The sequence below is a fragment of the Cuculus canorus genome, chromosome 8 (genome assembly GCF_017976375.1).
Source record: "Cuculus canorus isolate bCucCan1 chromosome 8, bCucCan1.pri, whole genome shotgun sequence".
Lineage (NCBI taxonomy): Eukaryota > Metazoa > Chordata > Aves > Cuculiformes > Cuculidae > Cuculus > Cuculus canorus.
The window spans coordinates 12,573,793-12,713,570 of record NC_071408.1 but is presented as its reverse complement, the minus strand read 5'-3'; the positions used below and the strand labels follow the sequence as shown (position 1 = coordinate 12,713,570).

The following is a 139,778-nucleotide window of genomic DNA, read 5'->3' as shown; positions in this document are numbered from 1 at the left end:
AACGTTTCCAATTCACCAGCGAACTTTCCTGAGCACTTTCTTGTCACAGATGACCAATCTATACTCAAGCAGACTCCTAAACATATTGTACAGTGACAGTTCAGCAAGCGGTCTGATTCTCATGCAGCTTTCTAGGAAGGAAGCCACTTCCTATTGTTGGTTAGGCAGAGAGGTTTTGCAGTGCACAGGAGAATCACAGATCTATAGTACAGTCTTCGACTAATCGCGATTTGCATTTTGCAATGAAAGCTATCCCTTGAGAAAGAGCTATTGAGCATCAGCATTCTGGGCTAACACGTTCCCCTTTGCTGTTATCGGTGAACGTTTCCATTTCATCAGCGAGCTTTCCTGAGCACTTTCCCATCGCAGCTGACCAATCTATACTTACGCAGACGCCTAAACATATTGTGCACTGATAGTTCAGCAAGACATCTGATTCTCATGCAGCTTTCTAGGAATAAGGAAACTTCCTATGGTTAGTTAGTCAGAAAGGTCTTGAAATGAATAGGGGAATCACAGATGATAAATCTATAGTACACTCTTCTTCTATTGGCGAGTTGCAGTTTGCAATGTAACCGCTCCCGGGAGAAAAAGCTAACGAGCAGCAACATTCTGGGCTAGCACATTCCCCTTTGCTGTTATCGGTGAACGTTTCCAATTCACCATCGAGCTTTCCTGAGCACTTTCCTATCGCAGCTGACCAATCTATACTTATGCAGACTCCTAAACATAGAGTGCAGTGACAGTCCAGCAAGCGATTCGATTCTCAGGCAGTTTTCTAGGAAACAAGCAACTTCCCTTGGTTGGTTAGGCAGAAAGGTTTTGCGGTGAACAGGGGAATCACAGGTGAAGAATCTATAGTACAGTGTTCTTCTATTGGCGATTTGCAGTTTGCAATGAGAGCGCTCCCGGGACAAAGAGCTAACGAGCAGCAGCATTCTGGGCTAGCACATTCCACTTTGCTGTTATCGGTGAACGTTTCCAATTCACCAGCGAGGTTTCCTGATCGCATTCCAGAAGCAGCTGACCAATCAATACTTAAGCAGACTCCTAAACATAGAGTGCAGTGACCGTTTAGCAAGAGATCTTATTCTCATGCAGAGTTCTGGGAAAGAAGCAACCTCCAATTGTTGGTTAGCCAGGAAAGGCCTTGCAGTGAACAGGGGAATCACAGAGGAAGAATCTATAGTACAGTGTTCTTCTAGTCGCGATTTGAAGTTTGAAACGAGAGCGCTCCCGGGAGAAAGAGCTATAGAGCATCAGCATTCTGGGCTAACGCATTCCCCTTTGCTGTTATCGGTGAACGTTTCCAATTCACCGGCGAGCTTTCCTAAGAACTTTCCCATCGCAGCTGACCAATCTATACTTACGCAGAGGCCTAAACATAGAGTGCAGTGACAGTTCAGCAAGAGATGTGATTCTCATGCAGCTTTCTAGGAATAAGGAAACTTCCTATGGTTAGTTAGTCAGAAAGGTCTTGAAATGAATAGGGGAATCACAGATGATAAAACTATAGTACACTCTTCTTCTATTGGCGAGTTGCAGTTTGCAATATAACCGCTCCCGGGAGAAAAAGCTAACGAGCAGCAACATTCTGGGCTAGCACATTCCCCTTTGCTGTTATCGGTGAACGTTTCCAATTCACCAGCGAGTTTTCCTGAGCACATTCCTGACGCAGCTGACCAATCTATACTTAATCAGACTCCTGAACATAGAGTGCAGTGACAGTCCAGCAAGCGATTCGATTCTCAGGCAGTTTTCTAGGAAACAAGCAACTTCCCTTGGTTGGTTAGGCATAAAGGTTTTGCGGTGAACAGGGATATCACAGGTGAAGAATCTATAGTACAGTGTTCTTCTATTGGCGATTTGCAGTTTGCAATGTAACCGCTCCCGGGACAAAGAGCTAACGAGCAGCAGCATTCTGGGCTAGCACATTCCCCTTTGCTGTTATCGGTGAACGTTTCCAATTCACCAGCGAGCTTTGCTGAGCACTTTCCTATCGCAGCTGACCAATCTATATTACGCAGACTCCTAAACATAGAGTGCTGTGACCGTTTAGCAAGAGATCTTATTCTCATGCAGCTTTCTGGGAAGCAAGCAACCTCCAATTGTTGGTTAGCCAGGCAAGGTCTTGCACTGAACAGGGGAATCACAGATGAAGAATCTATAGTACAGTCTTCTTCTCTTTGCGAGTTGCAAATTGCAATGAGAGCGCTCCTGGGACTAAGAGCTAACGAGCAGCAGCATTCTGGGCTAGCACATTCCCCTTTGCTGTTATCGGTGAACGTTTCCAATTCACCAGCAAGCTTTCCTGAACACTTTCCCGTTGCAGATGACCAATCTATACTCAAGCAGACTCCTAAACATGTTGTGCAGTGACAGTTCAGCAAGCGATCTGATTCTCATGTAGTTTTCTAGGAAACATGCCACTTACCATTGTTGCTTAGGCAGAAAGGTTTTGCAGTGAACAGGGGAATCACAGATGAAGAATCTATAGTACAGTCTTCTTCTATTGGCGGTTTGCAGTTTGTAATGAAAGCTATCCTGGGAGAAAGTCTAAGGAGCATCAGCATTCTGTGCTAGCGCGTTCCCCTTATCCGTTATCGGTGAACGTTTCCAATTCACCAGCGAGGTTTCCTGATCACATTCCAGTAGCAGCTGACCAATCAATACTTAAGCAGACTCCTAAACATAGAGTGCAGTGACCGTTTAGCAAGAGATCTTATTCTCATGCAGCGTTCTGGGAAAGAAGCAACCTCCAATTGTTGGTTAGCCAGGAAAGGCCTTGCAGTGACCAGGGGAATCACAGAGGAAGAATCTATAGTACAGTGTTCTTCTAGTCGCAATTTGCAGTTTGAAATGAGAGCACTCCCGGGAGAAAGAGCTATAGAGCATCAGCATTCTGGGCTAACGCGTTCCCCTTTGCTGTTATCGGTGAACGTTTCCAATTCACCAGCGAGCTTTCCTGAGCACTTTCCCGTCGCAGCTGACCAATCTATAATTACGCAGACTCCTAAACATAGAGTGCATGACCGTTTAGCAAGAGATCTTATTCTCATGCAGCTTTCTGGGAAACAAGCAACCTCCAATTGTTGGTTAGCCAGGAAAGGTCTTGCACTGAACAGGGGAATCACAGATGAAGAATCTATAGTACAGTCTTCTTCTCTTTGCCAGTTGCAAAATGCAATAAGAGCGCTCCTGGGACTAAGAGCTAACGAGCAGCAGCATTCTGGGCTAGCACATTCCCCTTTGCTGTTATCAGTGAACGTTTCCAATTCACCAGCGAACTTTCCTGAGCACTTTCTTGTCGCAGATGACCAATCTATACTCAAGCAGACTCCTAAACATAGAGTGCAGTGACAGTCCAGCAAGCGATTCGATTCTCATTTAGTTTTCTAGGAAACATGCCACTTACCATTGTTGCTTAGGCAGAGAGGTTTTGCAGTGAACAGGGGAATCACAGATGAAGAATCTATAGTACAGTCTTCTTCTATTGGCGGTTTGCAGTTTGTAATGAAAGCTATCCCGGGAGAAAGATTTAGGAGCATTAGCATTCTGTGCTAGCGCGTTCCCCTTAGCCATTATCGGTGAATGTTTCCAATTCACCAGCGAGGTTTCCTGATCGCATTCCAGAAGCAGCTGACCAATCAATACTTAAGCAGACTCCTAAACATAGAGTGCAGTGACCGTTTAGCAAGAGATCTTATTCTCATGCAGAGTTCTGGGAAAGAAGCAACCTCCAATTGTTGGTTAGCCAGGAAAGGCCTTGCAGTGAACAGGGGAATCACAGAGGAAGAATCTATAGTACAGTGTTCTTCTAGTCGCGATTTGAAGTTTGAAACGAGAGCGCTCCCGGGAGAAAGAGCTATAGAGCATCAGCATTCTGGGCTAACGCGTTCCCCTTTGCTGTTATCGGTGAACGTTTCCAATTCACCGGCGAGCTTTACTAAGAAATTTCCTGTCGCAGCTGACCAATCTATACTTACGCAGACGCCTAAACATAGAGTGCAGTGACAGTTTAGCAAGAGATCTTATTCTCATGCAGCTTTCTGGGAAGCAAGCAACCTCCAATTGTTGGTTAGCCAGGCAAGGTCTTGCACTGAACAGGGGAATCACAGATGAAGAATCTATAGTACAGTCTTCTTCTCTTTGCGAGTTGCAAATTGCAATGAGAGCGCTCCTGGGACTAAGAGCTAACGAGCAGCAGCATTCTGGGCTAGCACATTCCCCTTTGCTGTTATCGGTGACCGTTTCCAATTCACCAGGGAGCTTTCCTGAACACTTTCCCATTACAGATGACCAATCTATACTCAAGCAGACTCCTAAACATATTGCGCACTGAGAGTTCAGCAAGACATCTGATTCTCATGCAGCTTTCTAGGAATAAGGAAACTTCCTATGGTTAGTTAGGCAGAAAGGTCTTGAAATGAATAGGGGAATCACAAATGATAAATCTATAGTACACTCTTCTTCTATTGGCGAGTTGCAGTTTGCAATGTAACCGCTCCCGGGAGAAAAAGCTAACGAGCAGCAACATTCTGGGCTAGCACATTCCCCTTTGCTGTTATCGGTGAACGTTTCCAATTCACCATCGAGTTTTCCTGAGCACATTCCTGACGCAGCTGACCAATCTATACTTAATCAGACTCCTGAACATAGAGTGCAGTGACAGTGCAGCAAGCGATTCGATTCTCAGGCAGTTTTCTAGGAAACAAGCAACTTCCCTTTGTTGGTTAGGCATAAAGGTTTTGCGGTGAACAGGGGAATCACAGGTGAAGAATCTATAGTAGAGTGTTCTGCTATTGGCGATTTGCAGTTTGCAATGAGAGCGCTCCCGGGACAAAGAGCTAACGAGCATCAGCATTCTGGGCTAGCACATTCCCCTTTGCTGTTATCGGTGAACATTTCCAATTCACCAGCGAGCTTTCCTGATCACATTCCAGAAGCAGCTGACCAATCTATACTTAAGCAGACTCCTGAACATAGAGTGCTGTGACCATTTAGCAAGAGATCTTATTCTCATGCAGCGTTCTTGGAAACAAGCAACCACCAATTGTTGGTTAGCCAGGAAAGGCCTTGCAGTGAACAGGGGAATCACAGAGGAAGAATCTATAGTACAGTGTTCTTCTAGTCGCGATTTGCAGTTTGAAATGAGAGCGCTCCCGGGAGATAGAGCTATAGAGCATCAGCATTCTGGGCTAACGCGTTCCCCTTTGCTGTTATCGGTGAACGTTTCCAATTCACCAGCGAGCTTTCCTGAGCACTTTCCCGTCGCAGCTGACCAATCTATAATTACGCAGACTCCTAAACATAGAGTGCTGTGACCGTTTAGCAAGAGATCTTATTCTCATGCAGCTTTCTGGGAAACAAGCAACCTCCAATTCTTGGTTAGTCACGAAAGGTCTTGCACTGAACAGGGGAATCACAGATGAAGAATCTATAGTACAGTCTTCTTCTCTTTGCCAGTTGCAAAATGCAATGAGAGCGCTCCTGGGACTAAGAGCTAACGAGCAGCAGCATTCTGGGCTAGCACATTCCCCTTTGCTGTTATCAGTGAACGTTTCCAATTCACCAGCGAACTTTCCTGAGCACTTTCTTGTCGCAGATGACCAATCTATACTCAAGCAGACTCCTAAACATAGAGTGCAGTGACAGTCTAGCAAGCGATTCGATTCTCAGGCAGTTTTCTAGGAAACATGCCACTTACCATTGTTGCTTAGGCAGAGAGGTTTTGCAGTGAAGAGGAGAATCACAGATGAAGAATATATAGTACAGTCTTCTTCTATTGGCGGTTTGCAGTTTGTAATGAAAGCTATCCCGGGAGAAAGATTTAGGAGCATTAGCATTCTGTGCTAGCGCGTTCCCCTTTGCTGTTATCGGTGAATGTTTCCAATTCACCAGCGAGCTTTCCTGAGCACTTTCCCGTCGCAGATGACCAATCTATACTCAAGCAGACGCCTAAACATATTGTGCACTGAGAGTTCAGCAAGACATCTGATTCTCATGCAGCTTTCTAGGAATAAGGAAACTTCCTATGGTTAGTTAGTCAGAAAGGTCTTGAAATGAATAGGGGAATCACAGATGATAAATCTATAGTACACTCTTCTTCTATTGGCGAGTTGCAGTTTGCAATGTAACCGCTCCCGGGAGAAAAAGCTAACGAGCAGCAACATTCTGGGCTAGCACATTCCCCTTTGCTGTTATCGGTGAACGTTTCCAATTCACCATCGAGTTTTCCTGAGCACATTCCTGACGCAGCTGACCAATCTATACTTATGCAGACTCCTAAACATAGAGTGCAGTGACAGTCCAGCTAGCAATTCGATTCTCAGGCAGTTTTCTAGGAAACAAGCAACTTCCCTTGGTTGGTTAGGCAGAAAGGTTTTGCGGTGAACAGGGGAATCACAGGTGAAGAATCTATAGTACAGTGTTCTTCTATTGGCGATTTGCAGTTTGCAATGAGAGCGCTCCCGGGACAAAGAGCTAACGAGCATCAGCATTCTGGGCTAGCACATTCCCCTTTGCTGTTATCGGTGAACGTTTCCAATTCACCGGCGAGCTTTGCTGAGCACTTTCCTGTCGCAGCTGACCAATCTATTCTTACCCAGACTCCTAAACATAGAGTGCATGACCGTTGAGCAAGAGATCTTATTCTCATGCAGCGTTCTGGGAAACAAGCAACCTCCAATTGTTGGTTAGCCAGGAAAGGTCTTGCACTGAACAGGGGAATCACAGATGAAGAATCTATAGTACAGTCTTCTTCTCTTCGCGAGTTGCAAATTGCAATGAGAGCGCTCCTGGGACTAAGAGCTAACGAGCAGCAGCATTCTGGGCTAGCACATTCCCCTTTGCTGTTATCGGTGAACGTTTCCAATTCACCAGGGAGCTTTCCTGAACACTTTCCCATTACAGATGACCAATCTATACTCAAGCAGACTCCTAAACATATTGCGCACTGAGAGTTCAGCAAGACATCTGATTCTCATGCAGCTTTCTAGGAATAAGGAAACTTCCTATGGTTAGTTAGGCAGAAAGGTCTTGAAATGAATAGGGGAATCACAAATGATAAATCTATAGTACACTCTTCTTCTATTGGCGAGTTGCAGTTTGCAATGTAACCGCTCCCGGGAGAAAAAGCTAACGAGCAGCAACATTCTGGGCTAGCACATTCCCCTTTGCTGTTATCGGTGAACGTTTCCAATTCACCATCGAGTTTTCCTGAGCACATTCCTGACGCAGCTGACCAATCTATACTTAATCAGACTCCTGAAACATAGAGTGCAGTGACAGTGCAGCAAGCGATTCGATTCTCAGGCAGTTTTCTAGGAAACAAGCAACTTCCCTTTGTTGGTTAGGCATAAAGGTTTTGCGGTGAACAGGGGAATCACAGGTGAAGAATCTATAGTACAGTGTTCTGCTATTGGCGATTTGCAGTTTGCAATGAGAGCGCTCCCGGGACAAAGAGCTAACGAGCAGCAGCATTCTGGGCTAGCACATTCCCCTTTGCTGTTATCGGTGAACATTTCCAATTCACCAGCGAGCTTTCCTGATCACATTCCAGAAGCAGCTGACCAATCTATACTTAAGCAGACTCCTGAACATAGAGTGCTGTGACCGTTTAGCAAGAGATCTTATTCTCATGCAGCGTTCTTGGAAACAAGCAACCACCAATTGTTGGTTAGCCAGGAAAGGCCTTGCAGTGAACAGGGGAATCACAGAGGAAGAATCTATAGTACAGTGTTCTTCTAGTCGCAATTTGCAGTTTGAAATGAGAGCGCTCCCGGGAGAAAGAGCTATAGAGCATCAGCATTCTGGGCTAACGCGTTCCCCTTTGCTGTTATCGGTGAACGTTTCCAATTCACCAGCGAGCTTTCCTGAGCACTTTCCCGTCGCAGCTGACCAATCTATAATTACGCAGACTCCTAAACATAGAGTGCTGTGACCGTTTAGCAAGAGATCTTATTCTCATGCAGCTTTCTGGGAAACAAGCAACCTCCAATTCTTGGTTAGTCACGAAAGGTCTTGCACTGAACAGGGGAATCACAGATGAAGAATCTATAGTACAGTCTTCTTCTCTTTGCCAGTTGCAAAATGCAATGAGAGCGCTCCTGGGACTAAGAGCTAACGAGCAGCAGCATTCTGGGCTAGCACATTCCCCTTTGCTGTTATCAGTGAACGTTTCCAATTCACCAGCGAACTTTCCTGAGCACTTTCTTGTCGCAGATGACCAATCTATACTCAAGCAGACTCCTAAACATAGAGTGCAGTGACAGTCTAGCAAGCGATTCGATTCTCAGGCAGTTTTCTAGGAAACATGCCACTTACCATTGTTGCTTAGGCAGAGAGGTTTTGCAGTGAAGAGGAGAATCACAGATGAAGAATATATAGTACAGTCTTCTTCTATTGGCGGTTTGCAGTTTGTAATGAAAGCTATCCCGGGAGAAAGATTTAGGAGCATTAGCATTCTGTGCTAGCGCGTTCCCCTTTGCTGTTATCGGTGAATGTTTCCAATTCACCAGCGAGCTTTCCTGAGCACTTTCCCGTCGCAGATGACCAATCTATACTCAAGCAGACGCCTAAACATATTGTGCACTGAGAGTTCAGCAAGACATCTGATTCTCATGCAGCTTTCTAGGAATAAGGAAACTTCCTATGGTTAGTTAGTCAGAAAGGTCTTGAAATGAATAGGGGAATCACAGATGATAAATCTATAGTACACTCTTCTTCTATTGGCGAGTTGCAGTTTGCAATGTAACCGCTCCCGGGAGAAAAAGCTAACGAGCAGCAACATTCTGGGCTAGCACATTCCCCTTTGCTGTTATCGGTGAACATTTCCAATTCACCATCGAGTTTTCCTGAGCACATTCCTGACGCAGCTGAGCAATCTATACTTATGCAGACTCGTAAACATAGAGTGCAGTGACAGTCCAGCAAGCGATTCGATTCTCAGGCAGTTTTCTAGGAAACAAGCAACTTCCCTTGGTTGGTTAGGCAGAAAGGTTTTGCGGTGAACAGGGGAATCACAGGTGAAGAATCTATAGTACAGTGTTCTTCTATTGGCGATTTGCAGTTTGCAATGAGAGCGCTCCCGGGACAAAGAGCTAACGAGCATCAGCATTCTGGGCTAGCACATTCCCCTTTGCTGTTATCGGTGAACGTTTCCAATTCACCAGCGAGCTTTGCTGAGCACTTTCCTGTCGCAGCTGACCAATCTATTCTTACCCAGACTCCTAAACATAGAGTGCATGACCGTTGAGCAAGAGATCTTATTCTCATGCAGCGTTCTGGGAAACAAGCAACCTCCAATTGTTGGTTAGCCAGGAAAGGTCTTGCACTGAACAGGGGAATCACAGATGAAGAATCTATAGTACAGTCTTCTTCTCTTCGCGAGTTGCAAATTGCAATGAGAGCGCTCCTGGGACTAAGAGCTAACGAGCAGCAGCATTCTGGGCTAGCACATTCCCCTTTGCTGTTATCAGTGAACGTTTCCAATTCACCAGCGAGCTTTCCTGAGCACTTTCCCGTCTCTGATGACCAATCTATACTCAAGCAGACTCCTAAACATGTTGTACAGTGACAGTTCACCAAGCGATCTGATTCTCATGCAGTTTTCTAGGAAACATGCCACTTACCATTGTTGCTTAGGTAGAGAGCGTTTGAAGTGAACAGGAGAATCACACATGAAGAATTTATAGTACATTCTTCTTCTTTTGGCGGTTTGCAGTTTGTAATGAAAGCTATTCTGGGAGAAAGATTAAGGAGCAGCTGCATTCTGTGCTAGCGCGTTCCCCTTAGCCGTTATCGGTGAACGTTTCCAATTCACCAGCGAGGTTTCCTGATCACATTCCAGAAGCAGCTGACCAATCTATACTTAAGCAGATTCCTGAACGTAGAGTGCAGTGACCGTTGAGTAAGAGATCTTATTCTCATGCAGCGTTCTTGGAAACAAGCAACCACCAATTGTTGGTTAGCCAGGAAAGGCCTTGCAGTGACCAGGGGATTCACAGAGGAAGAATCTATAGTACAGTCTTCTCTTCGCGAGTTGCAGTATGAAATGAGAGCGCTCCCGGGAGAAAGAGCTATAGAGCATCAGCATTCTGGGCTAACGCGTTCCCCATTGCTGTTATCGGTGAACGTTTCCAATTCACCGGCGAGCTTTCCTAAGAAATTTCCTGTCGCAGATGACCAATCTATACTTACGCAGACGCCTAAACATATTGTGCACTGACAGTTCAGCAAGAGCTGTGATTCTCATGCAGCTTTCTAGGAATAAGGAAACTTCCTATGGTTAGTTAGTCAGAAAGGTCTTGAAATGAATAGGGGAATCACAGATGATAAATCTATAGTACACTCTTCTTCTATTGGCGAGTTGCAGTTTGCAATGTAACCGCTCCCGGGAGAAAAAGCTAACGAGAAGCAACATTCTGGGCTAGCACATTCCCCTTTGCTGTTATCGGTGAACATTTCCAATTCACCTTCGAGTTTTCCTGAGCACTTTCCCGTCGCAGCTGACCAATTTATACTTAATCAGACTCCTAAACATAGTGTGCAGTGACAGTCCAGCAAGCGATTCGATTCTCAGGCAGTTTTCTAGGAAACAAGCAACTTCCCTTGGTTGGTTAGGCAGAAAGGTTTTGCGGTGAACAGGGGAATCACAGGTGAAGAATCTATAGTACACTCTTCTTCTATTGGCGATTTGCAGTTTGCAATGAAAGCGCTTCCGGGACAAACAGCTAACGAGCATCAGCATTCTGGGCTAGCACATTGCCCTTTGCTGTTATCGGTGACCGTTTCCAATTCACCAGCGAGCTTTCCTGAGCACTTTCCCGTCGCAGATGACCAATCTATACTTACGCAGAGGCCTAAACATAGAGTGCAGTGACAGTTCAGCAAGAGCTGTGATTCTCATGCAGCTTTCTAGGAATAAGAAAACTTCCTATGGTTAGTTAGTCAGAAAGGTCTAGAAATGAATAGGGGAATCACAGATGATGAATCTATAGTACACTCTTCTTCTATTGGCGAGTTGCAGTTTGCAATGTAACTGCTCCCGGGAGAAAAAGCTAAGAGCAGCAGAATTCTGGGCTAGCATATTCCCCTTAGCTGTTATCAGTGAACGTTTCCAATTCACCAGCGAGCTTTCCTGAGCACTTTCCTATCGCAGCTGACCAATCTATACTCAAGCAGACTCCTAAACATAGAGTGCTGTGACCGTTTAGCAAGAGATCTTATTCTCATGCAGCTTTCTGGGAAACAAGCAACCTCCAATTGTTGGTTAGCCAGGAAAAGTCTTGCACTGAACAGGGGAATCACAGATGATAAATCTATAGTACACTCTTCTTCTATTGGCGATTTGCAGTTTGCAATGTAACCGCTCCCGGGAGAAAAAGCTAATGAGCAGCAACATTCTGGGCTAGCACATTCCCCTTTGCTGTTATCGGTGAACGTTTCCAATTCACCAGCTAGCTTTCCTGAGCACTTTCCTATCGCAGCTGACCAATCTATATTACACAGACTCCTAAACATAGAGTGCTGTGACCGTTTAACAAGAGATCTTATTCTCATGCAGCTTTCTGGGAAACAAGCAACCTCCAATTGTTGGTTAGCCAAGAAAGGTCTTGCACTGAACAGGGGAATCACAGATGAAGAATATATAGTACAGTCTTCTTCTCTTCGCGAGTTGCAAATTGCAATGAGAGCGCTCCTGGGACAAAGAGCTAACGAGCAGCAGCATTCTGGGCTAGCACATTCCCCTTTGCTGTTATCGGTGAACGTTTCCAATTCACCATCGAGTTTTCCTGAGCACATTCCTGACGCAGCTGACCAATCTATACTTATGCAGACTCCTAAACATAGTGTGCAGTGACAGTCCAGCAAGCGATTCGATTCTCAGGCAGTTTTCTAGGAAACAAGCAACTTCCCTTGGTTGGTTAGGCAGAAAGGTTTTGCGGTGAACAGGGGAATCACAGGTGAAGAATCTATAGTACAGTCTTCTTCTATTGGCGATTTGCAGTTTGCAATGAGAGCGCTCCCGGGACAAAGAGCTAACGAGCAGCAACATTCTGGGCTAGCACATTCCCCTTTGCTGTTATCGGTGAACGTTTCCAATTCACCAGCGAGCTTTGCTGAGCACTTTCCTATCGCAGCTGACCAATCTATATTACGCAGACTCCTAAATATAGAATGCTGTGACCGTTTAGCAAGAGATCTTATTCTCATGCAGCTTTCTGGGAAACAAGCAACCTCCAATTGTTGGTTAGCCAGGAAAGGTCTTGCACTGAACAGGGGAATCACAGATGAAGAATCTATAGTACAGTCTTCTTCTCTTCGCGAGTTGTAAATTGTAATGAGAACGCTCCTGGGACTAAGAGCTAACGAGCAGCAGCATTCTGGGCTAGCACATTGCCCTTTGCTGTTATCGCTGACCGTTTCCAATTCACCAGCGAGCTTTCCTGAGCACTTTCCCGTCGCAGATGACCAATCTATACTCAAGCAGACGCCTAAACATATTGTGCACTGAGAGTTCAGCAAGACATCTGATTCTCATGCAGCTTTCTAGGAATAAGGAAACTTCCTATGGTTAGTTAATCAGAAAGGTCTTGAAATGAATAGGGGAATCACAGATGATAAACCTATAGTACACTCTTCTTCTATTGGCGAGTTGTAGTTTGCAATGTAACCGCTCCCGGGAGAAAGCTAACGAGCAGCAACATTCTGGGCTAACACATTTCCCTTTGCTGTTATCGGTGAATGTTTCCAAGTCACCATCGAGTTTTCCTGAGCACTTTCCCGTCGCAGATGACCAATCTATACTCAAGCAGACGCTTAAACATATTGTGCACTGAGAGTTCAGCAAGACGTGATTCTCATGCAGCTTTCTAGGAATAAGGAAACTTCCTATGGTTAGTTAGTCAGAAAGGTCTAGAAATGAATAGGGGAATCACAGGTGAAGAATCTATAATCTATTGGCGAGTTGCAGTTTGCAATGAAAGCGCTCCCGGGACAAAGAGCTAACGAGCAGCAGCATTCTGGGCTAGCATATTCCCCTTTGCTGTTATCGGTGAACGTTTCCAATTCACCAGCGAGCTTTCCTGAGCACTTTCCTATCGCAGCTGACCAATCTATATTACGCAGACTCCTAAACATAGAGTGCTGTGACCGTTTAGCAAGAGATCTTATTCTCATGCAGCTTTCTGGGAAACAAGCAACCTCCAATTGTTGGTTAGCCAGGAAAGGTCTTGCGGTGAACAGGGGAATCACAGATGATAAATCTATAGTACACTCTTCTTCTATTGGCGAGTTGCAGTTTGCAATGTAACCGCTCCCGGGAGAAAAAGCTAACGAGCAGCAACATTCTGGGATAGCACATTCCCCTTTGCTGTTATCGGTGAACGTTTCCAATTTCACCAGCGAGCTTTCCTGAGCACATTTCCTGTCGCAGCTGACCAATCTATACTTAAGCAGACTCCTAAACATAGAGTGCAGTGACAGTTCAGCAAGCGATCTGATTCTCATGCAGCTTTCTAGGAAACAAGCAACCTTCCCATGTTGGTTAGGTAGAAAGAGTTTGCAGTGAACAGGGGAATCACAGATGAAGAATCTATAGTACAGTGTCTCTGTACTTGCCATTTGCAATTTGCAATGAAAGCTCTCCCGGGAGAAAGAGCTAAAGAGCAGCAGCATTCTGGGCTAGGGCGTGCCTCTTAGCTGTTATCGGTGAAGGTTTCCAATTCACCAGCGAGCTTTCCTGAGCACATTCCTGTCGCAGCTGCCCAATCTATACTTAAGCAGACTCCTAAACATAGAGTGCAGTGAGAGTTCAGCAAGAGATCTTATTCTCATGCAGCTTTCTTGGAAACAAGCAACCACCAATTGTTGGTTAGCCAGGAAAGGCCTTGCAGTGAACAGGGGAATCACAGAGGAAGAATCTATAGTACAGTCTTCTTCTCTTTGCGAGTTGCAAATTGCAATGAGAGCGCTCCTGGGACTAAGAGCTAACGAGGAGCAGCATTCTGGGCTAGCACATTCCCCTTTGCTGTTATCGGTGAACGTTTCCAATTCACCAGCGAGCTTTCCTGAGCACTTTCCTATCGCAGCTGACCAATCTATATTACGCAGACTCCTAAATATAGAATGCTGTGACCGTTTAGCAAGAGATCTTATTCTCATGCAGCTTTCTGGGAAACAAGCAACCTCCAATTGTTGGTTAGCCAGGAAAGGTCTTGCACTGAACAGGGGAATCACAGATGAAGAATCTATAGTACAGTCTTCTTCTCTTGCGAGTTGCAAATTTGCAATGAGAGCGCTCCGGGACTAAGAGCTAACGAGCAGCAGCATTCTGGGCTAGCACATTCCCCTTTGCTGTTAACGGTCAAGGTTTCCAATTCACCAGCAAGCTTTCCTGAGCACAGTCCTGTTGCAGCTGCGCAATCAATACTTAAGCAGACTCCTAAACAGGGAGTGCAGTGACAGTTCAGCAAGAGATCTGATGCTAATGCAGCTTTCTAGGAAACAAGCAACCTCCTATATTTAGTTAGGTAAAAGAATTTTGCAGTGAACAGGGGAATCACAAAAGAAAAATCTATAGTACAGTGTTCTTCTAATCACGATTTGCAGTTTGCAATGAAAGCCCTCCCGGGAGAAATAGATAACGAGCATCAGCATTCTGGGCTAGTTTTGCCCTTAGCTATTAACGGTCAAGGTTTCCAAACCACCAGCGAGCTTTCCTGAGCACAGTCCTGTCGCAGCTGCCCAATCTATACTTAAGCAGACTCCTAAACAGAGAGTGCAGTTACAGGTCAGCAAGAGATCTGATTCTAATGCAGCTTTCTATGAAACAAGCAACCTCCTATATTTGGTTAGGTAAAACGATTTTGCAGTGAACAGGGGAATCACAGATGAATAATCTATAGTACAGTGTTCTTGTAATTGCTATTTGCAGTTTGCAATGAAAGCCCCCCCCAGGGAGAAAGAGCTAACGAGCATCAGCATTCTGGGCTAGCACGTTCCCCTTAGCTGTTAACGGTCAAGGTTTCCAATTCACCAGCAAGCTTTCCTGAGCACAGTCCTGTTGTAGCTGCCTCTTCAATACTTAAGCAGACTCCTAAACAGGGAGTGCAGTGACAGTTCACGAAGAGATCTGATTCTAATGCAGCTTTCTAGGAAACAAGCAACCTCCTATATTTAGTTAGGTAAAAGAATTTTGCTGTGAACAGGTGAATCACAGATGAAGAATCTATAGTACAGTGTTCTTGTAATCGCTATTTGCAGTTTGCAATGAAAGCGCTCCCGGGAGAAAGAGCTAACGAGCAGCAGCATTCTGGGCTAGCACGTTCCCCTTAGCTGTAATCGGTGAACGTTTCTAATTCACCAGCGAGCTTTCCTGAGCACAGTCCTGTCGCTGCTGCCCAATCTATACTTAAGCAGACTCCTAAACAGAGAGTGCAGTGACAGTTCAGCAAGAGATCTGATTCTCATGCAGCTTTCTGGGAAACAAGCAACCTCCAATTGTTGGTTAGCCAGGAAAGGTCTTGCACTGAACAGGGGAATCACAGATGATTAATCTATAGTACACTCTTCTTCTATTGGCGAGTTGCAGTTTGCAATGTAACTGCTACCGGGAGAAAAAGCTAACGAGCAGCAACATTCTGGGATAGCACATTCCCCTTTGCTGTTATCGGTGAACGTTTCCAATTCACCATCGAGTTTTCCTGAGCACATTCCCGTCGCTTATGACCAATCTATACTCAAGCAGACTCCTAAACATGTTGTACAGTGACAGTTCACCAAGCGATCTGATTCTCATGCAGTTTTCTAGGAAACATGCCACTTACCATTGTTGCTTAGGTAGAGAGGGTTTGAAGTGAACAGGAGAATCACAGATGAAGAATTTATAGTACATTCTTCTTCTTTTGGCGGTTTGCAGTTTGTAATGAAAGCTATCCCGGGAGAAAGATTAAGGAGCATCAGCATTCTGTGCTAGCACGTTCCCCTTAGCCGTTATCGGTGAACATTTCCAATTCACCAGCGAGGTTTCCTGATCACATTCCAGAAGCAGCTGACCAATCTATACTTATGCAGACTCCTGAACATGGAGTGCAGTGACAGTCCAGCAAGCGATTCGATTCTCATACAGTTTTCTAGGAAACAAGCAACTTCCCTTTATTGGTTAGGCAGAAAGGTTTTGCGGTGAACAGGGGAATCACAGGTGAAGAATCTATAGTACAGTGTTCTGCTATTGGCGATTTGCAGTTTGCAATGAAAGAGCTTCCGGGACAAAGAGCTAACGAGCAGCAGCATTTTGGGCTAGCACATTCCCCTTTGCTCTTACCGGTGAAGGTTTCCATTTCACCAGCGAGCTTTCCTGAGCACTTTCCTGACGCAGCTGACCAATCTATACTTACGCAGACGCCTAAACATATTGTGCACTGAGAGTTCAGCAAGAGATGTGATTCTCATGCAGCTTTCTAGGAATAAGGAAACTTCCTATGGTTAGTTAGTCAGAAAGGTCTTGAAATGAATAGGGGAATCACAGATGATAAATCTATAGTACACTCTTCTTCTATTGCCGAGTTTCAGTTTGCAATGTAACCGCTCCCGGGAGAAAAAGCTAACGAGCAGCAACATTCTGGGCTAGCACATTCCCCTTTGCTGTTATCGGTGAACGTTTCCAATTCACCTTCGAGTTTTCCTGAGCACATTCCTGACGCAGCTGACCAATCTATACTTATGCAGACTCCTAAACATAGTGTGCAGTGACAGTCCAGCAAGCCAGTCGATTCTCAGGCAGTTTTCTAGGAAACAAGCAACTTCCCTTGGTTGGTTAGGCAGAAAGGTTTTGCGGTGAACAGGGGAATCACGGGTGAAGAATCTATAATACAGTGTTCTTCTATTGGCGAGTTGCAGTTTGCAATGAAAGCGCTTCCGGGACAAAGAGCTAACGAGCAGCAGCATTCTGGGCTAGCACATTCCCGTTTGCTGTTATCGGTGAACGTTTCCAATTCACCAGCGAGGTTTCCTGATCACATTCCAGAAGCAGCTGACCAGTCTATACTTAAGCAGACTCCGGAACATAGAGTGCTGTGACCGTTTAGCAAGAGATCTTATTCTCATGCAGCGTTCTGGGAAACAAGCAACCTCCAAATGTTGGTTAGCCAGGAAAGGCCTTGCAGTGAACAGGGGAATCACAGAGGAAGAATCTATAGTACAGTCTTCTTCTAGTCACGATTTGCAGTTTGAAATGAGAGCGCTCCCGGGAGATAGAGCTATAGAGCATCAGCATTCTGTGCTTGCGTTCCCCTTAGCCGTTATTGGTGAAAGTTTCCAATTCATCATCGAGTTTTCCTGAGCACATACCTGACGCAGCTGACCAATCTATACTTATGCAGACTCCTAAACATAGAGTGCAGTGACAGTTCAGCAAGCGGTCTGATTCTCATGCAGAATTCTAGGAAAGAAGCCACTTCCTATTGTTGGTTAGGCAGAGAGGTTTTGAAGCGCACAGGAGAATCACAGATCTATAGTACAGTCTTCGTCTAATCGCGATTTGCACTTTGCAATGACAGCTGTCCCCTCAGAAAGAGCTATTGAGCATCAGCATTCTGGGCTAACGCTTTCCCCTTAGCCGTTATCGGTGAATTTTTCCAATTCACATTCGAGTTTTCCTGATCACATTCTCGTCACAGCTGACCAATCTATACTTATGCAGACTCCTAAACATAGTGTGCAGTGACAGTCCAGCAAGCCATTCGATTCTCATGCAGTTTTCTAGGAAACAAGCAACTTCCCTTGGTTGGTTAGGCAGAAAGGTTTTGCGGTGAACAGGGGAATCACGGGTGAAGAATCTATAATACAGTGTTCTTCTATTGGCGAGTTGCAGTTTGCAATGAAAGCGCTTCCGGGACAAAGAGCTAACGAGCAGCAGCATTCTGGGCTAGCACATTCCCCTTTGCTGTTATCGGTGAACGTTTCCAATTCACCAGCGAGCTTTGCTGAGCACTTTCCTGTCGCAGCTGACCAATCTATACTTACGCAGACTCCTAAACATAGAGTGCATGACCGTTTAGCAAGAGATCTTATTCTCATGCAGCGTTCTGGGAAACAAGCAACCTCCAATTGTTGGTTAGCCAGGAAAGGTCTTGCACTGAACAGGGGAATCACAGATGAAGAATCTATAGTACAGTCTTCTTCTATTGGCGAGTTGCAAATTGCAATGAGAGCGCTCCTGGGACTAAGAGCTAACGAGCAGCAGCATTCTGGGCTAGCACATTCCCCTTTGCTGTTATCGGTGAACGTTTCCAATTCACCAGCGAGCTTTCCTGAGCACTTTCCCGTCGCTGATGACCAATCTATACTCAAGCAGACTCCTAAACATGTTGTACAGTGACAGTTCACCAAGCGATCTGATTCTCATGCAGTTTTCTAGGAAACATGCCACTTACCATTGTTGCTTAGGTAGAGAGGGTTTGAAGTGAACAGGAGAATCACAGATGAAGAATTTATAGTACATTCTTCTTCTTTTGGCGGTTTGCAGTTAGTAATGAAAGCTATCCCGGGAGAAAGATTAAGGAGCATCAGCATTCTGTGCTAGCGCGTTCCCCTTAGCCGTTATCGGTGAACGTTTCCAATTCACCAGCGAGGTTTCCTGATCACATTCCAGAAGTAGCTGACCGATCTATACTTAAGCAGACTCCTGAACATAGAGTGCAGTGACCGTTGAGTAAGAGATAGTATTCTCATGCAACGTTCTTGGAAACAAGCATCCTCCAAATGTTGGTTAGCCAGGAAAGGCCTTGCAGTGAACAGGGGAATCACAGAGGAAGAATCTATAGTACAGTGTTCTTCTAGTCGCGATTTGCAGTTTGAAATGAGAGCGCTCCCTGGAGAAAGAGCTATAGAGCATCAGCATTCTGGGCTAACGCGTTCCCCATTGCTGTTATCGGTGAACGTTTCCAATTCACCGGCGAGCTTTCCTAAGAAATTTCCTGTCGCAGCTGACCAATCTATACTTACGCAGAGGCCTAAACATAGAGTGCAGTGACAGTTCAGCAAGAGATGTGATTCTCATGCAGCTTTCTAGGAATAAGGAAACTTCCTATGGTTAGTTAGTCAGAACGGTCTTGAAATGAATAGGGGAATCACAGATGATAAAACTATAGTACACTCTTCTTCTATTGGCGAGTTGCAGTTTGCAATGTAACCGCTCCCGGGAGAAAAAGCTAACGAGCAGCAACATTCTGGGCTAGCACATTCCCCTTTGCTGTTATCGGTGAACGTTTCCAATTCACCATCGAGCTTTCCTGATCACATTCCTGACGCAGCTGACCAATCTATACTTATGCAGACTCCTAAACATAGTGTGCAGTGACAGTCCAGCAAGCCATTCGATTCTCATGCAGTTTTCTGGGAAACAAGCAACTTCCCTTGGTTGGTTAGGCAGAAAGGTTTTGCGGTGAACAGGGGAATCACGGGTGAAGAATCTATAATACAGTGTTCTTCTATTGGCGAGTTGCAGTTTGCAATGAAAGCGCTTCCGGGACAAAGAGCTAACGAGCAGCAGCATTCTGGGCTAGCACATTCCCCTTTGCTGTTATCGGTGAACGTTTCCAATTCACCAGCGAGCTTTGCTGAGCACTTTCCTGTCGCAGCTGACCAATCTATTCTTACCCAGACTCCTAAACATAGAGTTCATGACCGTTGAGCAAGAGATCTTATTCTCATGCAGCGTTCTGGGAAACAAGCAATCTCCGAATGTTGGTTAGCCAGGAAAGGCCTTGCAGTGAACAGGGGAATCACAGAGGAAGAATCTATAGTACAGTGTTCTTCTAGTCGCGATTTGCAGTTTGAAATGAGAGCGCTCCCGGGAGATAGAGCTATAGAGCATCAGCATTCTGTGCTAGCACGTTCCCCTTAGTCGTTATCGGTGAAAGTTTCCAATTCATCAGCGAGCTTTCCTGAGCAAATTCCTGGCGCAGCTGACCAATCTATACTTATGCAGACTCCTAAACATAAAGTGCAGTGACAGTTCAGCAAGAGCTGTGATTCTCATGCAGCATTCTAGGAAAGAAGCCACTTCCTATTGTTGGTTAGGCAGAGAGGTTTTGCAGCGGACAGGAGAATCACAGATCTATAGTACAGTCTTCGTCAAATCGCGATTTCCACTTTGCAATGAAAGCTGTCCCCGCAGAAAGAGCTATTGAGCATCAGCATTCTGGGCTAACGCTTTCCCCTTAGCCGTTATCGGTGAACGTTTCCAATTCACATTCGAGTTTTCCTGATCACATTCCCGTCACAGCTGACCAATCTATACTTATGCAGACTCCTAAACATAGTGTGCAGTGACAGTCCAGCAAGCCATTCGATTCTCAGGCAGTTTTCTAGGAAACAAGCAACTTCCCTTGGTTGGTTAGGCAGAAAGGTTTTGCGGTGAACAGGGGAATCACAGGTGAAGAATCTATAGTACAGTGTTCTTCTATTGGCGAGTTGCAGTTTGCAATGAAAGCGCTTCCGGGACAAAGAGCTAACGAGCAGCAGCATTCTGGGCTAGCACATTTCCCTTTGCTGTTATCGGTGAACGTTTCCAATTCACCAGCGAGCTTTGCTGAGCACTTTCCTGTCGCAGCTGACCAATCTATACTTATGCAGACTCCTAAACATAGAGTGCATGACCGTTTAGCAAGACATCTGATTCTCATGCAGCTTTCTGGGAAACAAGCAACCTCCAATTGTTGGTTAGCCAGGAAAGGTGTTGCACTGAACAGGGGAATCACAGATGAAGAATCTATAGTAAAGTCTCCTCTTCTTCGCGAGTTGCAAATTGCAATGAGAGCGCTCCTGGGACTAAGAGCTAATGAGCAGCAGCATTCTGGGCTAACACATTCCCCTTTACTGTTATCGGTGAACGTTTCCAATTCACCAACGAGCTTTCCTGAGCACTTTCCCGTCGCTGATGACCAATCTATACTCAAGCAGACTCCTAAACATGTTGTACAGTGACAGTTCACCAAGCGATCTGATTCTCATGCAGTTTTCTAGGAAACATGCCACTTACCATTGTTGCTTAGGTAGAGAGGGTTTGAAGTGAACAGGAGAATCACAGATGAAGAATTTATAGTACATTCTTCTTCTTTTGGCGGTTTGCAGTTTGTAATGAAAGCTATCCCGGGAGAAAGATTAAGGAGCATCAGCATTCTGTGCTAGCGCGTTCCCCTTAGCCGTTATCGGTGAACGTTTCCAATTCACCAGCGAGGTTTCCTGATCACATTCCAGAAGCAGCTGACCAATCTATACTTAAGCAGACTCCTGAACATAGAGTGCAGTGACCGTTGAGTAAGAGATCTTATTCTCATGCAGCGTTCTTGGAAACAAGCATCCTCCAAATGTTGGTTAGCCAGGAAAGGCCTTGCAGTGAACAGGGGAATCACAGAGGAAGAATCTATAGTACAGTGTTCTTCTATTGGCGAGTTGCAGTTTGCAATGAAAGCGCTCCCGGGAGAAAGAGCTATAGAGCATCAGCATTCTGGGCTAATGCGTTCCCCTTTGCTGTTATCGGTGAACGTTTCCAATTCACCGGTGAGCTTTCCTAAGAAATTTCCTGTCGCAGATGACCAATCTATACTTACGCAGACGCCTAAATATATTGTGCTCTGACAGTTCAGCAAGAGATGTGATTCTCATGCAGCTTTCTAGGAATAAGGAAACTTCCTATGGTTAGTTAGTCAGAAAGGTCTTGAAATGAATAGGGGAATCAGAGGTGATAAAACTATAGTACACTCTTCTTCTATTGGCGAGTTGCAGTTTGCAATGTAACCGCTCCCGGGAGAAAAAGCTAACGAGCAGCAACATTCTGGGCTAGCACATTCCCCTTTGCTGTTATCGGTGAACGTTTCCAATTCACCAGCGAGCTTTGCTGAGCACTTTCCTGTCGCAGCTGACCAATCTATTCTTACCCAGACTCCTAAACATAGAGTGCATGACTGTTGAGCAAGAGATCTTATTCTCATGCAGCGTTCTGGGAAACAAGCAACCTCCAATTATTGGTTAGCCAGGAAAGGCCTTGCAGTGAACAGGGGAATCACAGAGGAAGAATCTATAGTACAGTGTTTTTCTAGTCGCGATTTGCAGTTTGAAATGAGAGCGCTCCCGGGAGAAAGAGCTATAGAGCATCAGCATTCTGTGCTTGCGCGTTCCCCTTAGCCGTTATCGGTGAACGTTTCCAATTCACCATCGAGTTTTCCTGAGCACATTCCTGGCGCAGCTGACCAATCTATACTTATGCAGACTCCTAAATATAGAGTGCAGTGACAGTTCAGCAAGCGGTCTGATTCTCATGCAGCATTCTAGGAAAGAAGCCACTTCCTATTGTTGGTTAGGCAGAGAGGTTTTGCAGTGGACAGGAGAATCACAGATCTATAGTACAGTCTTCGTCTAATCGCGATTTCCACTTTGCAATGAAAGCTGTCCCCGCAGAAAGAGCTATTGAGCATCAGCATTCTGGGCTAACGCTTTCCCCTTAGCCGTTATCGGTGAACGTTTCCAATTCACATTCGAGTTTTCCTGATCACATTCCCGTCACAGCTGACCAATCTATACTTATGCAGACTCCTAAACATAGTGTGCAGTGACAGTCCAGCAAGCCATTCGATTCTCAGGCAGTTTTCTAGGAAACAAGCAACTTCCCTTGGTTGGTTAGGCAGAAAGGTTTTGCGGTGAACAGGGGAATCACAGGTGAAGAATCTATAGTACAGTGTTCTTCTATTGGCGAGTTGCAGTTTGCAATGAGAGCGCTCCCGGGACAAAGAGCTAACGAGCAGCAGCATTCTGGGCTAGCACATTCCCCTTTGCTGTTATCGGTGAACGTTTCCAATTCACCAGCGAGCTTTGTTGAGCACTTTCCTGTCGCAGCTGACCAATCTATATTACACAGACTCCTAAACATAGAGTGCATGACCGTTTAGCAAGAGATCTTATTCTCATGCAGCTTTCTGGGAAACAAGCAACCTCCAATTGTTGGTTAGCCAGGAAAGGTGTTGCACTGAACAGGGGAATCACAGATGAAGAATCTATAGTACAGTCTTCTTCTCTTCGCGAGTTGCAAATTGCAATGAGAGCGCTCCTGGGACTAAGAGCTAACGAGCAGCAGCATTCTGGGCTAACACATTCCCCTTTACTGTTATCGGTGAACGTTTCCAATTCACCAACGAGCTTTCCTGAGCACTTTCCCGTTGCTGATGACCAATCTATACTCAAGCAGACTCCTAAACATGTTGTACAGTGACAGTTCACCAAGCGATCTGATTCTCATGCAGTTTTCTAGGAAACATGCCACTTACCATTGTTGCTTAGGTAGAGAGGGTTTGAAGTGAACAGGAGAATCACAGATGAAGAATTTATAGTACATTCTTCTTCTTTTGGCGGTTTGCAGTTAGTAATGAAAGCTATCCCGGGAGAAAGATTAAGGAGCATCAGCATTCTGTGCTAGCGCGTTCCCCTTAGCCGTTATCGGTGAACGTTTCCAATTCACCAGCGACTTTTCCTGATCACATTCCAGAAGCAGCTGACCAATCTATAATTAAGCAGACTCCTGAACGTAGAGTGCAGTGACCGTTGAGCAAGAGATCTTATTCTCATGCAGCGTTCTTGGAAACAAGCAACCTCCAATTGTTGGTTAGCCAGGAAAGGCCTTGCAGTGAACAGGGGAATCAGAGAGGAAGAATCTATAGTACAGTGTTCTTCTAGTCGCGATTTGCAGTTTGAAATGAGAGCGCTTCCGGGACAAAGAGCTAACGAGCAGCAGCATTTTGGGTAGCACATTCCCCTTTGCTCTTACCGCTGAACGTTTCCAATTCACCAGCGAGCTTTCCTAAGAAATTTCCTGTCGCAGATGACCAATCTATACTTACGCAGACGCCTAAACATATTGTGCACTGACAGTTCAGCAAGAGATGTGATTCTCATGCAGCTTTCTAGGAATAAGGAAACTTCCTATGGTTAGTTAGTCAGAAAGGTCTTGAAATGAATAGGGGAATCAGAGATGATAAAACTATAGTACACTCTTCTTCTATTGGCGAGTTGCAGTTTGCAATGTAACCGCTCCCGGGAGAAAAAGCTAACGAGCAGCAACATTCTGGGCTAGCACATTCCCCTTTGCTGTTATCGGTGAACGTTTCCAATTCACCTTCGAGCTTTCCTGATCACATTCCTGACGCAGCTGACCAATCTATACTTATGCAGACTCCTAAACATAGTGTGCAGTGACAGTCCAGCAAGCCATTCGATTCTCATGCAGTTTTCTAGGAAACAAGCAACTTCCCTTGGTTGGTTAGGCAGAAAGGTTTTGCGGTGAACAGGGGAATCACGGGTGAAGAATCTATAATACAGTGTTCTTCTATTGGCGAGTTGCAGTTTGCAATGAAAGCGCTTCCGGGACAAAGAGCTAACGAGCAGCAGCATTTTGGGCTAGCACATTACCCTTTGCTGTTATCGGTGAACGTTTCCAATTCACCAGCGAGCTTTGCTGAGCACTTTCCTGTCGCAGCTGACCAATCTATTCTTACCCAGACTCCTAAACATAGAGTGCATGACCGTTGAGCAAGAGATCTTATTCTCATGCAGCTTTCTGGGAAACAAGCAACCTCCAAATGTTGGTTAGCCAGGAAAGGCCTTGCAGTGAACAGGGGAATCACAGAGGAAGAATCTATAGTACAGTGTTCTTCTAGTCGCGATTTGCAGTTTGAAATGAGAGCGCTCCCGGGAGAAAGAGCATCAGCATTCTGTGCTTGCGCGTTCCCCTTTGCTGTTATCGGTGAACGTTTCCAATTCACCGGCGAGCTTTCCTAAGAAATTTCCTGTCGCAACTGACCAACCTATACTTAAGCATACGCCTAAATATATTGTGCAGTGACAGTTCAGCAAGCGATGTCATTCTCATGCAGCTTTCTAGGAATAAGGAAACTTCCTGTTGTTAGTGAGGCAGAAAGGTTTTGCAGTGAATAGGGGTATCACAGAGGATGAATGTATAGTACATTCTTCTTCTATTGGCGATTTGCAGTTTGCAATGGAAGCGCTCCCTGGAGAAAGAGCTAACGAGCAGCAACATTCTGGGCTAGAACATTCCCCTTTGCTGTTATGGGTGAACGTTTCCAATTCAGCAGCGAGCTTTCGTGAGCCCTTCCCTGTCGTAACTTCTCACATTACTATTATCAATGTGATTGTGCTATGCTATTCTTGGTGTAAGAAAGCTCGAGAAAGAGGCAGTAAGCATCTGGGACCAAAGACTCAGTATTTTGGGAGTGATGTATTTTGTATATTCAATTATATAAAAGCTAAACCCCTCACAGCAGTGGTTGGGGACATCAGTCATGAGTGGACATACTGCATGGGGACCCCTATATATACTTGCTCTATTCTTGCTCTCTTGTAGTAATGATTAGATGCATTACTTTTAACAGCTGTTACTGTTAATTTGTTGTTGATCACTACTAATTCTTTGCTACCTTTCTTGCTTTAATAACCTGAGTAAACCTGATTTCACAGAGTATTTGTGAGTTTGGTAAAACTGTGGACTTCACTGCTTTAGTTTTGACTTCAATAGACTTCAACAGAATTGTTTTGACTTCAGTGGACTTCAATGGACTTGTCGACTTGTTTGAACGTCAGTGGACTTGTTTGACTTCTATGGAGTTCACTGAACTTTTTCAGACTTCAGTGGATTTCATTTGACTTATTTTAACTTGCATGAACTGAAATAGACTTTTTTACTTTTGTGGTCCTGTTTTGACTTCAGTGGACTTCAATGGAATTTTATTGATTTCATTTGACTTCAATAGGCTTGTTTTCAATTCAGTGCACTTCATTGGATTTGTTTTTATTTCAATGGACTGGTTTTGACATGAATGGACTTCTACTGATTTCTTCTGACTTCAATGAACTGTTCTGACTTCAATGGGCTTCAATGTGCTTTTTTGACTTAATGGACTTGTATTGACACCAATGGACTCAGGAAGTTCGGTGGATTTCAACAGACTTCATTTGCCTTTTACGCTCTGCTTTGACTTCCACAGACTTCACTGGAATTATTTTCAGTTCAATGGAAGTCATTGGATATGTTTTGACCTTCATGGATATCAGTGCACTTGTTTTGACATTAATGGACTTCAACAGAATTGTTTTGACTTCAATTTACGTGTTTTGATTTCAGTGAACATCATTGGACTTGTTTTGTCTTCAATGGACTTTATTGGTCTTTCTTTAACTGCAACAAACTTCAGTGGACTCCATTGGATGTGTTTTGACTTCAGAGAAATTGTTTTGACGTAAATTGACTTCAATGTACTTGTTTTGAATTCAGTGGACTCCTTTTGACTTCAGCAGACTTGCTTTGAATTCAGTGAACTTTTGACTTCAATGGATATCTATTGAATTCAGTGGAGCTCTTTTCTCTTCAAGGGACTTGTTTTGAATTCAGTGGACTTCAATAATTGTTTTGACTTGAAGAGACTTCAAAAAACTTCAATGGAATCTTTTCCTTAAAATGGACTACAATGGACTTCGGTCTACTACATGGACTTCAATGGATTTTAGAAGACTTAAATGGACTTTCATGAACTTCAATGGACTTCAATATTTTGACTTAAATTGATTTCAATAGATTTCTTTTTACTTCAGTAAAATTCAATGGATTTTATTCCACTTCAATGGATTTGTTTTCACATCAGTAGACTTGTTTTGACTTTAGTGGTCTTTAGTTGACTTGTTTTGCCTTTAGTTCTTTTTTTTGACTTCAAAGGATTTCAGGGATCTTTGATGGACTTGTTTTCAATTCAGTGGAATGGTTTTTACTTTAGTGGAATTGTTTTGATGTAATGGAATTGTTTTGACTTCAATGGATTTTTTTTATTTCAATGGATTTCAATGGACTTGTTTTAAATCCCTTGGAGTCGTTTTGAATTTAATGAAATTCTTTAGTCTTCAATGGACTTATTTAGACTTCAATGACCTTTAAAGCACTTGTTTTGATTTCCATGGACTTTATTTGAATTCAATGGAATTCAGTGGAAATACTTTTACTTCCATGGACTTCAGTGGACTTGTTTTCTCTTAAAGGGACTTCAATCAACTTCTTTTGACCTCAGTAAACTTCAATGGACTTCAATCTACTTCAATGAACTTCAATGGATTTCTCTTGTCTTTAGTAGAGATGTTTAAACTTTATTGGAATTCAATTTAAATGGTTTGACTTTAATGGACTTCATTGGACTTTTTTTTTTACTTTAATGGACTTTTTTTCACTACAATGGACTTCAATTGACTTGTTTTGCTCTCAACACTCTAATTTGATTTCAGTGGAAGTGTTTTAACTTCAACTGAATTGTTTTGATTCAATGGACTTGTTTGACCTTCAATAGACTTTGATGAATTTTTTTTTAATTTCAACAGACTTCATTGACTTTTGTTTTTATACTTCAATGGACTTCACAGAACTTCAATGGATTTCAAAAGCGTATTTTTCCTTCAGTGTTCTAGATTGTTTTTCCTTCAGTGGACTTCAAAGAACTTGATTTTGCTGAAATGGACTTGAGTAGATATTTCTTTCCCCTGAATGACTTCTATGGTCTTCCATGGAATTCAATGGACCTATTTTTATTTCAATGGACCTCAATGGTCTTGTGTTCCCTTCAGTCAACCAGATATCTGCCATTTTCTTATCTGCAGGACAAGCAGGAGTATAGATTATTGCAAGTTCAAAATGGGAAAAAAATCTTACACATTATGTCATTTATTTTTTCCTTTTTACCCCCATACATATCCGCCTGCAGTTGTAAACATCTTGGGAAGCTGAACAATTGCTTTTCTACAGTTTCACTGCCCCGATCCCAGATTTAAAGGCATACTGAAATCCAGACAAAAAATTTCCCCCACAAACTCTTCCACTGGGATCCTGTTTCTGGAACTTTAAGTCTCCACGAGTAAGTGTGTTGTATTTCTTCTTCATCACTGACAAACTCACTTGCATTGGTGAACTTGCATTTCAGGGGCTGATAATAAATTGCCCATAAAAATTATGCAAATTAGTTGAAATAAAAGTCCTCCTTATGTCACACAAATGTTTTCTTAGTTAGGAAAATTATCACCTGAACAAGAAGGAGGATGTGATTATTGGTGTCTTGAGGTCTGGGCTCCATGCAGAGCAGTGACACAGGTGGCTTTGCACCAGGGGGTTGCCCCAGGCTGCTGAGCACAAGAAGGAGGGAGGTGAGCAGAAATAAGTATAGTCTTCCCCATTGTACAATGCGGAGAAGAGAAGAAGCAGGCATCAGAGAATGCTCCAGCTAGGTATGTTGACTGAAGGGTCATAGAGCAGCTGGCAGAAGGCAGGATCAAACCAGTGCTGAGGCTGGGGGGGGAGGGGCGGGGGTAGCATTGCATGTAACTTCATAGCAGCAAATGAAGGGCAAGTTTACTGGGATGCAATGTGATAGGAATGAGATGTGATAGGAAGATAAACAATTTTCATCCTCTGGATTTAACAGGGACTTGGTGCTCATCAGATAATTCTGATTTTGCCTTTTGATGAGATTATGACTTTGGATGATAAAGGTACAGACATTAAATACTTGGGCTTTGCTGACATTTGAGTCTGCACAGTGTGACAGTTTGATTTTACAAGTTATCAGTAAAAAACACATTAAATGAATTAAAATGTTAAAATATAGCTGACAAGCCCATTTCAAAAAGTCAGTATGAGACAGAAACCCTCACAGGGTGGGGACCACTGGGGGCCAGGATTTGCCATTTCTGCTGGTGGCATTGCTGCTGGCATAGATGAGCTGAGCAACTATGGTGGTGAACACAGAGCTGAGCTCTGCAGACTGTGTCAAATGGGGAGCACAGGGGTGGAGGCTTTTTGGATGGCTCCCCCTCTAGGCTGAGCTAATGCAGCTCTTGCCTTCTCCTTGTACAGCCCATGCTCCTGCCTTGATCATTGTGGTGGCCTCACCAGACTTGCTCCAGGATGTCACTGTCCTTGTGCTGGGGAGCCCAAGCCAGCCCCAGCTCTGCAGCTGCAAATAGGCTTTGTCCCCACATCATCACATAAACACAGGAGATGCTATTTTAAAAGCATAAATGCATCTGAGTGTGATTTTCTTACTGACAGTAATTTCAGCATCTGTTCAGGCTATTGAAGCATCTTGTAGCACTGGAATCATGTAGTCAGATATTTGTTAGAAGACAGAATTATTTTCTGTGGATTTCAGGCTAATCACACAAAGAAAAGCACTATCTGTTGAGTGAACAGGCACCCAAAGAGAATTGACCATTCTCACAGAGAAAAGAATGGGAAAGAGTTGAATCAGCGTGATTCTCCTAGGAAGAAGAACATTTATTTTCAGTCTCTCATAAGGCCCCATCCATCCATCCCTCTTTTCTGTCAGTGCCCATCAGAGGCAGGTAAGTACTGTCAGCACTGGCTTTTCTCCTTCCTCCCCATCTGTCACGGTCCATTCATAAGCAGATGTGTGATGGTTTGTGTCAGCTATGATCTCAGAGTGCAAAAAGAAAGCAAAGCAATGATTCAACAAGTCAAGGGAGTTACACTTCAATAACTTTTGGAACTTTATTAGTTGTGCCCATAAAGTGACTTGCGATAGAAAGAGAGAGAGAGAAAATGGAAAAGGATGGGGAGGAAAGGGAAAGAAAAGGGGGGTTATAGCTACCACCAACAGGTCCGCAGATATCTCTGGGGTCCCGGTCCAGAAGGCGTTCCTCTGCTTCTGTCTTCGATTGATGTGATCTCACAGTGGGGAAGTGTCGCTGTTGAGACACGACACGGTGATGTGGAAGCAAGTTTCTTTATTGAAGTTACATGGCTGGCTGGCCCCCTGCTTGACCTTACACGTGCCTCTTATACCCTTGATTAACACATGCGTCTCCGCATGATTGGATTAGCTTATACATAAACAACCTGTGAATGGATAGTACTACTTTCATGCATGGTCCTATATTGCCTGCCCACTTCCTGTCCCATGATCTCCTTCCGGGACCCTGATTAGGGGTCCTCAGCCTGCTGTGGACCCCACAATTCCCCCTTTTTGTATTTGTGCTAAAGAAAATTGCCCGTTAAAGATTGCCTGTGTTGGCTGCTGCGGGGCCCTTCGCAGCAGACACACAATGCAGGGCAACATCGACAGCACAACTACAAACATACCCATTCTTGAAACAGGGAAGCAAAGCAGCATCAATACTTGACCATACTGAGTAATATTGTAGGTGCATCTGAAAAGTATACAGACAGTGACTTATACTCCGTTTCTACTGATCCTAACAGCTCTAACTTGTGGTTCCAGTACATGACTTATACTCTATTTCTACTGATCCTAAAAACTCTAACTTGTGGTTCAGATATACGATTTATACTCCAGTTGTTATGGCAGTTCTTTGATGTTAGCAAGGGCTATCCATCACACTCATCTCCAGCTGTTTGATTCTCCACACGTGGCCTCCGTGGCTTATCCACAGCAGGGCGAACACAATGAGCAGGTTACCACCAAGGTCCTTCATCTGTGGAAACACAAGCATACCCTCGACCCCAAGTTAATAGCTTGCATGGGCCTGACCACTGACCACTTTGAAGGTCCTTCACTTGAACCTTCACTCCATCAGAGATAGCTGTGGTAGACTTCAAGGATTCAAAATGTCGAATCATTGGGGGATTCTGATGTTCCTCATTGATAGTTAAGAAATTTAATACATACATCACCTTGTTCAGCCTTGCTTCAGGTGATTCCCCAGACATTCCCGCCTTTTGTTTTTGTAAAAGGCACTTAAGTGTACCATGGGCACGTTCTACAAGTGCCTGACTAGTGGGGGAGTGAGGAATACCTGTAGCATGGCTGACACCCCAAGACTGTAAAAATTATTTCACTCGCCCAGAAACATAAGCGGGACCATTGTCAGTTTTAATTTGTCAAGGAACACCACAGGTGGCGAAGGCTTTTTGCCAATGCCTAATAGCATCTTTTGCTGTTTTTCCAGTATGTGCAGTAGCAATAATGACAGAAGAAAAGGTATCAATTGATACATGTACATACTTTTGTCAGGCAAATTCTGTAATATGAGTTATATCAGTTTGCCAAATTTGTAGGGCCTGTAAGCCTCTAGGATTTACTCCATAAACTGTTGGAAAATGTTGGCCGTGACAACCCAGACATGAGGCAACGATAGATCAGGCTTCAGTAGTAGAAAGCTGAAACTGTCTCTTGAGTGCTCTGTGACCCTGGTGAAAAAATTGATGAGAAGCAATTGCTTGTTGCATAATGTTTGGTACTGGTCCTAATGCTGCCGCAGATACTAACTGGTCGGCCTGGGCATTTCCTTCTGCCATAAAACCAGGTAAGTCAGTATGGCTTTTTATGTGTAGAATATAATAGGGTAGGCTGTGGTTTTGTACAGTTTCCCACAGGAGCTTCATAACTCCAAACAACAGGTGGTTTGTCACTTGTCCAAGAACTGTTTTATCCAATCTCTGCACTAGTCCTGCAACATAAGCAGAGTCGGTTACCACATTTATGGATTGTGGGAACTGTTGAAATGCCAATGTGACTGCTAGTAATTCCACCACTTGCGGGGAGCCTTGTTGATGCTCAATTAAATGTTGCCAATTTTGTCCATCAAACCATGTAACAGCAGCTTTCCCTGTTTTCCCAGACCCATCTGTGAAAACTGTGGGTCCATCAACAGGTGCTGTTTGGCTTAACAATTTTTGTGCGATAGAGATTTGAGTTCCCAGTTTACAAAGTGGATGGGAAGGAAAATGATATGATATCTGGCCCGTAAAATTAAGTAGTGCTGCTTGAAGTGCAGAACTATTGGCAAGACACCATATTGAACTTGTAGAGGAATAACAATACATTCCGGATCTTGTGCCAATCGTGTTTGAATTTTTATAATGAGTTGAGCTAACAGCTCATATAATCCTGGAGCAGCCTTTTTTGTTCAAAATGGTAAGAAGATCCACTCCAATATATGGAGGGGGTCTTCCCACCCCTGATCCCACTGCACGAGCGCAGCATAGGGCATTGAGCCTTCCACAAAGACCAATGCCTGCACAATTACAGTCAGGTCAATGCGCCAGACATGCTTTTCCTGAATGGCTTGCTCTACAAGTGTCAGAACATTTCTGGCTTCCTTATTTAGAACGCTGCAATATCTGTGTCCCCTTTTAACAGATCAACTAGGGGTTGCATTTGTGATGATGTAAGGCCCAAATAGGGTCTCAGCCAATTTATAATTCCACCTATTTTTTGAACATCATTTAAAGTCCTGATTTCAGTTACTATTTTAATTGCCTGAGGTTGGACTGTTTTGGCCAGCACTTTCATGCCCAAATACAACCACAGTTTAACACGTTGTACCTTTTCAGGGGCAATGATCAGGCCATAACATTCCAATATTTGTCTAGTGTCCCTTTCCAATTCTCCTAATTGTTCTGACATTGCAGCAGGCAATAAGATGTCATCCATATAATGATAGCAATAGCATTCAGGATATTTCTGCCGTATAACACTCAGTGCCTGGGCTACAAACCCTTTTTTTTTTTTTTTTTCTGAAAACCTTCCAATGATATCTTGAATCATTAGTCAAAGGATCTGTAAAAGCAAATTTTTCCGACAATATTTCGAAAAACTGTGCACTGAACAGGCTGAAACATAATTTGTGCAATTTGGGCAAAGTCATATGGTGTCATTTCTTCCATAGTTAATAATCAAAGCAATTGCACTGTTGCAGGGGAGCTGGGACCATACTGTGTAACAGTTTTTTTGAAGTTCCTGTACTACTTTCCAGGTGTATGGTCTGTGCTCATCCATAATTCCCTGTCCTGGATCTCCCCAGACCACCGGGAATGCCATAGCTGTCACAGGACTCGGGTCACGTTCCTTTAAGGGTGTAGTTATTGCCTCAGACAATGTCCACTGTCCTTCTAGCATAGCCTGTTATTTTACCTTTTGCCAAAATAGACATGGATCATACGGTCTCACAGTAACCTGTGCTGAGGGTGAATCCCACGCCTGAGAGGTTTGAGGTTTACCGGAGGAACCCCCAGAGGCTGGCTCGGTGTTAGCCTCGATCTTTCTGGTTTTTGAAGCAGCCGCCTCAGTGCCCCCCCCACCACCACGGGATTGTCCCAATCATCCAGCTCATCTGGCAAAGGCGGGAGTACCAAGGGATTGTACGCTTCGGGTGCCCCTCGCTCTGTTTATATAGGGTGCCCTCTGCCGCTCTGTCGGCTTTGTTTATATATCAGACAGAGTCTGTTTCATCGTCCGACTCATCAACAAGAAAACGTTTTCGCGCTAACCGAGATGGTTTATTCTCTGGGTGCGTTACCGGATTTCTTGAATTTAGATATTGAAACTCAGATAGACATGCAGAGTCTGGGTCAGCAGTTAATATAAAAAATTCCTCTTGCTCCGTTAACAGATCCTCAGCAGATGGAGGCTCATTTCGGGAGGCAAGGGGTGAAAGATCTTGCTCTGCCTGATCCCTCTGTTTTTTAAAGTCTTTCAAAGTATCAAACAAAAGGCACCATATGGTTAACAAAGATACTGACTCTTTGTCTCCACGTGAAGCACTATCAAACAGCCTGTCCCCTATTTCTTTCCAATTCGAAACAGTAAGTGATGTCATTATATCTGAACTATATAATGTCTGTCTCTTACTCCATAAAAGCATCTTTTGCAACATTGATTCCTCTAGCTTTACACCCTTCTTTTCTAGTATTTGCTTCCACATGCTTATAATCATTTCCTCCTCTTTTGTTAGTGAGGCTCCCATCTTTTTTCCCCAGCAGCTCACCTGCACTCGGTGGCTTCTTAAAGGTCCCGGATCCGGAATTAAGCAGCTTCTCTCGCCTCAGCTCTTGGCTATTCTTGCCGAAAACTCTTTTAACAGCTTCTCTCGCCGCTCCTCTTGGCTATTCTTGCCGAAAACTCTTTTATAGTGGCTGTGCCACCTCGGGGAACCCCAAAATTAAAACTCTCAGAAAATCGCTAGCTATATCACGTCGCGGTCACCAGATGTCGCTGTTGAGACACGACACGGTGATGTGGAAGCACGTTTCTTTATCGAAGTTACATGGCTGGCTGGCCGGCCCCCCCCCCCCGCTTGATCTTACACGTGCCTCTTATACCCTTGATTAACACACGCGTCTCCGCATGATTGGATTAGCTTATACATAAACAACCTGTGAATGGATAGTACTACTTTTATGCATGGTCCTATATTGTCTGCCCACTTCCTGTCCCATGATCTCCTTCCGGGTGCATTAATCAGGGGTCCTCAGCCCGCTGTGGACCCCACAGGGAAGATCTTCAAAAATCCGCTGCCTCAGAGCTGTCTTTTATGCTAGTCCATACACCTATTTACTCCTTGCGACCTGCCTTTGCTGCACCTAAGTCCTGTGAGATTTGCCAAACTCCACCTGGCAGGCCACACATACCAAGAGAGGAGTGTCTGAGGCGTTATAGGCTTTGGAGGCAGATCTCGTCTTGCACATGCGCTCCTCCTGGTGGTGGTGGTCGACTTGGGGTCCCTGATGAAGGCTAGTAGTCATCATCACTTGAACTTTGGATGAACTAGTCCTTCCGCATGCTCTGTTGGAGCATGGGTCTATGGCATGTCCCATCATTAGTTCTCCTGTCTTGCTTCACATTGGTGGGGAGCAGGGAGGCATAGAGACAGGTAAAAAGTATTCGCTATGCACCATCCTCGGCCAGTACAAAGCATTCCAAAGTTGGTACAGAACAAGCACCCCCCACCCTCTTTTGTAAGGCTGTAAGGCCAATATCTGCGATTAATACAGTCAAGCTCTGCGGCTCAATATCTGATGAGAAATGTTGAGAAAGAAATCGATCCTTTGACAACCCTTACCCCATCATCCTCACCCCCATTTCTTGACCTCCCCTCACCCACTGAGCCACTCAGAAAAAAATGCTATTTCTAACATGTCATCTGTCTGTGCTGCACATCAACCTAATTTGCTAGCAAAATGGAAGCAGCAGAGATTATTTGAAACCATGCCAAGGATAACCATAAAACACAAGTCATCCACACAAAAGGGAAGTGGGGAGCCCCACTAATAAGATGGAAGCAATATACGAATCTATCCTAACAAGAGTATGGTAATTAGATTTGGGCTGTTTATTTCCCATTGCACAAAGAGGCAAGCCATAAATCAGGAAGGCATCTGCCATGCAGGATCCAAGGGCTCTGACGGTGGTGAGAAGAAGCTATCCATCACTTTTAACAGAATTTGACTTTAAATTGCTGATTATTAAACGCATGCATTTGCAATTGTTTGGACATAAAGTCCTCTTTAATTTCTCCCTCAGGACTGATACGGGGCTGAAGCAGCTGCAGCAGGGTTCAGCTATTGCCTCATCAGGCCATAGCTAAGGAGCTGAAAGATAAAGCTGAGGGAAGACCCAAGGTTTCTGGTGAATAGCTGCTCCCTTTCCACTGAGAATCTGTACCCACCCTCTTACCCACCTTGCCTGCTTTCCCTTGTATGCTTTTTTTTCCACTTACAACATGTTTCCAAAATACCTGGCCCTTGAAACAGATATAAGGCAAGAGAGGGACAATCTCAAGAGCTGTCTTCCCGATGAACACTCCTGCTGACCTCTCTGTGCTTCTACGACTGCCAAAGCCTACTGCAAGGAAGGTGTATCCTCAGGTTTCCTGGGGTATGCAGGCACATTCGCCCATGCCCAGTCCTGTGAAATTGTAGGCACTCACTCACAGCCCAGGGCTTTGCTCCCTGCCTTGTATTTTTGGACAGATGACCTTTCCTTGACTGCCATCTTCAGATGAGGCCATGAAAGCACCTCCCTTTTGGACCTCAACTCCCAGCTCCTCCTGCAAGGCTTGGTCAACCCGCTGTCTCTATCAAGCAGCCTGCAGCCAAGGCCATGTGTCTTACTCTTGCCATTTCCCTTCAATACACTGGCATACCCAGTACAATTCCATGTCTCCAGTGACCCAGTCCCCCAGCATGTGGGTGCCAACATCGGGACAACACCCGACCCAAGGTGGCCTGCCACCTCCCTCTGGTGGCATTGGTGATGGCTCGTGCTGACCCCACAGGGCAGCAGGTGAGTACAGAGGGTGGGAGGCTCTGAGCATCCCCTACTCTTCTCCCCAACACCTCACCAAGAAGCCACTCCCTGCACCTCCTTCCACTCATCTGTCTGTTCATCCTTTCTGGCAGCAGCAGGCAGCTGAACACCCAGGCACCCACCTGAGCTGCTTACCAATCCTTCTATCACTGTCCAACCATGGAGAAATTATGTAAAATCTGTAATGATGGCAGCAGAGGCAACTAAATGTGCTGCTAAATTCTTCCCTGGGCGTTTGCAACAACTGGGATTTGAGGGATGAGATATATATATGAGATATATATATATATATTGGGTTTTCATATGAATATGTCTCTGTAGGGATTGAGGCATGGACTCAGTCCAGGGTCAAAACCAAAATCCTTTTATTATGCACAAGTATGGCTTTATATACCCTTATCTGCCTTGTTAGAAGCTACCCCAGTGATTTTCCACTTCTAAAGTTTCCGCAGCTACAGCAATTAACCGTAACTCTACTTGCTACAGATCTATCTTTTATCTCTGTGTTTTCTCCTCCCGCTTAGCTATCTCACAGTTTCCTGCTTACTATCCCATGGTTTTCTGCTAACAAGCATAAGGACATCAGCCATACTGCACTGCACTGCACTCGCTGGCGCCGTGTATGTGCAAGGACATCGGCCATATTGTCTTGCACACACGCCGTGATGGAATCTTCTGTGCCCACATCTCCCCCTTCTTTGTTTACAACCATCACAGCTTTCAAAGAATGATCGATTACTCGTACAATTCTTAAAAAACACGGCAAACATGATTATGCATAGAATTATAGTAATACAAAGTAAATCAATTTTGATTAAAGCTTTTAGCCAGCCCATTAATCCCCATCCATTTAGTAAGTTTTCCAACCCCCCCTAAAAAAAATCATCCATTTCCAAATTTTTCGTTCTGTCCATGAGTGTTGATATAGTCTTATGAATAGACTGAGAATGATCACTCAAATTCATACAACACATTCCCTCAAAGTCTTCACACCCATGTCCACACGCTAGCAACAAAAAATCAATTGCCACACAGGTTTGTAGTTTTGCGTGTTTTGCAGAATCGATGTTATTTGCCAGTTGTGTTAGAATCTCCAATGTCATGTTTGACTGTTTAGCCAGCCAACATGCCATCCTGTTCACCTGCATTAGTGCCTTTGCTGTTGCTGCATGTGGAGGCAATAGGCTTGCTGCAAGCGTATCCCGGCGATTCCACGGCTGTATGTTGTCATTGCAGTCACTGGTAAATGCATGTAAAGATTGCCTTTTCCTCTAATGACTCAAACCAGAATGATTAAATATCATTGGTGTATTAGGCATAAGCATGGCTCATCGCACTAGGGCACATGGACCTCCCATAATGCTTGATGGTAAACTTGCTCAAGCTCGATCACCACACACAAAAAACACCCCCGGCGGGATTTGCCTAGGCTTCACAGCCCTTGTGGATTTGACAAAGTCTTATTACACCATAAACTTTCATTTTTATAAGCATTATTCTCTGCATCAACATCATTAAATGACTGACAATTATGTTGACTCCACTCCCCTGTATATGAACTACAATTAAAATTCATACAATAATCCATTTTTACTAATCCTAAAATCTCCAACTCCTGTGGCTCTGTCTTTCATTCTGGTAGCCGATATGTGTTTCCCTATGATTTTCAAACATTTTTCTGTCGCGTTGTCTGTAGTATCACAGACTCTGGTACCCCAATCTTTAAATGTTCTCACCACATCATCAAGAGGGCGTTCTACCAGGCAAAACCACTGGGCCTGATTGGGGGGAGTTTTGTTTGTCAGGCTCTGAAGGCTTTCCATCAAACACCCATATCTCTGCCTGGGGGAAAACCTCCCTGGAGGTACCATTCACTGAAGAGATGCTCGCAAGCCCTCCCACAAGGGAATTCAGTTCTTTACCAAATCTACAGGGCTTTGCTAGCTGTGGAAAGCCAGCAGTCAGCGAGACTGTACGTCTTTAAATAAATGCAGTACAGTGTTGTGAGGGAGGTTCAGAGGCCCTTGTTTTTTGTCAAGAAGGGAAGACGTGCACAACTCAATATGAGTTATAAGCAGGCTCCGTTTATTCCCTTCAGATAGGTCAGTTATATACAGCGCAAGTTAATTATGTCTACTAGTCCTACTCTGATTGGCGAAGCCTAAGGGTTAGGTTTTTACATGTGTCCTCCTACTTGCGGTTTCAGCTTAAGCTAGTTTCTCATTCTTTCTACAGCTAGTTCCCTAAGATTATTTATGAAACTAGTCAAGGTCACAGTGTCCTTGCTAGTTCGCGCTATCAACATGATTGTGCAGCTTCTCGGTACTCCTCCATTCGGTCTTTTGTGCAGGCCTATGCCTTGCTTGAATGTAGCATTTTTAAAGAGCCATGTCCTTGTTCTTCGAGCCATTCTCCAACAGTACAGTAACAGGGCTCCAGAGAAGCTGTCAGATCTCCCTGGAGATGCTTGCAACTTGTCTAGACACAACCCTGAGCTACCTCCTTTCATGTTGAAGCTGGCTTTGCTTGGAGCAGGTATTAGACTGGAGACCTCAGGGGACTTGTCCAGTGGCTGTATCATTCCCAGCACCTGGCTCTTCTGTGCTGTCAGCTAAACCTTTGCTAGAGCTAAACAGAAAACTTCAGTAAGAACCTGGAGCATCAAATATCACAGAGCAAATCCAGACTCAAGACTATCTCACACTGACTTCTGCCCATCCCAGATGTAAGTGAGCTCAAGTGCCTCATGGGTATTTAGCCCTCCGCACCATTTTTGCCCAAGGGATCTCAGCAAGTGCAGTCACCAAGCTGCTGCAGCTGCAACACACAACACAGATCCTCTGCCCCCTTCCAAAACCAGGAAAAAAGGTTTTCAAGAACTCAGGGCTTTGCTGACACCTTTTCCCAGCAGGAAATCATCCCTTGATTCACTTGTCCTAGTGCTGACCGCTCTGCATGATCCCATCCGGAGCCTGGCATAGAGAAGCTGGCAGCACAGCAGAAATTCCCATACACCTTTCATGAGCATGACTGAGCACAGGGACATCTCAGCTTGGCATGTTACTGTCTGTGCCCAACCTGTTACGCAAGCCTCTAGGGAAGGTGAAAAGCCCACTTCACTTTGGGAGGGAAACAACAACGTTTGATGTGGCTGAATCACTGGCTGACTCTGAACTACGCTATAAACTCAAAGGAATTTTCACCACATTGATTCAATTTGAAAAATTGATGGCCCTGAATTTGTTATGCCCAGGGAAGGGTCAAGACTCCGCACTTCTGTTTGCATTGCAATCATTTAAAAACCAGAGGCATGCAAGGGAAACCTGCTCTGGCACGTAGGACCATGCCAGCAGAGCAAGGCAAAAGCTTCTGGGTCTCCTGAGCTGGGGGGACACATCTGCCCTGGGAATGGCTTGTCCCAAGTGGTGCCTCTGACATGTGTGAATGCCAGCCTGAGCTCTTCAGCCATACTGCTGTGAGATGAACTTAATGGCTGTTACGCAACATCTGTAGGCATTAAAACACATTAAAAAACATTAAAAAAAACATTAAAAAGAATGCAGCCCTACCTGAGGGTGCACCTGTACATGGGGGTAAGGGATGGAATAGCCTGGGCTTCCAGTCAAAGCTATGTCAGTGGGCCCTTGCACATCTGGAAAGCAATTCTGGGGTGCTTTCAGTGGGTGAGGGAGCACAGTCATAGCTTTCAGGGCTTTTATAAGATAGTCTACAGCAGGGTCTGGTCACAAGGAACACTTTCATTAAGCACAAGATAGATTATTTTCACCTCCAGCTCACCTGATTTCCATCATGTCTGGTGTTGATATGAAAATTTGGATGCAGGCTGTGTTGGCTGGAACATTTGCAGTGGCCCAGGCGCTCCCACGGAAGAAGGACACGATTCTCAGGCCCCGCTCCCAGCTGAGGGTGCTTCGGGGAGGCGGCGCGGCGCGGCGCTCCCCAGCGCTCAGCGCACCTTGGGGCTGACCTGGGCCGCTTCGCCATAACCACTCGTGAAACTTTTCCTTTTTTCCCTTTTTTAAAAAAACTTGACCGGGGTGCAAATCCAACACCGCGCACTAGATGTCAGCGATACTTCGCCTCAACACCCCATTCGGGTCCTCATTTTTTTAACGCTTCCTTGCTCCTCCCCTCTGGAAGAGGAGGGGGGGTGCGGAGACTCATTCTGCCAGACCCCCCTCCGCCTCCTGCCCGCCTTTCCCCGCACTCTGCGGCGGCGCGTCCCCGCCCCGGGGCCGGCCGGCGGCAAGGGGCGGAGGATTCGCGGGGCCGGGGCCGGGTCGCTGCGGGGTCAGCCCGGCCGCCGCAGGGCCGCCATGCCCGCCAAGTCCAAGTACAACCTGGTGGATGACCGTCACGATCTCCGCATCCCCCTGCACAACGAGGACGCCTTCCAGCACGGCATCTGCTTTGAAGCCAAGGTGGGCAGCGAGCGCGGAGGGGTTTCGCGGGTTCCCTGCCCAGCGTTTGTTCCTTGACCCTCAGGATTCCCTGTTTTCCAGCTGTCTTTTCGCATAGGTTTGGGGTTTCTTCACTTTCCCGTTGGCTTTGCCTACTCTTCCCCAAACTCAGTTACAAAAAGCTGGGGGAGGCTTCTCAGCAATCCCGTAATGATAGTGAAGCTTGTCGCATGGGTCAAGCTCGAGCAGGGTGACCCCTCTGCTTCACCTGAGCATCTCTCCTTGCCCTTGCATCCCTCTTTGGCACTGCATGTGTTGCTGGGGACCCTAAAGAGCCAGGTTCTGTGTGCATCTTCTCAGCTAAGAGTGCAGGGCTTGGGCTGTGCTCTGTGTTTCCAGCGCTGTGGGCAATGCTAGACTGATGATGTGATAGAAGAACGCTGGTATCTGCACGGTACCTTGTACCCTAGTGCTTCTTTAATGGGATAAACTCATGGTGTGAGCAGACAGAGGAATTGGTTGCCATTTGTGGTTAGGGCCGCCTACCCAAAATAAAAGCTTATTATTTCCCCTTACATGTATAAACCATTCTTGCTAGTGGATTTGGCAGGAAATGCTGAGGTTTTTTTCCTATTGGGGCCTCTCAGTCTCTTACTCCATATAGGCTGTGGCTTCCCACAGTCTGGCTGTTTGGGATCTCACAGCAGGTTGGAAAAAAGCTGAGCTACTCATCTGGGTTGCTGAGCACTGGCTGGCAGTACCATGGGAGGTAGCAGGCCATGAAGTTTGAAAAGGGGAAAAATAAAATCATGCCACTTTTAGCTGTTCCTGGGGGATACAATAGTCACGTTGATGGAGTACTCCAAGTGAGGTTGACTTGGAAAAAAATAAAATATGTAAAACAAGTATTGACTGACAGGGAGGGAGACATTTGTCACACATGGTTGTCCTTGGAGCACAGGTGCTGGTGCAGGAGGAATCAGAGCTTTGGCGTCTAATCCTGAGCAGTACCCCACGGGTAAGGCTGCAGCTCTTTGGAGGGTGCCAAAGTTGTGTTATTTCCCCTCATTTCGTGGCTGGAAGGGTTCCACTGCAGGGGGTGTCACCTGCCCAATGGCAGGCACCACGCTTCACAGAGTGTGTGAGCAGAGGAGTTGTTTATGGAGCAAACCTAAAACCTTGCAACTCTTTCCTGAGAAAGATTGTACAAATTCAGCTTTGCAGCCTTTGGCTCCTAGATTGTTGGAGCCAAATGCTGTTTTACTGCCAGCACCTGTGCCTCCCTCACCTCTGGGAAGGCTGCAAAGAATCCCTACTTCTAAATCTCATCTACCCCGGTGTAAGTGCCCTGCCTCTTCCATGCCAGGTTTGGGTGGCCCAGCTTGCAGGGTGAGGAGTGGAATAGAGCTTCAGTTGCCCCTTCGTCTGCTTGTGGCTTGTCTGTTTTCCATACTGCTGATCTGGCTGCGTTAATGGGGTGGTGCATATTAGTCTTTGTTAGCTCCTCTTTCTCTTACTTTGTATCCTGTGGCACATGTTATGCCAAGCACAACCTGTATGAAACCCAGCTTCAGAATTTGTGGGTTTCTCCAGCAGCTCCTGCTGCCAGTTGCAGAATGTAGATGGGTTAGGCAATTACTCCATCCTTTTATTAGATTGCTGGAGATTAATTAAATGCTGACACTGCTTTAGTTTCCTTTATCCAAAAGAATCCTGAGCACTTAAACCCACATGGCTCTTGTTTCAGCCAGGCACCTGGTGCAAGTCACAAAAATGAGGAACTCTGTTTAGAGCAGAACTTTGGGGAAATATTAAAGAAAAACAATGCTCAGCTGAGGTGCCACAACATACTTGGCTGTCTCCTAAAAGCCTCCTGGGATTGTTGATAGCATGGGCAGCAGGGATCCTGGAGTTACAGCCCTCTGCAGCTGCATCAGTGGTCTCTGCTCTGACAGCCTGGAATTCCTGACAAGCTTGCTTGGGGCTCAGCACAGAGGGATAACACAGACCTGAATTGGTATGCACTGATTTATAATTTTGATTTTTAGTTTTGTTTTTACACTCGGACCTACACTGTCTTTAAATGGCACACACAGTGGATGTAATGTGTGTTTTAGTTCATCAGTAGCTGCTGGCATCCATGCTGATATTCCCCTTGCTTCTCTCCCAGGGGAGTCGCAGAGTCTCAGAGTGGGTGGTTGCCGTTGTTCGGTATTTGGGCCCTTTTGAAGCACAGAGTGATGAACTCACTCTGAAGCAAGCGGTGCTGTCATAAGCAATGCCATCAAGAGACTTGTGTTGCTTGTCTCCACTGAAGCTACTTGCAGCCATATGCTCTGGCACAGGGGAATCTGAGTGAAGTGTCCCCTAAGTATTATATTAATCCACTTTCCGGAGATAAATCCAATAGCTGGAAAATCCCACTCCATCTTCTTAGGAACAGTAATATATTTCACACTTTGGGGTGTGTTTTAATTGGCCTCCTCTCCTGGCACCAAACCCCTCTGTCCTTAAGGCGCCTCAGTCAGGCTGCTGGGAATCAGAGGAGCTGGCTCCAAAGGTAGGCAGGGTGTTTGCTTTCTTCTGTGTCCTGTGGTCTAAGTTGTTGAATAAAATCAAAAGCCTGGCCTGAGTTAGCTGAAGTGTTCAGATGAAAGAGCTGGGAACTGCAGCATGGTGCAGGGGAGCAGGCAGAAATTCTCACTTATGCAGTAGTTTCCTGGTTAGATAAATGAGTATGTAGACAGTAAAGACTCTTGCTTTCCTCCTGCACCTCTTTGGCCAGCATGGCTCCTCCAGTTGGGGTGGGGAGGAGGAGGGTGTAAGCTTATCTCTTATCTTCCCAAAGCCTTGGTGCTGGGGGGCAAAAAACCAAGGGCCAGCTTGTGCGAGACCAGCAATTCTGTACATTCAGAAATCATGACTCGGGCTACTCCAGTGCCTCCAGAGAGATCAGCATGTAGCAAAAATTGAGTGGGGTGGTGGAGCCTGTTACCAGAGTGCTGAACTCCCTTACCCATGAGTGCAGCTATACTGTGTGCTTCTGGGTTTGCAAGGGGAAGCCATTGCTGGCTGCTGTGGTTAAACCCACTTTCAGGAGCTTACTGGGCTGGGCCCTCCTCAAAAGCAGCAAGAGATCCCTCCTGTCCTGGAAATCTTGTTCAGAGCACAGATCTACCTACCAGATAACCATTATTTGGAAACTGCTCTTAATTCTTCAATCTCAAGACTTGTTAATCTATTCATGCTGCCATAATATGTGTGGTTTCCAATAAAGGGGAGAGATGGGTGCAAGGACCCTCTCTGCTGCTCCTCAGTCTGCAGACAAGGGAAGATGAAACTTCCCAAGCAAACCTTGGTCCTTGGGCAGACCTGCTGCCTGCATGAGGAGGTTTGGGAGGATCGCTGTTCCGGGCAGCAAGTAGGGTTTTGGGGTTTGGGTGGTGGTGGGTATGTTTCCCTTAAGGAATCTTAGCAACCAGGCATTTTCTGATGTGTTTGTCAGTACTTTTCTCTGCTTTTGTGTGTGGGAAACTGAAGTTGAACCGAGCATCTGCTGTTCTCTATGTTTGGAGATGGGACAGAAGGAGACTTTAGTCTGATCCAGTATGTCCCTTCCTACAAGCCCTTCCAGCTCACCTGCCTACCATCCTGAGGCTGCAAGCACTAGCAGAATCTGCCAGTTGCTGGAATGATAAATCCTTTATCAGGAAAAGGATTATAGCCTCAAATGAACACTAAGCAGTGAATGCATGTGTTTCCCCTCTTGTGTATATTTTTATGTACATGGTGTCCGTACACAAAAGTATTTGGAGTGAGTTGAGTTGCAGGCAGCTCTGATCAGGGCCTTCTGTTCCCCTCCACTGTTTCAGGCTCCATTCCCAATAGGTTCCCTTTCCCAGAGGGCTGTGAAGCTGGTGACAGGTTGTGTGAAGATCTGTACCTCTTTAGCTGGCTCCGAGAGACTTGGCAGCTTTATTTCAGGGCTGTTTGTACTGGCAGCTCTGGAGTATGGTGTACTTTGTCAGAGCTGCTCAGCCTGGAGCAAAGCTGCAGTGTGCTTTAGCCCAGGATTGCTTGCTCTAGTCTATAAATAACCTTCCAGGTGCCACAAAAGTTACCATCTGAAAGAGGGGCATACTTGTTAAGTCAGTTCAGAGGCTGCTTACTGAAAAAAAAGAAAAAAACAAACCCACAAAAAAACCCGAAACAAAACAAAAACAAACAAACAAACAAAACACAAACAAAACAAAACAAACCCCTCTGCCAGGATTTGGTAAAGCTTCATGTGTCAAGATTGTGGGTATGTGGGTGCTGGCCAGGCAGTGCATGGGTTCAGCATATGCCACAAGGTCCTGAGGTAGAAGCAACAGGGAGTGAGATGCTCCCAGCCCAGCTCTCTGGCTGCTTAAGTGCTCTGGTCTTGTGCATCCTGTATACGAACACCTATTAAGGTTGTAGCTGGATGTAGGTGCAGAATACTTGGCTCCTGGGTGGGGTACAGAAATGGGGGAGTGGACAGCCCTGCTTCATTGGCATGGAAAAAGTTCAGCTCTCCTGTTGCACCCTTTCACTCTGTGTCCTACTGTCCCTGCTGCAGGGCCTCATCCTGCTGCAAAGGTGTCTTCCTTTATCTCAGGAGCCCTGTTTTGACCAGTGCTGCCTGGCATGAGATGTTCCTTTACTGATGTCCACTGCATGGGTCTGACACACTGTGCTAAACAAGCTGGCTCCCAGAGCTGGATGCACCCTAGTGTCTTCGGGGTGCAGAGCTCCATTAAGGGAGGCTTGGGTAGGGCTAGGGCCCTCCAGCTCAGCGAAGAACTCATTGCACCTGCCTGCCAGGCTCAGGCTAGAAAGCCAGGGTTTTTCCATTGAAGTCAGCTGGCATACCTACTTTCCTGTCCATTTTGGCATCTGAGCCTGCACCACCTCAGTAGACTTCTCCCCTTTCCTTTCAGAGAACCTGGGTGTTCCTGGGGTGCGGGGCAGAGCTGGGATTGTGCCAGCCCAGCCCTGTGTCTCAGTGGGTGGAGGCTGTGTTTTTTCACTGACAAGTCTTGATAATTGGATTTCTCCTTGCTTTCCCTGACCACGGCAGCCCTGGGAGAAGACTTCACCAGACAGGCTGCAGAGAGGATGGGGTGTTTTTGCCATAGCCGCTGGCGGAATAAAGAGATTTCAGATCTCTTGGCTTAGGGCACTTGACTGGGAACCAGTGCATGAGTACTTTGGCCTTCGATTTGTGACGTAGCCATGTGTCACAGGACTAACATCCCTGTAGCTGATGTGGCCTCGCATCACTCTGGACTATTCAGGAATCTTGGGACCCTTGCACTCTGTAATAATGCCTCTCACCTGGCTGCCAGTACTTCTGGTAACCCCTCTCCAGCCTGGGTGTAGGGTCCTCTGTTTGGCTGAGGCTCTCCTGGCCCCTAGGATGGCTGCACAGCCTGTGGTGCAATGCCCCAGTCTGGGACTGATACCAGTATGTCTCCTCTACCTGCACTGCCCTGCTGCCTGCCTGCCCACAGCTCCTCTGCAGAAGCAGTGGCTCTTCATCTGTGGCAAGCTCTCTGACTCAGGGTGGCTTTCAAAGCTGGAAACCTGGCAGCCAACCAATCTAGGCATCCCTGTAAGTTGGCTGTGATTCAGCCCTGACCTTTGCACACAGTGTTGGGCTGGCAGAGAGGCAGCATGCTTCCCTTGGGAAGGCAGCAGCTCCTTTCCAGGAAGGCTTTGGCTGCCCACCACCCACGAGGGATCTCATCAACACACCCAGGAAGGTGTACCCCTCTCAGGGATCCAATCAGCCTTCAGTTTTCTGAAAATTCATGACACCTGCTGTCACCAAAAAAAAAAAAATCATCTAAAGAAAACTCATTTCTGACAGACCAGAAAATGAGGAGTATTAAACAACCTCAAGAAAAAAATGAGAAACTAAGTGAATTGTGCAAGCATTGTGTTTGCAAAATTCTCTCCCTTTGTTATCTTTTTTTTTTTTTTTTCTTCCAGCCTAGGGTGGACTAGTATTTCCCTGAACTGATCAGGTCTTTTGTAAGCCATGGGTGAAGGGTGCATGGTGTGGGTAGTGTCTGGAGGCCTCTTCTAGCTGTGCCTAGGACAGACAGGGGAGTCTGTCTGCATGGGAAGGGGACAGCAAGCAAGCTTCCTTCAGGTGCTGAGAAGCCCAATGTGTGATGGCAACCAGACCTGTGGAATGGCAAGGAGAGGGGTTGCCCTTTCTAGAGTCGTTGGAAGGATGGATGAAAGCCCGGATCCCACACGAAGAAATGAGGTGCAGTGGAGCAAGCAGAGGATCAAAAGCACCCTGCAAAATGGGTGCTTTATGCCTGCCTGCCTGTGCCACTGGGTAATGCAGCCATTTGCAATACACAGGCCACCTTTGTAGGGTTGCCAGAGCATCTTGTTACAGCAGGGACCCCCTCAGCTGCCCATTCACTGGTGCTCTGAGCGTGTGACCTTTGCTTCTAATTGAGCCAGGCAGGAGAGGGCTGCCTGGGAATGTCCTCTCCACTGAGCCAGCCATGCTCTCTGTCTTCAGAGCACAGGGACCAGTGACCCCTTAAATCCTGTCTGTCCTTTGGGTGCAGGTGAGGGATCTCCATCCACTGGCAGGATGGGGCTGCCAATCTGGAGGCAAATGTTTGGGAAAGCTTTGTCCTGCATATGTGCATATAGTTTCCTCCTCCCAGGGACTTTGGGAGAGTGCATTCTTTCATGTGTTTTTTTTTCTTTGTCTGCTTCCTTTCACACAACTTTATTTTCCTTCCTATTGTCTCAGGCACCTTCATTTCTGCTCTCTGGGCTGAGCCCTGGCCCCGCTGCTTCCCTTTCCCATGGGGTTGACCTGCAGGCATGGATCCTGGCATGACCAGGGCCACCACCACACCTGGCATCTTGCTGGGGCACAGAGATTTTAAAGGAAGGCAAAAAGCCCATGCCTGGGGTCTGGAAACCCACATGCTTGGGGGTCTCTGGGGCTTTTGCCCTGGGAACAGGGAGCCAGGTCTCAGCATCAGGGTGGGACGAGGTGGGGGAGTACTCCACTCTGGAAGATCCTCTTGCTTCTTGCCTCTGCCTCACCTGCTTTTTCCCATACCACTTCCCAAAATGAAGGTTGGTGCTGTGAGTAGGAGGGCTGGAGGAGAGTGGAGCAGGAACACTTCTCATATACAAATTGCTAGTAAATACAGGTGGTTTCTCAGGCCATCCCCACTCTTTGCCTGGGTAGCAGTGGTTTAGTTGAAAGGCTGACCTTCAAGTCCACGTGTTAGGGGGGGATACTCAGCACTTTGTGAAGGGTTACTCTTCTGCAGTGCAGTTCGCACATGTGATTCTACCCTGAAGGCAAAAATAATCTGAGGAGACTTTGTCCATCTGTTAATTTTTGTGAAACGTGCCAAAAAATCCATAGTGGAGGGAGAGGTGGGTGTTTTTGGAGCTGTGAGCAGAGTGATTGTGTGAAGTAAGCCCTTTGGAGGTGCCAGAGAATGTGGGGTGCAGCAGGGTGCCCTGGAGACTGAGTCTGGGTGCAGGCGCAAATCCATCATGGTTTGTGACCTGAGAGCCTTCATTCATACGCTTGCGAGCATGGGCTGGAGGGAAATAGCTGTATAAAGGGATGTAGATAGCACAGCATCAAGACATTCCTACTGTAGGTGCTGTTTCCCAGGAGGGTTATCCAAGGAGGTGCTTTCTGTTCCAAGCTGTGTCAGGTTTCTGCTCCATCACCTGCTTTGGGGTGGTCCACCCCTGCTGTGCTTGCACATGCAATGCATGACTGAGTGTTGCTTCTAGTCAAGGTTGTGGTTGTCAGCCAGGAGGCTGGCATTACTCAGATTCATGTGGCTGTGGAAGCCAGCGCTGGATGGGGCTATCTGTTGCCCAGCTGATAGCTGCCACCACTTGCCCTGTCCTTGCACATGGCTATATTCTGCACTCAATTGGGGAAGGAAAACTCAGGGATAAGGAAAGTGATCATTCCTCTTGTAGCAGTGAGCTCATGCTGTCAGGAATAGCTAGAAGAAGATAGGCATCCTCTAGCTGCAAAAGTCTGTCCTCATCTAAGCTAAAAGTCTTCCTTGCAGGTGGGTAGGAAACAGTGCTGGGTGGTTGCTGGCAGAAGAGCAGCCTGGAGAAGCTTAGTGGGAGAGGTGCTGTGCAGCTAAGACATTTGCCTGACAGGAGAGGATGGAGAAAGCTTTCTTCATTACGTGCTGCTGAGAGCTCCAGCTGCTCCCGTGATCCAAGAGGAGGCGGTTAGAGACTTGCTCGCCCAGCTAGACGCCCACAAGTCTATGGGGCCGGATGGGATCCACCCAAGAGTATTGAAGGAGCTGGCGGATGTCCTTTCCAAACCCCTATCCATCATCTTCCAGAGGTCCTGGCTGACTGGGGAAGTTCCACTAGACTGGAGGCTGGCTGATGTTGTGCAAGAAGGGTTGCAGAGAGGATCCGGGGAAGTACAGGCCTGTCAGTCTCACCTCAGTGCCAGGGAAAGTCATGGAACAGGTAATCTTGAGTGCTGTCATGAAGCACATGCAAGAGAACCGGGTGATCAGGCCCAGTCAACATGGGTTTACAAAAGGCAGATCTTGCCAAACTGATCACCTTCTATGACAAAATCACTCGACTGCTGGATGGGGGAAAGGCTGTGGATGTAGTCTTCTTGGACTTCAGTAAAGCCTTTGACACAGTTTCTCACAGCATTCTGCTGCAGAAACTGTCAGCCTCTGGCCTGGACAGGCGCACACTCTCCTGGGTTGAAAACTGGTTGGATGGCCGGGCCCAGAGAGTGGTGGTCAATGGAGTTAACTCCAGCTGGAGGCCAGTCACAAGTGGAGTTCCTTAGGGCTCGGTACTGGGTCCAGCTCTGTTCAATGTCTTTATCAATGACCTGGATGAAGGCATTGAGTGCACCCTCAGCAAGTTTGCAGATGACACTAAGCTGGGAGGAAGTGTTGATCTGCTGGAGGGTAGGGAGGCTCTGCAAAGGGATCTGAACAGGCTGGACCGCTGGGCTGAGACCAATGGCATGAGGTTTAACAAGGCCAAATGCTGGGTCCTGCACTTGGGGCACAACAACCCTATGCAGAAAGGAATAGGGGAAGAATGGCTGGAGAGCTGCATGGAAGAGAAGGACCTGGGGGTGCTGGTTGACAGCCGACTGAACATGAGACAGCAGTGTGCCCAGGTGGCCAAGAAGGCCAACGGCATCTTGGCTTGTATCAGAAATGGGGTCACCAGCAGGTCCAGGGAGGTTATTCTCCCTCTGTACTCGGCACTGGTGAGACCGCACCTCAAATACTGTGTTCAGTTCTGGACCCCTCACCACGAGAAGGATGTTGAGGCTCTGGAGCTTGTCCAGAGAAGAGCAACGAACCTGGTGAAGGGGCTGGAGAACAAGTCTTACGAGGAGCGGCTGAGAGAGCTGGGGTTGTTTAGCCTGGAGAAGAGGAGGCTGAGGGGAGACCTTATTGCTCTCTACGACTACCTGAAAGGAGGTTGTGGAGAGGAGGGAGCTGGCCTCTTCTCCCAAGTGACAGGGGACAGGACAAGAGGGAGTGGCCTGAAGCTCCGTCAGGGGAGGTTCAGGTTGGATATCAGAAAAAAATTCTTCACAGTAAGAGTCATTAGGCACTGGAACAGGCTGCCCAGGGAGGTGGTCGAGTCGCCTTCCCTGGAGGCGTTTAAGGAATGGGTGGATGAAGTGCTGAGGGACATGGTTTAGGGAGTGTTAGGAATGGTTGGACTCGATGATCCAATGGGTCCTTTCCAACCTTGTGATTCTGTGATTCTGTGTTCCTCCTTGTCTCTTACTTTTTATTAATGGTTCCCAGACTTTATATAAGAAAAGGGAATCAACCAATGTCAAACCCACTTTTTGTAAGGTGTTACTTTCTGAACATTTCAAGGGGTGGGAAGGATCTGTTTAGAGGATGCAACTGAAAACTTACCAAGACTTGTGTTTTTGCAGCCGAGTATTAAGTAGTTGAGTCTGGGCTGTTAATGCCACCTTTCCTGGTGGTGTGCATCATGGGCTTTAATTCCCAGTTACATAAAGCTGCCCTGCAGTGTAGCAGCCTGCTCAGCACATGATGAAAATGCCAGCTGTTTGGTGTTTATTTATATATCCTTTCACTTTATATCTACTCTCATTACTGACTCTTCAGTGCCGGTCCCTGGATACCTGCCTCTGCCTCCACCTGGGGCAGGAGCTGTGCAGCTGTGGATGATCTTGCAGAGTGGCTGGCCTTGTAGAGTTTGGGGTGCAGGTGTGGAGGGTTAACAAGGAGGGCTGCACACACAAAACCCTAGAGTAGTTGTGCAGCTCCTCCACTGTGCCCTCTATAGAGAAGACAGCATCATCCCAGCAGAGAGGAGCGGGGGAATCCCACAGCTGGGTGAGAAATAACCCCTCTCTGCAGCCTCTGCCTGCGTGGTGACCCTAGCACATGGCCAGCTGTTTGAGCATCTGTCTCAGCACTGGTGCTTGAAGCCAGTGAGCTGGGTTTTCTTGGTGCCAGCAAAGGTCATGGCTGTATGCACAGGAACATATAGCCCTGCCAGGTTCAGTGCCCATGCTGCGCTGCTGAGGATTACGTCAGCACTTGTGTCAAGATGAAGTGTGGGAGCACTGGGGGCTAGTAAAAAGACTCAAAATGCTTTTCTTTTACTTACACATTTTTAGTGCTCTGCATTGACTTTTCATTGTTTGTCTGTTTTCTGATCCTTCTTCTGAATTTGTACTCTTCCACTTTATTTTTAAAAAGGTTTTTGTTCGGCATCTCTCCGTGCTGAGTTGCAGCAGTGCAGCCTTTGGACCCCTTTGAATAGCAAAGTGGCTCCTTTATTCTGGAGGTTTGGCCTGGAGGCTCAGCATCAGTGCAAAAACAGCCAAGGGTTTGGCAGGACTGTAATTAAATAGTGAAAGGCCTGTCACAGAACAGGTTGCCCCAGCTGTTTTAGGGGTATGTCCCTAAATATCTAGGCCTGTAATAGATGACTTGGTGCAGCCAACGGCGTATTGGATTATACTGCCATACTTTCATCATGATATAGATGAATGAGTCCTGCTGGCCTGATTACTGAAGTTATTTTATTGTTTGAATAAGGGCAGCTGAATCCTTGAAATGGCTTCATGGTGGGAAACTTGGAAGGTTTCAGGTGCAGTGAGCAAAATGCCACCTTTTCACCAGAAAGGACCCTAGGTTCCCTCCAGGGATGCCATCAAGGCTGTGGTGGGACCGTGAGATTTCCAGTGCTGTGGAAACTCAAATAATTGGCTCTTTCTTTCCCTGTAGTACATCGGGAGCCTGGATGTGCCACGGCCAAACAGTAGGGTGGAGATTGTGACGGCCATGCGGCGAATCAGGGTGAGTGTTACGAGAATGCTCCTTCCCCTCTGCATGGAAGTAGTAGGGGCACCACTCCTCTGTCTCCACTTATAGTCTTCTTTCACTTAAGTTCTGTCCTCCAGTTTATTCCTAACTCTGTATTTTTCACTATCCCTCTCTCCATTGAGATCTTCATGTAACTTGGGCATGGTGCCTGCAAGCTTCATGTGCTACACTATCACATTTTTAGCATCTCATGGTACCTGGGCATCCTGTATGCCATGGCTGAGAGCTGCAGCCCAAGTGGTGGCGGGGCCGTCTCCATGCTTACGGTGCTGTGTCCTATGCAGGAGCATGTACTGTAGGGGTGAGAATGGGTTGGAAGGTGGATGTGGAACATGGGCCTGCCAGCACAAGACAAAAACTGTAGCATGTCTGTAATTCAAAGTATTTCCTCATGTGTCAGTCCCAATTCAAAGGCAACAGCAAACTACTTGTGAAAGAAGCATGTTTTGGTTTTCTTTGCATAATCACTTCATCTGCATGAAAATTTGAACACTGCCCAGATAGATATTCAGAGCAGGTTAGTGCTCAGTAAATGGCAACATGCAAATTAAACTACCGAGTAACAAGCTCTGGGGCTGGCTGGCAGCAAGATTGTTTAACAACGAGTAGGTCAGGGGATGTCAGCTGGTAATGAAGTCATCTGGCTTCCCAAAATGTTTACAGGCAGAATACAGGGCACTCTTGCCATATAATGCATGGCCAGTAGCGGAGCTTTTCCTTTGTGCCCTGGCCTCTCGCCTGTGCAACTGGAATGTGTTCAGTGGTGGGTGGAGGGGTGAGCAAACCATACGCTGCCCCCACACTTATCACAGCAGGAGCTAAATTGCTCTCTGATGCACAAGACAGCCCTTTGGGCGGTGTTCGGACCTTGGTCCAACATATGTGGTGGTGTGGCCACAAGTATTGGTAGTTTGGCCTGCTCCATGGGTCACAGTTAAGGGGTCTGCCCCGTCTTTGAGAGATGGTGCTCTCCTGGGAATAACACTCTTAAATGGAAGGAGCTGAGGATGCTCACAGGGATGTTGATTAATTGATGAGCGGTCTTTGTAGTGGCCTCACGGGACCCTGTGAGCACTGGACATTGGTTGCATAGCTGAGCAGCTCTACCAGGGCCTGGTTGTTGCTCTACTCCTCTCTTGGCCCCACCTGCAGACTCTTGTTATAATTTCATTTTCTCATTGTCTCATTTTGGGACAGAATTACTCTTAGGCCATTGAGAGCTCTTCTGGCTTCTGAAAGAATGCAGCTCAAGCCTCAAAGACACAGAACTCCACACCAGTGTAGGAGGACTGGCACAATTTTGAGGGCTTGAATAATTCCTAGGAAAAAAAAACCCACGAAAACATCCTTGTTGACCAATATAAATAAAAAGCATAATCTAGAGAATTCCTAGATAAAGCTCTGAATGGTGGGGAAAGGACACAAAATAGAGTAAAATGGGTTTTTTTTCATTGTGAATGATGTGCTTGGAACTTGTGTTCAGGCTTTCTTGAGCTAGTGTAGGATGGGAGAGATGCAAGTCATTGAAAAGTCATGGTTTTGCAGATCAGATCTGCCAATGAGACTTTTAATGTCAGTTTATTTGTTGCAGAGTGCTATTTGTGAAAAGGATGCCAGAATAGTTTCTTTGATGGGATTTTATGTGTATAGCCCTTTGCTGGTTTCCTGTGTTTTGCACTGGCCTTGCACCCAGCAGCAAGACATTACTGAGGCATTGCAAGGGCATTTGCTGGCTGAGCTGGGCACCGGAGGGCAATTTGTATTTGGCTGGAGGTCGAGGAATGCACGTCATTGCAGAACGGTAGTCATGTTCTTTAGGGAATAAAAATAATCCCAAAACATTGGGATGGGGAAAACAGAAGAAGAAAAAGCTTATTTGGGCACAGAAAGCAAGTAAAGGATAATTTTAGGAGTAAAGTGTTGTGTCCCAGCATGTTCTGAATTACTTGCTACCTGTGATGGAGGGGGATTTTCACCATCCCCCTTGCCACTGTAACTCCTCTTTCTCAATGCTGCTTTGCTCTAGCTGCTCATTGGGCTTTGGCTCTATTTAGTTAATGATAAATAAACGTGGTCGTGCAAAGAAGTGAGGAAGCACCTCACCTGACAGTGAGGGTCCCAAGGGGGAAAACATCCTGCAAGCCTACGTTTTGCTGGGAGCAGGGAGGGACAGCACCATTGGCAGCAGCATCTCCTCCACTCTCCTCCCCAGCAGTTGTGACTTGGGGAGTAAATGTCAGGGGCCTGACTGATCCCGGCTTCCTGTTTAGATGGAGACCTGACCCTTTAGGGGTGACATGGAGGACACGGTATAGCTGGCATTGCTGGGATTCCTGTTTGTGGCTGGACTCCCTGGACCACAAAGCAGAAGAACAGCTGTGGTCAGAATAGCTCCACCAGAGCAAGATGTATATGTTAAGCCCTTATTTTGTTCCTTTTGTGGACCCTGGAGTAAGAGGGACTTTATACAGGAGTTGGTGTTGCAGGGCAGGGATGCCATCCCCATTCTTCCTCTGCAGAAGGGCTGGTGGGGCATGGCTGTCTGGCTTCTTGCCAGAGGGAGGGTTCCTGACAAAGCAGGAGGACACTGGAGAATTTCCAGGTTTCTCGCAGCTCAGGGATAAAGAGGGAAGGGGAGTAGCTCAGCTCCCTGCCCCTGTCTTCCTGCTTTTCCTGCCTGCACCGGCTAGGCTTGCTGGGAATGCAGCCCTGCATCCTGGTGCAAATCTCTGGCCCTGGAAGGATTCAGTGGTGCAGAACAATGGCCATGCCCAGGCTGCGCTTGGACAGCAATTTTGTGAGTGAGTGCTGCAGCTTTCCTCCAGAGTCCTGCAGGGTATTGATGGCTGCATCAATACTAAAAAATACAGTAGATTAGGGCTTGTTTTTCTGACCAGCAGTCTGGCTTGTGTTTGTACAACTATACCTCTTTTTTTCTCCTCATCCCAAAACAGGGTGACCCGGTACATGTTGCTTCATACCCTGAACTGCTGGGTAGATTTGCCTTCAAAGGTCTCCTTGGCTCCTCTGGATGCAGGGTGTGGGAGACTGATCTCTGAGTCCAGATAGACACCTTTGGGCACCTGAGCCTCAGAAGGTCCCAAGTTCAGCACTAAATAAATGCTCATTGAAGCTGTAGCCAGCTTATCCTTTTGGTGTGAGCCCAGGGGACCTTTCTTGTCTAGGCTCTCCTGGGAAGGAGTAGTCCAGAGGCCACAGTGCTCTTCTACTCTCTACTGATCACAGGCAAAGCTTGATAAACTCAGATGGGAGCTCATGAGAGCAGTCTGGGATGAGTTTCATGTCTGTCGTCTACCAAAAAGGGTTTTTACAGTAGTGGAGAGCCCGTACCCAAACGGATGCATCTTCCCAACCATAAGACTATGAGTTGTTGAAGACTTAAGTTTAAGTCTGTTTAGATGGAGACCTAACCCTTTAGGGGTGACATGGAGGACACGGCATAGCTGGCATTGCTGGGATTCCTGTTTGTGGCTGGACTCTCTGGACCACAAAGCAGAAGAACAGCTGTGGTCAGAATAGCTCTGTTTAAAGTTTAAGTTTAAAGTGCCTGAGCTTTAAAGTGCCTGAGCTAGCTGTAGGCCATACTTTCTTTTCCTTTTTTTGGAGGGGGTAATGGCAACCGTATATTTTTTATGTTTTCATGATGTAAATATATGCAAATACTTTCCTTTCTGTGCTCCTGTCATGTGTCCAGTGCAGCCAATGCTATCTGGCTGTGTCTTGGTGCAGTCATTCTAGAGAATTTGGAATCATCCTTTTTTTTGCTGCTTGGATTGCTGAGTGCAGCTTTAATCTAGGTTTTCTTTTGTGGCAGAAAGGTTGAGATCCTAGACAGGCACTTCTTAAAAGCTGCTCCTGTGGAAGTCTCCTGCAAGCCTCTTTCTGGGAAGTGTCCTGATGAGTTTTGCAAGCTCGAAACAAGGAGGCATTTCAAGCATTTTAAAATCTAGCTCCTCTGCACCTCCTACTCTGTCAGATACATCTGATTTTGTGGGAGTTCTGCTGCTTTGCATAGCTGAACTCTATTTTAGCAAATTAGCAAAATCGCGGATTTTCAACAACCTTGTTTAAAGCAAGATTTTGCATCCTCTTCAAGCTACATGCACAGTCAACCAGATGAGAAAATTGATGCATTTGGCCAGTTATTTGGTGTATGTTGGAGCTCATTTAGTAGAAATATTTGTGAGATACTCCTGTTCTTGCCATGGTGAGTTTTTAAAAGTAGTGGGTCATTTACAGTCATGTAACTGCCTTTTTCTTTCATTGCAAAGCAGCAGCGAAACTAACTACCTGTGCTGTAAAACAGAGCAGGGTTTGAAAGCTACATAGGGGGGCTGCCCACCCCTTGCCACATGCGGGGACCTGCATGGTGGGCAGTGGACTTGGCCTGGAGACGCTTAGCCTGTTGCTGCATAAAGAGCACAGCCTGCACTTTGCAAGTCACGGCACTCGATGCGAGGTGAATTATCAGTGCGCTAATGACTCAATGTGATTATCCAAGGTGAACAAGTTTATGCTGTATTAGATCTAGGTGGAATCAAAGGAATATTTGTAATAATTTCAATTGCTCTTTCAGTGCTTTGACACTCGCATTAAAAACAGTGAAGGTTTCCAGGCAGGTTTGTTGTTTCTCCAAGCACCACCAGTGCCACTTAACTTCACAAGAAAATAATTGCTAATCCAGCATTGCTACTAATATGCTACCTACTCAGTTGCATGAAACCGGTCAGGGTCTCATCTGCAGTTAGTGTTTAATCAATGAACTGGTTAAGTTAGTACTCACGTTCACTGGAGCAGCCTTTTGACCAAGACTGCCCAGAGGGGAGGATTAATTTGCAGGAGAGTTGGCCAAACCAGCCTGGCTTTGCTGCCTATTTGAATACCATGACCAAGATGTGGCAAGTGCTTTCCAGAGAAGCTTTGAAAGTTACTGGCAGCATTGAGTAGCGCAAGTTGTACATACACTCTATTGTAATGCATATGTAGTGGAAGTGCAAATTTAAGAAGGTAAATGACTCCATGCGTCAAAGGGCAAGTATCTGAACTAGTATCTGACTAGGTGTCATGTGTGAGCCTTTAACGCTGCAAAATGGGGTCTGAGCCCCAGAGAAAACTGGATGGGGATGGGGCTCTAGGCACTGCTTGCCAGAGGGACTTTGGGAAGGTGTTCCTGTGCAGATGTGAGCAAGTACTGCCTGTGCAGGCTGCTACGCTTGCTGGCAGTGATGAGAATGACTAGGCTCAGCCAGCCGTGCAGCCCAATGGGTCCCAGCAAGATGAGGAGCTGACATGCTTCTCTTCCCCCAGTAGCTGGCCTAATAAGTCGTGATAAGCTCATTGTCTTTCAGCTTCCAGCAGTGCCCTAGCGAAGCGTTCTTTGCCAGGCTTGGGGTGGTGACATGTCCCTTGTGGCCAGCCTCCACACTGCAGTGGGAAGGAGAGCTGGGTGGCAAGGGGGTCCAGGCTGGGAAAAAGCATGGCGTTCCCAGATGGACAGAGCTTGGTTGCAGAGCCAATGAGAATGAAGGAAACCATAACCCAGACAAGACAGCATGCTTTGGTAAAGTTAATAAGCCAGGAGGTGCATGCTGGTGCATGGTCTTCCCTAAACTACCTGTCTGTCTGAGAAGCTCAGCATTTCTGCTGTGAGCAAGTGTCCCACAGGTAGATGGTGCTCAGACCTCTGTCAGGAGCACATTGACTGATGCTGGGCATGCCAGAATAAGCAGCAATGGCCATGGTGGGTGGTGCTGGTCTGGAGCCAGGCAAATGTCTTTGAGAGGGCTGGGAGCCAGGTAGTCACCAAGCTGAGTGCAGGCCTGGAGCTGCTGACAAAAAGCTGGAGGCAGTGGAGCCTCCTGACCCCTACATCCCAATCACACATCCTTGCACTGTGTTTGCTTGGGTTGGTCTTTCCTCAGCTGGGCTTTCTTCCTCCTCCAAGAGCCAATGGCATCTCCCTGTGACTCATCTCACTCTCCAGCTGAGGGTTTCCTTGCTGACGCTCACACTGAGTGACATTACTGGCTTGCTGATGCAATGTAATCATTCAAGCCATTGGCAATATTTAACATCTATTTTATGGGTTAGAAACTGAGACGTGGGAAAATTAAGTGACTTGTAGGACTCCTTCTGAGGAGGGCATTCCTATGCAGGGAACTGATTTAAAATTGAACCAAACTGAAGTTAATACTTTAAATACAGTTATTCTGTGTATGATCCTTTCTGCTCTTGTGCTTCTTTGTTGGTCCTCAAAGGCTGAGGACCCCTTCATTTAATTTGTTGAAGCATTCTTTGTTGAATCATCTCAGAAGAGAGGCCAAGCATGGCACTGCAGCCTTGCAAATATATGCTTCATGACCCAGTTTCTTCACTGCTAAAATTAATTCTTGGTGGTTTTGGCTTAGCGCAGCAAGAAGGTGTTCTGAGGGATGCTGTACATAAATGGCTAAGGGGGATAAGCAGTGTTAGAGCCTGCCTCACAGCCTGCGGCCAGGTGAGAAGGATTTTGACACAGGGTTTTGTGGCTGTGAGAGCTGTAAGGGAGTGTGTGTTACAGCATGTTTCTACAGTGCGCAGGAGTGGAGGAAAGGATCCCATCTGTTTAAGAGGAGAGGAGGCAAAATTTATTGTGTGAGCAGGTCTGTGGAATGGATCTCATTTAATTAAGGAGCTGAAGGAAAGGATGTCTATTGTATGAGAGCAGAACAACAAGCACAGCTGAGAACAAGATAAAGGAGCACTCTCCCAGTCCCAGCGGAGAAAGGCTGTAGCACGCAAAGCATAATGCAAGCTCTGGAGCTCCCCTGCCATGACCTCCAAAGGGCGGCTGCTGCTGCTGCTCAGCATGGCACTGCATGCACTGACACAGTCCCTGGCTGCTGTAGCATCCCTGTAGACAGTGGGTGAAGCGATTAGCTTTAACTGGGATTTTTGGAGGGATTGGACCCAGGCTGCAATGAAGTCTGCTGAAAGGAAGACTCTGGATGAAGAATGGAGACAAATTTAGATTAATTTTCAGAGAAGAAAATGTTTCCTTCTCAGGCCAGATTTCCCTGATGAAAGGCAAGGATCTTAGTGATTCTTGATCTATCGCTTGGTCTTTACCAGCATCAGTTTAACATGGTGGAAAATAAACCCAACCAAAACAGTTCTCCTCACCATATGGTTCCCTGTGGAAAGTGCTGATCTGTTTCAGCAGAAACTGCAAAAATTGGCCTGAAGAGGGTATTCACCGCAAGAAACTTCAGCAAAGACGGTTAAATTTCGGCATAACTCTTTAACTAGAAACAACCCCATATCTGATGTTTTACAGTCTTGTTCTTGGGTTTCGATAGTGATGTGGATTTTATAGAGCCATCTTTTTATTTTTTTTCCCTCCAAAGCCTCCAGTTTTGTTTTGGTATTTTGCTCCAGTGACATTTTCTTAATATGATGGATGGGATTGGTTTGGACTCCTTCAAACACTCTCTGATCCCTGGGAACTTTGGGGGTGCGTGTGTATCTCTCCAGTACTGGAAACACAAAGAGCACATCTCTGCTGACCTCTCCATAAATGCTAAAAAGCCTCAATACTTAAAAAAGAGAAATCCAGAGTAATTGGCCCAAAGTGGGTGGTGAGCATGGTGAGTACAGATCCCACTGAGATTTCTATGAAAAAAGATAAGTCTTCCTGTGGTGTGAATGGATCCAAGTTCAGCTCCCAGCTTGTTGATCTTCTGCCTTTGCCTAGAGTTAAAGAGCAATTCTACCTGAGGGAGCGCTCCGTGAGTCACAGGTCAGAGCTGTGGACAGGTCCCCTCCTTTCCTATTTTTTCAATAAGCTAAACGGAATTTGCTTTAATGTCAGGTGTCTGGGAAAACTGTCTCTTATTCTTATTGTTTTTTTTCAAAACTCTTTTCTATTGCTTCTTTGAAGTGTACAATAAAGCAGAACATGTTATGTTGGGATGAATTTCAATAGTGCTGCATTTTGAGATGTCATTTTTCTACTTTGCTGCACATTGCCCTGCTTATGTGCCCAGGAACACACTCTTTTCACAGTGTCCCTTCCACTGTGATGACACCTTTCGATGTCTCCCGGGTTTATTTAGGATGCATTTCTCCGTTTGTGGATGCAGCTTCTGTTCCTTTTTTCCTTTTTGAGGCTGCTTAGCCAATGCCAATATAAAATCAGCCTGAGGTGAGTAGCTGCCAAATTCCTGTACGTTTGACCTGGGTAGCAAATACTTTTTCTGCCAGACCTGCATACGAATGAGCATTATGGTGCTCTCCTTGCTGTGGGGTTTCCAAGAAACACAGCAACATTCTATCATCTGTCTGTTTGTCCCTGCTTCATGTGGGTCTTCATTTTTGAACATTTTTGTCAAAGTGCATGCGGAGGGGGAAATGGCAATGTATTCTCTAAGTTTCTTAGCCAACCTAATAGCTTTGTGAAATGCATTTTTAATTTCATTGATATAGATTAGGATCTCAACTTGCATAGATAGAACTAGTGCTGCGCTGAGTTGTACTGCAATCTGTTTTGCTTGATATTGTCCTATATTGGCTGTTGTCTAGCTCCACCTAAAATCTGTGAACTCTTATTAGCTTGGAATATTTTGAGGATCTGAGTCTATATAATTCTTTCTTAAACTCTGTAAAGGGTGTTTTCAGACTTGTTGACTTTAATACCTTTATTTAGTGAATGATTTTTAATACCTTCATAAGTTATTGTTGGAATTGGAACCATGAAACAAGTGTGATGTGAATAATTACCATTTTTCTCCAGTTACGACCCAGAAACATTGTCGAACACCGCTGGCATCTAATGAGCCCTACAGGGCTGGCTTGTTTCTGGTGTGCTAATTGTTTAATGCTGTTCTCATTCATTTTTTATTAATTGTCTGAAATTGCTGATTTAATTACAGTATTAACAACTTGCCTTCCTTTGATTTGTCACTGCTTTTAAACTTGGCTGTTCTCATCTCCCTTTTCAATTGGTCTTATTCAAGCTTTTAAAGCAACTGTGGGAGAGCAGCTTTGTGGTGGGCACTAAGAAAATGCCAAAATAAACTCTGCATTTCACAACACGGGGTGTAAATCTCACTGCGTTCTGATTTGGCTGGCTTTGCTCAGCTGACACCTTTCTGAAGCCTGAGTGGTATGATGCCCCTCTCTTTGTCACCTGCCCTTGGGGTGGATTTGGGGTGACTGTGATCTTCTGTGGTGTTAGCTCCCTCTGTGCCAGTGGGGATGATCTCAGCTGCCTGGAAGCAGGATCTGTTCTAGAAAGATGGGGAAAAAAGCTAATCTTGAATACAGAAATTACATATTCCTGTAGAGGAGGAAGAGGCCTGACCGGGCACTGCTGCACTGCCCAGCACCCAGGATCCCTGAAGGCATCAGGTCTTGCCTGTGCCAGAAAGAGGCAGCAGTTTAATTAGGTGTTCCCGTAAACAAGCATGACTAAACTCCTGCACATGGCAATGCTTTTCTTTAAGCCAAGCACATTCTAGCACATGGGTTCAAACCGACTGTAGGCTGGATGAATACAGCCCACCTCTTCTACCCTCTTACCTTCTTCAAAGGGTGACTGTAAGGAGCTTGTGCACCTGCTGCCATTGCCTGCTTAGGGCGAACAAACGCGTATCTAATTAAAAATACCACAAATTCCAGTCAGATGTGGGGTTTTTAAGGAATGTACTTCTGCTTGTTTATCAACGGAAGGTAAGTATTAAAATGCGTACAGCTCTTCTCTTGCCTTTTTTATCTAGGGCTGTGAAAAGCAGTGTGAAAGCACTGCCTGCAGATGCAGAGTCTGCTCCTTGTTTTCATTAACTGAAGGGAGCAGCTCAAAGCCTGTTTATTTTTGCAGCCAGTTCCAGCAGTATCACATAGGCACCCATGCACTGGTTCATTCACATGCACCACCTTTGGTCATTGGTAATGGCAGCATGTGAAGGCAAGTCCAGTGCATGCTGTTACTGCTTCCTTGAATTTCTAAAAAGGGTTCAGAGACGTTTTCAAGGCTGGAGATTAGCCTCTGGCACCGTCTCCACTGACCTTCACGCCTGGTTGAGGAGCACTGCTTTTCCCAGCCTACAAGTGGTTGTTCCCGCTCACAGCCATTGCTGTGTGTGCCCAGGCTGGGGCAGAAATGATATGTCTGTGCTGGAATGGTGTCCCTAGCTTTCTCTTATAATCTTGGTATTAGTTAATTCCCGATGAAGCAGACTGTAACATGTGTGTAGGGACCTGTTGCTGGCTTTGAGCTGCTAGGTCTAGCTGAGGGATGCTGCTGGGAAGAATGGTCCTGCACTGCTCGCTGCATCCTCTCTCTCTGCACACACAGAACAGCTATAAACAGTGAGGCAAACAGCCTTGGAGATGTCTTCTAAGTCTCTGATTTGAAGTTTTTTTAAAAAATCCAAAAAACAAAAATCAAAAAAACCACCAAACAAACAAAACCCCTACAAACAAACAAAAAAAACAAACCACCAAAAGCCATCTTAAGACTGGAATAGGAAGGTGTGGAACCCTTAAGGATTTCTTGTAAGGGTGGTAAATCATCTTGTAAATGGATGTCTGCAAAAGAGTGGATGAGGATAAACTGCTTCCTAGAGGAACTGCATCCATTTGACCATAGGATTGTTATTGATTTAATTTTTACGAGTTCTGATTTTTATGAGATTCCTGTGAAACTGCTTAGAATGAAGATGGCTTGTGTATGTGTCCCAGTTTACCACTGCAACTTGTGAAATTGGAGGTAGTGAGGGGAGATTGGAGAAAGTGGCCCAAGGCAGCCATCTGGTAAGAAATAGCAAACCAAGCAGAAGGAGTTCATTGTGAAGTAGTCAATGTTACTGGAAAATATATTTTGTGTGATAAATGGGCGTGCTGTGATCCAGTGATTGTTGCAAAGCAACAGCCTTAACACTGCTATGTTGCTCTCGCAACATAGGAAGTTTTAGGCTGATTCCCATTTATACCTGTCTATACTTGCAACCATCACATATGGTTATCAAAATTAAACCTGAAAATTGTATGGAAAAAACAGACACTGACATTGTCAGTACAAACCAAACCATTCTTATTTCAGATGAACATATGCAGCTCAGAACCACATTTTTCCCCTATTTACTAACGCAAACCCTGAAGGAACTGTGAAGAGTTTAAAAGTATTGTTAAGTCCAGGAATGAGGATCCATTACTTAATTACTCCTTCCTTGCTTACAAATTATTGTGCCCTTTAATCAAATTCTAGCTGCTGTCAAAACCACCAGCACTGGAGTGTAGATAGGGTGATGGAGGGAAATGTAAGCCTGAGGAACAGCTGAAACCTGAGCTAGCATGATGGTAAAGGTGTGTCCAGCATGTTTGCCCATGTTGCACTGGCAGTTTGCTGGTAGAGGCAGCCCCCAAACATATCTGTGACTCAGTGCCCCATGGTGGGACCTGTCCCCTCTGCAGGCACAAGTGCTGCAGGCTGGTTTTGTCCCAAGTTTTGGTAGCAGAAGGGGGTAGCACGAGCAAAGTGACTGCACTGCAGAGATCCCCACTGTCCGCTGTCCTTGCCTCTTTGTCTCTCGGTCCGAGGAGGGAACAGGGAGTTGTGTTTGTCATCCTATAGGCAAGCACCCTGCTGGCTATGGGCATGCCCACTGCTGGGCATGCACCTTACAGCTGCACATGGGAATCAAGGTCATAACGTGTCCGTATTGGAGCCACAATAAAATTGCTTGCCTGTGGCAAAGAGGAGTCCTCGATAGACACAGGCAACACAGCACGCTTTGGTAGGGTGGATGAGGCGGTCTTTCTAAAAATTAGGTTTAGACCATTTGTTACTGATCAGATTAGTACACTAAGCAGGTATTCTGGTATACTTCCCTTCAGCAAGCTTGAGTCCCCTGTGGGTTTAAAGTGTAGTCCAGAAACAGTGGACTGTCAGATCTTTTGAAGCTTTGTTCAGAAATGCCTCTTGGATGAAGCTGACCACCCTCCTGGAACATATCCTGCTTTCCAGCCACTTTATCCCCTGACAAATGCTTCATAGAGATGAGACAATGCACGAGGGAGATGCAGGCTGGTAAGTGCCTTTCTGCTTTGGAGGCAGCAGGAGGGAGAGATGCACCACACATGGGTACCCTGCTAACTACCCCCCTGGTCTCTGCTGCCCTACTAGCTTTTTTCCTCATTAATTGAATTCTCAGAGCACTGCTCTATTCCCCCGTACAAGCTTGTAAGCTTTGTCCTTTTTTTTTTGAGGAGGAGGAAGATAGAGGATGAGAGGGACAAGGACAACTCAATACATTTAGGTGCACTTTTGATTAAAGATTTTCCGACTTATTTTTATTCTGCTAGCACAATCTGACCATGTAGTATTCCTGGTATTCTTTCCTTACTGCTGGAGGAAAGCTAGTGGGCGGACTTAAATCTGGACCTGCTGCAGTTTAGATGGGATGGAATGAAATGAAGGCATTTTTATTCGAGTTAACCTTTTTCAGATGCTTGTGAATGCAGGGGGATCATAAATCTGTTACAGAAAAACATATCTCTTCCTTAATATCTGCTCTGCCTAACCTGCCATACAGCATGTAGTTACAAGTTTTCTTACACTTTTATTGTGAAGAAACAGCACAACAGGGACAGATAACATGTTTCTATGGATGCTGAGTTTTTCATGCCCATCACACTTGGATTCATACATTAAGTTTAACTGTAAGCTGACAAGGTTACATCGCAAGTTTAATACTCCGCTAGTATGCAGAGTTTAATGATGCACCATCTGGCATTATTTTCCATCTGGTGTTATTTGAATAGTGAACTCTGTCTTTTGTGCAGATTTTGAAAATAGACTCCTAAAAACCTGAGGTCAATAGTAAGTCTCTGTGCTCTGACGAAATAGATGTTTCTTTTCTAATTGATGAGATTGTGAGAAACACTCATTCACTGGTAAAATATTGAAAAGGACAAAGTCTTTGAAGCAAAGGCAATAATATTTTTATTTTACACTTCAGCACTGAATTGGATGCCCTTCTAAAAAAGCCATAACATCTTACAAAAGCAGTAGGTATATATACTAGTTTTAGACAAAGAACTGTGTAAAAGGATGTTCCTTTTGCTTTTTTTTTTTCTTCAGTTATCCAACCATGCCATATCTGGAGACTTTCTTCAGGTTATCTCCTGATCTAAAACAGCTATATCTTACAAGACAACTAAACATACCAATAAATTCTTGCAGCCCTAAAGCAGATTATCTCTTGACCTAAACCAGCTACATCTTACAAGACAGATTTATATGACAAGATAATTAAACACAAACCAGCTGCAGCAAAACTTATCAATTAATTCTCACTAAATGAACTTTTTTTTGGTATAAAATTAAGGGATGATCTTTATTCACTTTTTAGCTGGTGATCTAATACTTCTTTTTCATTACTAAGACCATCTTTAGGGTTTTTATTGAAATTTTTTTTAAACTTTGGTATATCTCAAATATTTATCTTCAATCTTTGCTTAAAAATTTTGTTAGAGTGCGTAGAGCTTTAGTAAGAGACTGTCTGTGGAGCTGTGCAAATCCAGGATTGGAAGGGTTCCTCTGTTGCTCTTTCCTTTTTCTGTCTTTCTCTGAAATTATGTATCTTCTGAGATTGCCACATTGCTGTAGCCAAGAATCAATATACTTAAACCAAACTTGTAGTATTGTTACAAATATTGCAAAATCCAGAGTTGTGCTCAAGACCAGCCCAGTACCTAGGTTGAAAGTCAAGGCCCTTTAAGTTATTTCTGAGTAATACAGTAAAATGCTATATGGTGTGAAACCAAACAGAAAAGAGTTACCTACAATTAGAATGCTATATTCAGAGAGCGTGGGATAAATTGCTGACACCCAGGTCTTTGCATATGATTACAGAGACGTTCCCATTGCTCCTGTTGCAATGCACATCAGAGCTCCTCTTGAACGTCCCCATCCCCTTCCAGCTGCAGAGCAGGTCTCACGCTGACAGCTTTGAGAAACCATTTTTTACTTGGCCACGTACAGAGTTAGCAGAAGCTAACTCTTCTTGATAGCAAGCAATAGTGTAATTTATAGTGCACTTTTGGGAGTATATTGCAGAGTATATTCCCAGCCAGGGTTGTAAGGCATTGATCCACCTTCCCTGGAAGAGTGCAGTTTTCTTCTCTGGGTCACCTGATGTCCACTGGTTTTGGATGTAGTTCTGCAGATGATCTCAGAGTCCCTTTAGTAGCATTTCCAACTCCACCATCACCTCTGTCCTCCTCCAGCACAGGAAAAGCTGAAACCCTAATGTTTTGTCATCCCTCTTAAGTCTTTCTCTCTCTATTTTACAGCAGAAGAGGGATGTTGACAAACGTGGGCAGACCTAGCAGATCTTGGTGCTCAGGACGAGAAGAGAGGCTGTGGTCAACAATAATTCCAAGCAAGAGAGGTCCTGATCAATCATACAAACAGAAGTTTCCCATTGCCCCCTTAGTAAATGGGCTTGCAGGGTGCGCGTTAGCAAGGGCAGATCCTGTTGATGTGTAGCATGTTGGTGAGACTATCAAAGAGTCTTCAGCAACAAAAGCCCAATACTGGCATCGTAGCATGGTGATGAAAAGGACTCGTGATTGCTTTGGAGAAGTTAGAGGAGGTAGCATAGGGCAGCTACCCCTCCAGGTGCGTTGCAGGGGCACCCAGCCCAGCCAAGTACTGCTCCTCATCTTGTGCCTGGGCTGACTGCAGCCATCAGCCACTGCCCTTCCCAGAGCTGTAGGGGCTTGCTGGGATGTGCCAAGGACTTGTGGTCAGACATGCCTTTCTTCAGCTGTAGCCAAGTGAGCAGTATCCCAGCACAGCAGGGCACTGAGCAGAGGTGGTAATGGCAGCTGCCTGCCACTGCTAACGTGAACTGCTACACCAGGAGCCAGTAGGTCCTGAGCAGAGATTCTGCCCTGTACAGTTTGGGGTTCATCCCTTACAGTCCCTGTGGCTTCAAATCTCACTTAGAGGAACTGTGTAAAACTTATACATCCTTTGTATAGGAAGTATAGCCAGGGCTACTGCTGGGGGTGAAATTCCTCTGGTTTGCTGAATGAGCAAAATGTATGCTGTGTCTGTAAGCATGGTGTAAACAGCACACAAATGTATGTGCTAGGCTCTGCAGAGCAGTACGTTCTCCCTCTCGGTTTGGTCTCCTGCCCTCTCTCTGGTGCTTTTCCTCCCTTCTTGTACCTATTTGCCCAATTCAGATTTGAAAGTCTGAAAAATCAGCAGTGCATCTCCTGGCCTGTGGGAATTGGTGTGCTGCACTGTGATGCGAGAGGCCGCTAGGCTGAATTGCCATTTTATTGAATACTCTTGCTCTCTGCTTTGTTATTAAGCTACAGTTAGTGTTTCATTAGACACCCAGTGTGCATGAATTCATTAGCATTTTATTGGTTAGAGCTGCGCTTTGTTGCATGGGAAATGTGTCCTAAAGAGAACCTGCACTCACTGGAGTATTTGCACTACTGAGCTCTGGTTGGGGCAGGATGTGCAATAGCTCTCCTAAGTGCATGGCTCTGACTTGCAAAGGAGCTTGGCTCACACCTTGACATTGTGGTAAAGGCCTGGATTTATGCAAGGGTTTAACAAATCTGGCCAGTCAGTCCTTCTGAGAACTTGACTACTTTGCTGGCTTCCATCAAGTTCTTGCTGGAGTTTTGCTGTGAGCCGTCAGCACAAGGGGACTTTGGATTCAGTGTGACAGAAGCAAAACAGTTTTCCCCATGAAACTCCCCTCTGCCAGGCTTAGGGCAAGCCTGGGCAGAATCCCTTGCCTGCAGGCAGGGATTGTGGAAACCTCTGAGAGGAGCTCCCTGTTGATTCCCTGAAACTTGCTGAGGCTGAGTAGCATCTTAGCTGAAACATCCTAGCCTGTCTGCATTGTTGTCCTGGGGTTGTTACAAGGCTAAAAATAATCTTTCTAACCCCAAGATATTTTTCAGAGTTGCTGTCTCTTCCAGGCCCACATTAATTAACACTTGGGCTGGCCCACAATAGAAACCCCTATAGCTCGAGCAGCTCAGGAACACAATTTGATGTTTATAATCAGTGATCGTTAGAGGCAATAAGTGAGGCTGCATCTCCACAAGGTGCCCTGCGGTCACTGTGGGTGCTGCGGAGAGCATCCAGCTCAGCCTGAGGCTCCTGTAAAAATTGCATGCAGAGCTTCAGAAGGTGCTGCGTTAATTACTTCAAGGTAGCCAGGCTGAAGTTTTGCAGGGCTAAATCAATATGTTCATTAGTGTTATGTACCAGATGCCACTGCTGTGATTTCAGTACTGGTCTGATGTCTTAAAAAGGCATGGAATGGAGGCCTTTTATATGCAGTTTCACCTCAGCTTTGTAACAACAGGGAAGGAGAATATGAGAGATGGGACTTGAAAACCCACCCCAGTCGGCTCTCTGATGAGGGGACTGTGGTGAGACTCTTCTCCATGAGTATAAGCCCTGCAAGCAATATATGAGTTGGTACTGGGGATTTGAGGCTAGCTGTGGCCATGGTGGGAATTTGAGCTCTGCTCTTTCCAGCCCATCGTTATGGCTTCAACCCTGGTGTGGGTGGGCTTGCATGGCTTGCCTGGTCTGTGCACTGAAGAGGACAGAGCTGCAATTCCCCCTTGTTGTTTTCTGACTCATCTCTATCTCCCCATCCCCATCAGTGACTTTAAAATGGCTTTGAGGAATTGTATTTTTCAAGTCTTCTATCATTTAATTGCAGGTCATGGGCCAGTACCCTTCCCTGGCCTGCTGTATCTGGCTGCCAAAAGTTAATATATTATGCAGTTCTGGAAATGTCAAATGAAGGCTCAGTGTGGAGCAGAAGGCAGGGCTTTGTATCAGGGTGTTTGTCCTGTGTTCCCTCTGCAGCAAGACTGGAGAAAATAATGAGAGGATTAATTAAATTCCTCTTCCTTAGTCATACAAGCTGCAGGAATGAGGAGCTTTTCTGTAGCTAGGTGAGCTCAGAGAGTCTATCTCCACGACTGTGCACAGCACCCTGCATGTGGGACCAGCATACCAGTAGGTACCTGATGTGGGTGCACCCATGGTTGACCAGTTATGGAACTCCCCATAGTCCTAGCCTATTCCGCTGCCAGCTCCCTCCCTGCTTGCAAGACTCTAAATGCAAAAGTGGCTGGATTTGTGGAGTCTTGTTCTCTCCATTGGGCTGGCCAGAGCTTGTGTTTAGTCACTGATCTTTGGAAGTTCCTGTGGTTTTGGGTTTTTTTCCTGTCCAGTGACTTCTAATTGAAGCGAGTAATTACATTATCCCATCTACCCTGGAGAGTTTCACGGAGTCCTCAGCAATCATATTCAGTTTTATACTGAGCCCCTAAACCCCCCCACTCAAAATGAAGTTTCTCTTATCAGAGCTCAGCAATAGTCACAACCCAGCAGGTCAAACCCACATGGGCTGCCAGGCCCTGGGAGCTAGCAGAGTTGGGAAGGTACCAGTCCCTCTCCAGGGAGGTACAGCCCTTCAGAGGGGCAGGGCAGGTACCTTTGAAACACAAGTTAACATTCCCAGCAGCATCCTGGGCTGAGCAAAGTGTTATCCACATCCAGGGGCCAGATTGCTTCAGAGTATATGCTCCTCCAGGTGCTGGGCACAGGGATGCTGCAGGGCAAAGAGGCTCCCAGTCCCTGTCCTAGCCACGGATGTGCAGGCTGATGCAGGCATGTGCTCAGGAACACATGTGGGATTATGAAAATCTTTCCCTGGGAAAAATCTTACCCTGTTCCTCTCACCCCTTCCAGCTGGAGCCACTTCAACCCTCTCTGGGGCTTTCCTGATGCAGGAAGGCTAATTCAGGTATTTTCTTCCATCTCCTGCAGTATGAGTTTAAAGCCAAGAACATCAAGAAGAAGAAAGTGAGTCTAATTGTGTCGGTGGATGGTGTGAAGGTCATTCTGAAGAAGAAGAAGAAGGTAGGCAGCTCTGGTCCTTGGAGCAGCGGTGCCTTGGCAGCAGGAGCCCTTGCCTTGCAGTGAAGGGACCTGCAGAGTCCTTGAATTTCTGCGAAAATTTGGTAGGCTGGGAGAAGGAAGGATGGGCTGTGATCAGCCATGGATGAGCTGTGTTCCTACAGGTTTGCAAAGCCAGTGCTGATGCAGGTGTAGTAGAAGGGACTCGGGGGCCTCCGTGGGAGGTGATGGTGGGACATCAGTCCCCAGCAGGACCTAGCCCTCGTTGAAGGGTTGCAGGGGAATAGGAGCAGAGCTGTTGCAAGAGCTTACCACTCTGTCCCTGGACTGTCCTCTGATCTCAAGAGCAGCATCTGACGTACTCATTTCAGCTTCTTTCGTTGCAGAAAAAAGAGTGGCCTGGGACGAGAACAAAGATGCTCATCATGCATGATCCCATCTACAGGTAAGCCTGCCTAGTGAGAGGATAGAGGCTTGGGTGGTGCTATATCACTTACCATGTACCACACACTGCACCAACACCATGCTGGGGGCTCGCAGTGGAAAGCTGCCGCCATCTCTGTGGACAGTGTGTTGCTTTTCTGTATTATCCAAAGTCCCCCAGTTCTCTCCTCGGTTTTGCTGGCAAAAGCTAAAAGCATGGGTGTCTGTGTCCTGGGACACAACAAATGGGAGTGAGGAATGACCCCAGCCATACTGGGGAAGGGGCAGCAGGCACCCAAGTGAGGAGGCCAGTTCTCCTAAAGGGCAAGGCAGAGGAGTGAGGTTTGCTCTGTTTGGTCCCTGGGAGACTCTTGAACCACGGGCTCTGTCTTCTGTCCCATGCTGCCTTTGCAAAATGCTTGCTGCTGCTGAGTTAGCAGGCTAATTTTCCCAGCTGAGGCAAAACCACTGCCAAAAAAATTTATGATGTGCTTTAGTAGGGATGTGCTGCAGAGGGTAGGCATCAGCCAGCATCCTATATTGTGTCCTGGGAAGTGCTGGCTGTGGCCTTGGCAGTCTCCTGGGCATGTGGGTTATATATATGTTGATATTCTCCCCTCCTTTCTGTCCTTGCAGGATATTCTATGTGTCCCACGACTCCCAGGACCTAAAGATCTTCAGCTACATAGCGAGGGATGGGTCTAGCAATGTCTTCAGGTGCAATGTCTTCAAATCCAAGAAGAAGGTAAAGAAGCACATCCTGCTGTCACAGGGTCTCATTGTGGCAGCTGGGATAGGATCCTGTGATGCTAAACTGCAGCAGGAGCCCGGAGCAGTGCAGTGATTTGAGCTCTGGTGCCTGCAGCTGTGTTCAGAGACCCCTGAGAACTGTGCCAGGCTGAGGAGGGCACCGGGCAGGAGCAGCCCAGATAAGATTATGTTCTTCTCTTCACCCACCACAGAGCCAAGCCATGCGCATTGTCCGGACGGTGGGGCAGGCATTTGAGGTCTGCCACAAGCTGAGCCTGCAGCACACCCAACATAATGCAGATGGACAGGAGGACGGAGACAGCATGAGGCATGGGAGTGATCTGGATGTCCCAGGTACTCTGCAAGGGCTGAGGCAGGAGTGGTGTGAGGGTCCTGAAGCCTGACAGACATGATCTGCAGAGCCACCGTCTTCCCATACTGCTCCTTGCTGGCTGGCACCTGCAGGGAATGGATTTGCACAGTAATCTGGCCTGTGGTGCCTCAGATTTAAACTGAGATATTGCCCAGCAAGGAGTTCTCACTAGGCATTAGCCATCGTCCTCGCAGACATACTGTTTGCTGGGAGCCCATTAGCAGTGCCCGGGACTCTGCTGGATGCCTAAGTACACTCCATGCTCAGCCTCACGTGCTGCAAATGTTTACTCACTGCTTCTGCAGAGAACCCTAAGCACATACCTTCCCAGTGTGCAGAGGTATTTGCGGGGCTGGCTCTGTCTCTCCACAATTTTTGTATATACAAAGCCACACGTGGGGTCTTGTATCATGCTCCCAGGGCTTGCAGGCAGCCTGTGGACCTCCCTACATTCTCAGCCCTGTGGACAGAGGGTGCAGGGATGGATGCTCCCTGCTCGGAGGGCTGCTGGTCCAGCCCCATCACCCCAGGCTTTGTGGGACCCTGGGGAGCTGCTGTGTTCTTTGGTGCTGGTGGCTACACTGGCAGGAAGACATGTTTGTTGGTCAAACACCTCCAGTGCCTGTTGCAGTGCTGCTAAGTCCTGCTGCCCATCTGTGTGGCGGTTGCCCTGCCCTGCCTGCCCTGCCCGTGCCTGTCCTGTGGCTGGGTCCCTATCCCACCAGGAGCAGCCTAGGCTGTGATGCAGTTTCCTGCATGCCTCTGCAACCAGTGCTATTGTGATGACCTAATCCTTGGGCTGTCCTGGACTGGTCATTGTTTAGTTTTCCTCCATACAATGCCCTGACCATGTTATGCAGTTCCCTGGGAATTTTTTTATTCCCTGTAATGTCTTTGTTTACCTTTATTTAGCTTTCTCTGTGACTTTTGCTCTTGATGACCTATTTGTCCCACAGAGGGGTGTTGGCTCCTGCTCCCCAGGTTTGCTGTGCCAGGTCTGGGTGTGTTTGCAGCTGCAAGCTCTATTCCAGATGGCAGCAAGAAGCACAGCCCTGTCACTCTGTACTTGCTTTTACCCAGAGCTGGAGGGTGGGTGGCATGGAGGCGGTGGGGGCTGGCCAGTGGTCATCACTTGCCATACCATGGGCACACCATAGTAAGCAGGCCATGCTCTGCTGTGGCTCTGTTCCTGCAGCCTGCCGCCTTGCTGGTGTGGAAAGGGGGGCTGCCTCAGCAGAGGAGACAGACATTGATGCCGTGGAGCTGCCACTGCCCGGAGCTGACATCCTCGACTTCAGCCGCGGCGTGACTGACCTTGATGCTGTGGGCAAGGAGGCAAGCACCTACACTGACACCAAGGTGCGTGGGCTCCTGCCCTCCACTCTAGGGTCACAATGCGGCCCCAGCCCCAAGGCTCTGATGTGCACCCCATGGGCCCAGGTATCAGGAGGGATTTTCTAGTGTTCTGTAGTTCTCAGATAAAAGTTGTCTGCCACCGCCAGGCTGCCCTTTGGCTTGGGGCCCAGGGTGCTCCTGGAGAGAACTGTGCTGAGGCTTAGCTATGTGCAGCCACACAGAATGTCTGGGGCAGAGCTAGTCGGGATTTTTTTCCACAAAAAAACACCAAGCCAAACCAAACCAAAATTTTTTGAGACAGTGGAAATTCCCATGGGCTTGTATCAGAAATGGGGTCACCAGCAGGTCCAGGAAGGTTATTCTCCCTCTGTACTCGGCACTGGTGAGACCGCACCTCGAATACTGTGTTCAGTTCTGGACCCCTCACCACAAGAAGGATGTTGAGGCTCTGGAGCGTGTCCAGAGAAGAGCAACGAAGCTGGTGAAGGGGCTGGAGAACAAGTTGTACGAGGAGCGGCTGAGAGAGCTGGGGTTGTTTAGCCTGGAGAAGAGGAGGCTGAGGGGAGACCTTATTACTCTCTACAACTACCTGAAAGGAGGTTGTGGAGAGGAGGGAGCTGGCCTCTTCTCCCAAGTGACAGGGGACAGGACAAGAGAGAATGGCCTGAAGCTCCGTCAGGGGAGGTTCAGGTTGGATATCAGAAAAAAATTCTTCACAGTAAGAGTCATTGGGTACTGGAACAGGCTGCCCAGGGAGGTGGTCGAGTCGCCTTCCCTGGAGGCGTTTAAGGAATGGGTGGATGAAGTGCTGAGGGACATGGTTTAGGGAGTGTTAGGAATGGTTGGACTCAATGATCCAATGGGTCCTTTCCAACCTTGTGATTCTGTGATTCTGTGGGAAGTATTTTTTTCAGGAATTTTCTACGAAAAGTGTTTGGGATGTTGTCAAAACTGAAAAAATACTGCCTTTAACGATTTTCACCATTTCCAATGAAGTGTACACTTGCTTTGAATGCAGTGGCTTCTTTCCTGGGTATTTGGGGATCTGCAGTGTGCCATAGCCCGTGTGTACTTGGTGGCTCTCTGTGACAAGGGGTGTGGCATCACACTTTCGACATCACTGTTTTGCAGGGCTGCCTCCACCCTGAAGATATCTTGACAGCATCGCCCAAGATGCTGCTGCCCTCGCCTGCCCAGCTACCCGACCTGGGAATGCCCCTCTCTGCCCACCATCAAATGCAACTTCTTCAGCAGCTCCTGCAGCAGCAGCAGCAGCAGACACAAGTGGCCGTGGCACAGGTTCTCTCCTTCCTTCACTCCTCCCCAGGGGCAGCAGCAGGGTTGGAGCATCCTACTGAGCCCCTCAGTGCTGCTGGAGTGTTTCCTGCCTGGAGGCACTGTTGAAGGCAGGCAGCTCCATGAGGATGGCAAGTTGCCTCCCAGCAGAGATGTTCAGATGGTGCTTGTGGGAGAAGCTGAGGCACAGGGGAAGGGGAGGGACCATCTCCTGGGCTGCACATCAAGGGGAGGGGAGTGGCAATTTGCCTTGACCCCATCACAAAAGATGAGGTGCTTAGGCCTGCATACCAACAGATTTCTTGGTCCCCCATCTCCTTTCCAGCACCTGGCCTCAGAGTTAGTGGTAGCCGACTGCTGCCTGGGCTGTGCATCTGGCAGCTCATTCTTCCTGCAGGTTCTTCGCATTTGAGCGGCTCTAGATGCCTTATCCAACTCATTACCTTAGCTTTATTTGTTCCCTGACCCCTCACAGAGCTCTCTGCAATTGCTTGACTTTCTTCCTGGCTCTGTGCTGCCGTCTCAGAGTATAAGGTGTTGTACTCTCTTCCCTTTGTTCTGGCTTCATGGACAGTTGCAAGTCCCAGCCCCTTGCCTGGGCTCCTGCCACCTCCCAAGCTTGCTGTGCTTCAACTCTGCCCTACTAAGGGCACTGCCATGCCACCTAGCTGGCTGTGTTTGGGCAGCTCAGGAGAAAGCAGGCAGTACCTGCTTGCTAGCAAAGCCAGTGCTGCCTCCTGTTACCCATCCAGGAGGCAAGTGGCTTGCAGCTGTGCTGCTTTTTGGGGCCCTGCAGCCACAGCAGCAGCTCATGGGTTCAGCAGGTTACAGAGAATTCCCCTGTCTTCCACAAGGTCACTTTCTAGACCAAAGTGAACTACTGCTTTTTTATGGGGGAGGGGGGGTATTGGTTTTTTGTTTTGTTTCTTTTTAAATCTGTGCTTCTCTAGTTCTCCATGAGCCTCCTTGCTCAGCCCTTGCTGGAGAAAGGAGCGCTTGTGTGAGCCATGGGTCGCTGGCAGGAAGGGGTGCTGAGCCAGTGTGGCCCCTGAGTGTCTTTGCACTGCTGTCCTCTTGTCCGAGTATGCTCCTGGGGCTCTTCTTGCTAGAACTCAGAGCAGAGGGTTGCTTCTGCTGCCCCTGGGCAGGGCTCCTGGATGATCTCACCCCAGAGCCTCCTACCCTCCCTGGGATGCAGTACTGGCGATAATAGATGCCTGCGTATGGGTACTTTAACACTGTAGTCAACTGGGTATCTTGCCTGTGGACTCCCTTTGGGCTAATATCCAGGCACTGCTTCCCAGGGCCAGAGTGAGCAGTCAGATTGCATCCCCAGAGCTGCTGTGTCTCAGCAGTGTTCTGCTGTCTGTGTTGCTACAGGCATATAATGTCTGTGGCAGCTGGAACCACCTGCAGCTCCAGGCAGCTCTGATGCACCAGCCCCTGCTAGCAACAGATGCTGCAGGCAAGACCCTGCCTTATGCAGTCTCTGGGAAACCTGTCCAGAAAGACAGCTCAGCTAAGGGCCAGCTTGTGGCACATGGCTGCACCCTCATGCACCAGCAGCACTACGCATTCAGTTGAGCATGTCTTCTCCTCTGCATCCATCTGGCTCTCTCCGGGGCTGCTCTTTCCTCATGCATTAGCAGCGCACCTGCGTGATTTAGGGTTTGGTCAGTGCCACCTCCTTTTGCCTCAGGCTTTTCCATCATAGAGGCCAAGGGTTCCTGTGCTGGATTTGCTGAGTGTGCCCTGGTGTGACACTGCTGCCTACCTCAAAGCTCTCAGCCCTTGAGCAGCATCTCACACGTGCTCAGACACTCCATTCTGTTACACAGGTCCACTTGCTGAAGGACCAGCTGGCTGCAGAGGCATCAGCGCGGCTGGAAGCCCAGGCTCGTGTGCACCAACTCCTGCTCCAAAACAAGGACTTGCTGCAGCACATCTCACTCCTCGTCAAACAGGTGCAGGAGCTGGAGCTGAAGCTGTCAGGGAACACCAACAGTAAGTGCTCCTACCCCTTGCTCTCCTCTCACATGTAGCTGGGTCTGTGGAGAACATGCGTGTGAGTGTTTCTCTTGGGGATTTTGTGCATGTGCAGAGAGTGCAAAATCTTGCAGATTTTGTGCATGTGCAGGGTGCTTGCATGCAGCATGGGAGGGGACATGGGGAGTGCTTTATGGACAGGCAACTGCACAGCCATCAGCTGAATGTCCACTTTTCCCTGTGGTTATATGGTCAGCTCCTTACCTGCCAAAGAGCCCCTCCTTGACCTTCCTCTCCAGCAAAAGTGGCCATTAGCTCCCCAGAGGAGCTGGAGTAGGAGACAGTTAGCTGCTTATCCAGCAAAACTGGCATTTTTCTGACCAGCAGAATCTCCTGGCACCAAGTTGCACCAAGTAACCCCCTCTAAAATGGTGGTGATAGGGAGGCTGACACACAGATGGCCCTGAACCATTGTCTTCTGAACAGTCTGCAGCCAGCTGTAGTGGCCAGGGGATGCCCAGGCAAGTCAAGCTGGCACTGTCTGTCCCTCAGCTGTGCTCTTCTCTTGCAGCAGGCTCCCAGGACAGTCTGCTGGAGATCACCTTCCGCTCCAACATCCTCCCTGTCCTCTGCGATCCAACCACCCCACAGCTCGAGGACACCCACCCACCACCACTGGGCCCCAGCTCGGGCTTCCCCAGCACTCTGGGCAGCCCCATAGGTAGGAACGACTGTCTGGTGAAGCTGGAGTGCTACCACTTTCTGCCAGATTCGGGGCCACCTGCCCCAGAGCCAGCGCTGGGCAGCTTGGAGCTCATCAAGTTCCGCGAGTCAGGCATCGCCTCCGAGTACGAGTCCAACACGGACGAAAGTGAGGATCATGACTCCTGGTCCCAGGAGGAACCGCCACACCTGCTCCATGTCCAGTCCAGGCAGGACCTGGGTGACAGCCTGGAGGATGAGATTGCAGTGTAGGGGTTAGCAGGAGGTGGTGTGGAGCAGCTGAGACCCACTGAAGCTGGGGCAGACCCTTGCTGTAGTCCTCTGACCCTGGCAGGGATGAGACAGCCTGGAGGGAAGAGAGGACAGAGGAGAGAGCAAAAGACTTCCAGCACACAGACAGGAGGTGTGTGGAGGTGAGGATGGAGCCATGCCAAGAGGGTGCACCAGGCATGCTTACTCCAGCATGCGTGGCCTTGTGTGCTGAGCTGGAGCATCCCTGCTTCGCATCAGACAACGAGCTGACAGCTGCTTGTGCTACTCTCATGGTCCCTGTCCCCTTGCAAGCTGTGTTTGAGGTCAGGAAGAAGCAAGAATTACCTGCCAGATTAGTCACTGCTGCTGGTGGGGACACGGTAAGGCAAAGGACTTTTTTTGTTGAGGGAACAAGAGAGCAGGTACATGGCAGTGAGCAGGGACGAGAATGAGTGAGGAACCAGCACGGAGTGGTAGGCAGGGACAAAGCTGCTGCAGGGGGGTCTGGTGCTCTGTGTGGTGGAGAGGGTGGGAGATAAGGCCTGGGCCATGCTGTCAGGGATGGTTAGATTTGGTAGCAGTGCACTGTCACGTGGGTTTGTGTGAGTGAGAGGTGAGGCAGCAAGGGATGGTTAGGACGAGCTTAGGAAGGGGCGGCTGTAGGGCTGAGATGAGGTTATGCAGAATGGCTGGGCACAGGCAGCTCTTGGCGGGGTAGTGATGTCTCTGGCAATTCAGGACAGTGTTTTTCCCTGCCTGAGGTGGGTGAAAGGTGCATGGACATTGCTTGCTCCTCTGCTGGGCTGTGGAGCAGAGAGGAAGGCATGACTCAACATGGAGCAAGGCAGGGTCATGTTTCAAAGCCTTTCTGGTACTCTCAAATCACTTTTTCAAGCACTTCCCTGCACCCACTGCCACTAAACGCTCTCCACTTTGCTTTATAGACAAGCCCTCCCATTTCCAAGCAGTTGTTTGCCCCTAGACCAGGGCTGGAGGATGCAGTGCTAGCATCAGCTGTGTGCAGGGATGGGTATGCTTGCCACCCCTCAAAGGGGAGCAAACTGCTGGTGTCTGCAGGGATGCCTATTCACGTATCTGGTTTGCATCCTCCAGAAAAGTGAATCCAAGATCTCAGGATCCCCCACCAGACCCCAAGATGCCCATTGCTGAGAGCCACCTGTGGGGCCGTCCAAGGGAGCCTGAGCTTGTTCCTTTTCTGCAAACATGTTTATCAGCTGCCTGTTGCTGCAGCCTCTGAGACTGAAGGGGTATGAACCAGAGCCCTGATGTTCCCCTTGCTTATTATAGAAACACTCAACAAGGAGGTGGGGATTGGCACATTTATCTTCCTCACCATCCATCCTCCTATACTGCTGCTTCTCTGCTTTGTTGCTTCCTTGCTGCTCCCACATTTGATAGCTCTGTCTCTGCTAGATCTGCCTGTTACTAACCACTAGCTGAGTATTTCTCAGGCACAAGCTCTTGCTCTTCTCCAGGGCTTAGCCTGGCTGCTCAGGAAGGTCCATCACTTCTTTCTGCCAAGGAGTGGGGTATAGGTGAGATCCCTGGGACTGGTACAAGCTGTGCTATGAACCTTCCACCACAGGAGGAGGATGGATTCTGTGAGGAACTAGGAAGTCCTAGTGAGAAGTAAGGACATGGTTCAGTGTCTCCAGCACTGGCCTTGTGTCCAGGGGAGTCCTTACACTAGCTACAGAGGGGATGGAGCAGGAGTGGGTACTGGTTCAGGGTGACCTGGGAGCTCCTGTGCTCTGGCCCCTAATACCTCTGTATACCCTGTCTTATGCTGCTGTGTGCCAGCCTCAGCATCCCACTGCCACCTTGCCACAGCCAGAGATGAAGGCATGGAGTGGGAGGCTAGTCTCTGCCAGGAGAGAGAGTGGGAATGGCAACATTCAGAAAACATGGCGCAGGCAGGGTAAGGATGTATGGGTGAGCTGAGAGAGGGATTTCCATGTGGACAGACAGATCATGCAGGAGGGGGGATAGCAGGAGCTCAGCTGTACGTGCAAGGTGGACAAAGGGAGAGACTGGAAGGAGCAGCAGCAGCAGGGGGTCTCTTCCAGGCTGGGCTGCCTGGAGGCAGGCAGGGCTGCGCCATCTCCCCATGCCACCACTCCTGTTCAGCCCAGCTACACGGTGCAACCCAGTTGGTGCCCTGCAAGGAACTGTCATGACCAGCTGCAGGCTTGAGCTCCTGCTCAGCACTCTGCCCACAGGGGACAGTGGCAGGTGCCCCACCGGTTGCGGGGGTGCTGCTGGAGCTGTGTGGGACCCTGCCAGCATCTGGAGCTGGGTGGGACCCTACCAGCGTCCTGCCGGAGTGCAGCTGTACATGTGTAAATGATCCCCCTCCTAACTCAGCGCTGCCTCTAAGATGCCTCCCTAGCCTCTTTTGTTATGGGCCTTGACTGGGGATTTATAGCTATATTTTTTGTCCTTTCTTTTCCTACAACTGTCTGTAACTAACTGTTGACTCAGTCTATCTGTCAATGTAAGTGCACTTAACCCTTGAGTGTTGTCATAACTGGCTTTTGCTAAATAAATCTTTCTATTTCTCAAAGCTTTCTGTTGTCTCTTCCTTCTCACTGACTGTCTTTTTCTGTATTTCTTTCCCCCTCCATGACAGGAGCCAGCATTGGCAGTGGCACCCCTTGGCCTTGCACCCTCTCCAACCTAAGCATCCTCACCTGCAGGACCCTTGTTTGCAGTGCGAGCTGCAGGATGCCCATGAGAGCAAGGTGCCCTGAATGTTGTTGGGAGTAGGGGGCGTTTAGCCTTCCCTTTCAGCCACTGCACAGGACAGGCTTATCTTGGGGCTGACCCAGCAGCTCGAGGGTGCTGGGAGGTTCCCAGCATCTGCAGAGTACCCCATGGTGATGTAGAGGTGCTAAGCAGTGCTTTTAGGGGCTTGGAAGATGTTTGGCTGCTAAGAAATGTAAATTGGGAAAAATCCTCTCTTAAAAGGATGACAGAAGTGTAGTGTAGGCAAGAGCAACAGGAATACGGGGCCAGATGCTCCTGAAACAGTTTATTCTGCCCCTGGCTGGAGTGATGGAACAGTGCCCTCCCGTGGCAGCTGCCTGGCTAGTGGAGAGCTATATGGGAGAGCACCCCAGGGGCTGGAGCCTTCTGCTCCTTCTCCTCCTTCTCCCGCAGGACCTTGAGCCTTCGGTACTACACCTTGCAGCTGTAGCCCTCCTGAAAGCTGTGCTGGATGTGGGTCTTGATCAACCACAGCGTAGGGAAGAGGTGGCAGCATGACACACACCAGTAGCCATGCTGGGGCACTGGCTGCCACTGGGAAACAGTGAGGATGTCGCCAAACTGTGATGCTGACACTGCTGCTGGCCAATCGGCCACTCTCCCAGGGTTGAGTCTCATCCAAGGAGTTAGAGAAGGAGCAGACAGTCTCTGAGAGGTTGTCAGGCTCCTCAGACTCCTGGGTGCTGGAGGAAAGGCTTCCCAGGTGCTGCTGGGTGGCTTCTTTGGTGCTCATGAAGTAGCTGTAGAGTGAGAACCAGGGCCTGTAGATGGTGCAGGCAAGGACCTCATTGCCTGGTGGGGCTGCAGGGCTGGAAGCTGTGGAGGAAAGGGTCTGCCTGGCCTTCCATGGGGTTGGGACTGGGACTGGGGACCCTTCCTCTCTGTCTCCATGGAGTGCAGAGGTGGCTGGCTCTGTCCCGGTGCATCCCCCCAGCACAAAGGACACCATCCCTCCGCACATGGGATGCAGGGACAGACTGATTGGCACAAAATGCTGATGGGCACTGAGGCACTGGCTCAGCACAAGGCTCACCCAGCGGCCCATTGGAGCTGTCCCACAGAGAGCTCCTCTGGCACAGGGGCAACAATGAAGGGGCTAAACTGGCTCTCCTAGGGGCAACACCCACAGCTGTGATGATTTCTGCTGGGAAGACCTGTGGGAGAAAGCAGCGTAGCTCAGAGGTGGGGTGTGACTGCAGAGAAACCCCTTCCCCCCCCCTCCTGCCCCCATCCTCGGAAATTACCCACTGCCACAGACACACCCAGTCCCCTTTCCCCACACACACAGGAGGACATGCCCAGCCAAACCCCTGCATGGCCCATCTGCCTGCAGGCCCTTGCAGTGCTATGGGAGGCTAAGCGGAAGGGAAAGGCCCTCTGCCCCCTTGCTATTCCCTTGCTAAATTCTCTCTCTCTCTCTCTCTGTCTCCACAACCTGCTTCCTAAGTCACTTGGTGTCAGGTAAGAGAAGCTCTTTGGTGTGTTGGCAATGCCAGCATGAAGCCCTGGGCTCACTGCTACCCCATCTCATCTCATGCTGTCCCTATTGCATGCACTGCCCTGCTAAGCCCTGATGTGACCCAGCTGCCCACTGCCTCTGCAGAGGTGCTGGAGCAGCCTCCCTGTCCCCCAAATTATGTGTCCCATGCTGCCAGGCTGGGAGCTGTCAGGCAGCTCTGGGACATGCTGTCTCTGCCAGGGCCCATCTCCAGCCTGTCTCACACCCCTTCTCTGTTCCCTTTTCGCCTGCAGTGGACCAGAGCATGTTTGAGAACTCCAGTGCCAGCACAGCACCAACTCCACAACCACAGCACATCCCTGCCACAGTGGGTGCCCTGCCACAGCCTTCCTGCCCTGCTGGCAGCCAGCATCTCCGCAACCTGGGAAAAGCCATGGGGGCCAAGGTGAATGACCTCCTGCACCGTAAGGAGCCCGCTGGCCTCCCCACTGTGGGGGTGATGAAACTGAATGCCAAGGCCATGCTAGGTGCAGGACAGCCAGCCAGCAAGGATGGGTGAGTGTCCCCAGGGCCTGCACCCCACAGCCTGAAGAGGCCTCAGCATGGAGCTGTACATGACTTCTCTGTGCTTGCAGGGCTGTAGGGCTTGATACCTTCCCCCGGCTGGACCCCCCACCTTCCATCACTAAGAAGCGGGCACTGCGTGCCCTGAAGACTCCTCAGGACATGCTCATTGCACCACAGCCAGCAGGAACCAGCCCAAGCAGCAGCACAGAGGAGCCCCCTGAACTGCCCACAGACCACATTGACCCCGCAGATGAGCGACTAGGGTTAAGGGACCTGTTCCCTCCGGAGTGCTCTGAGGTTCCAAGTATAACTGGCACTCCAGAGCCAAGCGGGAATCAGCCCACCAGTGCCCTCCCCGTGCCTGACCTCATCCATAAGGGCAGCCTGGAGAGCCACTGGAGAGCAGGCGAGAGGGGTTCAGAGACATCACCCTGCATGGAGAAGCCTTCACAGAGACCAGGGCTGGAGTGTGAGGCACTGGGAAGCACAGAGCAGACAGAGCCACACACCAACAACTGGGAGGTGGAGGGGTCCCATCCTGACCTGCTGTCCTTTGAGTAGCAGTGGGAGAGCTGGCTTTCCCAAACACATATTTTGCTGCTATGTGCAAGTTTTGGAGTTGTTATTTTGGAGAGAGAGGAGCCCTGAGGCAGCAGGAACCACTGCTGCCTTAGCATGAGGTATGGGAAGCCATGACACCTCACTTCTCTCCAGATTCCTGGTATGGCCACAGCTCATCCTTCAATAGCTTCTGCAGCCCCATCCCTGGCCCGTTCACCTCAGTCATTGCAAAGCTCTCATCCTGCCATGGTGCCACCATCCTGTCTGCAGCCAGGGGACATGCTGAGTTGGGGACTGAGGGTGGCTCACCTAGCAGCCTTTGTTCTTGTCCACAGATGCAGAGCAAAATCCTGCCTCCAGCCCAGTCAGCTCTGCAAGGGCAGGTGAACCATACAGTTCCTTGTGTTTGCAGTGGCTGCTCCAGTCTGGAGGATTTTTCTAGCTCATGTTCTGTGCTTGCTGAGAAACCCTATCCCAGTGTGCTGTGCCTGCAGGCTCACCAGCTCTGGTGCCAGGGACCCAGCATGGCAGACATCCCCTGGGCCTTCTCCATGTGCCAGTTCCTTGGCATTACTCTGCCCAGTGCCATCTCATTGCAGCGGAGCCCCACAAGACCTGCTTGTGGTACAGGCTCTGTCAGGGAGCAGTGTTGGATGCCTGGGGCCATGCAGATGCTGACCAGCAGGTTCTGGAGTTCCTCATGAGACCCCCTGTCCAACTCTTGCATGTTTTCTGGTCTCACCTCAGCCACCTCAGACCAGACCAACCTGCTCAGGCAGGCAGTGCACTCCATAGGAGCCAGCACAACCACTCTCCTTTGTTTCCTGGTATGGTGATGTCTTCACAAGACTGGGACACAAAAAGCCATGTGTTCCTTTAATGCTTGTATTCCTTATGAATTACAGGAGAGGTTAACCAGCTGTGGACCTCTGCAAGGAAGCAGTTGTGAGGTGGCACTTTTTGGTTGGAGCTTTAATGTGCATCCTCATCGCAAAATTGGTTTTGAGAAGAAAATCTAGAGACCAGATTTGGGCTGGAGGAAGCTAGGGGTTCTTGTGTGGGGCTCACCTGCTTGCAGGCCCTCCTGGGCCACACAGGGCAGCTGAGTGAAAAAGTGTCTTCGACCACTTAAAGCCGTGTTCCTACTGAAGGAAGGAGTCTATGAGCAGGGATCTCTTTGCCCTGGGGGTAACCCTGCTTGCCTGTCGGCCTGGCAGGTGCTGTGGTGACACTGGGACTCTGCAGCACTCTTTTCCCAGGAAGGCCCTGCTGAAGAGCAAAGGAGATGTCAGGGCTGCACAGAGCCCATGGCCAGCTGGCGGTATGTGCTGAGGTATAACATACCCTGTGTACAATGTGATTATGTTGTGCATGGCCACTGCCACCGCACAGACAGAAATCTCTGTATGTATGTGTGTATGCTAGACCTACACTGCATTGTGTTCGCTGACAGAAGTAGGGGCTTGTAACCCCTCTTTGAGAAACCAGCATCTTCCAAACTTGGCGCATTCACAAGGGAACCTCACTGCCTCTTCAGTCTCTCTATTTATGTTGTCTAGGGTGTGTGTATCGTTTGGGACAAAAGATGCAGACTGCATGATAGTTTATTTTTTTCTTTACCCACTGACCCATAGAAGACCCTCAGTGGGAGAGGACCACCTGCACCAGCTCAGTATAGCACCCAAGCCTCCTGACAAGGCTGGGGACCAGCTGGATGCTCCTGCATGGGGCTGCAGAATAGAGTGAGGCAGCATCCCTGTGAGGCTGAGGGGTGCCAGGGAAACCTCCCTTCAGGACTAAGCTTGCTGGGGTGATTGCATAGGATGACAGGCTCTGGTCTGTTAAAGCCACTCAGTTAAAGGAAATACCTCCACAAAGTGGTGCCGGAGGCCTGGCAGCTACAAAGGGCCACCCCTATCCCAGGAGCCTGGGCAGAGGCATGGCCACAGGGAGCCGGGGAACACTCGGGGAATTTTCATAGACTCGTTAAGGCTGGAAAAGACCTCTTCAGATCATCCGGTCCAATCATCACCGCAGCAGTGCCGTGCGGTGCCCCGGTTGGGGGGAATGACACGGTTCTGCAACAAGGAGACCGCATTCCCACCTGGCGCCCGGGCCGAGGCTGCGGGACCTCTACTCCAACCCAAGGCCGCGGCTCCGCCCCGCCGCCGGGGGCCGCCCCGCCCCGTTTCCGGTGTCATGGCGGCGGAGGGCAGCGGCGGCGAGGCGCGGGGATGGCGCGGCGGCGAGGAGCGAGTGGCGGGACGGCGATGTGAGGTAGCGCCATGTCGGGGTGCCTGTGGGGCGCGGCGGCCGCTGCTGGAGGCTCTGGGCCGGCTGTGGGAAGTGCAAGCGCCTCTAGGCAGCGGCTCCTCGGCTTCCGTCTACCGGGTGCGCTGCTGTGGGGACCCGCGGGCCCCCCCCGGGCGCCGTCAAGGAGTTCGTGCCGCCCCAGCCACGGCCCGGTCCCTCGCGCCGCCCCGGCGCCCGGCCGGCCGCCGACTGCGCCGAGTACGGCTTCCGCAAGGAGCGCGCGGCGCTCGAGCACCTCCGCGGGCACCGCAACATCGGTAACGGCACCCGAGTCCCTGGCAGCCTCCCTTCCCGCCTCCCCTATCCCCGGGATCCCTCCGCCCCGCTGCAACCCGGTGTCTCTAAAGCATCCTCCCCCGCAGCCGGAAAAAGGGCAACTCCAACAGAGGGGGAGGGGTCCCCCCAATCTTTTTGGGAATACAGGTTCGCCCCCCAAACTGGCCCCGCGGGCGGGGCTAGCGGCCCCCAGACCGGCGTGCTGGCACCTCTGGGCGGACAGGCGTGAGGGACCCCTGCCTCCCACACCTCAAAGCGGCCGTCGCTGCGGTGGGTGCTTTTCGGTACCCCAGTTTGGGCAGACGGGACTGGGAACTCCCCTCCCCCGCGGCTAGGGGCCTGGGGGTCACCTCCCCGGGGTGGGCATGAGGAGGCAGGAGTTGGGCGCTACACTTCGGACGGACAGAGTCGGTTGCTCCAGGCAGGGCATCCCAAGTCCTGCACTCAGCAGGGCTGCTGGAGTCGCCCCGGCAAGAGCCTGCGGAGCAGCACTGGGGCAGCGTTGGCGTGGCTCTGCCAGGAGCCCCGAACTGCCTGCCTGTGTGGGAGTGGGCATGGGAAGGGAGCAAGCCAGTGCATCAGAGACAGCTGCTGGAGGCCTCCAGGTTCTCCCAATTCTGTTTTTTTGTCTGTGTGAAACGTTTTTTAATATTGTGACACACAGGAAGAGATTGGCAGATGTCTCAAAGCGAGCGGTAGTACTTCCATTTTACCCACTGGGACCTGCATATCCGTGTCACAGAGATTGTCCTTCCAAGCAAGAGCACCTGCCTGCGTTGCTGTAGCAGGGTCTTCCAGTATGTGTCTGCCCTCCGAAGCCTGCAGGGGTGGCATGGCTGTTGTTTCCCTGAAGTTTGATTCTCCAGCTCTCTGTATATCACACTTTTGTAAAACAGATGAGATGCCTCCTGCAGCTTTTGTGGTAGTCTGGGCATTCATGGAGACCAGTGGAGCATGATAACTGTGTAATTGCTCATTACAAATGCTTGTCAATGTGTCTCACTGTAGTGACGCTGTATGGTGTGTTCACCAACCACTACTCTGCACATGGCCCATCTCGTTGTCTCCTCCTGGAGCTGCTGGACATCAGTGTGTCCGAGCTGCTGCTGCATTCCAGCAATCAGGGCTGCTCCATGTGGATGATCCAGCACTGCGCCCGAGACGTTCTTGAAGCCCTGGCATTCCTGCACCACAAAGGCTATGTGCATGCAGACCTCAAGCCACGCAACATCCTGTGGAGTGCAGAGGAGGAGTGCTTTAAGCTCATTGACTTTGGACTTAGCTTCAAAGAGGGGAATCAGGTTTGAAATGTGCTGCTGTCAAAGCACTTGGCTCTGTATTGAATTGTGTGGGTCTGTGATGCTTTCAGTTTGTGAGGGTAGTAGTTGACGTAATCTGATCAGAATAGTAGCTGAGCTGGTGCTGAGGGTTTCTTGGAAAAGGCTGAAATGTTGACTGGCCCCAGAAACAGCAGCTCTTGTTCCCATTCTCCTCATATATCTCTGGTTTCTGTTGATATTTCAGCCTTTGCACTACACATTGACATGGATTCAAAAGTTAATGATGCACTGAAAAAAGTAGTGTCTTGGCTTCATGGAATGTTTGCTAGTTTTTATGTGTCCAGACAAGTGGGAACACCCAGATCTCTAGAATTTCCTTTTATCGTCCCATATCAAGTGTAGGAGTAATCCAGGCTTTACCATCAGCCTCCCCAGTCAATGGCACTATCTCTGGCAGTGTCCTCGTGCTTTTCTTTACTTCTGTTGTGTCTTCAGCAGCTTCCTTTTTTTAGGAAGTCTGGATGTTTGTTTCCTATGCTATTGTGTTAATGAAAGCCCACACTCTGCTTGTGGAGTTTTTTTACTAACAGACAGATCTCTGCTTGCTCTGCTCTGCTTTTTCCTGTTTGCGTTCACTCCCTCTTCATTGTGCCGCTTTTTTTTTTTTTTTTTTTTGGTGATACTGGGTTTTGTAAGTTTGTCCTTCCCCTTTTTATTCTTTTCCGTGGCTTCTGATAAAAGCAGAGCCTCAGGAGCTTCTGCTGTTGGCCTGACAGAGCTTCCTTTCATCAGCTTTTTCATCAGGTAGCCTCTTAGCAAATTTGTCTTTAGTCACTGTGTGATGGGCAGTTAAGTCTAGTAAACTGATTTTTCTGTGCAGGTATTGTCCTGGATTGTTCCTACTCCATGCTCTCTCCTCATTTAGAGGTTTTAAGTTCATATCCTTTTTTCACTGGTTTACCTGGTATTCATGGTACAGCCCACTGATCTGTGAATATCACAGGATTGTGTGGTGGATTATCTGCCTCTACATCCTTTGGTATAGGAGATGGTTTTAATGTTTGTACTTCTTGACAAGTCCTCTGTGTTATTAGTTCTCCCGCATTCTTGGATGAATGCTGATTTGTGCTGCTAATCTGCTGCTGCCTATCAGCAGTAAACATTCTCGCATTGTCTAATGCAGATATGTTTTTTAATTCAGGTCTGTGTTTTGTTGCGTGCTCTGTTAGTTACTCCATAATAGCTGATCGGGTGTTTTATATGCTTCTGTTTCCTTCCAATCTGCTTTCTTTGGGCTGTTTCCTTTGCCTGTTCTCAGGAACACATTAGCTATGCGTGTGAACCTTCCAACCCAGCTTTCAGTGTGCAGCGGGTATCAGCTTCCTCTCCCACCTTGGGCAGCAGCAGCATACATGCACAATTCCCTTATCTGAGTCAAGGCTATACTGCTTTTATTTGTGACAGCTCTGCTAAGCTTATCCTTGCTTAACTTTTCCTGCTGTTACTGTTTAACAGAGGGTGGCTGTATATAGAGAAAGGTCTCTTCCACTTCCATCTCTCAAAATGTTTTAGAGTAAAATTCCAGTTTGCAATTTGGCATTGACCACAGTATTTTCTCTATCTTGTAATATTTTTTGGGACTGCTAAACCGCTTTTGCTGTGCCAGAGGTTCTGCTTGTTGCTCATAGCAGGAGGGACACTGATGAGCAATTTGTGTATCAATTTTTTTAAGTTCATAAAACACTTCTGAGCTCTGTTCCCTGAAAATGTCATTTGTAAACTTTATTTTCAAACAGAGAACCAGATGATTTTGGTTTGAATACATTCCCCTGGTTCCTAATCCTTCATCTTATTCTTCTGTCATTCCTTGAGTTGCATCAGTGTGTCTAAAACAAGCCCTCCTGTGTTCAAAAGACACAGCATGCAGTCTTTGGACACTTACAAGGCTGAGCTAGACGGAGCCACAGCTTACTGACTGGTAATTGACTGTGAGCAGGAGGCTGGACTGGAGACCTTCAGAGCAACCCCTACACCTAGCACTTGTGTTATTCTGTAATTTCCTATTTTATTTTAAGCAGGCAGCATGTGGACATTGTATTTTACTCTGCCAGACATGGCAGCTGGGCAGGTGTTGATGACTGCAGCACTTCTGGCTGTCAGGAGGAGAAAAAGTTGTGTGGGAAGCACCTCTAGCAATTTCATTGTCTGAGTGTTAGGTGCCTCCTTTGTTCTTCTAATGTTTTGTTCCTGAGAACATCGGTAGTTGAATAATGGAAGCTGTTACAGATTTACACTGTTCAGACCAGGCTGTTTGTGCCTTTTGTTGTCAGTGTTGGACCCTTATCCTTAAACTGCTAGCATCTTCTGTGCTTATGAGAAGGTTAGTGGGCCAGCCCATAGTGACATCCAGACTCTTCTTCCCAGCAGTACTGTACTTCAGAGAGATGGGATGTTAGTGGGAGACATTTTGTTTTCTGGGAGACATTTTCTCTTCCAGTCTTGTTTTTCCCCCTCAGCACAGCAGTACAGGGAGTTGAACTACCTGTCTGACACAACTGGCTGTACAACGTTTTCTGTTAGTTTAGCAATATTTTGGTAACCCATTTGGCAGGACCTCTGTGAACTGATTTAAGGATGGAGCAGAGAACCTGAACATGGAACATTTACTTTTTGTGTTTGTTTGATCTTCTGTAGGATGTGAAATATATTCAAACAGATGGGTATCGGGCTCCAGAGGCAGAACTACAGAACTGCCTGGCGCAGGCAGGGCTCCAGAGCGAAACAGAGTGTACCTCTGCTGTGGATCTGTGGAGTCTGGGAATCGTTTTACTGGAAATGTTCTCAGGAATGAAACTGAAACATACAGTCCAATCTCAGGAATGGAAGGTGAGCGAGAGCTGCTGTGGGTCTTTTTCCTTGCACCAAACTAGTCCTCTTGCTTTCTGTTTGGAACCTGGATTTGTGAAGTAGCACCTGGCAACTAGAGAGCGTTTCCAGGGTATTTCTCTAATCCTATTGCCTTGAGAATTAGGGTTCTGGAGCTTTAAAGACGCACCTGCCCTGTGGGACTGGTGTGTCTGAAAAGGTGCCTGTGTTTACATTACTGAAAGCTGAGGGTTCCAGGAGTCGTGTGCTTGGAGCCTGTGTCTTGCCAAGATTTGGGAGGTGAGTTCCACTAGCTGTAGCGTGCCTCAGAAGGAAGAACAAAATGGATATCTACCAGCTAGTTCAGCAGCACAGTGACAGCAATTATTTGTTGGTTTTAGTCTAACCTTAGCTCTAATTTAGGGTTCTTCTTGTAAGCCTATATCTTGAGAAAACCAGGAAGACTGTGTTGTGAGCCTAGGGCCTGATTCTGTCCCCTGTCCTGTATGAAATAGTTTTTGTTCTGTGCTCCTGCTTCCCAGTAAGAGTATTCTTTCAGCATCATAACATCCACAGTAACAGGAAATCTCTCTGCGTATGGAAATTTCCAGCTTTTGCACAGGCAGATGGGAAAAACATCATCTGATGTGGGCCTGCAGGTTTAACATGTGAGGCTGGAGCGTTGGAGGTCTTTTGCACATCACCACGGTACCAGAGCCCCGTGCATCCGGTCCAGAAAATGATGAGGTATTGCAAGCTTTGGGCTGGCCTTTTTTTCCTCCCTGAACGCTGTTTATTTTTCTTTCCAGACAAACAGTTCTGCCATCATTGATCGCATATTTGCCAGTGAAGGGGTGGTTAATTCAGCCATTCCAGCTTATCACCTCAGAGACCTTATCAAAAGGTATCTTATCATAATAATTATAACTGTTAACTGTTAACATAATTATTAACTGTTGCTTAAAGATGTGCTCTGTAAAGTCTCATGCCTTGTTCTTGGTGACTTAGAGCCCACACCTAGCACTTTTTTTTTTCTTTTTTTAAAAAATCTCCCTGTCACTGTGATAGTAATGAGTGCAAGCATTAGCAGCTCCTCTGATTATGGCACAGTTTGCAGTAAGCGCATAAAGAATGTTAGTCATGATGTTCATCATTTGCTGTTCCAGTGCTTTACACTTCCTGCCAGTGAGGTTATATTTGAAGAAAACTGGAGATTTCGCTGCTTTGGGGGAGTGTGGTCAGAAACAAGGGAGGACGGCACACAGTGCTGCTTCTCCACTGGTGTCAAGATTCAAATGCATTTGTGCTGTTCTGTACTGAGCGGTCTGCTGAGGGGATTGTTTTTGCTGTCCTGTGGCTCCTTTGAGGTTAAAGAGTGAATGAAGACACAACTTGGCAGAAATAGCATCAGGACCCACTGGTAAATCATAGAGTTGTTTGGTTGGAAAAGACCTTTGAGATCACAAGAGTCCCACCATACCTATCCACTACATAGAATCATATCATCATTTGGTTGGATGAGAGTAAAATAGGAAATCTTCTCAGGCAAGCTCTGAGCTATTACCTGCTTTGAATCCCTTTTGTGGAAAGATGTGGGAGCTCCTCAGGGTGTAGTTGCTTTCATGAGACTGCCTTTGTGTCTGAGGTGTAGGCTGATGAACGGCTTGGGGAGCTGGAACATGCCATGTTCCTTGTGAACTTGTAAGTGAGCAATTACCATCATTCAGTGCTGAAAGACTCCGAGAAGGAAAGCCATGTACCATGTACCAAAAATGCTTTCAGGGAATCCTTCTGGTGTACTTAAACTGTGAATTGGAAGACATGCTCCTCATATCTCTTTGAACCATAAACACCCCAAAGATGATAGGGTGTTGCTCTATACTGGCTCCCAGCTTGCGTTGAATTTGTTGATGCAGGAATGTTACCTGCAAGAGCATAAGGGTATCTCTTCTTTTCCAGCATGCTTCATTGTGACCAAGAAAAGCGAGCCTCTGCTGAGAAGGCTTTATGCAGCCCATTCTTCAGCATTCCCTTTGGTAAGCTGTGCGTGTTGCTTGTGGCTTTCTCAGCATGTCCTGGAAGCAACACAGAGTGCAGTTAAGTTATATTGTTTCTGGTTCTGGCCTTGATGCTACTCCTTTGCTCTTTGCAGTGCTCGCAGGCTGTCTGCGGTACCACAGCAGGCAGGTCAGAGCAATGCTTGTATTCTCAGTGCTGCCCTGCCCCTCTAGCCCTGCAGACTGTTGCTTTTCCCTGGTTGGACTCCCAGTAAATTCTGCCCAGATCAAACTGACCAAGAGTGTATTGGCAGCAGCATTCATCTGAGGGGACAGAAATAACCAAGGTACTTCCCTAATATTGTGATCGTTAAGGTCCTTTTGAAGAGTGCAGTTCTATTTGTGGTAGATAGATGTTTTCTCTTATGCCAAGAGTTTCCCAATTCAGAAGCTAGGAATGTGAGAGACGGGCAGTGGCTGGTGGTGGCATCTGCTGCTGCACCCTCTGCACAAGCTGAATACAGTGAAGAGCTCTGCATCCAGCTTTTCTGCAGCATAGATTAATGTTTTGGGCATACAGCTTCTGGGCTAGCACTTTCCCTTGAATCTCAGCCCTGCTTTTCTTCAGCTGCTTGGTGTACCTTGCCACAAAGGGTAAGTATTGTCTCTTGAGGTCCTGTCAAGATACTGTCATTCCTGTGTATTAGGTAACAAACCCTTTCCTGTTTTCAAGCTTCTCTTGCATCTCAGAAACTGGGACTGTTGTAATCAAAGCCATCTTCTGTGAAAGGAGCGAAACCTTGCAGTCAGTATTGCTTTAGGGCAGAGGGAATAGTATACTGGCAGTGCTTTCTGTACTAGTTTTAAACACACAGACTTCAAACTGTATCTTGGAAGGTGCTTCTGTGGTTAGTGCTACAAGTTCATACAACAGCTTCAGTTTTTCTTAGTTGCTGAGTTCTCTTCTTTGCCAAACTTGTACATAAGCTTGTCTGCACAAAGAAGGTTTTACTGTTGCCTTCCTGGGAAGTCAGAAAATGATCTGTCGCTGCCTTTTACTTGGACACAGTAGTTCTGTTTAGAGCAAAGACAGCTGAGGATGGCTTTAGTTGTCATTTAAAGCCAAGTCTTCACTTACCAGTTCATCAGCTCCTTTCTTGAGGTCCTTGCAGGCTGCAGCCCTCTGTGTTGTCAGTGTGGCTGGTATTTTGAAGAGGAGCAAAGGGATCTGGACAGGAAGTACCTCCTAGGTCAGAAGGGTATTCCAAGAAATGCATTTGTGTTTTGGTTATAGGGAGACCAGATGGCTCTGAGTCATATGGTTTAGTTTGTCTCCCTCTCTGAAGAAAGACATATGAAATGAAGGGCAGACTTACTTGAACAAAGTGGGCAGCATGTAAGACCAGGGTGACGCTTCAATGTTCTTTCAGTTCCCAGTTTGTCTGATGTTGTCTCTTGGTTACAAACAGTTCTGTGGAAGAATGGTCCCAGAGGTCTGCTTGGACCTGGAACATGCCTGGTTATCTGAAGCACCTTTCTTCAAAGGGCTGTCCCTGAGCACTGTCTGGGCATTGTCTAGACTGATGAGGCCTTTCATCTTCTAAGCTTTTCATAAGGACTTTTCTTCCACTTCAGGCAGGATGAGATTCTAGTGAGTATGCTTGCCTGTCGTTGCCTCTTGCATTACGAAATTGGCATCTTCTGTCTACATCTGGCAGAGATGTCAGTGCCCTCATACATGTGGTGTACTTAGCTTGAAAAAGTATTTCCAAGGAAATAATAATAGCCTGCTGTCTTTGTAAGCATAGTCAGAAAGCTTAGAGAATTGGAGCCATTTCCTCCCTCTCTCTTTCACTGTCAGGTGTGAGAACTGTGTGGTGCTGCTATTGTGTTCAGCTGCTCCAGCTGCCAATACAAATGAAAATGTTAACACTCTCCAAGTACTGCAAGTTGGGCACCCAGGTCTTAAATTCATGACTGGCCTACCAGTCCTTTTCAGGAACATGAAATCAAGCTTTTGTTCCTGGATAAGTGACACTGTCCCTTCTGCTTTGAGTTTCAAGAGGACTGTGTGTCCTCTTGGATGTGACTCTTGTACTTTGACATTTGTCTGTCCACCTTGACTGTTTCCTGCTTCCACAGTAGTGTCCATACTGTTCCATGCCATCCTGGAGCTGCCTGTTTTCCAGAGCCAAGCACCCCACAGCACTGGACTTTATTTCTGCTCCTGTGAAGTTCTTCACAGGATTGCTGCTTACCCATCCTGTGGGTATGCCTTATTCTACATGGTTTGAGTAACTAAGTAGTTTTCCTCATTTCTGTTGCAAAACTGTGCGGTGGTCTTCAAAACAGTGCATTGCCATTGGATTTTGAAGGGGGCAAGTTTACATGGTGTTTAGGGAAGAACTGAATGATATCCCACAGAAAGATAAGGCTTGTCTCTTAGCATAGCTTAAGAATTGGAATTACAGAAGCTGGCTCGCCTGTTTTTAGCTTGTCTGGTAGTTGTAATAAGAGAGGCGGGTTGCAAAGTAGTTCTTTCATCTTCCCACATCTCTATATATACAGGGAAGTCTGCTCAACTAGCATAGCTCTTGAGATCACATCAGCTCGTGAATCTGAGCTAAGTAGTCTAACTCTAGTCTAAATTTCTGCTAGCTGTCTAAATTTAAAAGCAATTTCAGGTGCTGGCCTCAGTGTAATTACAGAATGCACTGAACCCTTTGGAAGAGTCTCAGTGCATAGGTGAAGATAAGTTGGAAACAAGAATACAGGCTGTAAATGCAGATAATAGTGGAGGGAAGCAAAACTGTACTGCAAAAAGCAGTAAGTGCTTGTGTATGATAGTGCATATTGAGTCAAATTCCTGCTTTATTGCTCCTTTGGACTTTTATTTTCTTTTCTCCAATTCTTTGGGTATCAAACAGCTCCTCATATTGAAGATTTGGTGATGCTCCCCACACCTGTGCTGAGGCTGCTAAATGTTCTAAGTGATGCTTCTCTACAGTGCGAAGAAGAATATGAAGGTTGGTGCAAACACTGCAATTCCCATACTGCAGTGTCATCTTACAGACTGTTTTTGGCTTTGGACAAAGAACTGCTCAGCTAGGATCTGGTACGAAGTGGGCCAACTGCACCAACAGACAGTAAACTAAGAGATAGAGACAGAAACGAGAGCACATAGTGAGTTCTTGAAGGATCCCAGATTAAAAAAAAAAAAAAGCTTAGTTTTGTTTCCTTCTTTGGCTAAATGCTTACAGACCTTGTAATAATGTGCTTGTGACTCTGAGCTTCTGCTGGACATGTGGAGGACTCTGAAGCTCAGTAACACAGATCCTCAAAAGTTTGCTAGTGAACTTCTCAGTGGAGAACTTGAAGTTCTTAAACTGTAGCAAAAACTATACGTAGTAGGTGGCAAGGCACGTTGCTGGAATTTGTGTGTCTGCTTGCTCTCAAATCTGAGCGGCAAAAGCTAGAGAGTTCTGGTGATGAGAGTTTTTAAAGGCTGAAAAAGAACTAAAGCAGCTGCATTAGTTCCCCTCCTCCAGGCACCGTTACTGAAAAAAAAAAGAGAACCACAAATCCAAAATGTTTTAAGTCCTGGACGGCCAGGCTTTGTATGCAAGGAAAAGCAGTCTATGTGCTCCAAACTCTGCTGTCGGGGATTCACTGCCTGCAGGTCTGTGTTCCTGAGCCTCAGTTCAAACACTGTCTCGTTATGTGACTATTAAACAGTGTCAGCTTCTGCCCTGGCACCTTTCAATTGTTTATTTTGAATTTAGAGGAAAAGGCTGCATGTTGACTAAGTGTTCTTGATGTGTTCATCTGGCCTTCATTTGTTTCTTGGCTCATTCTAGTTTGCAAAGTGAAAGACCACCTGCTCTTTCCTTTCTCAGATATCGTGGAAGACATAAGGGACGAGTGTCAGAAATATGGACCAGTGGTTTCCTTGCTTATTCCAAAGGAGAATCCTGGTAAAGGCCAAGTAAGTGAATGGAGGGAAGGGGCTGTGTATTCCCATGTACACTCCACCTGCTGCAGGACTGCTGCTTGGCTCCTGGATGTCTCCTGGCTGATGATAGTGCTAAAAATATCTTGTTATCTTGGAGGACAGCAGAAGTTCCTTCCTGGTTATGTAAGGTTACCTAACCTGGGAGGTCCCCAAACAACTTTAGCAGGAGATCTGGGATATTTTTTTGGGGAAGGGAAGAAGCCAACGAGTGGGATAGGAAGCATTGGAGATGTAGAGCATCATCATACTTTCCTCCTACCTTACCAAACGCGCTCCCTTTAGAAGCAAGGAGCAAGAGGTGAAATTCCAGTTCAGAGATTCAATTATATCCTTTTTAGCTCCACTGCTCCGGACTCAACCAAGGATAGAGGGGAAAAAATTGTTCAGGATTTTGTAGGGATGGGAGGGGGCAGGTGGGAGGCTACACTGGAAGTCCTATTTCTCCTCTCTCTTTCAGGTCTTTGTTGAATATGCAAATGCTGGTGATTCCAAAGCTGCCCAAAAAATGCTGACTGGAAAGATTTTTGATGGCAAGTTTGTTGTGGCTACATTTTACCCACTGAGTGCCTATAAGAGAGGATATCTGTACCAAAACTTGCTGTAAGCAGTAGCAACAATCAGAAGAGTAGTCTTGATCCTCTTCCTCATGTGTTTTACAGTTGAATGTACAAAAGAGCTTCCTAGCCCTGCTTTTGAGTCATCTGTGAAGGAGAGATGCAAGAACTTAACTGGGCTTTGAAACCTTTACTGCTGCTTTGTGGTGTGCAGAGGAGGCTGAGATGGCTTTCAGCGTGTGCTTGTTTGTGTTGTGCTTGCTCATTTACATTGAGTGGCTTTGCCCTTGCAGGTGCTCTGGTGGCAGTAGTGGTGATTGGGAGCCTGGGAGGCTGAGCAGATCTTGGCAAGCGCTTTTAAATGATTTGAAGCAAGACTTGATGCTTTCACATAAAAAATCTACTCTCCTCCAGTGCTAGGGAGGAGGAAGAAGGCTTCCCTGCCTTTTGTTGATATCTGTGATAAAGAAGCAGAATCGCCATCCTCTCTAAACTACACCAGGAAGACTTTTGAGTCTTCATATCACGTAGAGCAGAGAGAGGCAGTTGAAATCATCTGCTGAGCCTATGGCATTACCCTGTTGCCATCTTGTGACCCAGGAAGAGCCATCCATTTGACCCTGCACAGATGGCATCCTGGGCTTAGGCAGTGCGGGTGGCGCTGCCTGTGGTGATCTGAACTTGCTTGTATGTCTGGGCTAGGCAGGGACTGATGATGGGTATGTGTTGTCAGAGCAGTGCCAGCCTCAGTCCCAACACAATCTGTAAGCACTTTGTAACCTGAGTGATGTGAAAACCCTGTCATGTGGAATCATCTTTCTAACACATACCCTGTTCTGGCACTGATGCTCCCTAGCTCTGATGCCAAATAATTTGTAATATGTGTCTTTAGGTGATACTTATGGAAAAGAATGCTACAGCATGCAGTATTCTTTGTGTCTCAGCAGGACTCCTGCCCTGCGAATCTTTAAAGAAGGAACAAATACTTGTCTGTCATAGGTCCCACACTTGACTTTTCTGTGTTGTGTGTTTTGGTTTTGCATTAACTATTAGACTTGTAGATTAGAAGCACTGACACTTTTGGTCCTTCGTAGGTTACACAAAGGGCCTGAGGCAATCTGAGATCCTCTATGGAAAGGGCTTGGTCAGTCATCAGACTTGACTGGCCAGGAGAAGGTCTTTCCCAGTGCCCGGAACAACAATGTTGTTTGGGAGGAAAAAAGTGTGGGCAAGCACTGCTGCCTCGGAGTGAACTCTCTGCTCATGTGGCATCGGTGCATAGGCACAAGTTTGCTCACACGGTTGCTGTCATGGGGTAGGCTATTTCCCAGGAGTGTGCAAACCCCTGCACCCTTCTCCCTGGAAGGATAGATGCTTTGCTTCTGGTGAGTGCAGTGCAGTGCAGAACAGCACTATGGAGAAAGGCATCAGTACATTTTGGCTTGCAGCCTTGGTACTAGTTCTGATGAAAAGGACAGCCCTTGTGAAATCTTTTCTTCAAATGAAATACTTGCGGGCAGTTGCCTGAACCATCTCAACCTTCCCTGGAGTAACACCTGAATTACCTTGCAGTTTAATTTTTGTATCTTGTTGATGCTGTATTTGCTGGAATCCTGCACTTAAAAGTTCCTTAATTTTGTCCTGTGCCGCCTTTGGTGTTCAGGAGATCCAGTGTCTGTAGCATTTCACGAGTCCAAGTTCCCCTCATTGCTGGTGTAGAGTCCTGTCTACCATGGCCTCTCCCAAACTTCCCCAGAAAGGACCAATTTCTTTGAATTTCTCTGTTGCTTTTGAGATGGTAGGTTTTCCAGGAATAAAAGAATATTCCACAATGAGTTTTAAGGTGTGATTTGTTGATCAGGCTTTTTCTGGGAATGATGATACTTTGGTGTACATAGTTGTAAAGCAGCTTCACGTAGATTGGATGTGTGATTCATTGCTTTTAATGTAACTGTCCTTGCAGTGAAGCACCTTCAGTGTCTGGGAGGAATTGGGTTACTAACTAGATGAGGATTTTTCCTATGTGAAGAGCGGTGTTTAAAGTAATCTAAGAGTTGGTTGGTATTGACTGACCTCCTCAGCTCTGAGTTGTTGCTGCCTCTGGCAAGCTGAGCCACTGAAAGCACTTTGACCTAGAAATTCATGTGTTAAATGCCATTGTGTCAGCAGCATTAAGTCCCTTGGTGCAAGGTGTGAGGTCTGTCTCCTACAGCAGTACTGGGGCAGGGAGATGCCAGGGTTCAGGGGCAGAACTTAAATGCTTGTAAGTTCTGAGATGTATTTGTCTAGGACTGTGAGCTGCTGTGTCATCTTTCAAGCACATCTCTCAGTCAGAATTGTGCTTTGGATAGTGAGCCATGCCAGGATAAATTAATTTAGGGAGGTGCTACAACCTGTTGCTGTAGCATGGTAGAGCTGTTCCACCAGAGTTTTGCTGGGAGTTTATTCATTTGCTTTAAAAGAAGCTAAATAAATCAAGATGCAAATTCCTATCACCATATTTTATGTCTGGATGCTCATGAGCTTGAGCACTGTCCTGGTAAGAGTTGAAGATGCTGATCTCTGTCCTGTCACTGGATCCAGGAGCTGGCTTCCCTCTGCAGGCTGTGGGGCACATGGAGGTTTAGAAACTCCTTGGAGCAAAAGCATTTATCATTATCCCTCACTCTCTGCCTTCAAAGCCTTTTTCCATCAAGTGGAAGCTTGTTCAGGTGTCTCAGCGAGCTTTTGGTGGCTTGGCATATGTTTAAGCCTTGCTAAAACCTCCAATTTTCTTAACTCTAGATTGTATCTGAAGTGTGCACAGTGATTCATTCCAAGGCATCTCTTGTGGGGTGTGCCTGGATGGGTCTGGCTTTCCTAATCTCCAAACTACTGCCAGCTTGAGCTGCACAAGTGTTGAGGCTTTCTGCTCAAATGCTCACTGAAACCAGTTTCTTGGTCTGTGTTCCTGACACAGCTCCCTCCAAACAGCCTTTGGTGTAGCATCGACTTATGCAGTCCTAGCTAGTCAACAGCAAGATGTGAAAACCCACAAACTGCCTTTGAGGAAGAAATCTGCTTTTGGGAGCAAAGGGATGAAAGATGAAGCCCCTAGAGACAGCCAGAGAAGGCTTGCGTTGCTCTGGCAGGATGCCAGGGTGGACATCTGGCCCTCCTCCCTGGAAGGAAGCAGTCCAGGGCACTGGGTTCCCTTGAAGTATGTATGTGAATGGAAAACAAGTTGATGCTCTGCTGTTCCTTGGTGGTGGTTGCATTTTGTAGCACATCTGACACAAAATTGTCACTGCCAATTGAAGAATGGCTGGATAGAATTCTTCCTCTGCCACCAATGTCTGGGAGCAAGGAGAGAGGGCAAGTTCTTTACAGTTTCACCTATTTGTTGTGTGCAAGGACAATTGGTTTTTAAATCACTGACGGAAGCACAAGTCAGGTCTGATCTTAGTTCTGTTCCAGTTTTTATGTCAATGGTTTCCAACCACCTAACAGCAAAGCCTGAGCACCACCCTGTGCCAGGTTGTCTTTCTAGAGGGCTCGTATACTTCTTTCCACTGTGCCGGATCCTGTAACCACGTGCCTCCTTTCAGGTTAGGTGTCAGCTATTGTATCCCTACAGGCACCGTTGCTGAGCAGATGTGTGCTTGATACAGGTGATGAATAAACGACGCTTCAGTACAGACCAGTGGCTCAGCCAGCTTTTCTCGTGGAGCTGGTGGTGAAATGCAATTGTAGCTGGGCAACTCCTCCATCACCATGCACCAGGGTGTCCGTCCCGGGGGGTAACGGGGCTGGCACCTGGACCGCCCCTCACTCGGCCCCCTGCCGCGACCGGAGCCGCTCCGCCTCCCGTCCTGTCCCACGGGGACAGCCGCCCGCCCCCGCTCTGGCGTAGTGGATTCCGAAGTGACGTCAGGAGGGAGGAAACCTCGCGGCTGACGTGGGCCGCCGCCCCGAGGGAGGCGGCGACTTGCACGGCTTCCAGCAGCCGGAACAGGGGCTGCCGCCGCGCTGGCGTACCGAGGGGACGGGTGGGCGGTGGCGCCGCCCGCTGACGTGGCCACCGCTCCGATCGGCGGCGCCGCCTCGACCCCATTGGGCGGGGGGCGGGCGCTGCGTGGCGTGGGGCCAGTGAGGGCGCGGGGGCGCCGCCACCGCCCACCATTGGCGGCCCCCGGGCGGCCGGGGCTATAAAAGGGCGGTGGCGGTGGTTCCGCGGCGCTTGGAGGGATGGCGGCGGAGGGGAGCGAAGAAGAGGCCGAGGCGCTGCGGCAGCGGCTAGCGGCGAGCGGGCAGGGCCACGTCCTGCGCTTTTGGCCCGAGCTGAGCGGCGCGGCCCGGCGGGCGCTGGCGGCGGAGCTGCGCGATATGGACGTGGCCGAGGTCAACTGCTTCTTCCGCCGCGCCCGCGGCGGCGGGGCGGTGGCAGCCCGTCTGGACACGCGGCTGGAGCCGGTGCCGTGGGACGTGCTGGGAAGCGCTTCCCGGGACCGCGCGCTGCTGCCGCGCTGGGAGAGCCGCGGTAGGTGCGCGGGGTGGCGGGGCCCGGCGCGGCGCTGGCGCGGCGGGCCCCACGCGTGTCTGTTCTCCCGGGCGCAGGGCTGGAGGAGATCGCGGGGAGCCGCGTGGCCGCGCTGCTGCTGGCCGGCGGGCAAGGCACCCGCCTGGGCGTCTCCTACCCCAAGGGCATGTGCGACGTGGGGCTGCCATCCCGCAAGACCCTCTTCCACCTCCAGGCCCAGCGCCTGCGGCGGCTGCAGCAGCTGGCAGAGGAGCACCACGGAACCCCCTGCCACATCCCCTGGTGAGCGCCCCGTCCCAGCCTGCGCTGGGGCCGCACCCCTCGGGGTGGCCTTGGGGGGGGACAAGGCTTGTGGAGTGGTGTCGGCGTTGGCCGAGGTCCTGTGGAATGGCGTTGGTGGGACCCTGCTGGCATCAGCCCGATCCATGTGGATGGCCTAAGGGCCTGTAGGTTGGTGTTGCCCTGTTGTTCGGCAGTAGTGGGTCAGGGTCTCGTGGGTCAGCAGGCCAATGGACCCAGGCCTGTGATCTGTAGGTTGGTGTAGAGCCCCATGACACTAGTGTCATTGCGATGGACACAGCCAGCTGGACTTAGTGGGTTAAGGCCAAGAGGGTGGCACTGGCAGGTCCTACATTGTAAGGCTCAACCCCACAGCCCTTGGGAAGATGGGTCAGATCCCCTCTGGCCAGCCTGCTGCATGAGATGGCAGCCATGCAAGGCTGTGGTAGTGCTGTGAGCAGGAGGTTGAGTCATGACAGGAGCTGGCCACTGCAACTGGGTGTCCCCCACACTGTACAGGGTGTGGTAGGGTTTTGGAGAGGCATGTTGTAAGAAGGGGTGAAGCCCTTCCTTTGCTTGCAAAGAGGAGGGACTGCGGTGGGTTAAATGTTTGTGGAGGGGAAAAGACTGCTTTGAGTATTACAGACTGAAGTGATGCCCCACATTTGGGATGAGGGGATGATCCTTCATCTCCTCCCTGCTCACTAGGTCTCTTCTCTGCTGTGATAGGTACATCATGACAAGTGGCCGGACTATGGAGTCCACCAAGGAGTTCTTCCTGAAGCACTGCTATTTTGGCTTGAAGAAAGAAAATGTCATCTTTTTCCAGCAGGGCATGCTGCCCGCCCTGGGGTTTGATGGGAAAATTCTACTGGAGGAGAAGGGCAAGATTGCTATGGCGCCAGGTTGGTAGCTGGGAGCTGATGAGTGGGGTGTGGCGCAGTGAGACATAGCGCTGGGGACAAGCTTTTGGATCTGGAGCTTGTGTACGGTAGTCTCACAGTGTGACGTGGCCCATGGGTGACACAGGCTGGGAGGTGTCTGTTTTGGCAGTGAGGCCCAGGGTGGGGTATAGCCGGGCTGACGACCCCAGCTCCGTGGAGAAGGAGGGTGGGTGTGGGTGACTGATGGGACAACTCGGTGTTGCTGCAGCCTCAACAGTTTGTTCCCCTCACAGATGGCAACGGCGGCCTGTACCGGGCCCTCAGGGTGCATGGCATTGTGGACAACATGGAGCAGAGAGGTGTACAGAATGTCCATGTCTACTGTGTGGACAACATCCTGGTGAAGGTGGCTGACCCTAGGTTCATTGGGTTCTGCTTGGAGAAGGGAGCGGACTGTGGGGCCAAGGTATGTTTTTGGGGACAGACATGTACTACTTCCCCGGAGCCTGGCTTCCCTGACTCCTCACTCTGCCTTTGCTGACTTGCTGCAGCCAGGACAGATAGCTAAGCACTGGGAGCTTGCTGGTGGAATAGTATGAGCTGCCAGAGTCCCACCTGCCCCTTGGGTCTGGCATCATTGGCCCCTTCCTGGCACTGCTCTCCTCCTGCCTTGCACAAGGATTTGGCACCAACGTTCCAAGGACTCACAGGTCCTCTAGTCCCTGGGGCCAAGAGCTGCCAGGGAGTCCCATGTGGCTTGCTGGTCCCCAGCTCTATGCTGGGCAGCTGTTGTCTAGGTTGCTGTGGTGAACACGGGCATGTGGGATTCCTGCCACAGCTTGCCAGCTGTCCTCGGTCATCATGTCCTGGGTGCCAGACCAGGACACGGTGGGTGCAGCTGACTGCTGATGTTGAGCTTATCCCTGTGTCTTACAGGTAGGATGTTGCACACTTTCAGCTTTACTTAAAGGCTGGATTGACAGTCAGAGGCTGTATGGTTGTGTTTGCATTGGCAAATAGGTGAGAGGGCTTGCCATCCTTGAAACTTTCAGAGAGTGAGCTGGGAAAGAGAAAGCAGTTCCTCCTGGCTAGAGTGAGAGAAGGAGGAAATAAACCCTAGCATGTAGAAAGGAGAAGACTCTGTGCCCCTGCATGCCACCCTGCCACGGTATCAGTGACAACTAGGGATTTGCTGGGGAGTAGGGGGTGAATCCCTTACTCAGACAAGGTGTGTGGGGTATGAGGAAGAGGAGGGAGGTTAGGTGTGGGAGGATGGCTCTGTTGAACCTGCTGCCTCATGTTTGTGCATGATAAGCTGGCTATGCATGTATGGGCTGGATGCTAAAAATATGTGTGTCTTCTGCCAGCCATATGTGGCCAGATCCTGCCTGCACCCTCTGGGTGCGCCTGACACCCAGCCCTGCCATCTCACCCTCCTCCTGTCACCATCACCAGAAGCACCTGAGATAGGAGGGCTCTAGCATGCCTAGACCTGCACTATCCCTGCTGTCCTGTGCAGGAAACTACCTCCACGGGCACTGCTAGAAACAAAGGGGTGTATTTGCAGCACATGCCTTTTGAGGGTCTTTCCGTGACAATGCTTCCCTTGCACAGGTGGTGGAGAAGACCAACCCCACAGAGCCAGTTGGCGTGGTGTGCCGAGTGGATGGTGTCTACCAGGTGGTGGAGTACAGCGAGATCTCCCTGGCCACTGCCCAGAAACGGGGCCTGGATGGGCGGCTGCTCTTCAACGCGGGCAACATTGCCAATCACTACTTCACTACTGCCTTCCTGAAAGATGTAGTCAAGTAAGGGCCTGCCAGGGTGCTTGCTGGAGAGAAGCACTAGTGTCAAGTGGAGCCGGCTCGCTGTGCCTTGCTTTCTGCTGGTTGAGCTTCAGCTGTTTGCAGGCATGCTGGGATGAGGCCTATGGGTTCTGGTCTGTAAGCCCGGCTGCTCTGCATGGTCCCTTCTATGAGAGAAGGTTTCTTCAGGCCATTGCTGTCTGCCAGTGCCAGAGCGCAGGCGTGTGGGGCCACCCTGCCCTGGAGATAAGCAGCCTGTGCCTACAGGGTTGGGGCAGAGCAGCTGTCCTGCTGCAGTAGTGTCTTGAGCTGGGGGCTGGAGATGAGTCTTGCTCAGTGAATGACAATTCTCTCTTGGCCCATTGCAGCACTTACGAACCACGACTGCAGCACCATGTAGCTGAGAAGAAGATCCCACATGTGGACATCGCTACGGGGCAGCTGATCCAACCTGAGAAGCCCAATGGGATCAAGATGGAAAAGTTCGTCTTTGACATCTTCCAGTTTTCCAAGTATGTCCTTTTCTCTCTGCAGGGAGCAGGCTGCTGGTTCTCCCTTGAGCAGTTCTGAGAGCTCTGTGCCCACTGATGATGCTCTGGGATCAGGAAAGGTTGCTAGCTCCCATGCAGCAGCAGTGGTGGTTGTGTCCTGAGATGAGCAGGGATGTGAGCAGAAGGAATTGCAGGCACTTGCTTAGCTAAGCCCTCCTCCTGGGCCAGAGGAGCATCTGCTGACCCTACAGCCCAGGTCCTCTTCCCTCCTTCCTTCATGGCTGCGAGGACAGCCCATGGGAGGGGCCGTGGTCCTGGCCCAGCCCTTTTGGTAGTGGAGATGCCAAAGCGACAGGGAGCAGCCGTGTTCCCCAAATCTGAACCTCTCATGCCCTGCTCCCCTCCCCAAGGAAGTTCGTGGTGTTTGAGGTGCTGCGTGAGGATGAGTTTTCTCCCCTGAAGAACGCAGACAGCCAGAATGGCAAGGACAACCCCACCACAGCCCGACACGCCTTGATGTCTCTGCACCACTGCTGGGTTCTCAATGCAGGTGGGCACTTCGTTGATGAAAATGGCACACGCATCCCTGCCATCCCTCGGTGAGTTGTTGCTCCTTGCATTCCTGCGTACTTTTTGGCTGGTTATAAAGCACCAGGCAGTCCCCAGGACTCCCGAAATTAGCTTTGCTGGGAAGACCAGCTACAGATCCCTTCTACCAGGTGGTCTTGTGGGGCAGAGCCAGGTGCAGGCTGGGTGATGGTTGCAGGAGGAGTGCTCACTCATCAGCATGGGCTTTTCCTCTTGATTCGATGCCTGTGAACCAAATCGTACTGGTCTGTATTGCACAGCCAAGGTTGCCCATACAGGGAGGAAGAGGCTCCCTAAAGCTCAAGCATGCTAGGAGATCCATGCAGCAGCTAGGCTGGGGTTGCAGCATTGCTTGACCAAGAGACCTTCTGCCTCCCTAGTTCTGCTCTGGTTTTACCCACCTTTGCTAACCCTTGTTTATTCTCATGTAGTGTCGCAAACGGAAGGTCAGATGCCACCCCGGCAGATGTCAATGACAAGTAACTATACCGTGCAGCATGCATGGTGGTGGGGCTGTGCTTAGGTACTAATGGGCTGTAGGCGAAGCAGTGTACCAGGCTGCTGTTGCTGCCATGGGTTCACGCTGGTGAGCAGGCACTCATAATAACTAACGGGGCTGTGGGGCTCGGGGCTGCATGCTGGAAGCAGGGCATGTCTCACTACAGGACCCTGCAGATGCCGCTTCTCATGGTGGCAGTCTCCGCTGTTTCTCAAGCCAGAGTGTAGAGCAGTCTGGACTGATCCCGGTCAGTCCCATAGCTGGAGATGGCTGCCATCTCCTGAGGTCTGCCAGGCATCCAGGCAGATTGAAACAGGATTAAAAACATTTTGTGAATGTCAAGCAGGCTTTGATGTAGTATGCGCAAATCTCAGCATAGGTGGCCAGTGGTGCTTTGTGAACTTCAGCTCTTGAGTTTTGAAGATCAGGCTGTGACATCAGGAAAAACGCCTGGCTCAGTGCTTGAAGGTTTACAGAAGTAAATGGGAAAGTTGATGGAAGTGTTGAAGCACTTTTTCTTACATATATCCTTAAATGCTAGTTAATGGCAGTTTTATTTTTTTTTTAACAGTTATCTGGAAACATATCTGACTCTAAGGCAAACAAAAGTGCAAGGGCTGGGTTAGGATGGGAGTTTTATTTACTCACAGCTGGGGCAGGAGGGGGCTTAATGAGTGTGTTGCCAGCAGGGATGAGCTTCCACCTCAGTGAAGGGAGCATCTTTGGCTGCAGTGTTGTGTGGATATGAAGGTGCCACCATGGATCCTCACTGGCTCCACATGACTGTGCTCCCTGGCCAGGCTTACGTGCTGGCTGTGTACAAATGGGGCCATGCAAAGCCTGGTGGCAGCAGGAGCAGGGTCAGAGCTGGGCTGTGGTGGGTAGCTCTAATGTGTGTGTCTGCTGTTGTCCTCACCAGCTCAGGCTTGCATGTGGAGCAGAGGAGCTGAGGCAGTTGATTTGTAACGCAAAAGCAAGAGGAGCAGGCACTGCCACAGGGAGTATTTTCTGAGTGAGCAGGACACAGAGTGAGTAAGGACACAGAGTAAGCCTGTGTCCTTAGGATTGGCTTTAAACAAGCAGAGTGTTTAAAAAAAGATCTGTTGTCACCAGCCAAACAAGAAGGGACTGTGAGTGCATCTCTCATCACCCTAAAGATGCAGGAGGAGGAGGAAGGGAAGACTAGCTTGCATGCAGCATCAAATACAGCAGGGCTCTGGTCTCGGGGGGGGGGGGGTAGGCACTGCTGTAGATGCACGCATGGAAAGGCACATCTAAAGCTCCCTTCCCTTTCAGTCACTGCTGGAATCTAAACTTTAGCTCGCACGTCTGTGGATAGTACACAAGGCTTGACTAACCCAGGGCAGCTATGTGCTCCAGGGGTCTGCGTGAGCTGGCAGCCACCAGTGCCCCAGCCAGCTGCTGACCCCCTTTGCTGGCATCTGTGACACCTCTGGGCCCTGTCCCTGTCCCCCAGGAGGTTGTGGCTAACTCTCTTGACTATTTATTTTCCTCTGCAGCTTGAAGGATGCAAGTGACCTGCCAATTGAATGTGAAATTTCTCCTCTTGTTTCCTATAGTGGAGAAGTGAGTACTGGCTCTCCAGAGCTCAAGCAGCCTTGCAAATGTACTGGGTGGATGGGGGAGGCTGGTTGGGCACGCATGCTAGCCCTGGCTGGGGCTGGGGTAAGCCATGAATTTACTGTGGAGATTTTCAAGGCAATGGCTTCCAGGTCACTAGCGTGGGAGGGGACCAGAGCTGTCTGTGAGCGGTTCAGCAGGTCAACAGAGCAGATAATGCATGGTGCCACGTTGCTCCCTGACAAGCCTAGTCCCTTTAGCTGTTGCTTTTCTGCCTTAAGGAGGCAGGACCAGAAGCAGGGGACAGCTGATGTGGTGCAGTCAAAGGGCTCCATGCCCATACCTGCCTGCAGCATTGAGTTCTGCACTGGACTCATCATCCCTCAGCCACACATGTAGCTGTGAAGATCTTAGCAGGCAAGCGGTGTTTTGGTTGCTAACGAGCTGCTTCATCCTCCATTAGGGTCTGGAGAAGTATGTGAAGGGCCGAGAGTTTCATACACCTTTGATTATCGATGAGGATGGGATCCACGAGCTGGTGAAGAATGGGATGTAGTTGTGGGGCAGTGTCCAGGCTGGGCTGCCTGTCCTACCTAGTGGGCTGGGAATTCGGACAAAGGAAGGTTTATAGCTGTGAGTGATAGGGGCTGGTCCTGCTCACTGTGGCCCTTTGCAGAGGAGGATGTCACCCACTCAGTTCTTGGCATGTTGTATGCTTCTATTTATATTTTAATTTAAAAACCAAACACTTTACGGATTCCCCTGCCATGAAGCACAGCTATGGCACTGTTCTTTGCACTCTAGGCTGTGGGCATTTATTTTTAACCATGTATATAGTAATAGTCGTTGTACATGCAGAGGATTTTTATGGTACGGGGCTGGGGTTAATCTTGAATTCTTATTTTTCTCAAATCTACATGACTATTTTTTTTAATAGGATCCTTCTCATTGCGCGTGTCTTCCCTTTTGGTCATCCTTTGTATATTGCACTACTGGAAGCACCCAATTAAACTCTTGAGACCCTCCTGTCTGTCATCTGGTGGTGTTTTAGTGATGGTGGCTTTCCACAGAGGCTCTGCTTGTGGAGCAGAAGTCCGGTTGCATCCCGCCAAGTGCCCAGCTCTGACCTGTGCAGCAGGGATTGCTGCCTGAGGGGTCACAGGCAAGTCCTTTTGCCCACAGCACTCGTTTGTGGTGTTACAGGAGGAAGCTAGGGGCTGTGCTTTCCTCTTGAACTTCTGCAAGGGGCAGGAAGCCTTGAACAGGTAAGAAAAGGCAGGTGTGCTAAAGGTAGTTGTGCTGTGCCGCTGGAGTGCTGGCATGGTGCCCTCCAGCAGCACTGTGTGCCCTTTGCTTTTCCAGCGAGGGCTCTTAGATTCCTGCCTGAGCCCACTGCCTCAGAGCACGTGGTGTCCTGATACCTTTGGGCATGTGGCTCTGCTGCCTCCCTGCTTGTTTGGAAGGGGAAGTGGTGCTCAACCAGCTCCTCTCCTGCTCCCGAGTCCCACCACAAGCCCTGTGGCTGCCTCAGGAGGTATTTTTTCCTGCAGGACTGGCAATGGGGCCCAAACCACTCCCCTTGGGGGAAGTCACCAAGTCCCCCAAGTGCTAAGGTGGCTGATGGGCACCTGAGGTCAGCGTGCCTGGGAAGCCAGGGCCATGTGGGGGGTCCTAGTCAGTGCCATAGCTGCTGATGGCTCGCTCTGGGCCAGCTGGGCCGTGTGTGGCCAAATCAGGCTGGCAGCTGTGGGTCCCAGAGGAGAAAGCCTGGGATGGGGGCCAGAGTGGATGCAAAGAGCTGGTGTGGAGTGCTGCGGGTGGTCTACACCACCTCTTCCCCCTGCCCACTGGCTCTCCTGGGCCCTGTGAGCAGCTGCCATGGGGAAGGGACATCTCTGCTCCCCAGGGTGCAGGCCCTGAAGCTACTGCTCTGTGGCATGGAGCAGGCAGCAGCTGGAGCACAGTGTGGAGCTCACCGTGAAGAGATGCGTGCGGCCCCAGGACCAGCCGCAGGAGCAAGAGAGGCTGCGTGGTGACCCTGGGGGACTGCTGCTCCAGCTAGCTCCCTGAGCACTGGGAGAGGTGGAGGAAAGATGTTTGCCTTGACTTTTTGGCTCCGTTTGCACACCAACACCTTTGCATGAGGTTCTGGGATAGAGCAATGCAGCACTGGCTCCTGCCAAGTTATTTTAGTGCCAGTTCCAGATAGCAGGAGGTGAGTGGAGTTGGACAATGTGCCAGTGTGCGTCTAGGGCAGCCTGTTCATGGGCGAGGGCTTTCTTCTCCCACCTGATTCCAGGCAGCACACTGGTGGCACAGTGTGGAGCCCTGCAGCAGGCACTGCACTAACCTGCTCCCTGCCTGCTCCTGCGCATCTGCTCTGCCTTGCCTGGACTGCCCTGGGGTGCTCCTCTCACTGCAACTGTGGCTAGGCTGGCACGGCAGCCACAGTGAGGGTTCCTGGCATGTCACTTGCATCCTGCTGGGTGGTGAATGGCTTTCTCTGTATGGGACTCCTCTTTCATTGTCTGGAAAGCAGGCAGGCTGGAAGGCCAGGAAGAGGATGGTTTGGGGGTTTAGAAGCATAGCTGCGACCTTGGGACAGGTGCCTTCTCCAGTGTGGGATGACCCGTGGGACAGGAGTACTTTTTGGGAGCTGCTGGCCTGCTGCCAGGAGTATTACTTCCCTCCCATGGCAGTGTGGGTGCTGGCATAAAATACAGCCAAAACACTAGTTGGAAAGAATATTGGATTTGGAGTTCCTTTGGTGTTTTTTTTCCCCTTCAAATTGGCTTTTTAACTATTACACAAAAATTAATGTGATCTGATTATTATTATTTTTCTCCCTGCTGTGTTGCATAGTCTGTGGCTGCAGTGCCAAGTAGTGCCTGGAAATGATGTAAAACCATGAACTTACAATGCAGTTTGGGGAACCAGAGTGCTTCTTCCATACCATGTGCTGGGGCAGGTTTGCTGTACAGCCGGTATCCTGGCCGTGTGTGCCTACGCAGCAGCCCAGCACCCTTCCCACCTGGGGCGCAGAGCAGAGCAAGCCCATGTGGGACCCTTCTGGCCACTGATAAGGCCTTGTAGGGTGCCTCTGTCACTTTTGTTTTGAGGGTGTCATGCCTGGCCCCGGCACCCCACGGTTCAGGAGGAGGGTTCTGGACACGTGCGCCATCGCATGGCTGTGGGAGGTGAATGCCAGAAAGCAAAACATTGACTATTGCTTTAGGTTCCCTTGCCAGCCACGGGGATTTTTTTTTTTATTTTTTCTCTCATGCTATGAATGGGTTTTGCTGTAAATTATAGCTTTGCACACATTCCCTCAGGCCGAGGAAAATAACTTCTGCTGAAAAGCGAGCCTGGATTGGTGACTGGCTCCCCCTCTCCACTCCCTAATTGAAACCAAATGTGCAAGATGTAGGATTGTGGGATTTCTGGCCCACTCCCAGGAATCCACAGAATGCAAACGCGCTCCCAGAGACATCTTGCATCAGCCTGGGGAAAGTTCGCTCCTTGCTTGGCTCCCCTGTTCCAGGCCAGGGGCGAAGAGCCCACTTGCCTGCCACCACCTCCCCGCTCTGGTGAGTTGCTCTTGAGTGCGTGTGGAGGTGTTTGTTCCACTTGGGATTTTGGGGGCCAGTGGTGCTCCGCAGCAGAGCCTGGGCAGTGGCATTGGGGTGTGGATCTGCCTGGGAAGGGACTGGGGCAGCAGCAGGTCAGTGTCCCCTTTCAGGGAGGTGACATTTGGCCTCTTCTCTCCATTTCCAACCCTCTTCCCCTGCCCCCCGCCAGTGTTTCCCCTCATGCCTTATGTCAAGCCAGAATTTCGTGATGTCCCTTCTTGGTTTCTGCCTGTGTGTCTGCTGGCAGAGCCAGTAGCAGTGCTGGCCAGCCAGAGAGGCCCTGCTGTCCCCAGGGTCCCCCAGCCAGACTGGAAAGGGGACACAGGGCCACCCATCTGGTGCTTCTGAGCATCCTACTCCCCATTCTGGGGCTGGGGACCTGCTTGTGGCTTCCCGGCTCTGCATCGTGGCAGAGCAATTCTGTGCAGCCCTGCACTGTGGCAGGATGGCACTGTGCACCGTGGCACAGAGCAGGGGAAGGGCTGCAGCTTTTTGGGTAGCAGAAAGTGCTTGCTGGGTGCAGCACCCACCAAACTGTCCCCCCAGACCCCACAGCCATAGGCTGTGCTGCTGGCAAGTCTCTTCAGGGCAGCTGTGAGAATGTGTAGGTCACTTCTTGCACCCTTTACAGCTGTGATGGACCTGGCTGACCCACCAGCCCGTGGCTAAGGAGGTGCTTGCCACTGCAGAAAATAGGGCTGCATCCAGCCCAGAGAAGATCTAAAATGGCTTTTTTGGAGAGGAGGAGGAATACGGGTTCCAGCATGCTGCACTGCGTTCCTGCCGAGGCTGTGCCAGCAGCACAGTAGGCTGGAGGCTGTAGTGCCAGCTAGGGTGGGGGTCCTGAACCCCCTTACTGAAACACCACATGCCTTGGATTGTGTTCCAAAGTCACAGTGAGCCTCTCACCGCTTGAGGACATTCCCTCCAGCATGGCCTCATCATGTCCCACCCACCCGCCATCCCAGCAGGAGGGGAGCCCCCAGCCCCGTGGGAGGACAGGGACTCTGTGATGGGAGCCCTGGCTGCCCTGGGAAACCCCTGTCCAGGACCTAGCATGTGCAAGAGGTGCAGGCTGTTACTGCCCAGCTCCGTCCCCATGGACAATGCTGCTCCAGTGCTGGTGACGATGGAGATGCCCACCTTGAAAGTGAGGTGGAGGTTTCACCAGCTGGCACAGGCTGGGGGTAAGAGGGACCATGGCTTGTGTGGGGTTTGTCTCTAAACAGGTGTGGAGCTAATTTGTTTCACTGCTTATTTTCCCTGGTGATTTCAGTAGAATAAGAAGGGTGGTGGGAAATTAAAAGAGAAAAGAGAAAAAGCAGCAGTCGAGGGAAGCTCCCAAGCCCACGCAGCACCAGGGAGGCGCTCCCAAAATTCTCTGCACTAAAAATTTCCAGTGATTGAAAATTTTCAGCAAGCATTTTCCTGACAAAACTTTGCAAAGTCATCCCTTTTGCAGGACTGGTGGAACAAAAAAGATTTCCATCTGGGTTGCCAATACTGCTTCACAGGTTTGACCACGTGTCCCTGAGCCTCAGCACCTGAGTTACTGGCTCCCTGCTGTCCCCCATCCCTGCTCCCCTGAGGAACATGAGCATTTCACAATGGCTGTGTGAGGATAATTTCCCTGTGTTACGCTAAATGTAAATGCATTGCCTGCAGGAAATTACAGCATCTGGTATCCTGATGCTTGAAAAGTTTACTCAGCCTGAAAGAATAGTGAGGAAAAAAATCCTTGGATATTTTTTGGAATGCAGAAGGAAACTGAGATTTTTAATGTTAAGGTAACTGGCCAGTTCTGACACAGAAGCTTTGTGCACACCTCAGCAATGCAGTTAAAATTCTCAGTTGCAGCTGAGTTAGCTGCAACTAAATAAACTTTCCCAGCTGGGAAAAGAAAAAATAAAACCCCCACTTTCCTTCCTGAAAACAAAAACAAAAAAAAGAACAAAACAAAACCAAAAAAAACCCAGGAAAATATCACCCCAAGTCCAGGTGTTTGCTTATGCCTCCTGCAGACCTCACTGTTTAGCAGAGATCTCCATGGGGTCGAGCACTGCAGAAAGTCTCTCTAGCAGGGTGCCCGTGGCAGCTCCTGGGGCTTTGCACTCCCCTTTGGTGCTGACATGGTCACAGCAGGCCTGCCTCCCTCCTGCCATATCAAACCCTGGATTTGCTAGTGAGCAGCGCTGTATCCAATTTTCCCCCTCCCGCCCTCTGCCTCTGGGCAGCTGGGCTCCACAGAATGGGAGTATCCACTGTGGGGCTGCCGGTTCAGGCTTTGGGCTTTCTGTCAGTGGTGGGATAAGGCTGTAGATCCCCACGTGGGGTGGGGTCAGGGGGACAACCAGGCACCCATCTGCAGGGTTACTGAAGCTGGGTCAGCTCAGGGACCAACCAGCCCAGCCTGAGCATCCCTAGTATGGTGGGACTTGACTGGGGTTTACCTTACCACTCAAATACAGCCAGGTCCTATTTGGCCAGCTATGGTCCCTTTAACCCCCAAGCTAGTAAATTGTTCCTGCAAAGGTTATTGTGGATGTAAAATAGATTAAAATAGCTTTTTTTTCAGTAAAAAGAGGACTAAACTGCATCCAGTGTTCGTATGAAGGGCTGTCCCAGGAGGACAAATGTCCCCTTGGCGAGTAAAGGGAGGGGGTGCACAGGGAGCCTGGGGCAGGGCAGGTGACATTTAGGTTTGTCCCTGGTGCATCCCCCTGGCTGGTGCTGTGCCCCAAGGTAGATCCTGAGGCGTACATGGGTGCAGCAGGAGCTGCTTGGGCTCTGGGGGTTCCTGGTAGCTGAGGCTGAGTCAGAGCTGGGGCAGCAGCACTGACCCTGAGTGCAAGCATGTCTGGGGGCTGGGGCCAGAGGAGATCTGGTCCTGCTGCAGGCTGCGCCCTGCTCTGAGAAGCCTTGCCAGTGCTGCCACTTTTTCTTGCCTTTCTGCAGTGTGAGCCCCATTGCTAGGACCCCCAGGTCCCATCCAGCCCTTGAGGCAGCAGGTGCAAGCTGGCTCCTGTGACCTCTGTCACACTTTTTGCATCACCAGTATCCCAGAGATCTGCTTTGCCATAGACAACTGTCACAATAAATTTATAGTAAATCTTGGGTGGTTATCTGTATTATCTCTCCTGAGCCAGGAGGCAGAGAAACCATGTGTTGCAACATGTTATTATTTTGCTAGGTGATGGTGTTGTGCAAGTCTCGCTTTCAAAGCCATTCAAGGGTGGGTGGGCTAGCTGGAGCCTTTCTGCCTGCCAGTGGAGCTGTATGGTGCCAGCGCTGAGCAGAGCCCTGGAAGGTTCTTGTGGGTCCTGTGGCCTTTTCATGTGGCTGGATCCAGCGACGTGGCAGAACCACATTACCTGCCCATGCTGGGGCTGCATTGGCAAGGAACCATGATGCCATAGCTCCCAGGGGGGAGGAAGATAAGACACCGGGATCCCTTTGACCACTATCACAGATGGGAGATTTAGGGTTCTGCTCCTCCTGTGAGGCTGAAGTGGGGAAACAGGGCTGAGATGGTGACACACGGTCTTGTGCAGCAGAAACCCTCCTGCCCTCTGCTGGCTGCCCGAAGCAGGACTGGCATTTCTGCATGACTCGGCTGCCTCAGTGTGACAAGTTTTGGCGCTCTCTCACAGGAGTGCCGACATGTCAGCCTTCCCCAGACCAGCCCTGCTGCTCCTGAACCTGCTGCTGCTGCACATCCCTTGGGCTGTGAGAGCCCAGGTTAACCCAGGTAAGTGAGATGGGAGCGGACATGTGTGAGGTGTGTTTCCCTGGGCTATTCTTCTGCCACCAGTGTTCATGCTTGGGCTCATGTCATCCACCATCCCCAGGACTTTCCCCCAAGCTCGCACCTGCATAGTCTCTTGGCTGTCCTGCACGCAGCTTGGCTGCCACCAGGGACTAGAGAGCATCCTTCATCTGCCATGCCCAGGCTCCTTCAATGCATCAGAGTTTTATCCTTGTAACAAATCCCTTCAAAGGCTTCTTCAGTCTGTAGGAATAGTTTGCTGGGTCTTTACTAGAGGTTGGATGGTACTTAGAGAAGCAATCCTGTTTCTTCTGCAACCATCCAGGGCTGGCAGGATGGTTATTACCTAGGGTAAAGAAGCTGCATTGTCTCCATGTTTGGCAAGAATTAAATAGGATTTCAGTGGGAGCTACACTCTGCAGCGCATTATGAGTAAGAGAGATGGAGAGAAGAAGAGATGCTCCCCTTTGTGCCAATGTTCACACTGAAGATGCTGTCATCCCTCTCTTGGATGCGGGAGACGGTCTCTGTTGTGTGAAGACCTGGGGACAGGAGCTGACTGCCAGGAGACACTGCATTCTGGGATGCAGGCTCCTTGCCAGCACAGCACTGGGTGAGCCAGAAGCCACGGGGACAGGAGGCATCCTCAGTACTGCATCCTCACCTGGGCCCTGCTCCCTTGGTGTGGCTGTTTGCTCGGGGTGGCGTGAGGAAGGAGCGCTGTAGACTGGAGCTGGCGGCCAGAAAGTAAACACAACCAAACAAGCCAGCCTTTCAGCAGCTCTCTTGGCAGGCAGACATGAAAAAATAACTCCTGGGAAGTGGTGTAGTTGAGGTGCTGGGGGAGCCAGCTGCCACTTGGGGATGTAGCCTGCCTGCCACCCTGGGTACTTTTCCACTCACAGCTGGGGCAGGAGCTGTGAGTGGAAAAGGCAATGAGAGCCCCAGGGCCAGCAGGGAGGATGAGCGCCTGCCTTTGTCACTTGTTTACCCAGGCAGATGAGGGGATGAGCAAGGCCACATGACCAAGAGCAGGTTACTGTTGGTCAGGTTTTGAGTCTAGCAGCCTCTGGAGTGAGCCCTCTGGGTGTCCCCACAGTGCGGAGTGTGGGGACAGCAGTGCCAGCCCATGGGCTCTCCCTCCACCACAACGGAAATGCTTGTCAGCAAGGCTGAAGGGATCTTGGGACAGCGACCAGCTGTCTCCAGCAGCCCTTGGTTTGCTGCCTCTCCTTGCTCCCAGCTTCTGGCCAGTGAAACCCAAGCAGGTGTGCCTGTGCAGGACTGTCCCACCATTTTTTGTTCCCCCTCTGTAAGCCAGAGGGATAGAGAATGTTGTGCCTGACCTGCACACAGTGCAGTGTCTGCAATGCTTTGGATGTACCCCAGCCCTGGCAGTGCCAAGCTCTATTTCAGCATGTGTCTCAGCCAGGCAGGTGAGGATGGATGCCTGCTCAGAGCCTTCCTGGTCTTGTTGCAGCGGTGTGCCGGTACCCCTTGGGAATGTCAGGTGGTCACATCCCTGATGAGGACATCTCAGCATCCAGCCAGTGGTCTGAGTCCACAGCTGCCAAGTATGGACGGTGAGTGCAGGGACAGCTGGCAGGGTGGGTGTGAGGACCCTCCTGGGACAGTCCTAGCAGAGTCTGGGTTGCCATGAAGGGGCAGAAGCAAGGTACAGTGCTGGCTTCAGCTGCCTGCAAACGGCTCATCTGCTCTGGGTTCGCAGGCTGGACTCAGAGGACGGTGATGGTGCCTGGTGTCCCGAGATCCCAGTGGAGCCTGATGATCTGAAGGAGTTCCTGCAGATCGACCTGCATGCCCTGCACTTCATCACGCTGGTGGGCACCCAGGGGCGCCATGCCGGGGGCCATGGTAATGAGTTTGCTCCCATGTATAAGATCAACTACAGCCGAGATGGCACTCGCTGGATCTCCTGGAGGAACCGGCATGGAAAGCAGGTGAGGATACAAGTCAGGGTTGTGCTTGCAGGTGGGTGGGAGCTGCAGCTGCCATCCCCACCACACCACTCCCTTCTCCCCAGGTGCTGGATGGAAACACCAACCCTTATGACATAATCCTCAAGGACCTGGAGCCACCCCTCATCGCCCGCTTTGTCCGCTTCATCCCTGTCACTGACCACTCCATGAATGTCTGCCTGCGCGTGGAGCTGTACGGCTGTGTCTGGCTGGGTGGGTGGCATGGTCCTGTGCCCTTCCCCATGTCTGCAAAGCCTGGCTGTCTGTCTCTCTACTGGTGCTGTCTGTCCCACTGAGGGCTGGCAGCACTCTGGGACTGGCTGGGCTCACTGGCAGCAGGGTGTCCATCATGGGTGGCAGCTCACACTCCAATCCCCACAGATGGGCTGGTGTCCTACAACGCGCCGTCTGGGCAACAGCTTGTCCTTCCTGGGGGCACCATCATCTACTTGAACGACTCGGTATACGATGGGGCGTTTGGGTACAGGTGAGGACTGGGTGGGCTTGTGCATGTTACTGACACCATGCTGGGGAGGATGGGATGAGGAGCCTCTCATCCCTGCATTTACAGGCTGATGTGCTAATCCTCAGCAGAGCAAATACTTGGGATCTCCCTGAAGCAGGGCACATAGCCAGCTCTGGGAGGCTGCATATTGTGATGCAGACAGCATGATGGGGAAACCACTCCCTGCCCTTCTCTTGAATTTATGGTAACTGCATTGCATATTCAGCATCCTGGAGACTTTCCCAGAGAGAACATAAAGAAAAACAAATATCCCTCCTGAATGTCCCAGGGGCTGTGAGGAGCTGCTAGGGGAGGTGCTGGGTGGTGGCAAGTTTGTGGGGTTGGTGCGAGTCACACTCCCTTTCCTCCCTCACATGCACCAGCATGACAGAGGGCCTGGGCCAGCTGACGGATGGGGTGTCGGGGCTGGATGACTTCACACAGACCCATGAATACCATGTCTGGCCGGGCTATGACTACGTGGGCTGGCACAATGAAAGCACCACTGGCGGCTATGTGGAGATCACCTTTGAATTCGACCGCATCAGGAACTTCACTGCCATGAAGGTTTGCGTGTCTCTTGCCCCATCCCCCATCCCTGTCCCCTGCCACGGCTGCACTGATGGGCTGCCCCACAGGTCCACTGCAACAACATGTTCACCAAAGGTGTGAAGATCTTCAAGGAGGTGCAGTGTTACTTCCGCTCAGATGCCAGTGAATGGGAGCCCAGTGCCCTCTCCTCGGTACTAGTGCTGGATGATGTGAACCCCAGTGCTCGCTTTGTCACTGTGCCACTGCTCCACCGAATGGCCAGCGCTATCAAGTGCCAGTACTACTTTGCTGACACCTGGATGATGTTCAGCGAGATCACCTTCCAGTCAGGTACCAGCTGCCATGAGCCCTGTGAGAGGACCAGTCCCTCCTGGGGGGCAGTTTGAGGAGGAAGCAGGGCTGTGGGGCACCCATGCTCTCCACCCTGATGCCCCTCTTTTCTCCCTTGCCAGATGCAGCCATGTATAACAACTCAGTGGCACCCCCGGTGTTGTCTGTGGTACCCACCACCTACGGTAAGTCATCAAAAAGCACATCGGCCTGTGTAGGTGCTGGGGTCATATGGGAGAAAGCATGTATGGGTTTGAACTTGACCAAAAAAGACTGTGTCCCTGAATCAGTACAGGCATAAAAGATTCCACTGCTGTGCATATGCCAATGCAAGTGGCTGATGCCTTAGCATACCTGCAATACCAGCAGCAGGCACAGAGCAAGTGGACACTGCCCTGAAGCTTGCTAGCTAATTTAAGACCTTGGAATCACTAACAGGGCCTGTGGGATACTAGAAAGGAATGCGTTAGTCAAAGGAGCAGGCAAGGGAAACATGAAGATAAGGACCACATCTGCAGCACTAGTGATTGCTCTTTATCTCACTAGTCATGGAAGCCTTAGCACTGGAATTTTACTGAGGTAGCTGTTAATGAGGCAGATAAAGGTTTTTAAGCTTTTACTTTCACACAACAAAGTGATTTCGTTTGCATCAGGAACAGAGTCCGTGCCCTTAATCGCCACAGGGTCACCTCCCTGTGAGGTAATGTTCTGTGGGGCTGTGCCCCATTGGATGGAGGAAAGGGACATGGGTTCTCCCTTCATCCTGGCATGACTGGTTCTTGGTGTCCCCTCCTCCTGCCAGACCCCACACTCAAGGTAGACGACAGCAACACACGCATCCTGATTGGGTGCCTGGTAGCAATCATCTTCATCCTGGTGGCCATCATCATCATCATACTGTGGCGGCAGTTCTGGCAGAAGATGCTGGAGAAGGTGGGCAAGGGTGAGGTGGCTGATGAGGTGCCCTGGGGTGGTGGGCAGGAGCTCAGCATGGTGTAAGCAGTGTCTGTGCAGGGGCTGATGCACTGATGCTCACTTCCCCTCTTTGGGAAGGCAGTGATTTGTACCCATCTCCCAAGTGTGGGGTTATAGCTGAGCAGGACATTGACTTTGGGACCTGCCTGCTTGTCTATCCCACTGTCCTGAAGCTGGACTGATAAAAAAAAGAGCCTGAGGCAGTCTCACCACAGCCCCTGGCTAACCAAGGGCAGTTGTGGAGGTGATGGAACCAATCGTTTCTCCATAGAGGCAGACTGTAGAAGGAGGGGGACAGAAGGACAAATGCACCCACACAGGTACTGCAGCCCTGGGACAGGGCACCAGAGAGGGGGGCTTGGGCAGGGCACGGCCACGGTGTCCTGGAATCCCAGAGACTCCAACCTGCCAGTGCTGCAGGAATTCTGTCCCAGCTCTCTCCTCCCTCACCCGCTTCTTGCAGGCATCACGGAGGATGATGGATGACGAGATGACCGTCAGTCTCTCCCTGCCCAGTGAATCCAGTATGTTCAACCACAACAGCTCCTCTTCTTCAAGTGAGCAGGAGTCTAGCTCCACCTATGACCGCATATTCCCCCTGGGTCCTGACTACCAGGAGCCCTCCCGCTTGATCCGCAAGCTGCCTGAGTTCAACCCAGAGGAGGAGGCGACAGGTGAGAGCCAGGTCACCGTGCATGCTGATAGCCAGCCACAGTGTACCAAGCCCAACACAGCTCCAGCCCAAGCTTTTGGCCATGTCCCAAACATTTCGGCACAGAGGGGTAGGGACGATGTCGAACGAGCTCCTGTGCAACCTGCTCGAAGGTCACACAGACTGTGACCAAAAGTAATCACTGTTGTCCGTGCTGGGCTGATCTGTGTCCCCACCACTGTCCTTGAGATGCTCCTGTATCTCTTTGCCCGTGATCTAGAGGTCAGACACTGATCCCTGCTCATTTGGTGCTTTGAGCTGGTTTGGTGCATTTGCCAGTGATGGGGAAAGAGCAGAGCAGCTTGTGGTGTCTGCAGGAGCCCAGCCATGCAGCAGCAGCACAGGGGTTCTGGTGAGGACAGGGTCAGAGAATCTGGTGGTTGGAGCATGGGGAGGCCCTCAGGAGGGAAGACACCCATGGCATGGCTGGCCCCACTGTCTACCCCACAGGCTGCAGCAGCCCTGTGAAGTCATCTCAGGTCAACGTCCCTGAGGGTGTTCCCCACTATGCTGAGGCTGACATCGTGAACCTGCAGGGTGTGACAGGCAGCAACACCTACTCAGTGCCAGCACTTACGATGGACCTGCTCTCCGGCAAGGACGTGGTCATCGAGGAATTCCCTAGGAAGCTGCTGACATTCAAGGAGAAACTCGGGGAAGGCCAGTTTGGGGAGGTGAGTGAGAGCTTGACCTGCTCTGAGCAGGGCTCGGGCAAGGCACTTCCAGGTTCGTGGAGGCTGGGGGACGCCATCAGTTGGTGGAATTAAAGGCTGCCTGTTGCCCCCCTCCAGGTTCACCTCTGTGAAGTGGAGGGGATGGAGAAGTTCATGGGCAAGGACTTTGCCTTGGAGGGCTTGGATGCCAGCTCCAACCACCCCATTCTCGTCGCTGTGAAGATGCTTCGAGCAGATGCCAACAAAAATGCCAGGTACAGGGCCAGGGGCTGCACATGCCCCAGCATTGTCCCCAACATAGAGCCCACCTCAGCAGAGCTGGGACACTTGGAAAGTATTCCCTGCCTCCAGTGGCCAGGCAATCAGTGCAGCTGTGAGGACCACATGTATCTGAGCTGCCTGGGGATGCCGGGCTGCTGCAGTACAGTACTCTTGGTCCTTGCAGCTCCTAACCAGCTCCCCAATACCTCATCTACCCATGCAGTCCACCCTGCAGCCAAGCATGGATCAGCCCTGAGCTCCCCTTCATGGGCCCCAGTCATAAGGGAGGGCACCTGCACATCCCTTGCGAGACTTGGGCAGACAGGTGGTATGCTCAGCTGGCCCATGCACACCTCCATGGCCCTCTGTGTCTGTTTCTGTTCCAAAAAGGAATGATTTTCTGAAGGAAATCAAGATCATGTCACGGCTGAAGGACCCCAACATCATCCGTCTGCTGGCGGTGTGCATTGCTGATGACCCACTGTGCATGATCACTGAGTACATGGAGAATGGAGACCTCAACCAGTTCCTGTCCCGCCAACAGGCAGGCAGCCCCCACACCAGCCATGAGCCCACCATCAGGTAGTACTGTCTGGGATGGACAGGGGTGGACAGGGCTGCCTGCTCTAGGCACCTTGCTTGGCTGTGGGGTGTCCTGCTTGTGGCCATGTATGCCCTGGCTGCCATCCTTCCCAGTGCCTGAGTCCTCTATTGTTCCCATCTCGGCAGCTACAGCAACCTGCAGTTCATGGCCACCCAGATCGCCTCTGGCATGAAGTACCTCTCCTCCCTCAACTTTGTGCACCGAGACCTGGCCACACGCAACTGCCTTGTTGGGAAGCAGTACACCATCAAAATAGCTGACTTTGGCATGAGCCGGAATCTCTACAGTGGGGACTACTATCGCATCCAGGGTCGGGCGGTGCTCCCCATCCGCTGGATGTCCTGGGAGAGCATCCTACTGGTACGTGGGTGCTGGGGTTCTCTGATGGATACTAATATAGCTCTGGGGCTGTTCAAAGCCTCTTTTCCTCAGGCTGTGGAATGTTAAAGGTGTGGGGATGTCTCTTCTTCCTGGATCCCAGCTTTGCAGTGAAGCATGCAGAAAGCACATGTGGTAGCGTGCCAGGATGCAGGATGCATCAAGCCCGGATGTGAGGACTATGATGATCTTTGGTGTCCTGATGCCCAGCTTTTGAGCAGGATGCTTGACATGTTCTCCTGGACATGATCAGACTGGGAAGAGGGAGCAGGGTCCTTATCAAGCCTCAGTTCTCAGAGCAGTCACTGCAAGCTGGACTTGAAGCTCACCAGGCTTTGTCCCTGGGCAGAGAGCAGGCCTGCAGGACCAAGCCACATTCTGGATCTGGAAGCTTGAAGCACCCAGAAAGAGGTTTTGAAGCTTAGGCACATAGGGATTATAGAGCAGGATGGGATAATTCCTGTACCTGACCCTGCTCTGCTCCCTCCGGCCAGGGCAAGTTCACGACGGCCAGTGATGTGTGGGCATTTGGCGTTACACTGTGGGAGACCTTCACACTCTGCAGGGAGCAACCCTACTCCCAGCTGTCGGATGAGCAGGTCATCGAAAACACCGGCGAGTTTTTCCGAGACCAGGGCCGGCAGGTAGGGACAGGATGGGATGGGATGGGATGGGATGGGATGGGATGAGACAGGATGGAATATGGGATGGGAGGGGATGGGATGAGATGAGACCAGACAAGATGGGACAGCATGGGACAGGATAGGCAGCAGTACACCTGGGACATCAGGGGAAGAATTTAAGGTGACCAGATAGGGAGCTTGGTTATGTGGGACTTATGGGTCAGGAACTCCTCCAGGAAGGAGTCCTCATAAATGTCTCCAGCCTCCCAAATGTGCCACCTGGGGTTCCCCTTGCCCTTGAACACACCAGCAGCACAGCCCCTGCCCCAGTGCACAGAGAAATGGGGTTCCCCAGGAGCAGTTTGCTTTTTGGTTTCTGTGGCAGTAACTTTCTCCTTCTGTCATCTTTGCCATTTGTTTTGAAGATCTACCTTCCCCAGCCTGCACTTTGCCCTGACTCAGTCTATAAGCTAATGCTCAGCTGCTGGAGACGGGACACTAAAGATCGTCCCTCCTTCCACGACATTCATCACCTTCTCCGAGAATCAGCCAGTGAAGAATGACCCTTTGCTCCCCTACAGCTTGGTCCCCATCCCTCCCCATCCCCAGACTAAAGTCACTTCACTTGGACTTAGCAATAAAACCCGGGCAGTTGGTCTTGTTCTCATTGTACAGTGAAGCCTCAGAGGAAAACCTCTGGAGCAGCAAGGAAAGCCATGGCATGAGATGATTTGGACTTCCTGCTTGCTTGCCGACCCAAGCCCAGGAGCTATGTGGGTTGAGATGAGGGTTATGTACTGATGCAGCATGTTTTAGTGACGATGATCAAGACAAAATGTCTTCTCTTCCTGGGTTGGAGGGAAGGAACATCAGCTGGACTTTCTCCATGAGGAAGCTCCCAGCTTGTGTGCAGGATTGGTGCTTGGGGGAAGAGATGTGTGCAGGTATGTGCCTGCAGGAACAGGGACCATCCAGCAGCCACTACCTGCTTGAGGAGGAGCTGAGGATTGCCACTAGCTCACAGTGGGCTGTGCAACTACAGGGTGAAAACAAAAGCTCTCCAAACATTTTGGGCTTTGGACATGCAGTATGGAGGGGCAGGAAGCCTTGTTCCTGCCTGCTAGACCCTAGTTGCACACAGAGAAGCCTGACTGCCAGCTCCTTGCCTGGCTGCATGCTCAGTTGGCAGCATGCTCAATCGTGGCTCCTCTGTGTCAGTCAGAGAGGAACAGGCATGCCAGCCCTGGCTAGTGGCACACTGCAGGGACCTCCTCTCACCGACCACAGTCGCTCCAGAGCTGCTCAACTGCCCAAGAAATGCATTTTGGATGCCCAGCAGGTGCTGCATGGCAGCCGCTGGTAGGATATTAGCACCTTTCGTCTCCAAGGAGAAATGTCCAGGTCCTTCCCTCCCAGGTTTAACCTGCGTCTTCACCTGCCATGAGAGGAAGTCACATAGCAGAGCTTCCAACATCCGCTACCCAATGTCTGAGCCTCTAACAGCCTGTGGGCATGGAGCAGCAAGCACCCTGGATTTCCCTGTCTCTTGGCCTGGGAATTGCAGTTCAGATGAAACACCTCATCTGGACTCTTGACACCCTGAGCATCCCACAGAAGTCTGGCACCAGTTTATCCTCCTGGACGTGGCAGCTCCATCAGCAAACTAGGCAGGTGCCGAAGCCATGTGTTTCCCCAGCAGGCTACACATTGTGCCTGAACTTGGACCCTCCTATGGCTGGACAGGAGGAATTTTGTACTTAGAGGATACGTGGATCCCTCCTAACTCGTACACATTAGTTCAGCACCATCAAGTCCTGAGTGGCATAGTTTCCAGTGTACTATTGCTAAGGCATGTATATATTCAGTAGATGCACCTGTACACAGGGGCAAACCTGCTGAAGAGATACTTGCTATGTGAATCTGGTTGCATGGTTTCCTTGCGGCAGTTCAGAACCTCCTTTGTGGGCAGCTCTGGGGATCCGAGCTGGTATCCACCTGCTGAGGGGCTCTGGGGCTGCACTGTGTACTCTGAAATGCTGTGTGGGGAGAGCTTGGAGGAATGCACACAAGTAACAACGTGAGAGATGGAAGAAGGATGCTTAAGACAGTTGCTGGTTGAATCACACTGGTTGTCAATTTCCATAGGTGATAAGGAGGGTGCTTTGAGTCTCAGCATCCACGGCAGGAGATGCTCATGGACAGGGACTGAGGCTGGACAGTGGCCCTGGGAGAGCGGAGGGCAGGGACAGAGGTCTGTGCTCTGTGGTTGGTCTCCCTGTGTGTTGTCCCACTGGCTGCAGCAGGTGAAGTCATGTCCTTGCTGCTCACGTAGCCTGCGGCAGCACAGCAACTGTGCATCTGATCCAGGAGTATGAACAAGCTTTGTTCATGCTGCATAATTGGTACCCACCTGCCTCTGCCCTCAGATGTGCTCTCCTTGCTCAGAGAGCTTCAGTGAGCTCAAAGCACTGGGCTGCCCCACAGGCACTGCAGCTCCCACCAGCATGAACGCCTGGGCTCTGTGCCTGGGGAGCAGGAGGGAGCTGGTGTGTCCGTCCCCTACTCCAGCTGTGACACTGACCTAAGATCTCCAGCACACCAAGACCTCTCCGCCACATCAGCACCAGGAAACTGTGACCGGGGGGTATTTCTGTTTGGCTGCAAAACGTCTCTCTGTGGCAAAGGATGGGAGGGCGGAGTGTGCCACGGCTGCCTGCGGGAAGCCTGCCTGCTGCAGCCGTGCGGCGCGAGGGGCTGGATGGGCAAGGCAAGGGAAAGCAAGGCACGGTAGGGCAGAGAACGGCAACATCAGTCACGGCACTACAAGGCGAGGTGAAGGAAGGTAAAGCCAAACGAGGCAGGGCGGGGCGGCCCCAGGGGCGGCCCCGCGCCCTGCCCCCCTCGGCCCACGATCGCGCCACCGGCCCCGCCGGCCCCGCCCCTTCCGCGCGTTCTGCTTGGCGGCGCGGCCTGGCGGGGCGGGGCGGCACGTGCAGGCAGCGCTTTTAAGGCGGGCTGGGGCGGCGGGGGTGACGCGGGAGTGAGCGATGAAGCGAGTGGTGTTGGTGACGGGCGCCAGCGGGTGAGTTTGGCGGGGGCTGGGCTGGGCTGGGCTGGGCTGGGGGTCGGCTTGTACCTGACCGGGTTCCGTTGCAGCGGCGTTGGGCTGGCGCTGTGTCGGCGGCTGCTGGAGGAGGATGGCCGCATCCATCTCTGTATCGCCTGCCGTGACACCCTGAAGAGCCAAGCCACGCGAGACCTCATCCTGGCCAACCACCCCGATGCTCAGGTCTCGACTGTAGAAGTGGATGTGGGTAGCCTGGCTTCTGTCCTGCGTGTTGCCCGTGAGCTTCGATGCAGGTAACGGATCCCAGTCCCCACCCTACCGGACACCCCCCCCCCGCCCCCACCTAGCTTTCCTGCGGCTTTTCACCCCGGTGCTCTTCCCCACGCAGGTTTCAGCGCCTGGACTTTGTCTACCTCAATGCTGGGATCATGCCCAACCCACAAGTGAACTTCAAGGCACTCTGGCATGGTCTCTTCACTGGGTAGGAGATGCTGGGGGCGTCTGGGTCCGTGGCTTGGGGGCAGTAATGGGGTGCCGGAAGCCTTGTCATGACCAAGGCATTGCCTTAGGGTCTAGGGCTGAAGACCTTATCTCCCTTCCGCAGTGTGACACAGAGCCTGTGCCCATGGGATGCATGGCTTTGCATGGTGTGGGCTGGGGTGAAGTGCTAGGTTGCTCTGAAGCACTTTATGCTGCTTCTTAGCCCTGGTGTGGAGCCCACTGCATGGCAGCGTAGGGTATGGGTTTGTCCAAAGTGTGAAGCTCCTGGCACAAGGTGTTGAATGAAAAATGCTGGTGTGTTGTTGGGGAGGTGAAGCTTGTTCTTACTAGGCCTCCTTACTATTGCTTTGGTTCTGCTGCAGGTTTTTTTAGTTCTCAGTTGTGGATCATGGTATTTTTTGTAGCTAGTACTTTAATAAGCACCATAGTGGTAAACATTAGTCTTTAAGCAACATGGAGAAGTTGAGCTAGGGAGCAAAGTGACTTGTGTTGAGCTTAATACAGTGGTTGGGCTGCTGGACTGCTTTCCTTATCTGCATTAGGCTTGGCCTTAGAGCTTAGTTCTGTGTTGGGACTTGATTTTGTTATCTGAGTGTGAAATGGAAAACAAGACTTTTTTTAATGGTACTTTACTGTGTTAAAATGAAGAAAGGGACAAGTCTAGCCTAGTCAGTATCGATGCACTTGCAAGTGAAGATGTCTTTTTGTCATGGATTAATAGAGCCCTTTGGGGTGGAAACTAGAAAGTCTGTGGGGAGTATGAGGGGTGGGGGATACTTCTGAAGGACTGCAGCAGGGGAGCAGTAGTTTCCTCACAGTGACATTCTTCTACAACTTCTGTCCTTGGCTCCTAGGAAGGCGCTTCATATGCTGACTACTGCAGAAGGCATAATGACCCAGACAGACAGGCTTAATGGAGATGGACTGCAGGAAGTGTTTGCTACCAACCTCTTTGGGCACTTTATCTTGGTGAGTCTGCATATGAAGATCAAGCCTTCGGAATGGTGATCCATGTGGGTAGCGATGAGTACAGACAGTACTGATGAATTAGTTCTGTCTTATAAGTTAAGATGCTGATGTAGGCTGCAGTGTGACAGATAAGGAATGATAAGGCAAAGGTCTTAGGCTTTGTTAAAATAGTAATAATTGGTGACCATTGTAACTGCAAGTGTTAATAGAATTTCAAGATTACTCTAGTTAGTCAGTGGATAGAGGTAAACCATATATAAATATCTCTGCCCAGGATGAATATCAAGACTTAGCTATGCTAAATTGTGAGATGCTTAACTGAGCTGTTCAAGAGAATGGTGGTTGCTTGTAAATGCTCCTGGTGGAGCTTGGGCTGAAGTTATACCTGAGTAGCTGCTGCTTCTGGCTAGTCTAGTGAAGTTTAGCGAAGAATAGGAAAGCTGAGATAAGCTTGCAGCTTTTAAAAATTGTAAAGCTAAAGAATTTACAAAACTATAAGACTTTAAAATTACTGTGTTAAATTAGCTAACAACTCTTTTACAGGTTCGTCAACTTGAGTCTCTACTCTGTGGTAATGAAAAACCTTCACGACTCATTTGGACCTCTTCCAGCAATGCCAGGAAGTCTGCCTTTAGCCTTTCTGACTATCAACATGCCAAGGGACAGGAATCATACAGTTCCTCCAAATATGCTACTGACCTGACAAGTGTGGTTCTGAACAGGAAATTTAATAAGCAGGTAAATGATGTCTGAAGAAACCTAATGAGATCCTGCTCTTTGTAATTTTCGTTACGTTGTTGTTACCTAGCTGCATTTATTTGTAGCCATCTGATACTTTCCTTAATGCCCATGTGAGAACTAAGCACAGCTGGAGTTTAACTAGAGGTGTGGGAGGAAGAGAATCTGCCAGAGAGTGCTTCTGGGGTTCTCATCAGTGGGTTTTAGCTGAAAGAAGAGGTTCTTAGGAGTGACCCCTGCCTTGCAAGATCTAGCTGTCTCTTGAGACTGAAGAACTGATTTTAAAGAGCAAAGAGGTCCTACTGTTTTCAGATGCATCTGCTTATCAGAACATGACTGCTCACGCAGCTTTGCCTGCAGGCACTTGAAGTGCAGGCTCCATTGTGGTATTCAAGCTTACCACACTAAGATTTCGAAGCAACATGCCACCCCTACCCAACAAGGATTGCTGGATTTTGTTGGCAAGCTACAGCCCTGGTCCAGCAGTAGTGATTGCACTCTTTTGAAATAATTCAGGAGAAAATGGTTTAGTCCTAGAACACTATCTCTTAAAGGTGAAGTAGCCTGAGCGGGCTGTAATTTGTGTGACGACTGCTGTTGCGTGTAGGCTGCAACCTGAGGCTGTGATGTGTTGAGAGGCTGTGCCTTCTGTGTCATGGGATTGCCATGGGCACAGATTTAACATCAACATCTCCAATTTGGACTTCTCAGAAATAACTATCTAATCACTCTCTGGCTGTGGTAACTTTTAGGGAGGAGAGCATCTACTGTTAACTAGTCTCAATACTCACCTTCATTTTCTTGCTGAGAAGTACTAGGAGGGAAATAGTTGAAGAATGGATCATACTAACTGTTGTGTGTTTGCATGCTGACTCAGTTTCTTCTCTGCAGGGTCTGTATTCCAGTGTTGTTTGCCCTGGTCTTGTTATGTCTAACATGACCTACAGAATTTTGCCTATTTTTCTATGGAAGCTGCTAATGCCCATCATGTGGTTGGTAAGTTGTTGAGGCCGTACTGCAAGTCTAATGCAGCATGCTTATGGCTCCTTGCTATCCATACTGTATACAGCTGCTCTTTCTGTGGGATTGAGCAGGCTAGCCCCTCAGCAAACTATCCTGTCGGCATCCTGGGGCCCTGATTTCCAAGCTGAGTTTGGAGTTTGGTGCTGGACAACATTGTATATAGAGCCAAAGTTCAGCTCTTCAGCCACAGTAGTGTTCATCAAGGCTTCTCTTGGAAGGTTTGCCAATGTCTTGTGAGCTTGTAAAATACTTCCGTTTCAGTAGCGACATTGCTCAGGATGAAACCTGGCCCCTCTACCTTGAAATGCTATTTATTTCTACAACAAACTATTTTTTCATATTTTTGTTTCTATCCTTTTAGAAGGCAAAGCCTCCTGCTCTCCCCTGCTTCCCCAAAACTTTCCTTGCTTTTCTTCCTCTGGGCTTCATTTTTCTTTTTTTTTTTAATTCATTTTGATTCAGGCTCTGAGCCTGAATGCTGGTGCAGCAAGACTGGCCTTGCTGCTTAAGCTGCCTGAGCTGGCAGAAGCTGATCCTTGTGGGTCATGTCTCCTGACAATAGAGAGACAATGCCTTCTCGCTTGTCCTCGGCACTGGCATTATTGCAGATTGTCTCTGCCTACTGCCTGATGTGCTCTTGAAACCCTTCTTCTAGGCACACGTGTGGCCTGTTGCTACTTGCTTTGGAGTTGAGCTCTGTGCAGGGCTATGGAGCCAAGGCTCCTTGATCTGATGGGTAGCTGCAGAGACCAGAGTTTGTGGTGATAAAGGGATGCTTTAGTCATAAGTGTGCAATGATACCTGTAATCAACTCTGAGAAGCATTTCTACCTCTAGGTGATCTAGTGTAGCTGAGCTGTAGAGAGCTTGTCAAAGAAACCTTGGGCCAAAATACAGAGTCTATCATATACTTGTTTTCCCCTCAGATCCGCTTTTTTGCCAAAACTTACACTCTGACACCGTATAATGGAGCAGAAGCTCATGTAAGTAGTTCAGAACTTGTTTTTAATATTCCTTCCTTCTGGGTGGCTCTTCCAGGGTCTGTTGGTTTGAACAAAGAGCCTCTCGGCAAGGTGGGTGGTGGTGTATTTTACCCCTGAGCAGTATACAGCAGTGAGTTCTGGGGGACCAGCTGTGGCCAAGGCTGGTCTGCTATGTGATGTTTTATGATCTTCATCAAGTGCCCATAAAATAAGTTATTTTGGAAACATACTATGCATACTGTATATACTAAACATACTATACTAAAACTGCTCTCCCAGTTGGCAGTCAAGCAGCTGTAGACATGCAGGCACAGGGAAGGGAGTTGGGTAATACCAGGCATAGTGTGCATCAAGCGCAGTAATCAGCAAGTGTAGCTGCATTTAACTTTTAGTGGTTTAGCACTGGGGCATAGACATGGTTTACTGTTGGCTCAGGTAAGTCACAGCTGAGGGAAGCCAGCTCAGGCCCTCTCCAGATGTCAAATCTTGCCCTGCTTGGTGAATGCACCTGTGATTGTTCTTTGGTGTCTTATTGGCAGTAGAGTCCTTCACTACGGGCTTGGCTGGGACTTTGTGCACTAGACTTGTACACATTTGTGCTGTTCTTCCTAGGTGTGGCTATTCAAACAGAAGCCAGAGTACCTGGATGCACTCGTCAAATACCACAGCTGTACTTCTGGACTGGGGAAGAACTATGTGGAGCCCAGACAGGTAAATGGAGCAGCAGCCTCCTTCTGCAGAGTATTTGACTCAGTCTGCCATCTGCCTTGCATGGAAGGGTTGGTACCAAGGGTGTCCTGTGGATGAAATGGAAACAAGATGCATGTTGAATGCTGAGCAGTAAGGAGGGATGTAGGGTGATCTGTGAGGTTTCCCAGAGCAACTCCTTGCTGCCAGCCCTGTGCTGGAGCCTGGAAGGCAGTGAAGACAATGGTCAGAAAAGGATGAGTGTGTGATGATGCTTTCTTAACATGTGTTCTGGCTTGTGCACTAGTGACAGATGGTTGCGTCTCTGTGAATGTAGAAATTCTAGGGATGCACCTTGCTATCCCCAGACCTGCCTACAGCATGTGTGGTGGCTGCCACAGATATGATGGTCTCACAGTGCTGTTCTTATTGTCTTCCAGATTGATGTGGATGAAGAAATTGCCGAGGAATTTTACCAAAAGCTGTTGGAACTGGAGAAGCAGGCTCTAGAGAGATACAGTGATCTCCTAGATTAAGTAAAGACAGTCTTGGTGGGATAACAGTCTTGTATTGGTAATATGAACTTTCTTCATTCTGGTGCTACTTGTGTTGCCTGCTGTTTTGCAGGCATGTGGCTTAAGACCCCATCTTCTTTCTCTACAGAAGATGAACAGTTCCTGAAAATGGAAATGTGAAATCTGAAGAGAAATACTTAGTCTTTCTCGTATCTGATATTTTTCTGGCATAAAACTGGAGACCTACAGCAGGTGGACTGTCTTAACACAGTTGCAAAGCAATGTCTCGTGAAAACATGACTGAACTCTGCACAATTCAGAAACATCATCAAAATTTGTTGCTTAGTGCAGGAGAGGCAATAGTCTGGGGTGCTGCCCTGAGTCTTGGCTGTACCAGTCTTTCTAGATGGCTTGAACACATTACCTCTGTCTGATCCTGAAGTACTTGAAGGCCCATCTTCAGAGGAGCTACTCTTCATTTGTAAGCTGAAGCTTACATTCCAAATGTGCTTAACAAGACTGAACCTTATTGGAAGTCAAGCCCTGCACAGCATCTGGAGTTAAGCTCCTGAAGAGCTTGGCTGAGAAGTACAATCCTTGCCTCAGCTGTGGGGAAAGACACATTTCTGGCCCCTGGAACATATGTTGTAGTCACAACTGGCTGAAAAGAGTGAAGCTGTTGATGTTAACAAGAGTGAGAGGTTACCACATTTTATCTATTTAACTTTTATATAAATCTACTGTATCGAGTATTCTCCCTGCTGTATGTCTGGGGATCTTCACAAAATACCTGGTGTACTTCAAATGCTGCAATGAATAAATTACTGGAACTGACTTGTCTTTGCTGCAGTGTATTCTCACTGGCTGCACTGCTGGCTGCTTTTGTCTTTGAAAGCTCAAAGGGAGTTTTGTTTCTGTTGCCTTGCACAAATAGCCTGTGCGTATCTGGGAAGCATGGTGTCTCTTCTCTCCTGCCACAGGAAAGCTGTTAACTACCTCTTTGAGCTCCCTTCTTACATTCCTCCTAATTAATGAAAGGCATGAGTAACTTCTGAATAGTTCAGTGTGATTTCTTTTTTTTTTTTTTTTGTGAAGTGCTTGTGAGGTATCGGACTATTTCCTGGCCTTACGTGCTTTCAAGATGTAGATGTCTCTGGTTCTTGGTCACCCTGATGTGTCATGTAATTGGCAATTAATGCTCCGTGTGCCCAGACACTTCCCTGGTGCTTGGCAGAGGCCAGGTCAGGTTAGGAGGGAGGCTGTGCTGCTCAGCCCTGCATCACCTAAACTGGTCAAGACTCCCTGAGGACTCTGGGAGGTGTGGCCAGGCTGGTGCATCCTGCTGACAGGGCTGGACTACCCACAAGGAGGGTTGGGCTCAGTGGTCTGAAACTGCAGAAGCACAGAGCTGACATCCAGGAGAATCGAGGCTCTGCAGAGGCTCTTCACTGAGTTGGCTTGTAGAGGCAGAGTTAGAGCCTAGTTTTTATTTTGTTCTTTCTTCCCACTATCCATTGTTTTTGAGCATCTCTGCGAAGTGGAAGAATATTGCTAGCATGGTGCTGTCTGCAGTAGAAATGGCTTTGTCCTGAGTTTCAGCTGAGCAGTGCTTCTCAGCTTAGCCCTCATGTGAACACCTGAACTGCCAAATCTGTCACAGCAGCAGATTTGGGTGCTGTGGCTTTGTTCATCTGTGTCTTGAATGCCCCTGGGGCCAGAGGTCCTCCCTTTCTTGTGCTATTTCTTCTCCACAGGGCAGAAGTCAGTGGCTGTCTCTTATCATAGAATCATAGAATGGTTTGAATTGGAAGGGACCTTAAAGGTCATCTAGTTCCAATCCCCCTGCCTTTGACAGGGATGCATCCCACCAGACCAGGCTGCTTAAGACCCCATCCAACCTGGCCTTGAACACTTCCAGGGATGGGGCACCCACAACTTCCCTGGGCAACCTGTTCCGGTGCCTCACTACCTTCGTGAAAAATTTCCTCCTAATGTCTAGTCTAAATCTTCCCCTTTCCAATTCATAGCCATTCCCCCTAGTTACTACGTACCTTTGTAAAAAAACCCTCCCCACCTTTCCTGTAGCCCCTTCAGGTACTGGAAGGTCACTATAGCATGTCCTTGGAGCCTTCTCTTCTCCAGGCTGAGCAACCCCAACTCTCTCAGCTTGTCCTTGTATGAGAGGTGCTCCAGCCCTCTGATCATCTTTGTAGCCCTCTTCTGGACCTGTTCTAACTGTTCCATATCCTTCTTATGTTGAGGATTCCAGAACTTGACACAATATTCCAGGTGGGGTCTCACAAGAGCAGAGGGGCAGAATCGCCTCCCTTGACCTGCTGGCCAAGCTTCTTTTGATGCAGCTCAGGATATGGTTAGCCGCCTGGGCTGGGAGCATGCACTGCTGGCTCATGTCGAGCTTCTCATCAACCAGCACCCTCAAGTCCTTCTCTGCAGCGCTGTTCTCAATCACATCATCTGCCATCCTGTACTGAAACTGTGGATTGTCCCCATCTAGGTGTAGGACCTTGTACTTGGCCTTGTTGAACTTCATGAGGTTCACACAGGCCCACTTCTCCAGCTTGTCCAAGTCTCTCTGGATGGCATCCTGTCCTTCTGGTGTGACAACTGCACCACTCAGTTTGGTGTCATCTGCAAATTTGCTGAGGGTGCACTTGATCTCACTTTCTATATCATTGATGAAGATATTGAACAGCACTGGTCCCAGTACAAAGCCTTGAGGGATACAACTTGTCACAGATCTCCATCTGGACATTGAGCCATGAAACACTACTCTCTAAATGTGACCATCCAACCAATTCCTTATCTACCGAACAGTCTACCCATCAAATCTATATCTTTCCAATCTAGAGAGAAAGATGTTGTGTGGGACTATGTCAAAGGCGTACAGAAGTCCAGACAGATTACATCCGTTGGTTTTCCCTGTCATCCATGTGCTTTAGCATAGCTTCTAGGAGGATCTGTGCCATGATCTTCACAGGCACAGAGTTGAGGCTGACAGGTTGGTAGTTCCCAGGATCATCTTTTCTACCCTTTTGAAAAATGGGCACAACGTTACCCTTCTTCCAGTCACCAGGGATTTCCCCTGACTGCCATGACTTTTCACATATCATGGAGAGAGGCCTGGCAACAACATCAGCCAATTCCCCCAGGACTCTGAGATGCATCTTGTCAGGTCTCAGGCTTATACATGTTCAGGTTCCTCAGGTGGTCATGAACCTGGTCCTCCCCTACAGTGGGGGGAGCTTTACCCCCCTGTTCCCCATCTTGTTGTCCACTGACCCAGGACGGGTGGCGAGAACAGTTGTCAGTGAAGACTGAGGCAAAGAAGTTGTTGAGTACCTCAGCCTTCTGTTGATACAAGGTCACCTAGGCTGCAGTAGGTATCATTCACCCCATCCACTTCTAGAATGGCTCACTTACCCCAAAGCCAAAAGTACTCAGTCATTCCTTATCCCTGCTCTGACTGCAATCTCATACTGCTCCTACCTCATTTTCTCTCTGGAGCGTGATTAAATAAATGGCAAGTGTTACTCAAAGTAGTCTGATACAATGTTTCATGAAAGGAAACCAATGTAATGGGAGATGGGAAGGACAGGGCTCTCATACTGAGTCTTCTGGGCTGAAATTGTACAAATATCAGGGAAAATAGTGAGTCCTTTTTAGCCCATGCAGAGGCTGGTGAGAGAAGAGAAAGCATGATATCCTGCCACCAGTCACCGAGTTATCCATCACATTGGTGCCAAGTAGAGCTATGAACAGGTTTCTGTGCTCGTCTTAAAAACATTTTGTAGCTCTCAATCAAGGATTTGGGGTTCAGAGTTAGAGAAGAAGTGTTTCTGTCCTTTTGTGTCTGAGCTCAGCCTGCTGCATGTTGCTCAGCCTGCTGATGTAACACGCATTGCAGTATACCAGGTGCTTTCACATCAACCTACTTAGTTGATGTGAAAGCACCTGGTGTACTGCAATGCGTGTTACATCCTGGGGGATGCAAGTGTGGGATTCAGGAGTTGTGGAGGATCTGCAGCTGCATGTTGTTGTGGATGCAAAGTGACCTCTAGAGAGCTCTAGCTCAGCTTCCTGTTTGAATAGAGTTACACGAAGAAGGAACAAAAGGCACAGAAGCACAATCCGAGCCCTGGAGAGACAGGACAGCCTGGAAAAGTGCGATAAAGCTTGTGGTTTCCCATGAGTGGGTGCTGTGTGAAGCTGGAGATGTACAGTCAGCCCAGGTGTCTCCAGCAGACTATCTTCAGTTGGAGATTGCTCTATTGATGTCTTGTGCAGTTGGACTGTGCAATCTAGTATCTAACCATCGTGCCTTGGACTGAGTCACCAGTTTCTTATCTTTATGGGCAAACACATTGCCTTGCTCCAAACACAGTCCAAGTCCTCCAGCACAGCTTTCAGCTATGTAGGGCGCCTATAATAGCAATGTGTGTAGGAACCGCAGTCTGAGCCATGGCAGAGGGTGGAGAAAGCTTAAGATCCGTGCGACAGGGCTGGGTGAGATTTGCGTCTCTAGGAGGGGAAGACAATGGGATTGAATGAAGCAACAACGACCAGTAAGTGTCTCTGTAAACAGAGGTGGATATAATACAGCCACTTGGTTTCGAAACATCCAGAATGGTGACTTTGACATTGAAAGTGCTTGAAGGGAAGCTGCCCAGAGTCGGGGAGAGGAGAGGTATAAATCCAAAGAGCTGGGTGAGAAACAGGGAGCAGAAACATTTCTGGGGTGTTGCAGGAGTGTGGTGGACCTCTTTGGGAGGGAAGAGCCAAGAGGAGCATGGATCCAGGTGGGTTTTGCTGAGATTGGGCAACTTGTAGAGCCCCAAGAAGTTTTTGGCTGTGAGGGAGAGCTTGCACCTCCCAACAGCCCCACTCCAAGCAGATAGCCTCACAACTGCCCAGGCAGCTCAGAGAGATATCCATGGCTCTGAAGTCTCCAGGGATGAAGAATACAACCCTACCTGTTCCCACACACCACCCTACTTTGCAGCTTCCCATGGGGAAAGGAGGACTGAATTGCTTGAAAGGTGGGATGCTGCAGGTTCAGGGCAGATGTGACACATGAACAAGGAAATGGGGAAGACCAAAGGGTGCCAAGACTGCCTGCAGGGTCAAGGAGGCTTTTCAGCATTGCTTTGCAAAACATGGAACTGTTTCCAAAGGACAAATGTTGAAGGGGATAGTGGATGTGTTCAGGAACAGCTTGCAAAAGGAACCAGAATGAATAGTAAATCTTTTATCTAGATCATCAGTAGATGCTGCTATGTAAAAGGAGAGTTTGGAGAGGCTGTGGTGCTGTGCTTAACATTTTTGTCATCCGTGCTCAGTGAGAGAAGCCTGCGGAGGCTGCCCTGCCAGAAAGCCTCTAGCAGATGTAAAGATTTCTATCAAACCTATGTGCTAGCAGGGGGGACCAAGGCAGTGCCAATGCTTAACACTTATATAGGATCCTTTTTCTCACAAGAGAAGCTACAATTTCCAGGTACACCAGGGAGGCACAGCTCCAGTCTTGCCCTGCTTTTTGTTTCTATTGGTCTCATTAGAAGCTTTGGTCAGTTCATCTTGCTTCGGTATGTGTCCACCTGCAGAACTGGTGTCCCCAGGAGAACCTGCCTTGCCTCCTTGAGCTCTGCTCTGCAGAAGGCAGTAAGAACTGCTTGCCTGTGGCAGTCTAGCGGAGAGGAAGTGGCAGGGTGTTTAGAGCCCCTTCCGGAGACCCCCACTGTAACTCTGCTTTTGTACCACACCACTGACAGGGTGTGTAGTGCCAGCGCCATCTGAGCACTGCAGACTGAACGTGGTCCCACCCTCAAGGGATAGCAGTGACCTCAGGGGATTTAGCAACTCTGTATGAGTAGCTGTATGTGACAGGGCTGAGAGAACAGCCATGCTCTTGAGCATCATCTTCAGCTTTGGAGACTTAGGCATGCTCATCCACAACTCAGCCACTCCTGAGACTCACCTCTGAAGTAGGTCCATGAGTCACTGTGGTCTGCACCTCTCTGGGAAGAACAAGGCAGGTGCAGCAATATCTCATATCCTTGTCATCTGAATAGATGGTGGCTCATCCATGGTAAGCTAGCAAAAGCCAGACCTGCTGAGACAGTTTGGATAAGTAATTTCCAAACAGCAGCACGTGTAGGATACAGGGATGCTGCTCTGTGCCAGCCCTGCAGAGCCCAGGGACATGTGCTGCATGGCTTCCAGACACTGGTGACTTATTAATGGGCTTAAAATGCAGTGAACACCACCCAGGAGTGAAGCAGTTCCTCACACTACCTCACACTCCCTGACTGTTGCCAGCTGCCACAGCTTGGGGGTCAGGAGAGCTGCATCACATCTGTGTCTTGAATTCCCTGGATACCTTTCAGCAGGCCACAACTTCCTTGGCCTTGGGCAGCTCTTGGGTTGACTCAGGCTCTTTCAGCTGTGCCCATAAGCTCCCCAGCAAGCTCACAACAGGCATTCTTGTTTGGAGAGAAATGTGTTGTCACCTGGGTTTGAGCTGTGTGGATGGGAATGGGTAGAACATGCTGGGTGGAGATCATTTGGGTCCATGTGATAGCAGAGATGTTGGAGAACAGAAAGGGTTCGAGGCCAGCGGTGATGATGGCTCTATTTCTGGGCCAGCTGCCAGGCACTGGCAGAGATTGAGGACAGTGAAGTTAGGGAGAGGAGGCGTGCACGTTGCTTCTGTTTAGGCTGGAAGGGAACACCAGATTTACGGTCACAGGAGTTGGATTAGTGAGGGTAATTGGCAGATTCCTCTGTATACAGGCAATGGGTCATGTCTCCAGAGGTTTTACTACAGACTCACTGGAGTGTTGATGACATGGGCTTCTGGAGATCCCTTTTCAAGGATGTCCTTCTGGAAGCAGGACTAGCACCAATACTAATAATCCACCTCTCTATTCCCTGCAGTGCTGGTCACGTCGTTGGGCTTTTCAGCTCTCCTTTCACACCTTGAGTCATGAGGCTTTTGGATCCAAGTGTCTTATGTGCTGGCCTTGCAGTCTGTAATTGAGGTAAAGTTCATCCTTGTGCCCACACACCTCCTGTAGGGCAAGGTGTTTCCTCTCCAAGAGGAAAGATGTACCATGGCAGCTTGTACCAGGGTGCCTGGCCATGGGGACATCCGTGGTAGAGTGCCCTGCTCTGTGTGGAATGAGTGCATTGACAGCTGTCCTGTAGCATAGTGGGTGTTTTGGAGACTTCTATGCCATCTGCAGTAGGACCAGAAGTAGTCAACAGGTGTACCCTCTAGCCAGTCACACATGCAATACCCAGTTTGGCTCCCACAGCACACACCGAAACTGACCTTTTGTCTTTCTGTAATCCAGTCCTTGGGCTGGTGAACCACGCCTGTCAGTGTGCTGTCCCAGTACACAGCTCTCTCCAGATGCCAGAGAGTTGCCTCAGTCCTATGGGCAGCAGCAGCTTCCTCCCAAACATGTAGTGATGGCTCTCAGCACTTCCTTCATCAACAAAGCCCTTGGCGGTTTTCATGGCTCCTGCTTGGGTCCCAGGCTTGGTATTTAATGAGAAGGGATGGTGAATGTCACTCTTCAGTGTGCGCGGTCATTCTCCATCCATGGAGACTGAGAGCTGGGTCTAGCCTCTGCTCTCCTCTCTTTTCCTGAACTTGAGGACAACACTGTTGGGCAGCAATAATGTTGGCAAAGATATAGGGGAGAAGGGTGAGCATGCAGCCAAGGTGGTGGGATTAGAAGCTGATAGGAGTGACTTCCCAAATATCCCTTGGATCCCCCATGAACCTGCAGGATCCTCAGTAAGGTGTGGGTACCAACTATGGTGGAGCTATTGTTATCCTAGGGCAAATAGAGAGCTTTTTGGAACAGGTTTTGGTGATGTTGGGCCTGATTTAGTGATGCTGGGTCTGGTTCCATCTCGGGATATCCTGCCAGAGGCACCTGACTGGCAGGTGCTGCTGGCACGTAGTGGTTGTGTCCTGGAGAGACATGCCCCAGCATGCTTACTCTACCTGTTCAATCACCTTCCCTGAATGCTGCAGATTGGGCTGATGCTCGCTGCTCACTGCCTGACAAGCTGAGCTTCATAATTAGGTGTAGCAGGTCCTGCCAACACTCCTTTGTGATCTAGACATCTGCCAGGAAGTGGTCATGTTTTTATCAGCCCTTACTAATCCCCATGTTCTCCTAACATTTTTCTCTTGATTGATTGTGCCAACATCTCCCTCTCTGAGGTGCACAGCAGTGACACAATTGCTGCAGGACAATAGTTGAACTTTGTAGTGTTTAGCAGAGCACTGGTGTGTGTGCTTTGGGTCCAACCACAGTGTCTTGGAAACCACAAAAGTGCTGCTTGGAGCAGGACAGGCAGTCTGTCCTGGACCTTACCCATGCTCACTTTGTCAGCACTGCCAAATGCTCACCACCAGCAGATTCTGCAGGGTCTGGATGGTGTGCCCAAACTCTGCCTTTGTTTCCCTGCACAGACCAAGTTCCCTGACCTCTCAGTCTCACAGTTCAGCTTAGGAAAGAGCTGAGCAGAGTATTAAAAAGAGGGACATCCCAATGCGGGTGGCAGAGTGCAGGAGAACCAGACTGGTTTCCCTGGAGCCAAAAGGAGTGAAGCCAATCAGTCCTCAGAGCCTCACTTTTGTCCGAGTTGAAGATTTCTGCAGAAAATTCTAGTGGAGTTTTCTGTCTAGAATATTAAAACAGAAGGTTTTCCTTCCTTACTTTGCCCAGGTATGAGCAGCAACAGTGCCCCCCCCAAACCTCAGCCCCTGCTTCTCAGGCAGGCCCTGCTTGTCTGTGTCCCCTTTCTTTGCTGATGTGCTCTGAGTGCAACTGAGTCAGTCCAAAGATGGGAAGGAGTTCTGGGTGAGATGGGAAGGTGGTCTGGGGGAGGTGGGAAGGTTTGAGTGCATGGTGTTATGGTCAGGACTGTGTGGGCAAATTGCTGTCCTTCTCTACCAGGTTGTTAAATTACGGCTTTTGTCTAAACAAACATTTTGCGTTTCAGCTGAAAGTTCATCTCTAGATGTGCTCCTTTTTAGTGACCATACCAAGATTCAGTGACAGCTTGTACGATGTGCATGGGTGCAAATAGGTGCTCATGCATCTTCTGTGTGAAGGGTGGTGTGAGGACACATGTGTGGTCCCTGGGAATACTGCTGCTGGGGTGAAGCCAGCACATCCCTTCCCATCACAACCTCCCACCAATGGGTGGGATGTGCAGACATGAGAGGGGCTGAGTGGACATGCTGATCCTCTTTGAAACGGCCCAGAATCAGGGGGCCGCCTCCATATCCGTGCGTGTCTTGGTATTGATGGAGCAACTATGGCAGTGTGTGGGTTTGCTGGAAGTGTGACGATGCGGCAGGGTATTGACTAAGTGGCCTCAAAACCCAGGGATGATCTTGCAGAGTCCCATGCAGCACACAGGGCATGTTGTGCTGCTGTGATGTGTATGCTCAAGGGGATTTACAATTTGAAACCAGCAAGGTGGAACCTTGCCTTGATCACAGGAGCTCGTCCAGGTTTAAACTGTAATTAATTACAGTGTGCGATGGGGATGGCTGGCATCTCAGGAAGGCAGGATGTGTACAACTTCATCCCTGCACCAGGGAAGAAGGCAGTGGGTATGACCTTGGTTTCAGGAGAGTGGACACTCCCCCCCATTACTGTCTATCTTTTTTGTCATCTTTTCTGCTGCTCAAAGCTGGACTCCTAGCCAGACCTGATTTCCTGGCTGTGTCACACATGGAGTAGCCATGGGGCAGGGGCTGCCATGGATGAAGAGCAGGGCTGCAGAGTCTCCA

The 139,778-nt window shown here is 48.9% G+C and overlaps 5 protein-coding genes across 17 annotated transcripts; 4 read left to right on the top strand and 1 right to left on the bottom strand.

Annotated features, from left to right (window-relative positions):
* The first annotated feature begins 40,375 nt into the window (after positions 1-40,375).
* Positions 40,376-84,028, top strand: NOS1AP (nitric oxide synthase 1 adaptor protein). Of its 7 annotated transcripts, none has more exons than XM_054073834.1 (12): positions 40,376-40,612; positions 51,919-51,990; positions 69,905-69,997; positions 70,366-70,439; positions 71,054-71,162; positions 71,380-71,521; positions 72,736-72,899; positions 74,028-74,195; positions 76,031-76,196; positions 76,753-76,899; positions 81,693-81,954; positions 82,035-84,028. In XM_054073834.1, the coding sequence occupies exons 1-12, from the start codon at positions 40,508-40,510 to the stop codon at positions 82,525-82,527; spliced, it is 1,995 nt and encodes a 664-aa protein (XP_053929809.1). In that variant the 5' UTR covers positions 40,376-40,507; the 3' UTR covers positions 82,528-84,028. The 7 variants fall into 7 exon arrangements, 6 of the variants coding, with proteins under 6 accessions (XP_053929809.1, XP_053929811.1, XP_053929808.1 ...); XM_054073833.1 differs by having other exon boundaries at positions 40,378-40,612; positions 76,750-76,899; XM_054073836.1 differs by lacking the exon at positions 76,753-76,899.
* On the bottom strand, positions 79,807-81,685 carry SPATA46 (spermatogenesis associated 46). The gene is given in 2 exon segments (XM_054073845.1): positions 79,807-80,498; positions 80,500-81,685. Coding segments are annotated over 2 exon segments (723 nt in total). The 5' UTR covers positions 80,986-81,685; the 3' UTR covers positions 79,807-80,261.
* Positions 84,029-84,812: 784 nt separating the features above from the next.
* UHMK1 (U2AF homology motif kinase 1) lies at positions 84,813-99,472 on the top strand. Its single transcript, XM_009555802.2, is given in 10 exon segments — positions 84,813-84,841; positions 84,843-84,945; positions 84,947-85,097; positions 86,125-86,417; positions 89,091-89,282; positions 90,071-90,165; positions 91,221-91,297; positions 94,186-94,284; positions 95,155-95,243; positions 95,728-99,472. Coding segments are annotated over 10 exon segments (1,275 nt in total). The 3' UTR covers positions 95,875-99,472.
* Positions 99,473-99,909: 437 nt separating this feature from the next.
* On the top strand, positions 99,910-122,162 carry DDR2 (discoidin domain receptor tyrosine kinase 2). 6 transcript variants are annotated; one of them, XM_054073826.1, is made up of 23 exons: positions 99,910-100,343; positions 100,421-100,625; positions 101,352-101,527; positions 101,800-101,972; positions 103,121-103,314; positions 103,680-103,823; positions 104,213-104,401; positions 113,750-113,847; positions 115,346-115,448; positions 115,595-115,826; positions 115,910-116,057; positions 116,226-116,331; positions 116,733-116,916; positions 116,988-117,231; positions 117,354-117,416; positions 118,034-118,164; positions 118,670-118,880; positions 119,369-119,592; positions 119,710-119,846; positions 120,244-120,435; positions 120,583-120,817; positions 121,330-121,479; positions 121,884-122,162. In XM_054073826.1, the coding sequence occupies exons 1-23, from the start codon at positions 100,052-100,054 to the stop codon at positions 122,019-122,021; spliced, it is 3,969 nt and encodes a 1,322-aa protein (XP_053929801.1). In that variant the 5' UTR covers positions 99,910-100,051; the 3' UTR covers positions 122,022-122,162. The 6 variants fall into 6 exon arrangements, with proteins under 6 accessions (XP_053929801.1, XP_053929806.1, XP_053929807.1 ...); XM_054073828.1 differs by lacking the exons at positions 99,910-100,343; positions 100,421-100,625; positions 101,352-101,527; ... (2 more) ...; positions 103,680-103,823; positions 104,213-104,401 and adding exons at positions 106,868-108,685; positions 109,803-110,057 and having other exon boundaries at positions 121,884-122,026; XM_054073829.1 differs by lacking the exons at positions 99,910-100,343; positions 100,421-100,625; positions 101,352-101,527; ... (2 more) ...; positions 103,680-103,823; positions 104,213-104,401 and adding an exon at positions 106,868-110,057 and having other exon boundaries at positions 113,654-113,847; positions 121,884-122,026.
* Positions 122,163-124,359: 2,197 nt separating this feature from the next.
* Positions 124,360-130,888, top strand: HSD17B7 (hydroxysteroid 17-beta dehydrogenase 7). 2 transcript variants are annotated; one of them, XM_054073841.1, is made up of 10 exons: positions 124,360-124,540; positions 124,615-124,818; positions 124,914-125,006; positions 125,881-125,995; positions 126,539-126,733; positions 127,625-127,729; positions 128,682-128,738; positions 129,351-129,449; positions 129,866-129,998; positions 130,089-130,888. In XM_054073841.1, the coding sequence occupies exons 1-9, from the start codon at positions 124,506-124,508 to the stop codon at positions 129,959-129,961; spliced, it is 999 nt and encodes a 332-aa protein (XP_053929816.1). In that variant the 5' UTR covers positions 124,360-124,505; the 3' UTR covers positions 129,962-129,998; positions 130,089-130,888. The 2 variants fall into 2 exon arrangements, with proteins under 2 accessions (XP_053929816.1, XP_053929815.1); XM_054073840.1 differs by having other exon boundaries at positions 129,866-130,886.
* The last annotated feature ends 8,890 nt before the right edge of the window (positions 130,889-139,778 follow it).

What these genes read in the sequence shown, in the direction of transcription:
- HSD17B7 (XM_054073841.1), top strand. Translation starts at nt 124,506, where the DNA reads ATGAAGCGAGTGGTGTTGGTGACGGGCGCCAGCGG. An exon ending in ACAGGAAATTTAATAAGCAG is followed by an intron (nt 126,734 to 127,624) that starts GTAAATGATGTC and finishes TCTTCTCTGCAG; the next exon opens with GGTCTGTATTCCAGTGTTGT. An exon ending in TAATGCCCATCATGTGGTTG is followed by an intron (nt 127,730 to 128,681) that starts GTAAGTTGTTGA and finishes TTTTCCCCTCAG; the next exon opens with ATCCGCTTTTTTGCCAAAAC.
- DDR2 (XM_054073826.1), top strand. Translation starts at nt 100,052, where the DNA reads ATGGCGGCGGAGGGGAGCGAAGAAGAGGCCGAGGCGCTGCGGCAGCGG. An exon ending in GCCGCGCTGGGAGAGCCGCG is followed by an intron (nt 100,344 to 100,420) that starts GTAGGTGCGCGG and finishes TCCCGGGCGCAG; the next exon opens with GGCTGGAGGAGATCGCGGGG. An exon ending in AGCCATGAGCCCACCATCAG is followed by an intron (nt 120,436 to 120,582) that starts GTAGTACTGTCT and finishes CCATCTCGGCAG; the next exon opens with CTACAGCAACCTGCAGTTCA.
- NOS1AP (XM_054073833.1), top strand. Translation starts at nt 40,508, where the DNA reads ATGCCCGCCAAGTCCAAGTACAACCTGGTGGATGACCGTCACGATCTC. An exon ending in CACAAGTGGCCGTGGCACAG is followed by an intron (nt 74,196 to 76,030) that starts GTTCTCTCCTTC and finishes TCTGTTACACAG; the next exon opens with GTCCACTTGCTGAAGGACCA. An exon ending in CAGCCAGCCAGCAAGGATGG is followed by an intron (nt 81,955 to 82,034) that starts GTGAGTGTCCCC and finishes CTGTGCTTGCAG; the next exon opens with GGCTGTAGGGCTTGATACCT.